The sequence below is a fragment of the Netta rufina genome (genome assembly GCF_964035555.1).
Source record: "Netta rufina genome assembly, chromosome: 9".
In the NCBI taxonomy this organism is placed as follows: Eukaryota; Metazoa; Chordata; class Aves; order Anseriformes; family Anatidae; genus Netta; species Netta rufina.
The window spans coordinates 5,909,452-6,053,630 of record NC_140132.1 but is presented as its reverse complement, the minus strand read 5'-3'; the positions used below and the strand labels follow the sequence as shown (position 1 = coordinate 6,053,630).

Genomic DNA, 144,179 nt, shown 5'->3' with positions numbered 1-144,179 from the left:
TAAAGACAGCTTCCATCAGTCACTGTAAAGACTACACAGAATCACGTCCTCCTTTATTGGGGCACTGACTAGGAAGTGACAATGGAAACATTTCTAATTTACTGCTTGCAGAGAAGAAAATAAGAAAATCAGGGGCAATAACCATTAAATATATATATATATATAAATAAATAACATGGGCAAACAAGAGAAATTGTTTTCAACTGAAGTGCGCAAATAAACAAACATATTTTTCTTCAAGCTGCCACAACTTACTCTCAAAGGATATGAGACTGATGGACAAACTTCTTACCTACTAGCTGAAATCCTCTTGGATTACCACTTCTTCAATCCTGGCCTCACAACACTGTGTTTCAAAGAGTATTTTGTTCATAAAGCATGTTATTCCTGCAGCAAAAAGCTCAAGACTCCTAAGCTCTGGCTTGTACCTGAAATTCTCCCAAATACTTGTAGTCCCTCCAATATAATAGGTTTTCTATGTGAGCCACATTATACACAAAAAGCCTGCACTAATTGGTTTTTATTATCTTAATAATCTTAACATTTCCTCATCTAATAATGGTTAATTTAATGTGCTCCCGTAATGTGTTCCTAAATTACTAGTTTATAAAAAAAAAAAAACACAGTGCTGATTTCAGGTTTCCACACATTGCATTAATTATCTGGAAACGTCTCTGAGACTTCCTAGAGCAGATTTTCACAATCTCCTTATTATCCCTGTACAGACGTTCTAAACATACTGTAGCTACTCCAAGTTCATCATCCCTATAATTTACACAAACCTTGTAATTGATACTTGTAAGCACAGAAAATCTGGAAGTGAAGAGAAATATTAGATGTCTGCCTGCTTTTAGCTCACAGATCTTCCACTTGATCTGACGTACTGAGAAGTGGTGCTATACAGGGACCCAGACCTGCTCTCTACCAAACCCGTAGGAGAAGGGAGGGAAGACAGGTTATATTCAGGTGCTCGTTTGCTATTTAGAGAGGTTTACTTGTGAGCTCCACATTAAGTAGAAAGAAAAAAAATATGGAGTAACAAAACAAGGAGAATAAATGCTTTCCTATCAGAATAGAAAAATGATTGTAGTCACCAATAAGAGAATGTGTAAACACCAAGTAAGCTACAAACGGCAAAGTAGACCTAGAGCATTTGAATATTAAACAAGTTTTTTCCTCTCTCTCCCACCTCCACAGTGAGGTGGGAGCCTAAATCTTAAATTTAGTAAATAAAACCACATGTACACACAGAATCTACTCTGCTCATGGAAGTACAGAGAACAGCTTCTGGCCCCACCACCACACGCAAGATAATTAGTGCATGCACCCACCATCACGGTGTAGCCTAGAGCCTGATGGTCTGTTCCACATCCCATGCCCCTGGTGGTAGCAGAGACCAGGCTCACAACTGCTGCTCCTCGAGGCATGCTGTACCACTTCCTTCTGAGCAGGTCACGATAGGTGGGAGGCTCGGCACCCTCTCTCTCTCTTAAGGGAAGAACGAAATTATCCTGATTGAAAGGCTACTTGTACCACACTTCACCAAAGGGGACAAAGCGGATCCAAAACTTACAATGATTCAGAGAGCTAATCATGTGTTACACTGAATGGGTCACACAACCAAAACTTGGTGTGCGCCAGCTGCAGCCCCAAAAAGATGTTGCTGGACTTCAGGCACCATTCAGCCACATCCTGACTTAAGTCAGAAATATTATTACACAACCACATAGAATCATTCTTGGTAGAATAAGATTCTTAGGGCCATGATCTTCAAATTTCTTAGGCGTATGCCTAATATTTTTGACACTTGATCCAGCTGCATTAAGAACAAAGAACATGGATCTGAGGACAAAAGTAATAGTTCCTGAAGGAACAAGTTACATACCAGAAGATATGGCCATGCAAAAGCAAAAGTTTTTGTACACATCTCTCTGACTCTTACAGATACACTTTCCATCACAAAGCATTCTTGTGCCCCAGCAGAAGAAAGCTGTAGGGGTTTTCATCATCACTACTTTTGCAGTCTTTTCTCTGCCTCCAGCTGCCCCATGAGGCTGCTGACAGCCTCTCACTCTGTCTCTAGATGAAAGTACACAGAAGAGAGCAAACAAGACTGCCAGGTACCTCTGGCATTCCTACGGACAAACATAATTCACAGAGCACAGCCATGAGAGAATTAGAGCAGATGCTTTTGTGAGTAGTTCCACTGCAGACATGTCTACTCACAAGAGTATAGTTATTTACTCAGTGGCAAGATTTGACAAACACCTCTTAACACTTGGCAGTCAGTAACAGGGCAGCTAGGAGAAAGCTCTGCAATCAATTCATTTTGTATCAGTCCAGAACTTAAGCTAAAGCACTCAGCAGCTGGGGCGTAGCAGTGTCAGAGGCAGGGTCTGCCCTGTGGCACCTCTGAGTCAGGTGGGAATGCTCTGACTGTGCTCACACGGGCGCTGAGCAGTGGCAGGCATGGCTAAGGAAAGCTTCTCTTTGTCAGGAGCAGTCCCTTGGACAATGACACCAGAAAAAATCCTGACAAAGCTTAAATTGTACCACTTACAAGGCATAATGCAAGATGCAGCTCCTGGTTTCCCCTGATTTCATTAGCTGGGACAATGGCATATTCTCTTTGTTGATGACCTCCCAGGAGTAGCCTGCTTCAGGGAGCTCTACTGGCCAGTTTGAAAGAAGGAAGATTATATGTCTTCTTTCCTGGAACCCTTGCATGGATCACAGGGAAAAAAAAAAAAAAAAAAACAATAATTGGAGGCAAACAAGATTCATTTTGAGCAGAACAGATTATATATATACACAGACTAACGCTATCTGAACAGAAACATTATTGATCGGTAGCATATAAACATTTGGGCAAGATGCTATGTTGATAACAATAAATACTGAAATATAGTTCTTGGCTCATACCTATGTGGAGTATACTCCAACTTGCCCTTGTAATCAGCCAAGGTGCTGTTATTGACATTTGAGGCTTTTTCCCTCAAAATCAAGGAAAAGCAAATAAGTTACTGAATCACAGGAGTCTTAGAAACCTTCAACTGCACAGCGGAGTGTTTGTGCTAGCCAAAGCACATAAATCTTAACAATTGTTCCTTCCCCACCCACTGAATGTTTTCCACATTCTGGGTTTCCGTCTCATTTCCACCCTCCTTAGTATTTCTTTAGCCTATTGCTATTAGTTTCTTAACTGCTGAGGACTTTGTCCAACTTCTTTGAAAAAGCCACCTTCTATATTTCTATATCCCCTCCCTTTGCTTTTGATCTTACTTTAATTGTCAACTCTTCCTACCCTTGTGACTTTCACACACTTGCTTTTTTTTTCTTCCTCTTTTTCAGAAAACTAAACTCTGATTTTTGGTTGGATTTCTTAAGGGTACGGTTTTGTTATTTTGTTTTAAATTGTAGTCTTATATTGACACAATAGCCTATTAAATACTACAGAATGACCTGGAAAGCAAATTAAACATTAGTTGTCTACTAAATTGTAGAAAACAGCTTATATCACCTTCTTCCAAACAGTATCTCTGCAACTTCTAGTCAATAATGAGGATGTATTTCTAGCATGCAGCACGGCACGTATCAAGCAAATACCCCTGTTTTAGAGGTAGATCTATATGCAGAAAAGAGGATGCAGCAGCTGCAAGAAAGGCAGGCTATTTGTCACCCTGGGGTTTGTGGCAATGGACCAGTGACCCTCCTTGCCAGGTCTCCTTTCCTGACAGGACTCTTAAGATACCTGCATTCCTCCTCAGACCATGGGATGGACCACTGGAGAACACGGCACGAGTAATGCCACCATGTAAAGTTGGCTCAATGACCAACCTTTGTCTGGTTCGCTCTGGGAGAAAAGGGCTACAGGAACGTGCTCTCTTCCCTGCTGGCGCTTTCATGAGTTGAAATGTTGAAAGACTGTCATTTTGTTATAGCAGAAAGGTATCTCAAAAAAATAAATAAAATAAAAAAGCATTTCCTGCAGATTTCAGTCAGGTTAAGAAGAGGGATGTCACGAGTCCTCCTGAGAAGGGCCACATCGTGATATTTCCTTATTAGACACCAGGGAATGCACAGAAACTTTAAAAATGCCCAGACATGGGGAGAATTCGTGCCTCTCAAATATCAAACACTGACATGAAATACCTGTGTGGGAAACCGTAGGATCATACACCATAACGAATGAATGAGACTTTACTAGTGTTAGTGTGCAAAGAAAGGCACGCTTGGTTCCTGAACAAGCAAAGTTTAAAAAAATAGTAATTCAGAATGACTCAAAAGTAAATTTGCAGCTTTAAGGTTTCTCACTGACAAAACAAGAAAATCCATTTAAGACCAAAGCAAAATATTTTCTGTCAAACTGAGAATAAACTTTTTGATTTTGAGATATTTGAGAGGGCAAGCACATTCTGTAACTCACATCTAAGTTCACAACAAATGTGGCATTTTGAAATTGTACTTTCCTTTGTCTGAAACTATTTACCTAACTTGACCCTTACTCAGTAACTATTTCTGTTTTCTTTGAATTCCCTTTTTCATCAAAATCCCACTGGTGTTTATTGTTTTGTACATCTCTATTTCAGTGTTTGAAAAACCTCAATTTAGAAAAAGCACTGTTCTCAGTACTGTCACCAGTGCCCTACAGGCCATTTTATCCAAGAGACTGAGACAAAAATATCCATGGAAAAACTTCTGTGGGTGAAAAAATTGCCAAGCTCAACCTTCACAATTAGCAATCCTTCACAATTAACAATCAACAGAATGAGATCTCAGGATGAGATTTTCGGTGTGCATTCTTCACCCAGCGCTACCAGTTTTCCTTTAGATCACACAGGGGCAAACAATAAAGCCAGTAAAAATCTTTCGTCTTTATCTCCTGTCTTGTTTTTCTTTCCTCTGTTCACAATAGCAGCCTCCCTGGTGTGGGATAGTTCCCTATAAAGATCTGTCTTGCTCTCTGTGTCCTGTGTTGTTTTTCTCTCTTTTCACACCACAAGCCTCCCTTGAGTGGAATAATGCCCTGTAAAAGCTTAACAGGACATGTGTTACACATTGTCTATGTGTGTTTTAAATGCCTTCCCTAGTGTGGTGTAATACCTAGTAAAAATCTGTCCTGTCTTTATGTTCTGCATTGTTGTTTTCTCTTACCACTGAATTCTGTATCTGAGCAGGGTCTGATCTTTACAAACAGCATTGTCATAGAAACAGGTACTAATGCCATGAAAACAAAGGATACTCTGAAATGTTTGTCCTTAATTTGTAGGGAAAAAAAAAAAAAAAAAAAAAAAAAAAGTACCAATAAGAATAGGTGGTATCCTGCAGAAACCACCACTAGTTGTAAGTACTTGACCTGTAGGAGACCAAGAGATTTCGGCATGCTCTGAATTTTGGGGCAGATATTTAGATAGTGTAGGTATACAAAACTCACACCTACCCTCATCCCAGTTTCTGCAAGTAATAATAAGCAAAAATTAAACACACAGGTGTGCTCACTCCACCCAGAGGGCAAAGAAGAAAAGAAGAGCCTTTGATCTGGGATGGCTTCTCCTATTTGCTATCTTCTGCAGCCTGCTGTTCAGGGAACAGACCAATTTAGTGGCAGGACTGTACATAAAATGCTCTCTGTAATTCAGAGGAGCAAGAAGCCTGGACACGGTAGATAATGGAAAAGCATGAACAATAAAGGTGCTATACTCTGCAGAACACAGTACCGAGACCCCGGACAAGCTCAGGTCCACCAAAGCTGCTCAACTCTTGCTCAGTTAGTCCCCATATCAGGTTCATCCCACCTTACTTTTCCCCCATTCTCAGTATCAGCGCTATTGATGCTAAAAAAACTTCATCAGCCAGAAGTCTTAAAAAAAAAAAAAAAAAAAAAAAAAAAAGTTCCAGCAACACTGGAGCTCGATGATCATTTTTAGTTGCATGTTACTGCTTTATATATTTTCTTTGGCATATCAGCATTTATTCTGAAGTAATTTTCCTGTCTAAGCTAATGAGCAATGAGTGTGACAAATACTGCTGTTAGTGATTGTGCATTTTAAGGCAATATTAGAGTGCACGATCTCTGTAGGAACAGCCAAGCACGTTTTGCTTCACATATATATAACTTCAAGTTTCAGTGATAAAGTCCCATTAAAGATATCCTACCCTCTTGACTGGGGTTTTTATCTTTGCTAATGTAATGCTAGTGGCTCTGATGCAACATGGATGTCCTCAGACTGATTTAATTGGGCAGAAACCTTTGAAATATGCCACAGGCTAATTCACTTTGAGGGTTCAAACAATGAATCCCTGTAGAAAATAATATATTAGTGGGTAAAAAGATGAATTAATGGCAGTACTTGAATATCATCTCTACAGCAACCAGAACAGCTGAATTAATAACGTAACAGGGTTTTATTATGGCTTGAAAATTACGACTATGATGACACTATGGGTAGCCCAGCCTTCCCCTTTATTAGACCTTTGTAGACACAGTAATCCTTTGGCCCTGGGAGAATTTGTTCTCCTGTGAGGATCAGGCAAGGTTACTCCATTTACAGGATCATCTCCTCCCTTAACCATTGCCGTCTCTCTCTCGCATCTCTCCCCCTCCTCTCTCTTTCTCTCCTTCAAGTTCACACATAGGTCACACACCGAAGTGCCCGTGTTATACCTGGGCTCACACGTATTAGTAGCCTGGAATTTGATTGTCCTAGCTTCAACCTATAGTTTTGAAGGAAATAAACAAACTTTCATTCCTACAATCAAAAAAAAAAAAAAAAAAAAAAAGTTTCATGCAATAAACATATAGGCATAAAATAGCCTAAATAATACCAAGAAAACAGAAGGCAAACTCTGCTGCCATGTGCCTTGGCAAAAAGCTGGAACAGTTCTCTGTAAAGTCAGAAAAAGGATACCAGATTACAGCAGAGTAACAGTGGGCAGGCTGCACTGTCTTATTTTTTTTAATCTAATGACATTGGTCAACAAAGTCAGAGGCCTCCTTGCGTACACCTGGCACTGGAATATTTATCTTAACATACCTTTTTTCTGCACCAAGAATTTTAGGGTAAAAATCCTTCAGCTACAGTTAAGTGCTTCCTTGATTGCTAAAAGTGCTGTCTTGTATCGCAGAACCTGGGAGAAGTTGTTACCGGTACGTCTACTTTATGCAAGTGCAGGATGAAGCTGCTGACCACCAGAGACATCTGCTAGTGTTAGCCATGATGCTCTGCCACTGTGGTCAAGAGCTTTAGATTGCATTTGCTCTATGAAAAATGGTTCAAATGAAGGGAAAAAAAAATACAGCACAATTATCTTATTAATCTGATCAACTCAAGGGACCAATGAAGAAAAAAAAAATCAAAATCACCTACCATACTTCTTAAATCTCGCCTGTTCAGTCTGTTTGAGAAAATAAGGCCTCTGAGTGTGACTAAGGGGACTTTCGATTCTTGGCTGGTTTTTGTTTAATTAGAAGAGAAAATTGTTTAATGTATTCAGGAATTTGTGTAAATATCTTTTTTACCAACTCTAATAATGGACAGAGTTGTAGGCAAAATCAACATTCAGCTTCCAAGTCTCTGGAAAAACTTGACAAGGACCGAAGGAAAAAGATCTGTAAAAAGCAGCAAGGGCAACGGTGGAAGGCAATGAAAAAAGGCAAATTATTCAGTGCAGTAGCTTTATCTTTAAAGCTAAAACTACTTTCCACCATGCTCAACCTCTTTTTACTTCACGCACGATGATCACTTCGCTGCATTCTTTGGATATTTCTGTTCTATTTCATACACATTTCCTGTAAATGGGGATTAGGCCATTTCAATCACGACCTGCTCACACAACAATTACACAGCAAAAGAGCTATTAAAATCAGTGGGAGAGTTTGGCCCGTTTAGACAATGTGGAATAAAATCTATTTACCCCCGGCATTTTCCTAAACCTATGTTGTTACAGGTACTGAAAGGAATCTTTTACTGTGCAAGGTTTCATAGATGCCAATCTCATCTGTAAGAGACTGCTACGTTGGGAACAGATCAAAATGATTTGGGGCAAGAGCAATGCCCAGAGCTCTCAAGGTGAGAATGTGGTGTCACACCTGCAGCGTCACTAACCTCCCTGCACCTGGATCCCCACCTGCCCTGGGTCTGCTTACTGAGCCTGGTACTTCTTCAGAGAGGAAACAGTGTTTGTCTACACTACAAACAGGTAAGAGTTTGAAGCATGCATGGGCATAACCACGTAAAAATAAATTAATTAATTAATTTAAAAAGCAGTGGTAATTTGAGCAGGGGAAAAAAAAAAAGTGAAATGCAATAGCTAGAAACTAGTAATTCACTTAATTCAGACTACAACTACAATGTGTATTTTAAAATAGAGAAGCTAATTAAGTCATTAGAAGACATTACCAAAGGAATGGTTTAGTCTCAGTCACTTAAGTCTTTGAACTCTTTACATTTGAATACACTTCTAATACATTTCCCTGTGTACAAATCTTTCCAGTTGCAGTATCACTCAAGCAGAGGCGGCAGTCAATGCCAAAACTGCCAGTTCAGGTGCTCTGACCTACATCAGCTTGATGCCAGATGTATGTTCATGAAGGCCTCCTCTTACTTCAGAAATAGGAATTTCCTATTTGACTCCCGAGTGAAGTTCCAGAGATCAAGCAGGAAAATGTTACCTAAAACTTTCTGGTCAACTTTATAGATTGAACACTGCCTCACATTTTGTGTGACTAGCTGATTTCAGGGTGATATATAAGTGATGTATACTCAACATCACTTTAGCAAAACCTCTCCTCAGTAGTCTCCACGCATACGAGGAAATAGCTAGTTTAACTTTAAAAATACATGTACGTGAGGCTGAAAATTCATATTAGAGTTGATAGGAAAAGACCCAACAAAGAGAGAGAGAAAACAAGAGTTGTCACTCATTTGAGACAGAGCAAAAACATCATTCTTTGCTATTGAAAAAACTGCTTGTGTCAAAGCAATGAAATTATATACCTTAAGCAGAGATGTGAATTTTTATGCATCTCCCCCAGGCCAGCATGCTATGAACAGTGCATTGTCAGTTCTGTGAGTGTGGTAGGAGCTGGTAATCTTCAGAGATTACAGGTGAGGGGGCAGGCCTGCCATTTTAAACTAACAAAACGCTCGCTGTCTTTAGCTTACAGTCCCTCACAAACACTACCCTACATTCATTTGGAAGCCACTAGAAATTGAACCCTCAGAATCAGGTTTTCTTTGAGGTTTAAAGGTTGAATTATTGGCACCCCTTGGGGGAACAGGTTACTAAACCTTTGCATCAGAGTAATCTGGAGTGTTTTGCATGCTTTTTTCAGATCAGCTAGTTTGTCTAATGAATGAGATGTGAAATGAGTTCCTAGGGCTCAGGAGAAAGCTGAATGAGGACTTCTCAGTCTCTCTGAAACACATGGCATTAACCCTGCATACACTATCATATGTCAGAGTATAACAAACACCTAGACAAGCGAATCCATCACCAAACCTTCTGCAAAGCATTAGCAGCCAAAAGCAAGGGAGAAGGCAAGACGGCTGGTTTTTGAATTCCAAGAATTTTTAACGAAAATATAGGCTGACACATGAACCTTTTGCCAGCATAGCAGTATCTGCTGGGGTTCTCATTTTCTGTGCTGAGACAAGCCCCGTACAAACCCATGGTAAGATATCCCTAGGGCTATAGGTTGTTTCAATCCAAGAACCATACACGAGATAAACTGGCAAATGCGCTTTTCTGCAAGTGTAAAGAAAGTCCAGTCTAAGTCTGTATGCCTGTACAGGCATGTCAGTGTTGCTAAAAACATTGAAGGTGCTTGAAACCATTTTCAAATACCACAGCCTGAACCTTTGCCATGGGTAGATCATTGCAGGAACTGAACATGGGCTCAGATTAAAGGGAAAGAAAAATGTTTCCCAGTTGCAAACTGCAAATGCTTTGTCACTTATTTACATACATAAATGTAGAGCAGAGTATGTGGGTGCCACCCTAGTATAAATGTTTTTATAAGCTATAATAATATTATGATTTCCATATATAATGCCCCATATATAAGCACTGAAGAGTTTCCCCACAAATTCCCAGGCCTGCCACTACCAGCCAAGCTGGGCTCTTTCCTTCTCATGCAAATGCTACATGGGAAGGGTGTGAGCAGAGCAGGGAGCCACAGGAGACAGCTTCCCCAGGCCAAACTGGAACTTCACTAATGTGTGTGACAACCCCTGGCTGCATGCCTGCACCACTCCCCTCATCGCTATTTAGCTGAAGATGCACACTGCGGATGAAAACGCAGACCTGCTTTTGGTTATCTTTTTCCAGAGCTAATACAGCGGACAAGGCTGAAGAGTTCAGAGAATTCACGGACAATGTAAATGAGGGAAGTCACCCGACGTGGGCAAAGGCTCATTTTTCTAATAGAACAGAAGAACGTTGGCTTTCAAAAACCAGAACAGCATAAGCTTTGGGAGAAAAGGGAGGGAGCCAAAGCTGGCCTTACTGCTGCCTCAGATATAGTGCTCCTCTTTCATTATCAGAGAAAATCTTCCCATTAAATGCCAGCAGTCATACATGTATTTATGCATTGATATTTCTAGATGAGTGAGATGCCCTCCTTTCTAGCAGTGTAAAAATCAGATTGTGTCTTTACAGTAACATAAATGTCTAAGAAGATATTTCCCAAACAGCCCAAAGCAGATGGATGACTAAAACTTGCCCAAACCATTTATTGAAACAAAACTCCATCAGAAGCAGAACACTCAGAGCTCACAGTGGCCAGCACTTTAAAAAAGCATAAGCATTCATAACTGCAGCTGCTCCAAATTTTCCCAGTATCTCAGATTCACTCAAGGTTTGCATAAGAGATTCTCTCGTGGCTTACAGTTTGAGTATTTAGTGAGCTGCATTCTGATACGGAGCTCAAGAAGAAACAAATCACATCACTCTGTAAGCAGCTCTGAAACCAAATCCTTTGAGCATTGCCCATCATTTGAACTCTCTCACCACATAGTTCTTCTGCAAATAGCCTTTGTTACTAAAGTCACAGTTAAATAGTGATCCTATTTGTCATTTACACTTCATAGATATCAACGGGTATAGCTGAAAATCTGTTAGTACTGTATGGCACCCAACCACTATTCACTGGCAGTAATTAAATCCTGATGTAAATATTTCTCAAAAACAGGAACAGATGTTTTTGGTTTTGCAACCAAGCAATGACGAAAATCTGACAAGTTCCATAAACCATAGAAGTGGGCACTTCAGAGAAAATTTCCTCTATGATTTTGCTACCATGCAGTCTCAATTTACCAGCAATATTACACAGATAAAACACAACCACTTTCTGTTATTACTATTCTTGTCTTCAGTAACACAGTAAGTGTCATGGGAACTGACAAAAGAAAAAGAAAAAAAAAACAATAATCGTAATAATGAGGCATGAGGCTTACAAATCTACATTTCTGTTTTCAAACCATAATAAATTAGCACAATCACTCAGACTTAGTTACAATTCACAAATCATATCCTCGTGTGGCTTTTATAAACTATGATTCTCTAATTAATATTGGTACTTAGAAGCATCTCCTGGTTATTCAGTACAACCATTTAGAATTTTTTTAAATTTTTTAGTAGGTATGGAAATTCAGTTACAGCATGGATTGTTTTAAGCAGTTCCCAAGCTGTGATGTAGTTAAATGTACTTGGAGGGGGGGTTACATTTTGCATTTTCCTAGTTTGGGTCTCCTGCAAAGAGAACCTTATTTTTTTTCTTCAAAATATTACTAACTACACTGAAAAATTGCTTTACAATGAAGCAAACCTCCCCTTCAGTTCCAGAGTATGTATATTCGCCACAGAGCTGGTCATGATAGCTTGTCAGTAGGATGAGAGCTATTTGGCCCACAGGGGCAAATTGATAGCAGAGATACCATGTTCAATCAAGAGTCACAGTGGCTACTGGAAAGCAAAATTCTCAATCAAGACGGCAGTGAATGCAGTTTTAACACAGAGATTTAACCAGATTTGCAAGAATGGTCAGCACCCCCACCTGAGGTAATATTTTTAAAGAAACAGCCTGGATCTCAGATAGGCACCTGTAAAAACAAAGGTTTCTGCTTGGCATCAAGAATTTATGAAAACTAGGCCACTTGGACTAAATGTCTTAACAGCAGCTGAGCTTCCTAGAAAATCTGACACACAAATTACCCAGGAAATATAGTGCCTACATAGGTTCCTTACTGAAAAGCATGATGACACCAGCTACCACTTATTTAAAACTAGTGCATTTCATTATGTCAGGGCAATTGCTACCCTGGTACATATCTTATTAGTGCTTATTTATTATCAGTGTTAAGGAGGTTAACTGCACTGTTATTTCCTCTGCTACTGGGCTTTATTGCATGTCTGAGACACAGAGTTCTGAGTAAGCTCAAGCAGCAAAGGAAATAACAGAGGCCATGGCTTAATAATAAATATCTTCTAAAGGAATATAGCAATCAGGTAGGCAAAAACAAAGCAAATTTCTTCTGGGGAATATCAAGAGAGGAGAACTACAGCATCCACTCTGATGAGGGCTAGATGAATAACTCAAAGGTCATTTATCTGAGAAATTTAATCTTTTTTTTTTTCTTTTTTTTTTCTTTTTTTTTTTTTTTCTGTTGCAAAGGATCTGTAGAGTGCATGATCTTCACTTCATTGGCAAATTCCCAGAATTCTTTCATTTAACATTATGGGTTGATTGCTATCAGTCACTATGGAAAGTCATTTCTCATTGTACAAGTAGCACTAATTAGTTGCTGCCTGGTCAGAAAAGTTACTGTGTAGTACTGCTGATCTATCATTGCATGACCTCAAAAGCACTTTCACTACAGATACTCATAGCCAACTGGAGAATTCACATGTTTAAAAGCTTTCCCATCCCACCATCAAACACTTGCCAATGTGATTACAAAGGAAAGTGATATCAGTAGGAGAAAAAAATCTCAGGAAATAGTTGTGAAGGAAAAAATATTGCATTAGTAGTAGCATTTTTATATTGTCCACATATTTATATTATCCACTTACCCAAAGCTCTGGTACAAGAGGACAGTACAATGCTCAAGTTGCCTTCACACTAGGAAAGATGCAATAAATAAAACAGAGAAGATTAAAGATAACTATAATGCTAATCAAAGAATAAACCAACAGTTGCAATTTTCTGTGCATTTAAAAAAAAAAAAAAAAAAAAAAAAAAGGAAAGAAAGCCTTGAACAGATAGGAAAACAGTGTTATCATTTCACAAAATATACCTTTTGTTGTTGTTGTGCAAAATGATGTTTATCTTCTTGTAGTTCCAAGAAATTTCAATGAGCAGGCTCATCTGCATATACAAACAGCAAACCTTTTCCTCAGTAACTGAAGGTTCTGTAATATGCAACACAGGAGCTGGAAGTGGTGTTTCTTAAGGGAAGAATAATCCCATTTCTAAACAGGAAGAAGATTTGCTGCAGGTTATGAGACATACACCTTGCAGCTTTCTGTGTTTGCTGAGACAGAAACTTACATGTGATGCACAACCCTGGGATCAGCTGCAGCGTGTGGCTTCCAGCTACACAGACATTTTCCTTCACAATGACACTGGGAACACTGACTCCTGATGAGCCTATCAACCAGCAGCTGATACAATGACTGCTTCAGCTGTTGATTTTACTTAACATAACATTTGGGAATACATTTGTCGGATTTACTGTTATATACACAGAAAACACCTTTTATCCTCATGCCTCTCAGCATGACTCCCTCAAACACATGCACACACACACCCATGGATACATTTTGTATATATATCTGCAAACACCTCTTCACTTTCAACACTTCTCTCACCTGACCCTGTCAGGAATTCGTTCCTGTCAGGAATTAGCAGGAGTTAGTCCCTGCAGCCAGGGTAGAGGCACCTACTGCCAGGCAAGGCCTGGCCCTGGAGGGGCAGCAGACCCAGAGGGATGCGGGGGGCCAGTACTCCTCCACAGCAGCCTGTGCACTCACTCAGCAAAAATACCTGAAATGAGGGAAGGGAAGCACCCCGTTTAGCTTGAGATAGTGTCCAACCACTTTTCCAAATGCCACTTGCTCCCATGCAGAAGTTTGTTTTGCTGTAGGGCTATGAGCTTCCCATGAGTCAAGACAGTATTGTGGCATTAACAATGCCATTAACCTCTCAAATAGACATTACTGACTAAAATTAAATGGTTTCCAAATAAATAAGTAAACAATTATGCCAGGGGAGGCAGATGGATGGATGTTTTGTGCAGGTGAAACCACCATTCACCTTTCCTTTCCATCTCATATCTTCTTAGCAACTTGGACCGGGCCTTCTGAATTCATTTTTGAAGAGTGCACCCTCCTGCCTCCAACAGCTTTTTACTGTATGTGCTTACTGTACACATTGACACCAAACCAAAAGGCTTCAGCCACTGGCCATTAAAACACAATTCACAGGGTGCTGTGGGACGCACCGGGCCCTCTCAACGGCTAGGCTGGATGCTGCGCCTCAGGCATGGCCCAGCAGATCTGCCCTGCTCAGGGTCTCCACCATTGCTTTTCTGACTGGAAACTTGCTCCCCACAGCTTTGTTTCATCAGGTTAAAACAAAATTCTCTCAGTTTCGCCAAAGGCTGTGTTCAGTTCTCCTGCTTTTTGCTGTCAAGTTGGTCTGTCTGTCACTGTCCTGTCCTGACTGGAGGAAGCTGCCATGAGGCTGCTGCCTCAGGGCCTGGGGACAAGACAACCTGAAGCCCACCATCTCTGCTCCACTGCACTCTCTTTCCTTGATACAATTCTTAGAAGAGCATTACATTTGTATGTTTTACTCTTCACCCTTCCAGGTGCCTCTTTTCTTTACCCTTTCCCTTCTGCCTTTACAGAGCTGCCTGGCGTGGCATTTTATCGATGGCCAGGTCATCCTACAGACATTGCTAGGGCTTTTTCTCATCAGTCTCCATAAATTACAGGTGTTATGGCCCAAAACTACTGCATAGATCATTAGGGCAATCCCTCCAGAAGAAACAACATTTCAGCCTATTGCATGTTTATTGGTTCTCTAATTAATACCTATAGGATCAATTTTCAAGAATCCGTCACAACCTCAGGATGTTATTTGAAAGCCTAACACCAGTGCCAAGGTTTTTTGCTAATGTTGAAATTAGTTTTTATTTTTTATGTTCATCCTACTGCTCCAAATTATATCACATATTCTATAGAGTAGCTGAATCCTTGTTTACTTTCTATATCCATCAATTACAAATTTTTGCTTTCACACCCTTCTTAGCAGGTACCTCACTAAGCACACAATATTTACCAGAACACTGTATGTTTACCTCTATACCGCAGTCCTTCTAGTCCAATTTATTTTTCTGCTATTATTATTTGTCAGGTCTCTGAGATCTTTACAGTAAATTCTCTATCCCAAACACAAGTACATGAGGATACACGCAGAGATATCAAGAACCCAACATGCTGTTATGATAGACTAAGGGTAGCTGATCTAGCAGAAAACAGGTGGCAGTACTCATCCATAGGCAGGGCTGGAGTGGGGTGGATAATGTAAAAAGGATTCAAGAAATCCCATGGGAAAAATAATCCAAACTTAAACACAAAGATGCTCCAGTCATATTAGCATCTGTGATACCTTTGCTTTCTATAAATACTGTTGAAACTGAGTTTTATATTTTCTCTGAATAATTGGGAAAGAACATCTGAACTTTCTTGTGATCATTCATACAGGTATCTGATTATGTTCATCCAGTTAAGAATTAAATATAATACCATACTCATTGTGGTAATCTGTGCCATAGATCCATGCAGAGCTGTGTGGAAGTCAATTCCCTTGACTACAGGACTGAATACAAAGTGAACAAGCAGTCTGATAGGGACTGCTAAATATGGAAATAGTTAACTTAAGTGCAAGCAAAATTCATGAAACATTTAGTCAAATCATTTTTAAATACGAATGAGCTTTAAAAAAATCAGACAAAATAAGAAAAAAAGACACTGGAAAGATATTATTACTGGAAATTTGCTTACAATTTACATTTGAGATTAAGTTGGGCTACAGAGTATTACACAACAATCAGGTGAGAAGTCTTATGAGAAGATAAGGTTGAGGGCAAGTGTCTTAATTGACTTGATTTGGATGAAGACAGTGAGGAGAAACAGAAGGAGGGAAAATCCTACTAGAAGTCTGGGCAAGCAATCCTGCAAGGTTGTATATCTCCTATATAACCATAGGAGATGCCCAGCCAAGTGCTGTCACGCCTAAAGCACAGCAAGTCTCACTGGCATTGGAGGGATCATGCAACTCCTTTCCATTGACCTTGCTTCCTGTCCCAGACATAGGAATGGGCATAGTTCCTGCTCTGGATGAAAGCATCTTGAAGTTCTTTGTAGATGGCAGGCCCAGATTTCCCATCGTCTTCTCTTCCGGGTGCCTGTGCTCTGCATACCTCATCAAGCCAGGGGAGTTCATAGCTTACTCACTGCAGACAGCTGCTTCACAGCAGTTGAAATCCTGTTTTAAAGCAACAATTCTTTCCTGAAATAACGCAATAGAAAAACAAATTTGGAAGCAAAGTGTTTGTCAGATTCAAGGGTTTTCTTTCAACAGAAGCAGCCCAGCTGTATCCTGAGATGCAGCGTATGGATAGATTGATCGTGTTACCATTGTTCTCCTTCCCTTTTTAAAGTGGACACTGGATATGGCAAATGTATCTGTCAAGCCATTATGGATACTATATACTGTAATGGAATACTATTCCTGTAGCATCTCAAAGGGGTCATGAGATATGACTTTCTTGCCATACCTACATGACCATTGTTAAATAATGTATAGGCAAATAGATGGATTGTGATACAAGAACGGTATTTTTTCTATAACTTCTAGTGTTGCCTCAGAGAAACACTTGAAGAACTTAGCTGTTTTTAGGAAGTGCCTGAACCCCAACTGAGAAAAGAACGAACTAGTGTGCTCTGGAAAAGAAGTTCCTGAGCTAGGGTAATACCAGCTTTAATGGACTTGTGCCTACATTCAAGATGTGTCCTGTGATTTTATGTCTTGCCAGTCAAGTGGGAGTGCTTTGCATTGCCATACAGGTGATTCCAGGTTTGATTTTCATTTCTACTTCCCCACGTCAGATGAAGGTGCCAAATCTGCTTAAAGATAGTAAACGAAACCACATTCTCACCCTCAAACCAAATTCTCAGCTCATTCAGCCTTAAAAGACCAGTATACCCCACTATGAGGTCAAATTGTCATGGGCTTTAGGAAAGGGCCTGGCAGAATGAAATACACTCTCTTCACAACAATCCAGAGCCTGCTGGTTCTAGAAGCAAGAAGAAAAGCCCAGAAAATTGAAGCAGCTCTCAACTCTTCTCAAGACCTACCTTGCTCTTTGCAACGCAATGCTGAGGAAATACTTGCTCGGAAGCCCGGCTGATGGCATATAGATTAATCACAAGGGTGTGCAAGAAAATAAGTAGGTGCATAAATTCTTTAGCTATGCTATGCATTTTCCAGTGCAGACTTCCTTCACTTTCATGCTGACAAGCTGTTGATTTTTTCATTTTTAATTATGAACTGAAATCCCTTTTCCTATCAGTTATAAATATAACAAACAGTCTGCTGTTTAACTTCAGATTTCATATCACTCATGCAAGTTGTAAGTTTAGTCAGCTTAGTATTTCTGAAATAAAATATTTGCCGGCAGGAAAATGAAAGGTTATCTTGTATTAAATAAATACATAGTAATATGACTTCCTAGTGAAAATTCCGGCCAGATGACTACTGTTAATCTTGTAATGCCATTAAACAAACCCACATTCAGAAGGGTTTCTCAGCCTATTTCAAACAGTAAAAATGAAGGAGGAAAGATATCTTTGTGGTTAAGGAACAGGTTTATGATCCTAAAGATGATCTGACTTTTGTTCCTGGCTTTGTGACATAACGTCAGTGTGACCTTTAATAAAAACTACCTCTCAGCGTGCCTCAGCTCCTACTTTGTAAACTGGGGATAATGAAACATTCCCTTTTTATAAATAGGCAAGTATATATTTGGTACAGGAACTGTCACTTATGTGTTTAACACCATAAAGGCAGATCTCCTGACATTATCCTAATATGACTAACCTATAAAAATAGGAAGAAAAGTGTTGTTTTTACCTGAGGGGCAAGGGGTTGCTAACTGTGGAGGCGAGTGAACTGCTAAATGACTTTTTTTGTTTGATGCATTCCTGAATGTCATCTTCTCAGGCACACTCATCCATTCTGCTGCCAGGGTGTTTGCTTCAGCCCTGTGCCTGGGAGCTGCTCTGAGAAGCAGCCCTCTCCCTTCTTCCTTCCCTGCCCTCCCCTCAGGTCCTTTACCTCTGTCTCCTTCCTACCCTGTCATTCGCTCTATTTTCAAGGCTGTCAAGGCTACAAGAGGTTCACTTTGGCAAACTCCTGATGTTCTCAGAAGTCATAAAAAGAGAACGTCTCCCTTCTGCAGAGAGGCAGATAATCTATCGTTTTTCTTAGGACAGTGGTTTTATAAGAACTTGCTTTAACCTACCTTGTCAGCTACAGGGATCAACAAATCTGTGAAAAGGAAGGGCTGTTACCAAAAATGTCTTTGAAAATCTGACTGGACTCCTATTTTTCTTTTTTTTTTTTTTTTTTCAGAGACACCAAACCCTTTGCTTACTTACTATTTATTGTAGGAAGGAAAAAAAAATCTCCAAAAATTGAACCCTGTTGAAAGATCATACAACACCACAACTACAACAAATGGCAATAGTCAGTGTGCAGGAAAACAAGTTTGTCTTGAATTCATGAATTGACAAACTGGTTTCTTACAATAATTATGAATCATCATAAACTTCAAACTTCTAACTCATTATATATTATTAACTGCTAATTCAGCTCTTCTCTTTCTTGTCTTTTGGGAGAAATGGGAAGGCATTTCAGTGCTTCCTTGGAACCCATGCCTTGTGGTTGATTACTTCAGTGCTATTCCCAGGAGCATCTAGTTACCATCTCAAACAGTGTTATTACTCCAACTTATAGTAGTATTAACAATTCTGCTAATCTGTCTGTCCTGAACAAAATAAAATAAAATAAAATAAAAAAGTATCCAGATAGTAACTAAACGTACTGATAAGGAAGAGTTTATAGCAGAAATATGCTTACACATCTATTATCCCATTCTGAATTTTCAAGGTCAGAGTAAAACTGTGGCTTTGTTACAGCCTTGAAATAGGAAATGAAATATTTACTAAGCAAAGGTAAGTCTTCCAGAGAATACATGTTGTTTATCATCAAACCTTGCCCTGACTCTGGGAAATCAATGTCACAAAGCAGTTGAAGTTCTGTTTCCGTGAAATCAAAGCGTTGTCAGGTCCATGAGTCCTTCTATAACCTCTGCAACATCTACAGTCTGCAGCATTGTCTAAGTAAGTAAAATATACAAACACAAGTAAACAAAAACTATTATATTACTTAAAGTGAATGCATTTTCTTTTCAGAATTGCCACTTTTAAGCTGAAGGTAGAGTCTGCAGCTTTTGCATTTCAAAATTGCCGTCATGAACGGTACACTCACAAAAGACAATTTTCTGCCACTGAAGAAAAGGAAATAAAGAATATTTTCCAGTAACCTCTGTGAATGGAAAGCAAGACCTAAGACCCAGATCTTACTGCAAATTTTAACATCTAACCCACAAAAAGTTTGAAATTCAGGTCATGTCCCTAAAAAACATGGAGGAACCTTGCCTCAAGTGCTCATAGATATAAAAATACACGTTTCTGATGAGAGAAACCCTCTAGGTTCTTTCACTAACCACATTGCTTTGTAATGCTTTGGTAGCATCAGCTGTTCTTGGTGCAGACCTGGCCAGAGATCCCTCGAAGGAGCATCATGGACTTGATTTCTTTGGGTCACATAAAGCACAAGAATACATCTCTTGCAAACAGCCTATAAAGAAAAAGTTATTAAGCTTTATTACAAGTGCTTGTCCTGTCCTTTAAAAATGGGCTGCAGCATAAAGTACTCAGGCCCGCAATATCAAGCAAAAACAAAACAACAAAAACAAACAAACAAACAAACCTTCGATTACAAAAGGCCCTTTTGCAAAGTAACACATGAAAACACAAACACCTATTTGGAGTAGTGAATATAAGCAGATAAATTTCAACTTGAGCAATGTTCTTTGGGCCAATGGCATGATCGTGGCTATACACCTACAGATTAAGGAATGGAAAACTGTTTTATTTGCTCCTGGACAGGTAATTTCTGCTACATCAAGTCTAAGATAAGTCTTTATCCATCACATGGTATTCATTAGTCTGTTCAGATAATCCGTAATACAGGCCAAACTGCAAAAAGATTAGCTACAAGAAAGCACTACTCATTTTAAAGTGTTAACACAACTAGTTGAACTTCTTCATTTCCAGCCCTGTATGTATTTATCCAAACCCAAATACATCCCTGAAATGAAGAGGCTTGAGAGGCAACAAAGTGCTATGCTTATATTAAAGCTGGGTGAAAACAGAGCAGAAATGAACCTACTTTATCTCATTATGAGCATGTGCTTCAACTGTATCAGGTCGCAGCCTTGCCCACCTGTACCAACAGTTCTGTAATTGATTCCTACAAGCCCTCATACCCTATGGCTTCCAGTTCCATTTAAATGCAGATGTGAACTAATGGAAGGGCTGTGCATTTCTGAGCAGAGACTTGGGGAACATATTGCTTGCCTATTCAGTGATCTGAATGCTTTTATTCTTTTCCTTAACAGCCTTTATTTTGTTGTGTCTATTTTTATTTTTTTTGTTTTTAATTTAAACAACATGGGGCTTTTTCCACGCTCTGTTAAAAGAGGAAGGGGGAAAAGAGCTAATTATATCTGAACTGAAGTGTAACCATGGCCCTATTAAATAGGTAGCAGTTATGGGCTATTGATCGCAGTTCACAGGAAAAGCTTGTCATGTAGTGTCAAGAGGTTAATGTAATTACAAGAGCGGGCAGCAGGATCAGCTGTGTCCTCGAATAGGCGAATAACTAAAAGCTGCTTTAGAGACACATAATGTTGTCAAAGCATAAATAATTCATCCCAGCATTCGAGAAGAAATTACTGCTCCGTTCCAGCGTATTATTCAGCCATTAAAATCCTGCCCTTGTAAAGTCTTTTGATGTAGTCATATTTTCAGTTCTAAGAGCAGTTTTGGAGCATTCAGCTTTTATTAAGCCTTATATTGTGCAGTTTTCAAAGTATTAAAAAGGATATGAAATAGACTTGCAATTTGTTTAATAACTGCATTGCAATTCAGATAAGGAGACGACCATGTGGATTTATGGAGTGCCTGTGCAAAGCCATGGTGCGATGTGATGGAATTCTCCAGCTACCCTAAGCAAGCCTGAATTAAGTGGGCTTCAGCTATTTACTAGCACTGATAGCTGCAGCAGCCTTCGCAGCATTTGGTGAGCCATTTCTCAAGATGCAGCTGATAGGAGAGCCATGAGAAGTATCAGCATGCCCAGCTACTCTCCTGTTACAGCCTCCTGACTCTTTGCTAGTCCTTCTGAAAGTCTTTGGCAATTTGATACTGGATGCTTTCCACTCTTCGCATCTGTTGCCTGAACTGTGTCTTGCAAGTTCATCTGATGCACAGATTATCTGTTACACAGCCAAAGCCCCAAAACTGTCCTTAAAGTGGAGTCGGAACATGTCATTTTGGTATCTCTAAAACTTTTTTCTTTTTAAACATCCAAGCAAAAAAATGAACAAACAAACAAAGAAAAACAATTCCTCATTTTAGAGCATATTTAGCCACTTAGAGCTTTAAGGAGAAGGGATGTGGCTTGACAGAGAAAGCAGGCTTTCATTTCAAGTTGACCAAAAGGAAAGCCTACCCCAAACACACAACCCCAACCGAGCACTCCCCACTGTCATTATTCACCCTAATTCCCTGCTAGAGGCTAGCCCCAACCCTTCTCCTGCCCACCAAATGTGGCTGGAGCTGGAAGGCTACAGCTGGAGATGTAAACCTGTGCTAACGCTACTGCAAAAGCACTGTCAATATTACGAAGTCTATAGTGAGCTTGCTCTCAGATCATTGCTGGCAGTGATTGGTGGCAATCTGATAAAGAAAGGAATAAGAATTTAGTTATAAAGCCATTGCATGGAAAAATAAATAAAACAGAAATAAGCATGAAGCTGAGAAGACCATAGTTGCAAAAAGTAGCTTAGGAATGATTTCAGGTGAAAGGTTCACCAGCACAGGACAGAGAAAACACAGAGAAAGAAAATAAATAAATAAATAGCTTTATCAAAGTCTTTAAAACACCACCATTCTGACACAGCAGCTACTCTTCTGGCTTACTGACAAAAACCAAACAGGTGAGATCCTCCCCAAAACTGCTATTCAATTTTTGAACAAGCCATCTCCCAAAGGTAGGCATTTTGACAACAGCGCCTAAAGAGACCCTATTTCTATGGCAAAAGAGCTACTTTTTCCCATATCATCTCTTTTCAATAACAAAAATTGAACAACTGTTTGGGGAGAAAAAAAAATCTGAACAAGCAAACTGGTCCCCGCTGCGGATATCCTTACCTTTGAACCTCACGCGCTGCTCTTCCTTTTCTACTTCCCATGCACCAGTGCACGGATATTTGCTGTGTTGTGAGGGGAGTTTATCTTGGCTTTGTGTGCATCTCTGCAGTGTTGACAGAGGGATTTTTATGTTTCTTACACTATTTCATTCACAGCCCAAAGAAGAAAGTCCAGCTTACTTCTAAGGGAAGTTGAATTTAGTATCTTAAATTCACCACACAAATAAGATCATTAGGAAGGTGCCAATATTCTGTATACACCACTCACAGGTCCATACCGTTAAGTAAAAAAGGAGGCAATGGTTGAAACAACAGAAACAAACCTAAATGCAGCTTTTTGATGGCTCAGCAGTTACAAGCTGTGAAAACAACATAAAGGATGCAAAAATAGGAGCTTTCTCACAGTGTTTTCCTGTTTCTCAGAATTCATACAGCCTGCTCTGTGGTAGCTCTCAGTCAGCTCTGAACTCACACCAGCATTCATAAAGACAGTTGAAGGCCAATTCCACGTTGACTCCATCAGGTGGAGATTTAGTCCAGCTGGGGACTGTACATTTTGTCATTCCTATCAGTAAATCTTATCAGGCCCAAAAGAGTCAGGGGTCCTGGTTCACATCGTGTAGTGTTTGGCTTCCCTGAATCTATCCTGTGATAAGCAAGAATCAACACTTGCATCCTGCACGTGGCATGGAGTAAAAATGAGATCCATGCATGTGTCCCCTTGTTTGCTTAGCAGTAGCTCAGTTGTCTGCCATGATTACTTGAAACCAAATTGTATATTGCCACAAAGTTTTGTTATGAAACAAGCCAAAAACTAAAGTTCTCGCCAGGCCTGGATTTGAAAATTTGAAAATTCAGCAGTTTTGAGTTATATCTGTGAAAAATAAACAAACAAACAAAAAACATAGATTACTAAAATGAGACAAAGGCCTATTCAAAAGGGTTTTGTCCATTTTTTCCTGAAAGCCAGTTCCACACTCCTAGTTGATAAAGCAGTCTGAGCCCATGCCTCCCACAGGGGAGCGGGACTGAGCTGAGCTGCTTTACTGCTAGGAGCTTCACTAGGTGATTGAATAAAATAACACGCAGGTTGAAATCTTTCCTCCTTTGAAGGCAATGATAAAACTCCCAGTGGGGCTGGGATTTAACTTGAGGATTACAGCTGCTGTGGATCAATCCTTTACCAGGTTTAGTGGAGTTAGGCCAATTAACACCAGCCAAGGGCACAGCCCCTTCATTCTACCCAGAAAGCAATAATATCCATTATTGTGTTTCCCAGCCAGCGCTCTGCCATTCTTCTTTGACACAATCTCCCTCTATCTCCCACCTTTTCTAGTTTCCCATTTGTGACCCTTGGCTCACAGAGCCATCTGAAGCCTTAAAAATATTTGTTCTCTAAAATGTAACAGAAAGAAAAATGTTTGGATTTTTGCTTTGTCAGGAATCTGCTTCACTTATGTCCAATTAAAACAAAGATAAAAAGTAATCTCCTCATCTTCAGTGAGGAAAGAGCTGGGGCTTTTCAAATATACAAATCAAATGAAATAACATCGCAGACTGCCAGCTCCAAATCAGATGTGCATGGGGGGACGTATGCAATGCATTACAAACATCTGCCCTGCATCTCAGGCCACATCCAGAGACTTCTTTGGGCCATTGTCCACATTCTGAACTCTTTAACATGCAACAGATTTTGCATTCTTAGATTATTTTTTGCTTCAATAATTAGTAAATAGCAATGTGTGACTTTAATTCATCAGAACAGACTGAACATTGTTAATTTGTGACTTCACTTTTCTTTATGAAAACTATAAAAATGAGCAAATTCTCCTCTCTGAAAAACACTTTGTGGTATGCTCTTTTCCACAGCTTTGTGTTAAAAATTGTCCCTCTCCTCCTCTTCCCCTCCTCTTTCTCATCTCCCCTTTTGTTTCTCTGCCTGCTGCCTTTTGCTTTCAGGCAAACCCATCACAGCCTGGAGCCCAGAGCAGAGCAAGGACAAGAGCTCAGCTCACTGGATTCACACCTGCTTGCCATGCTGGGTCTGAACCGAAGTGCTGTAAGACAAACCATGCTCACTCTGTGGTATTCAATACCAGGAAAACCCCAGCAGATGTCTTCAGCCATTTAAAGGCTGCTTTGTGCTTACAGAAATCTGGCCTTCAGAATATGAACATTTTGTTTTGTTTTCTTTTCTTTTATATAAGTGGTGGTTTCTTGCTGAGAAAGTTTGATTGACTGAGGCAACCTAAAAAAATCCCATGCAACTCGGTTGCCCAGTCACACACTGGCTGTCAGATAGCGATGAATCAGAGAGGACAGTTCATGAGCTGAATGCTTCACTGCACTCTTCAGCAAATTCATTAAAACAATCCAGTTTGGTTTACAAAATGATACATAAACAAAAAGAGCAGCACCGTATATATCAAATACTGTCTACAAATGAGCACAGCTGAAACTAGGCTGCTTCAACTGGGTTCACCTGAACTGAAGCCCCAGCATGCAACACCGAGGCCAAAGAGAAAAGAAAAAGCCACAAAATGAAACAAATGAAGCAACGCAGCCCAGATCACACCAGCCCAATACTGCCCTAGGTAAATAAGCAACTGCAGCTCATCTACATCTACAGGGCTCACCTCATCTAGAGGGCTAAATGCTCATGCATGAAGTTACATATGGGAGAGGCAGGCTTTTTTGCACAGACTCAGCCTTCAGCATGGACACAATTTGTTCACAAATAGGACCTCCAGTTGCTCAGTTTAAGATTCCATATGCTGTTCCTGCTGATAATGAGATTTTAAAGATTATGAGATAAACTAACTTGTCATTCTGATTCAAAAAGGTAAGCTTATAAGTCCATGGAAATCCCTCCTTAATACAAGCAGGAAAGGCTTAGCATTAGCATAAGTTTGTTTGGCAGTAAATAAAAATTAGAACAAAAATCTGAACAAAAGATTTATATATTCCAGCAAGGAAATAAGACTGAGTGCTATAAAATCATCTGGTGGCTAGTCCTGTGCTGGGAAGCTGTTTGGGTTACCTGGATGCTTTGCACTGCCTGGGCAGTCCCGTGCCTACGGACACCACCACGCACAGCTCCCCCCACACACCTGAGGGGCGGGCTCGTCCTCACAACAAGAAGATAGGAACATGCGTGATGGTCAACAACTGCTCTCATTGTGAACAATGGGAGGAAGCTTTCCAGTACCCAATAGCATGTTGTCTATTTCCTCAATCATTTAAATGGAACTGCTTTTCATTTATTCCTGAAACATGCTTGTATCTGCAGTCGATAGTGTTGTTAAGCTGTCTGGATGCGTGTCATCATGGCAAGTGTGAGTCTCTCCAGTCCCGTAACGAGCGCACAGCTGCCAGGGAAGTGCAGCACAGGCAGGACTTGGGAAAACAGGAAAATCTCACCAGTGGCAATTCAAGAGTTGGGGATGAGGGAGGTTTAATGATGGAAAAGGATGAAACTGACATAACCAAGAGCTGGAGAATAGGAACTATGAATAATATGGGATGAGCACAGGAAGGAAGCAGTCAAAAATCAACAATAAACCAGGGCCTTGTAATACAAACCTTGACCTGAGACTGTCTGCTTCAAGAGCGAGCATGCCGAGGGACCAAAGAGCCAAGCATAGGTGTAGAAACCCAGCACAGGCACTGCTGGTAACTGCATGTGGAGTAGTTACTAGATAATGTACTTTTCCACTTGAAAATATACAGGCTTCTTGGGAAAGAAAGCAAACTCCAGTAAAACCTGCAGAGCGATTCTTCTGACAACCCAAACGAGGTCCTTGCTTTATTTATCGCTTTATCTGGTTGCTTTGGTCAATGCCCTACAAATCTGAGCACAGGGCCCAGAATTGACCATATGTGCTTCTGGAAGACAAAACCATTTTGTTGAGCTTTTCTTCTTCCACTGCAAGGAACAAAAGCTTGTTTCACTTGGCTCAATTCTCGGTAACAATTGACTTTGGGAGGAGGGCACGGAGACTGTGTCATTTTTCAACCCACTGCAGAACTACAAGCTGAAGAAACAATTTGTCCCTGCAGTCAGTTAAAATATATACACAAACTTAGCCTGATTTCACAGGTGTTTCTGCTTTAAACCACAGTTGTTTGTTGTTTGCTGCTCTCACCCAGCCCCAACCCCTTTGGTAAATAAGCAGCAATCCGAAGGCTCGCTGCGATACAAAACACACCCGCTGCAGAAGCACCAGATCTGCTCCTCCTTGGCTCTAAGCCCCGAAACACCACCCCTCTGGGTCCCTGAGGTGCTTCCCCAGCTGAGCCTGGCGGGGCTCCCACAGCACAGAAACAGTCAACCCCCAGCCTGAGGAGAAAAGGATCTGAGAGTCCACCAGGAACTCCATCCTCACGGCTTCCTTCTGCCCTCCCAGGCAGCTGCTGGCTAGCCAGGAGCGCTGCCGCCATGGCTGGTATCCCAAGCAGGGATACACCTTGGGTAATTTCTGCAGCCAGAATGCAGGTTGGATGCACAGATGCTAGATTTCTGCAGGCTAGATGCACAGGGACCATTGGTGGTCTTATTCAAAGGCAATGCTGAAGGCAACCAGTTGTGTTTACCTAAGATGGAGGCAAAAATAAGGTGGCTGAAGTCAGGGTAGCAGAAAGATGCAATGTCAACAGTGTGTTTGTCTTGTCTCCTTAATCACACTGGCCCAATGAACAAGTAAAAGTGGCCCTGGCTAAATCATGTTACCAAACATATCTGTAATTGTTACGTGTAGCGATTTCATCCATGGCCCAAAATACGTCTATGCTTTAGAAAGGGACTGCAGGCTCACAAGAAGGTTCACTTAAAGATACCCTGAGGGTAGATGACATGAAGGTGCAGCGGCTGAGAAACTGTTTAAAAATAATGATAGAAGTTACAACTAAAAGAACCGTTACCCACCAGTAGGCAAAGCTCCTAGCACTGCATGAGACATCCAGCTCCACAGCTGCACAAAGGAGCTTTCATGTCAGGGGATGAATTCCCCCAACGAGCTCATAGATGGGTCTTCAACTTTCTCTTTTTTTTTTCCAGGAATGTTAGCTGATAATAGTAGGAATGTAATGTAGGAATGTAGGAGCGTGTAATTTTCTACCCAGCAAAGTATCGAATATCCATGTAGCACCACCAAGCTCTTCTGTGACTGAAGTCACACTCTCACAAGTTGCCCTGGACAAAACAAAGCAGCCAAAGGATTCCTGATGGGCAACTACAGGAAAAGCAATCACACAATACTTTATCAAAAAGATATCCCCTGTGCTTCTGAAGTCAAGCCCTGAACTTTTTGTCTCTGTAGTTCATTACATATATTAGCAATAGAGCAACATATGTTTGTTTCTCTGGGGCACAGGGAACACAAGTGACTTTTTTCCCCCTTATCATCCCGACACCACAGCTCACAGCTCACACGTGTGATCCTGCAGGCGTCCCCAGGGCCCCCATCTCCATCTCTTCCTTCTCAGCTACCTGGGCACCCTGTTCCTCTCACTCAGTTGTCAGCCCAACCCAAACTTTTCAGTCCGGCTTGTAACTCGGGGACAGATTGGTGTGACTCACATATGTTCTTTTGAAGAGCTAAGGAGTTATCTTAATTAAAAATTTTCCAAGATATTTCTTATTGTTATCAGAGAAGTGAGGCTGAACCAGGAAGAGTGCTTCGCAGGGTAGGCTCCCAGGAGCTCTGACTGCTCATGGCACAACCCTCCACAGGTACAGAACTGTGTCTGAAGATGTTCTCCATTGATTCCCTGAGAGCCCTGGTCCCAGTCCTTCACCAGAGACTTCCAAAAGCTGAGGGTGATGACTGCAGAAGTGGACCTACACCTTCACCTGGATCTGAGCCGCCTTCCAGCAGTTGCTCTGTATCGTACCCCAAACATCCCTGTGCACCATGCACATCCATCCCCAGCTGGAGTCATCTACTGCGTTGAAAACAAACAATGTTGGCATTAATGATTTGCCCTAGAATAATGATTTGCCCATGGAAATGGTACTTCAGCACCTGGCAGGTTCATTTTCAGTTGTGCAGCGTCACACACGGCGGCAGCGGCTGTGGGCAGGGGGAGGCTGAGAGCAGCGGCGCGGGGTGGCCAGCATCAGGCTTGTGCTGTGCACGTGTGTGTGTGCGTGCAGACAGTTCTTACACACGTGGATGGATGCAGATGTAGTACCATGCTGGGAGGTATCACAGGAGCTTTGTACTGGGGAAGACTCCTCAAGCTCTTCTGGAGGGTTCCACAGACTTACTCCTCTCATCACCCAACTTGTTACTAACAAGAGAAAACCACCCACTCTAATCCAGCACAGCTCTGGCACACCCACCTGTGTACTTTGCTCAAACACTCAGCACCATTGAAGTCAAACACAGTTTAGTACACAACTTGCAAGTTATTCCCAGGATTGAAACAGTTGTGTGGACTTCCTGAGTGCCAGAATAACTCCTTCACAGAAATCCCACAGTCAGTCAATTAGGAAAGCTTAAAGTAATCAGTCACCCACAGACGATTGGATTTAGCAGTTGGTGAATGTGTTTTGTTCTTGGATCAACTACACCCACTTCCAAAGCTGATTAAAAAATGTTGATGATCTCTTCCACCTGGCTGGGACAATAAAACGGCTGCAAAAAAACAGCTCTGAAACCCTGGGCGAGTGGAAAGCTGCTCTTAGCAGGCTGCAGCCCGGTGCGAACGCAAAAGCAGGTGAAAAGTGAAGCAACATTTGCATAAGGAAAACTTCTGGACGGTTTTCGAAGCCAGTAACACTTGTCTTAGGAATGCCTTAATGTCATGTCTTAATTGTCTTAATGGCATGTGGGGACTGGTTAGTTGCCCATTTCTTTCCTCCATCTGTGCATACCAGAGAGCAGAAGTTGGTGAAGGAGGCGTGGGTGTCCTGAGATGGCCTGTCTCTTCAGAAGCCAGAATTCTGCAAAAATGATGGGAAAGGTCTCCGAGGCTCAATGTTGCATTGCAGTCCTAAGCATTTGGTCAAACCAAACCTATCTGCAGTCATAATATAAACCTGGAAACCAAGCTGACAGAGAGGAGCTGTGGAACTCCACAGAAGCCTTTCTGTCTGTTGTTGGGTACTGTTACCTCGTGTTGTTAAACATATCCTTCAAATATTCGCATGAGTAACAGACACATAAAAAATAAAGGACAACCTGAATATGCTATCACGACTTAACTCTTTGCCAGAACATGAATATAATATCTTTTTAGAGGAAAAATAATAAAAATAATAATAATAAAATTACCTTGAAGTTTTACATATACCATATGGCTAAGGGTTAGATCTTTAAGCTGATGCAAATCCAGACAGTTCCAGTGAAATCAGTTCATACCACGTGAGGGACCAGATCGACTCCTTTATCCTTACTTTCTTACTATTGTTGGTGCCACCTTTTCTAGGCCGTTCACACTACGCTGCTGCAGTCAACTCAACAGCCTCTTTAAGCATGGAGAAATTTTAACCTCCCATCTTTTTTTTCCAAAGTTTTTTTTTTTTTTTCTTTTTTTTTTTTCCCCTAGGAGAATTTTAACCATTTTTTCAGAAAGGTAGAAGTCAATGCTCTATAATGTTTGTCATGTAATACAAATCTTCAGGCTGGAAAGTCATGGGTAAGCTCTCAGACAGATTAACCAGGTGAGCTGCACAATCCCCTGCCTCCCTGGGGATTCTGGTACTGAAATATTGAGTGTTGAGTTTCCAGGTAATCCCACTGGCACATGGCCATGCTATGACACCCAGAACCAAAGCACTGCTGAAAGTCCCAGTTGAGGACTGAGCTTTTAGGGGACTTGGGGATTTAAAGCCTAGCTCCGATGCTCCCTCACCTCCCAGATGGCTGCATTTTCAAATCATCTATGACTTGGCCGGCCACAGCTGCTGACCACCCTAAATGCTCGTGCTGCCCCAGGCCTTTATTGGAGCAAAGCTCAGAGAACATCCCCCAAGACAGGAACTGCCTATGCCCTCATCTATCCAACAACACCCATCTCTCACTTTATACAGCTTCTCGCTGTGTTGGCCTGCTGCTGAACCAACCCTCCCCAGGTGATTATAATGGAGACATCTGGGGAGCCTCGTCAGCAAGGTGCTGAATGCAAGGCCAAAAATCCAGCTGGGATGTGGGAGCCCGTTCTGTGAGCAGCTCCACGCCGTTGTTTCAAGCTGGGCAGGGGGCACGGACCTGCGCTTGTAATTGCCAAACAGCCCCCGAGCGCCTGGCCCTGGGGCTTCAGTTACTGTGCCCAGGGGAGGCAAGGCACCGTGGCAGAGAGGGGAGGAGAACGGGGCTCCTAATGGTGGCTTTGTTCTTCTGACCATTTAAAACAAAACAAAAACAAACAAAAAAAAGGAAAGAAAAAAAAAAGTCTTCCAAAAATGAACACCGAAATGCCTCAGCCCACTTAATTGGTTACAAGGTTTTATAGAGCAGAGTCTGGAGTAAGTTCAAGAGCACCAAAAAACAAGGATTTCATTATCTTTTGTTGGTCTGGATACAGGCTAGTAATCCGCAGCAGATTGCTGGAATTTAACTAGAACATATAAAAAGTAAGTTATGATAGCATGGTCCTGTGGCTACTCTCTCCGTCCGCCCAGGGAGAAAACATTTACTAAGCTGATTGGAAAAGAATACTTCAGGTTTTAATTTTTGTTTTTCAAAGAAAACTTCTATGTATTCATATAACTTCCTCAGAGGCTGCTGTAAACAAAGAATTATGTTCAGGGCCGCTGCCAGAAACGAGGTATGTCCGAGGTCTGTAACCCATTCAGTGGAGAATCAGTCTGTGGCCCAAGGGGACTCCTGAACACAGAGAGGGCGAAATAACTGAGGTCAAGGCCTCAAACGCAGCTCTAATTTTAATCGTGTTGATTTAGAGCTTTTTGTAACATGTTGGTTTTTTTTATTTTTCAATTGTCAAAACCCATTTAATTTTTCTTGACATGCTTAGAACAGCCCCAGCGTGGCTGGAGGAGCGGTGCCCGTGTGCTTTGTACCCAATCAGAGTCCCTTGCCTCATGCTAGAGTGCAAGTGCGTGGACAAAATGAGGAGCAGAGAGAGAACAAGTGTGTTGTTGGTAAGGAAATATCTTAATAAAATCCATATATTTCAAGAAAACAAAACCATTGTGGTAAAAACTTTCAGTAGGATGGTTCCTTAGATTTGGGAACTGGAAGGGAAACTGAGCGGGGAATCGGAGAGAGAAAAATGACGGTGCCCAATTCTCGCTGGACATTCGACAGTTGTTTCTTAAAAAGATGTACAGGTTTTGCTTTCATTTCACAATAAGGCTGAGCTATTTGTACAAGTTTTTCTTTGTGTGTGCGCAATGGAATCTGTTTTTCCAGCCAAGACACATTCCCTCTTAACACACCACCTGGCCAAATAAAGACACCAGAGAAACACCCAGTTTGTTGCCTTTGTGTTCTCAAGCACTGAAGGAAACAATGAACCAGCTTTTGAAATATGCTAAGCCAGTGCCATCAGCAGGACTTCCTGGGGACTAAGGCTGCATGTTGCAGCTCCATTGGCTTCACTGGAACCCTTCCCAAGAAGAGCTGGGTTCAAAGTATTTGTCAGGCAGACAAGTCAAAAGCTTAAGCACCATTTCTGGAAGAGCCAGCATCCTTTTTGCCCTACCTTTGAACCGTGTACACCCATAACGAGGTGGGTGCAATGGGAGGAGCTCTGGGCACCCCAGTTAAGCAGGGCCACACAGGAGGGGTGGTTAAGGACATCGCACCCTTGGCACACACCTGCTCAGGCGCTGCCATCACCCAGCAGCACCCTTTACACACAGCACCCACTCCCCCGTTCCCTGCTCCGAGACCTCACCATCGTTTCCTGCTCCCCCTGACACTCACACCTCTGGTTCCCGTTTCACCCCCCAGCTTCTCCTCCCTCCCTGGCCACGTCTCCTACAGCAGCCCCAGGACACCCAGCGTGGCTGGCAGTGCCACGAGTAAGCAGCCAGGCTGCAAAAGGGAGCTGTGAAACTTCCAAGACTGCCTCGGCCAGAAGAGACCATGCCAAGGCCCAGGCAATGGGAGAGATGGGTGCAGAATAACTCAGACTACCCCAGAGGACAAATGAAACAATCTCATGGTCCTGCAATTGGTTTGTCAGGGATAGCACCCAGAGAGGGGACCTAGTCCCCAAGGAAAAATCACTGCGATTGTTCACAAGGCCAGCCTGCCTGCAGCATCCTTCCCACGTCACAGCTATGTCTGATGGTTGGACTTGGTGATCTTGCAGGTCTTTTCCACCCTAGGTGATTCTCTGATGTTCAGCACACCACACAACCTGGGGCAGTAACAGGAGCATGAGACGTGCTTGAAGATACAGCTGGGAGCTGCGCAGTGTAAGCGAGCTTTGGGAGTGCATTCCTCTGAAATCTCCCAAAGAAAACTGATCCCCTCAAGGCAAACAGCAGGGTTATTACCTCGAGCTTTGTATTCATATTTGTTGTGGATAAGCACTAAGTAATAAAAGAGTAATAAAAAGATGCAATAATTAGAAAGAGTCCATTTCAGGTTTGTACAGCAACTACTTTATTATTTTCAAATGCAAATGTTTGCATTGCTATTTTACAATTTTACAAACTAGGTATAAAAGACCATAAATAAATGACATAAGTTATGTGTACCTAAAATTCATGGAAGGGAAAAACATTACAAATTAAAACAAAATAGAAAATCTATATATCTAACCCAGAGATCGTTCAAATGCACGAACCAAGAAATGCTGTTAGATTTTTTCAGTATGAACTAAATTATAATATGCCTCATACATTCTAATTTTAACCACAGTCCTTGCATATTCCAACATACTTGCAGTGATACAAAAAAATAAATGCACTCTCTTTTTATTTGTCTGATTAGTATTTCAGTTCTTTTTTTTTTTTTTTCTGGTTATGAAAATGTCACAAAAGAAAAATACTGCTTTTTAAGTCCCCTTTACTGGTTACTTACCAGCCTTTTGTATTTTATACATATATTTTTTAATACATAGATCCATCACAAAATTAGTACAGCAAGAAACCTGGACAAACATCAACCAGTGGGGTGCGAGCAGGACAATTCCTTAACGAGCAGAGGCCTGTGGTGCCGGCCAGGCTTCTCGATGACATCCTGGGCAGTGGGGAAGCTGCCCCGGGTCCCCTTCACCCCAGCTGCCTCTGGAGCCATGGCCCCTGGTGCCCGAAGCCTGCAGCCCCTCACTGCCTGCCCCGGCTGCCCCCAGCCCAGCTCCTTCTCCTTCTCCTCCTCCTCCAGCACGGCCACTGGTGGGGACGGTCTTCCAGTGCAGCACACCCGGATCCCCCCGAGGGGAGCGCTCCCCATCCCGTGACATTTGTTGCGCTGCTCTGGGCACGCGGTGGCACCTCGCGCCCTGCTCCCAATGCCCAGCGCCCGCACACTCCCTGGGCTCTAGGTGCACGGCTCCACTCAGAAACTCTGTAAGTTTACTGTAAGTTAGCAGTGAATTCTCTGAAGGCAGAAAGCTGCTGTAGGTAGCACCAGCAGGCCGTAGCACTGCTCCCTGGGCCACGGGAGGCGCCTCCTCCAGCACCTCACCACATGCTGGGAACAGGACACGTTGCAACTCTCCAGCTCTCTACTGTAACCTTAACAGTCTCGTGACTGTGATCCTTAACTGTGCCAGGAGCAAATGAAGTGTTTTGATTATTAAAGTTTTCACAGCTTGCACACAGAGCAAGGTGCTCCTGTGAATGGAAGAATTGCATATATTTGTTTGCATTCAACAAGTCTTTAAAACCCTCCTTTGCAGATAAAAAAGGCTACTTAAGAATGCAGTTTGGGGTTACCAGTGGATGGATGTGCAGGTGCTGCCTCCATCAACTTGCCATTGAGAAACTGGTTGCTCTTTATCATAAACAGGGCGTTAGTAAGAATAAACAACACTTAGGAAAACCTTTAGCACCCTTACGGATCCTGTAATCTACAGCTTGAAAACTAACTTGAAATGGTCCCTCTTTTAGGCCGCAGAACTACTCATTACAGGTAGTGTAGCAGTTAAAAATACATCTACAGACACAGAAATTTCAACGTTTTCAAATGTGTGTGTTCTTGCTACCACTGCAGACAGGAGCTGTTGGCCTGTGCTCACGTGGCAGCGGGGCTCCTGCGCTTCCAGGGGTGCTTTCGGCACATTCACAGGCAGCTCTACACGAGGCGACTTGCACGCACACGCACACAAACACACATACGCACCTGTCAGAGGAGATAATAATCCATTATCCATTCAAGGAAAAAAAATATATTTATATCACTGCAATGGCACGTTTCGTGTAGAATGTCACTTCAGCAATGTATATAGGCAGCTCACAGGAACTGGGTTCTTTGCTGTGGCACCTGGCCTGGCGTCCATGGTAAGATGTGTAGTGTTCTGCCACCTGCATCTGTCTGCGATGCAGCAGTGACAGCCAGGGGATAAGAAGAGAAAACAACAAAATATATAAATAAAGTCCAAGGTAGGAAGAGAAAGCAGAAGGGGAGGAAAAAAAATCAAGAAGTCTGCAGGGCTTTGACACAGTACATTCCTCCAGTGACAACTGGGCGCTGAATCTCATCGAGTTAGTCATCTTTCAATGAATCAAAAATGGAGTGGCAAGGAAAAAAAAAGAGAAAGTAAAAGTCACGCTCTCTTCAGGTCCCAATGACTGTTCAGTGCGTGGTTTCCAGGATCAGTGCTAGGGAAGACACAACCGTGGATCCAGAAGGCTTCGTGTCTGGTCTGTGTTCCTCCGCGGTCAATATGATCATCAGGACGGGCTATGAGGCCATGAAAGCAAAATCTGATTTCCCTGCACAAAAAGAAAACACAAATATTTCACCAACGTGCAACACAACAGACACCTACCCCTGCCCTAGTATCTCCTCTGAGGTTTCCCTCTAGAAGCTGCTGCAATCCTTCACTCACATCCTCAGAAAAGAGCTGAACTCATTCCTGCCTGGCGAAGCGCTGACATGGAAGCAGGTCAAGCTTCCACGACACACCTTATAACTGGCTATGTAAGGGACTGGAGCTGCCTTCAGAGTTTTCACTTCACATGGACACAATTTTTCATTTTGGGTAGAAAATATTGGAGTGTTCTGAATGACTGTCACTAGGCTGCAAGAAAACATTTTTTCAAATAGGCCAGAAAATTGGGTGTATTTTGTTTTAATGTAAAAGATGATCTCAACAGACTGCAACAGATCTACAGCAAGGGGAAACTGAAATGTATCTCTGCACTTCAGCAAAAGAATTTTTGCTGCTGGAAGTACAAGTGTCAGGTCTTTAAAATGAGTAACCGCTTCTTATGTCGCCTGGCAACGTGACATTAAAACATGCTGGTTTAAATAGTTTCTTAAAAGAAATATTAAAGTTCTTCAAATGGAAAAGCTTTTATAAGTAATGCTGCAGAACAGTTTTTACTAAGCTGTCATGACATGACAGGATCTGAATTTAGCATCCCATAATCTGAACAAGTTGTTTTCTGAGAAAGTTGGGGGTGAGGGAGAGTTAGTGGTTAAAATCAGCAACTTATTGTTAAAAGTGACAAAAATGATGTGAGCAGCGCTGTGGATGCAGTAAGTGTGACTTGTCCAACTGAGTGAGCTGTTTTGGATTTAGAATAAATGTAATCGTTAAAAAGAATCTGACATATAAAGCTGCTAAATTATTTCTGAATTTGCTGTCAGGTGCAAAGTGGGACCAAAATATTGCAGACCAAAGAACCAGTTTTAGCACCATCAAAATATAAATCTCACCTTCTTGACACTGTGCCTGGCACAGCTGAAATGCAGTGTCTCTTCAGGAGCATGTATCCTAAAAGTCCCCCTCTTCCCCTTCACAGCATAAGATCCTGTCACTTTTCTAAGGTCATCTCACCCCTACAGTCCACAAAAGGAGTTTAAAAGGCATCCGATCTGTACAAATCTCTGGTCCCCTTTCACTGATCAAAAAGAGTTACAGAAGCCTCGACATAAATAAAATCCAGGTCTGTTCAGAGCTTTGCTGGATAACGCTTTGTCCGACGTGATCTAACGAGGACAAGCACAATCCTACAGCAGCCACCTCCACCCAGCGAGCTAGGGGATGCTTTCACTCGGCTTCCCATCTGCTCCGAGCAGAGGGAGGCAGCTTTTCCAGTAGTTATGGGCCACCTTCTTGGCCATACTCACAGAAGGGTGCTTAGACCTCGGCCATGCAGCCTACAGCCACTGGTAGAAGAAACTGAGGCTGCACTTGGTGAGAAATATTCCTCTGTTCAAACTTGGCATGTGCCAGGCATTCGGACCCACAGATGCTTTGATAACCCAGGCTATGGGGCTGGCCCTAAAGGGGGCTGTGCACGGAGCCCTTCGCATTTCCTTCTACTCCCACTCAGATAAAACCAGTGACAGCAACTGAGGCTGATCTTCCTGCAGCACACATACTGGTTCTGCCATTATAGGCAGGAAAAGCCCTTGGTCCTCCTTCTGTGAACAGTTATCTGTACATGTACTTTGAAACACTGCTCTTCCTTTTTATGGGATCCACATGTGGGTTTTTCCACCCCCAAAAATAAAGGCATCCCTACTGCTTACACCGAGTAGCGGGATCAGGCTCTGAGCACTGCACGGCCTGAGGCCCACGACACTTTTACTGCACCTGGTCTGCACATCCCAGCCTGCAACAGCTTGTGAGCCAGACTGGGTTCTGGATCCCCAAGTAATACACAGAGGTTGGTTGATTTGTGTTTTTACAGCGATGAAATACTAGCACAGGTTAAGAAATAAAGCACCACAAACATGTTGGATGCTGTACTTCCACTGACCTTCTCCACGTGGCAATGGGAATCACTTCTTGAAAGAGCAAAGATGTCCGAAAGCTCCACAGCCACGATTGTCACAGCTGACTACTGGCAAGATGTTCATGAAAAGTCTCTACATGGTAGGATTCAGCACAGCACAACAGCCAGCAATCTCCCCAGAAGTCCAGTTTTGCCCAGTAATCCACGAGGTGGGTCATTTCATGTCTCAAGCCCGTGAGTGGGCAGGTCACGAATCGACAGGCACTGATTAGCCAGATGATATTCTCACTGAGGTTTCTGCAAGGTATTAGTGATGCATCAAGTCTGCAAAAAATATCCTAGGGCAGATTCTTCATTCCAGTGAAAGATGCACAACTGTGGTTTCACCCACAAATAAAACACTATGGTTGTAATCCTACAGGTCACAGGGAGAAGGAAAGTAATTTTTTTTTGTTTTGTTTTGTTTTTTTTAAAGGACAATATCTGGCAGCAAACATAGCATCAAAACTCGAATGTGACTTTATATTTATATAGATACATGTATTTTACATATCGTTGATCAACAGAGAAGTATGTTCCAAGAAACAATTTGTTCCAGGTCTGGTTTAAAATGACGGCTTGTCATTTCTGGAGGCCCCCCTCCCAACACACACGCTCGGTTTCCACAATCTGTACATCAAGCAATGCTGCAGATCTCTATTTCAACGGGCGAGGAGACGAAGTAAAAAAAGTGCAGTTCTTCAATTAAAGTGCATGGATGAGGTAAACTAATTTCAAGAGTTTTGAGTTTATTCAGTACTGGCTCAGACTGGCACCATCCTGCCGTGCATCTGTTGCATTTGGGTGCGCATGGCTTGAACGCTGCTCAAGATCTTGTTCTGGTGCGCGAGGGCAGTGATCCCGATCCTGGCCAGGTCGCTGCGGGAAGCAAGAGAAGAAGCAGGGGGCTGAGAACTGTGGGTCAGATGCTGATCCAGAGACAAATATTAAGAGTCAGCCACAAGTAACACAGCAAAAGCAAGGCAGATGTACAGAAATGTTTAATTAAATAAGTGAAGGCATTGTGGAGGCATTTTAAAGTTATACTCCGTCCAAATGAAAGGCATTCCATTCCTTTAATGAGTGTAATGATATGCAGCACAAAGCAAAGGAGGCTGATTAAATCCAGATTTACCAGTTTTTTTGTTATAGCGCTGAGTACTTACTCCTGGTTCATATGCACCACAGCCTCTAGGGTGGTATAGCCAGCAGCTGTGAAGTTATCCTTGTATCGCTCCATTTTAATGGCTTGGAGCCAGTCACCGACAGAAACAACCGCCGAGAACTCCGGGGAGCTGGGATCCAGCAGGGCTGTGCTGGGCCTGCATGCCAAACAACGAAAGGACAGACAGACTGCGTCAGACACATCGTGACTTTCAAACCCAGCTTTGGTCTCTGCAATGCTCATTCTAAGTTATTAGGAAAAGCAAGGGCGACAAGTCGTGCCTAGCGAAACCTGTAGCTCTCTGGACAGCCAAGTAGATCACCTGCAAGGAACTTAACCAAGTAATGGGCCAACTTTTGCCAAGAATGAACTAGACCTCAGGTTTTTATTTCTGCTTTCATACGTAACTTGAACCACCACGCTGCTTAGTTTCCACCTCAGATGCAACAAAAGTCCTAGAAAACGCTTTTGCTGCGGGCACCAAAAAGATGGCATTGCCGTGGCGTGCTCGGCCGACCGGCTCCGCGTCTCAGTGGCAGCAGTGGAAGGCAGAGCCAGCCCCGCGTGTGTCAGCCCCCAGCTCGGCAGCTATGGAAACCCCACCCGAGTGTGCGCAGGGGCAGGGTGAGCTCGCAACCCCACAGACGGGTTTGGAGAGCAGAACTCAGGGCGGGTTCTGATAAACCCTGTTCCTAGCCAGGTTCACAGGCAAGCTGGGTGCATTCAATCAAACTCAGGCCAGCAGGGAGCTAATCCCCTCTTTAATCAGCCCATTCCTGACCAGCACGTGTGCCAGCACTGGCGGACTGACGCGGGCTTTGATCTTTGTTTGCACCGTGGAATGTGCTTCTCATTTGGCCTTGCACAGATTTGCAAATAACTATTTTCACAAAATTCGCTCCACTTATTAGTATCTCATTTAATTTTTCATGTATATTGTAAATCACACCGTCTCATTAAGCCATTATTAATTACTCCTGTCTATCTAACCCCAACAATTATCATCTCGCAGTTTATTTGGGAACGCGCATCATCAAAGATGAGGTGTGCAACAGCAGAGCTAAGTGCTGCCTACGGCACTGCGTGCGTGGCAGCAGGGCTTGGTACGGCTCGCTTACACTATCTCACACAAGACCGGTGATGGCAACCTAATTATATACAATTATGCTTCACTTATAAAGTCATATATTATATTAATAAAGTTTTATGCAAATTTGAAATCCGTATTCCAAAGAAAAGAAATAAAAGCATCTAAAAACAGTTGTGCACGTGGAATGGCCTTGAACAGGTCTTGAACTTTTGCAAAATACATGTATTTACAGAAAGCACCTGTGAGCTGGAAGCAAAGCAAAATGGAGAAGGTTGATACGGCAATGCTCAGATTATCATAGCAGATCATATCGTGATTCTCACCATGTCAATTATTTAAGTCTCGAGGGCGGATACATGTTTGCCAGGCTATCACTGCAATTAGGGCCATTTGGAATGTATCTGGTGACACTGGCCTCATGGGATTAATAATCCCTCTTCAGATAATGCTAATTGTAGGTAAGAGTCCCAAAAGGACCTGGGACTTAAAAAAAATAAAATAGCCTTTTCCAGAATGTTTTCCAGCTTCTGTTGGAGGCTGAATCTGAACCTCTCTGGCCCCTGTTATTCCTTCACTGTATCAAGAAGCTGAATTTTGTATTGCCCAACAGTCTTTTTTGCACCTTCTCTTCTTCTGAAAAATATTCTTCTCTTATCTTCCCTTTGTTTCTTCCCTGCTAAGCTTTTCTCCACAGTTGCTGTAAGCAAATTCACCTTACAAACCAAAGGCATTTAAACAACAGAGCAAACTTGGTGTAAATTAGTTCGGCTCCTATTACTTCAGCAGTGTTTCATCAGCTCAAACAAACTGCTGATCTGTCCCAACAAAGATTTGTTGTTTCTATAACTCTGGGAGTTTCCTTCCTACTGTGCTTCTTTTGCACGCACCAGGTATACCATGCTCAGCAAACAAAACACAAAAGTAATGTGGGATCAGTGGAGACATGAAACTGGCTTTCCACAAAATTAAATTCAAATTCACATAAAAATTAATCCACACCTTCCCAATGCCCGCAAGGTGTTGGCTGTAATGCCATAATGCTCATTTGCAAATCCTACACAAATCTAGGGTTTATAAAACTTGATGATGTACTTTTCCTGCAGAAAACCACATCACTCTTGTTACCTACATTGCGTTAAGGAAACCCCTTCGAGCCCTTTTACTGAGGTGGGAGAGGGGAAGACGCCGCAAACAGGGCTTGCCCGCATCAGAACTTTTCCAGGATTTACTTTAGACTGTGTTAAAAACCTGGCCAGCGCTGGTGCGATGCAGCTCATTTGACTTTCCTTCTCACAGAGCGAGGAGAGGCTGAGGTGCCCAGCTGGGCTCGGCGGCGTGCCAGGAAGCCCTGTGCTCTCTTGCACAGCGCCTGCTGCGCAGCCTGGCTGGGCAGGGCACGCTCTGATCCCGGAGCGGCAGCCGGGGTGACTTGCAGCTCTGCCTGTCACCTCCACTCTGCTGCCCCATACATCACCGACACAAAGGCACAGCTGACCTGGAGCTCTCGCTGCCCGTCCTCTTCAGGCTGTTGGGGTTGCGGATGAGTTTGTCCAGCATGTTGACGATCTGTCCAAATTTAGGCCTGTCGCTGCGCTCCTTCTGCCAGCAGTCTAGCATCAGCTGATGGAGAGCAATGGGGCAGTCCATTGGGGGTGGCAACCGATACCCTTCTTCAATGGCTTTAATAACCTGCAAATGGCACAATTAGGAAGACATTAGAGAACATCAGAGACTACTCACATCTACCAGCTGAGTATCATTTATCCTAGGGCAATCTGAAATATGGAAACAAATCCACGATTAAGTGAAACAATATGGAAGATTGCACTCGGACTCAAGCAGTTGGTGGTCTCAGTACTGCCATTTCTCCTCAACAGTTCAAAACTAAAAGGGTACAACATCGAAAGCAGGCATCAGATACAACACAGCAACGTACCATGAAAGAGCATCATGGGATAAAGGGAAGACAAAATAGGAAAGAAGGCAAAACTGTCCTGGATGCACAGAAAGTCAGCAAAGCAATAGATCTACAACGAATATTCAGTTTGGGGTACATAGTTATGCTGGTGATGAACATTTTCCCATAATTTTTAGGGGACAGCAGATCATCCCCTCCTTTCTCTTCTCCTGGGCTAGCTCGTCTCTGTCAGTAATACAGGCCTGTGGAGAACTTGTTCGCTCAACACTGTGCATTTCAAAGAAACTCAGAGATAGGAACCTTTTGGTGCAACTTTACAAAGAAAGTTACTGTAGTCCAATGCAGCAGCTCACTTACGCAACTCATACTTAATAGGATCCAGAAAAACTGCAAGCTGCTGGCGTTTTGAACCCTCCAGAGACAGCTCCAGAGCTCAGCACTTTGATGGCGTGTTAGTTCTCTCAGGAGAAAGGGACATGACCAGGGCTCCATTCGGAGATGACAGGGACTTGCTGAGGAGCCTTCAGGCCTTAATCAATATGAGTTTCCTGGCAGGATTCACCAAGAGACTAAAGACCAGGAGTGCACAGGGACTGAATTGCACTAAATTCCCTCCTTCTCGTCTTGTCCAATTAGTGGCTAAAACCCACTGGGAGAACAGAGTGGGGGGAAAATGCTTGCACTATTAGCAGCTAATCAGTGACCGCAAAGTGGTTTTGACAAATTCAGGAAGTAAGAAGATCCTTTTGCCTCCTCTTTATTCAACAGACATGGAGAATAATTTCAAATCCACTTCTGCTTTGTTGTGAAAGCACGGTTTTCACTGCTGTTAAGGAGAAAAAACATGGTATGTCTACGCCAGGTACTAAAAAGGGGATGCAGAGACAGTGTTATTGGCTTTGACTGTCCTGTTCAGACTGTTTGACATGGTCTAGCACTGCACATTTGCAGTGTGTCTCAGCCTAGTATGTCAGCTCCGTGGTTTTTGCACTGAGCTCCGCTGTGTTGTGTAGACATGCCTGATATAACTCAGACACATCTGGTGTTTTATTTTCTTGCTAAGTCTTGATGACTTCCTCTTAGCAAAGGAAGGCAAGATTGGGTGCCAGAAGAGACATTTCACATCAGAAGGAAATTAAAATTACATCCCCCTGTTTAGATTAAATGCCATCACATCTAGACACTCTTTGAAAATGTTTCGGCTCTACATAAGAAAGCAGATGACTTGTAAAATGACTTAACCACTCCCATGACCATATATATTCAGATTAACATTTTTTTCTTCCTTTGTATGTTTGCAAATTCCATGGGAAAAGTATTATGGATAATCTATGTCTCGTTTCCACTGGATTTTTTTTTTTAATTTAATAAAAAATCTATTAGCAAAAGCTCTTATTAGTATTAATACTAAATATTCTTCTGGAATAGCAGCCGTTGTGTGCGGTCCCTCTTGGAATACACTGAAGTAGTCCAGATGGTACACTTAAACAGGACATACATAATTTAAGAACGGTCATTTAGGAAAGCTGCTCTTTAATGTCCTCAGGGGGCACCTATGCAATTGTCACAAGGATGCTCTGATAATCAGAATTGGATTTTGGATGTGTTGTTTCAGATTTCCTACAAGAAATAAAATTATCTGGAAGAATTACAAGCATTCTGGGGTTTGAAGAATTAACTACTAATAGGAAACCCCATTAAATTCAAGTGTTTTTTCATATAGATTTTCAATAAACTTGAGATTTAAAATCAATATTCAACTTTTCCTTCTCTTTACAGTGTTATGATCTAATAGTTTATATACATTCATTTCCCTTTTCTCCACTGTCCTCTGTCCTCTGTTTTCTTTAACTGATTAATAATTTTCCTTAAAAAAAAGGAAAAGAAAGATATGCGCACAAGTTAGATACTAACTAGAGAATCCCCCATTACCTTACAGATGACACTTGAAGTATTCAGGGAACTCTTTACTCTGGAGAGGTTCCCTGGGAAAACGAATCCACCACTCATGATAGCCTTTTAAAAACCTGGAGTGTTTTATAACTGCACAGCAACAGACACAGAAACACATCAGGGAACATCTACAGCAAAAGATAAAGGTGTGGGGGAAGAAAGGGAGAGAAGAGAAAGACGAAGCCTCAGAGGGAAACTCACATCTTGATTGGACATATCCCAGTAAGGCCTCTCTCCGTAGGACATCACTTCCCACATGACGATGCCGTAGCTCCACACATCGCTCGCCGATGTAAATTTACGGTAGGCAATCGCCTCTGGTGCAGTCCACCTGATAGGGATCTTGCCACCCTGTCACAAAGAAAAGAAAATGCAGGCTAGTGAGTCACTGACCCCGTCACGTGCGTGGCTGACACTGTTCCACATTGCCATTCCAAATACAAAATGGTTTCCTGTATGCAATTCCAGATTATTCTTTAAAAGGCCTTCACTTTCCCTTTTCCGTGCCATAAAACTGTCACATCCAACCAGGAGGCAATGCTGCCCATCTGTTTTCTTTAGTCACATGGAGGGGAACCAGGACATTGTTAAGTGTATTTTTATCAGTCCTCTACAAGATCTCTGCTCAGGGCTATGCCGAAGCATGAGAAAAAGCCAGGAGTTGTACGAAGTGTATTTCGGAGATTTGGTTGACAAACCAAGTAAGTATATGCTGTTAATTGCTATTTCCTTGCTCGCCTGTCTGACCTGTTTGGCCTGTTTCAGAAAGAAATGGGATTATAACCGTTTTGCTTTTCAAAAAGGTAAAATAAAGGGAGGATAAACTGCAAAGATTTATGAATACTGGGGTGTTTCCCACGGGCAATGTCCCAGCTCCTACCAGAGATGTGAGAAGGCGAGCAAGCCCTGGGCTCTCTCAGTCCCACACCAGAGCAGGTTGCAGAGTTGCTTTTGGTACCGGTTGAAGAGAGCTGCCTCTTGTTACAGTACTCCTTTCTACACAAGTAAGGACACTTGGGCACCTGACCTGGGCCACTGCGGTCCCGCACTGCTTTAAAAGGAGCTCTCTCCATCCTGTTTATCTGATTTTGCGTTAGCTGAGTGATCCCAGGCCACAGACTTCTCCTCTTGTTTATGCTAATATGCAAGGTGTTTTTAATTGAGCTTTTGGTTTCCTGCAGTTTCATCCGGGGAATGACTTAAGCCGAACAAAGATTTCATTTATTTTTTTCATTTGCTTTTATGCTTTTTTGATTAAGTTTACTTTGGTAATTTTTTTCCTCAGCAATCCTGTAGATAGTTTTTATCCAAAACTGAGTGCAGCATGTGCATGCTTAATGGCTTATTGTCCTAGTATCTCTCTCAAGTGTTTAACATGGACTCGTTCCAAAGCCAACTGAAATCAAAAGGGGTCCTTCTTCTGGCTCCTTTGGCCTTTGCATCAGACCCTCTGTGAATCAGTTCGCAGCAGTAAGTGCCTCATGGGGCTACAGGATGCTTTCACTTTAATGAGATGTTACTAACGGGGAGCAGAACGCACCATTCTCTTAAGAAAGGATGCTTTAAAAATTGCATTTGACTGCATCTTTTCTGGTTACGAAAAAGCTCTACTCCCCCCTTCAGACACAGATGCGTAAACATTGTTTATACATGGTCATCATTCTAAAAATTGTCAATAAGCTCCTTTTATTTAGCTGCTTGAGTACAGTGGAGTTTATCCAAATTTTCCTGATCCTTCATTGCTGATACCAAATGAAGACAATGCACTGTGATGCAAATTGCATTGATTCCCTCTAGTTTACTCGAGTACAAACATAATACTGTATCTGCACTCACTACATTCAAAGGGAGGCTTTTCAATCATTTCTTTCTTGTCTTTTTGTTGCCTAAACTTTGATTTCCCTGAATGCAGCTTTCCAGACCTCTGCTTCTGCTTTTTCCACTTGCCATCCTTAAAAGTGAGAAACACGAAGGTTGCCCAGCATTTAATACTATCCAAGTCTATCTTTCCCTGTAATGAATGTGAATCCATTAAAGGATGTGTGCTGGGATTAAACTGCAAAATGTGAGCGCTGCAAACAAACTCTGCGCTAGGGAGAACAGATGGAGAATGGCAGATATTTAAAAATGAAGAAAATAAGCAATTTAAAAAAGAGACTTTATAAACTGAGATTTTTTTCTACGCACATGTTAATTACAGAGGTATTGGTACAAAGGTTGGTAACAGTTGAGATGTTGTTCCGTGGCCACAAGTACTTGCATTAGCACTATTCCACATGCAGCATATTAAAATGGCTGAGCAAAATTAGTGGGATGCAGGGAAATATAGACAAAACAGGAAAGAAACAAATAAATAAACAAACAAAAAGTGAGGCAAAAGCATTTACTACCTCCAAGCTTGGGAAGGCAGGCCCAATGCTATTCCCAGCCCAAATTATTTGGAGTCAAAGTTACGAGATGAGCAAAAGTTGATTTATTTACTTATTTATTTTTAACTCTTTTTTTTTTTTTTGGTAGCATATCTAGACTTGCTGTACGAAACCTCACTGGGACTAGTCAGTTGCAAATAATTATGCTTATGTGTAGATATCAGAAGGAATAGAAGCCCAGGCTCTCATTTCTGGCATCAGATTCTTGTCACGCACTCCTAGCACACTGAGGAAACCAGAGGAGTACATTGGTCACAATCTCAGAGAAGAAATACTGATGTAGCCATTGATGGAGCAATAACACTACATCAATTTATAGCAGTTACGGAGTCTGGGCCAATGTTGATTTTTATGCTGTGATATAGGTTTAACTTTATGACTGAGATTATTTCAAAACAAACCATTGTCACCTCTCACACAGTCACACAAAAACATCAGGTAGGCAAGAAAACCCACTGGACGTTTTCTCTCCCTCCTTACCCGTGTGGTGTAAGCCGCCTCGGGGTCATCTTCCAAGACACGGGACATGCCAAAGTCAGACACTTTGCAGACCAAGTTGCTGTTGACTAGTATGTTTCGAGCAGCTAGATCCCGATGCACATAGCTCATGTCAGACAGGTACTTCATTCCTGAGCCAATGCCTCGAAGCATCCCTACCAACTGGATTACTGTAAATCTGCCATCATTCTTCTGCGGATGGGGAAAGGAAGAAAATCACATAGCATTAAGCTAAAAGCTACATTATTGCCATTGCTGAAATTGGCCAAGAGAATATCGCTGGATCCCCATCTTCTCTCAAATAAAATGCTATGTTATGTCCCCACTCTCCTGACTAGCATCTATAATTCACCCGTAAAGTACAAACTTAGAGGTTTTGTCACAGCTTCCACTGATGCAGTATCTGGGTTGCTATATATCCAGCTTTAATGAGTCTATAGCATTGCAGTGCTTTCAAAAATGGAGAAAATCAAATCCGTTCCCATTAAACATGGATTATTTAAGACCCTGCTATTTTAAACATCACATTTATTCTGTATTCATCCACATTGCATTTACTCTGTGTTTTTGATAGGAACAACACCAGAAAAGAGACAGAATTTCCCAAGTACAACCATAATTTCTTTTAGAAAGCTGAATTTTCAGTATCCCTCGGCAAACCAGAACCAAAAAAGAAACCATAAGACATTTCCCAATATAAAATCTCTTTAGCTTATTATGAAGAAATCACCTACCCTGAGGAAGGCATCCAAGGAGCCGTTCTCCATGTACTCAGTTATGATCATTACCGGTTTACCTAGAGTTCACAGAAAGAAAAACACAATTCCTTGATGAACGCCAATGTTAATGGGATAAAAATGGGTTGCACATGATTTTACTGCCAAGACACCTGTCTTGCACAATCTCATTTAATTTGAAAAGCACCGAGCTTATGCCTCAGCTGTGGGGAGCAAGGGAAGAAATATTATAGGTTGGGAACATTCAAAGAGCCCCATCTGGAAGGTTAACCCTTCGTCTGACTCATTGACAAGGTCTTTAACTAAAGTGGCTCCTGGTCTCTAAGGAATACATGAATTGATAATCAAGAGCTCAGAAAAAAAGATCCGTTCAAACTTGACAAAAATCTTTACTGTAATTAAATTGCTTACAGACTAGAAAGCTTTCCTTTTCTAAAATGGAATTCATGAACGCTTTCGTCTCCCTCTCTTTCAAAAGATCAACGCTTTAGGCGAGTTAGAAGCTGTCAGCAGCTACAAGGTACTCGAAGACAAGAGTGCAAAATACAAACTGTTCCTCTCAACTTTCTCTGTCTCAAGTCTGAATCCTTTGTCTCTTGTTATTTATAAATGAGCCAAAGCCATTTGCCTCATGAATTCAACTACAGGATAAATGATTCAATGAATTGTGTCACATGAGGTAAGATGCTTCAGCAGCACTCAGCTTTCCCCTCTGCAATACAGAGAACCAAGCCTGAAGAGAAATGTGATGCAACTTTGCTGACATGGGGATGCTTTCTAGGCACTCTGCTGCCTATAAATAACAGCAGATATCTAAGTAATGCTTGATGTTGCCTCAAGTGCTTTACAAAGTCATACAAAGCTGAAACTGGAAGCATTTAGGTACATACAAGTAACACTAATTATTTCAAGGGGTTCATTATGCTCCACATTCAGCATCTGGGTATTTGCAGAAAAGGATCCAGTATCACCTCCATTCTAAAAGTGAGCAATGGGAGGAGAGAAGGTCAGAGACAGAATGGCAGGAGCCCAGTGCCAAGATGAGCACTGTTAAGCCCACCTGAAGTCAGGGGATCACCTTATCATCAACACCAGGCTGGCATGGCAACCCAGCTGTTTGTTTTAGCTACTCGAACTAGCAAGTTTCTTCCTATATAAAAGGCACTGACCAAGAGAAATGCTGCTCTTGTACTTCCTGTGTCAGCTCTGAAGACAAAAACATTGTGAAAACAGAAGGGATCGACGGACACATCACAGACTGCACATAGCTCAATTCTGTCTTGGTATCACATTTCAGAACTGCTGAGCAACTGCACCAGCAAGTCTTTGCTCCAGAACAACATGGTTTGAAAACATGCAATATTTTAGCACCGAAAGTTCCCATCCTCATTTATATCTCAGTGAGTTTTTCATCAAGATGATTTTCCCTTTATTTTTCAGGGATTTCCCTTTTTGAAGCAGTCCTTTTATTCTTTTTTGGGGGTTAGAAAACAATGTACTACGAGGACTACTGACTGGTTTTACATCATTTCAGTTAGACCAACATATATGTGAGACACATCACGTATTTCACCTATCATTAATTTAGTTCACCTTTCCAGTTTCAATCTAGCCTTTGTAGGCCACTTACTGTTCCGATTCCCCTTCCCCTTTCCAACCAGTATCAAAAATCTTAGTGTTTTGGTCACAAGCAAACTGGCACGCCTCTGAAATGCCAGCCTGGCAGCTGAACCCTTTCTGATTTGCATGAACAAAGTAGGGGAGAGACAGTATGGCATAAAGCAAACTATTCTGGATGTAGGGCTTAGTGACCTTGGCTGAGTACTCGCATCCTTACGGACAGAGATGTAATGAAATAATATCCTCTCTCTAATTCACCTTTGCCAGCATTCTTTGGTAAAAAGAAAGAAAACTCCAACCAAATCTGCATGTGTCACTGTTTCATTTATCCTTTGCAACTGTGACCGGAATGCTTCCACTGAACAAATAGAGCTAAATGAGTTTTAATTAACCTTCCTCAATCAAAAGACACTATGTCAACGTAGAAAGGAAGAAAGGGAGACTCTTTCAGTGCATTAACACATAATTTCATTACTCAGGCACTTCTTTAGCAGAGAAGAGGGAAAGAGAGAGGAGAAGTTACCATCAGTGAGTCAATTATTAAAGTACTTGACTAGCAGCCAATAATGTATTCATGGTTTTTTGCTGCCTCTCTCCCCTCAACCCCCACCTACTCCACTATTTATCTCACATTTTAATTTTAAGTTTATTAAATGCATTCATTTATCACAGCATTCAGAAAACCTATGGAGAAATTGAGATAAATGTCTTCTTAAGTAGCCCTGTTTACCAAACACGCGAGCTCTGAGGTAAGCAAGCTGGCTTGCTGCAGGAGCAGTGCTCACTGTGAGCCAGGCAATGAAGCGTTCTTGGGTCAGGCTGCTACTTCCTCGGTGAAAATTTCCAATCATTTTAATTCAGTGACAACTGCATTATGCAAATGCAGACAGCCATTTATAACTGCTAAAGCCGTAATAGCTAAGGGGGTTCAAGCCTCAGTAGGTTTTCAACATAAAGATTCCCATGTTGCCTTGCTTTTACCGAGGTGCTTCAAAAATTACTGCCTGCAGCGAGCACTGTGAGCTGACCACAAACACCCCCTCTTTGTTACAGCAACAACAACACAAGAGAGACGAGAATCAGACCTGAAAAATTTAAACAGAGCATTACTTTAAATTTCAGTTTTGAGGGAGGCCTTCAGTAAACGACAGGCAAAAGAAACCCAAGCCCCTGTTTTCCCTAGCAGAATTTATCCTGAAAAGCCAACAGTGACACTCAATACAAGCCCCATCCCACAACTGTTAGAGGGGTGAGATGTCCAGAAACGTTACATGGTAGTATAAGCATACAGCTCCTGCTCTAACAGCAGCTCACAAGCTCACTATCTGCTTTCATTTTTGCTCTTTCTGCCCTGAGAACGAACCCCTATATCCAAAGGGTCCCTTAGGATTAGCAACCAGTGTCAGGCGTTGCCAACACATCACCTAGTACCGTTGGAGTGGGGACAATAACTACATCATTTCAGTGGTGTTTCATCAAGTCAGACCCAAGTGCATCTGTCTCACAGGTGTATTTTCAGTTCAAGCCTGGAAACAGCATCCGGTAAGCTCTGTCTTTGTCTTTCTAAGGCAGGGTTCATGGCACAGTGAATGCTAACAGACTTAAACAAAAATAAATAAATAAATAAAGCAAAAAATTAATCAAACAAAACCAAAAACCAAACAAAAAAATCAGCCAGGTAATTTCTGCAAAGTGCAATTATCACACCTGTAAATCATTAAAAAAAAAAAAACAAATAAGAAAGTTTCATACTAAAACAGAATACTTCATTTCAAAGGCTTGCTCCTTACATCTGTGCTTTGTACCTTAAACATATGACTCCATAGTTTTGTTTTGGGATTTTTCTCCCAACTATTTTAAATTCTTTGCTCACCATCTGCTTTTGCCTATCCTGTAACAATCAGCTCAGACTAGCAAAGATGTGAAAGATGCCTGCTTGGCATAGCAAAAAGGAAAAAAACACAGTGAACCCCTGCTGTATTAATTCCCCCTACAAAATCTTGTACAAGCTGCCTACAGATAGAGTATCATTTGAAACCATAAACCCATTTATAGCTGACAACGAGATTAATGACTTGTCCCACACTGATTTCCTCCTATTAGCTATCAGTGGATCTGTTCCATCTGTCATTTCACAGGAAAGAGGGTAAAAAAACAGCAAAACAAAAGAAAAAAACACCCACAGACTTTATTTCTCAGTGACTTTTAAATTGGCCTTGTCATGAAAATGACCTACTTACATTTAGTAACTACTCCTTCTAAGTGGATGATATTGGGGTGGTCAAATTGTCCCATGATGCTGGCCTCGCTCAGGAAGTCTCTCCGTTGTTTATCAGTGTAACCAGCTTTTAGGGTCTTAATAGCAACACAGATCTCTCTTTTTCCTGGTACTTTGAGACGTCCACTGCATACTTCACCAAATTCCCCTTAAGCAAAAAGGCAAAAGAATCCATGATCATGAGCATGGAGCACATGTTTGTACTGTCAAGATGTTAAATCGGTTCATTCTGGGAAACTGTCATACAAAGATCACAGGATCCCACGTTTCCTAAAAACAAATTTTAAACTATATTTACTGCAAAAAATGCAAAAGTTCTGGCACTTACCCACACCAATAACTTTTTCAATCTTTATGCAGGAGGCATCAATTTCTTTGGCAAATTCCCTCACAGCTTGATTTGGATCCTCATATGTAAAAGGATCCACATATGTTCTAACACCTGCAAGGCAGAAATGTTTTATTTGAAGTCACTGATCTACATGCTGCTGAACACATAACATATGAGACTGAAGCCTTAATGATATACAACAGCAAAGAGAGTGCACAATAAAAATGTACTGTAAGCCAGGAATGACTGATGAAAGAAGGAAGGCCTTAATGTATTTTTTCCTCAACGTGATTTTTTTTTTTAAACGTAATCCTTTAATATTTCCCAATATTGACGTAAGGAAACAGACTTTTGCCAATAAATGAATTTCACGAGTCATTGCCATCAATCACTGCCAGGCCAACGGCCTGGCCATAGACCTGTGAGAATAAAAGACATCACATTTCTTTTTTGGGATCTAAGAGCTCAGGTAACCGTTTTAGTAAGTGGATAAGTGGAATGGAAGTAATGGTAGGATTCAGTCCTAGAAACAGGGCAGCAAAGTTCACATTTACTTTCCTGCAGGACTGCCTCTGGTCCATCCAAAAACTGCCTCTGCAGAATATTGTGGTGAAAAGTCATGCCTAGACAGCCTAGATAGCGCGTTTTTCATAGAAATAGAAATCTTTCAGTGGAAAGGAATAATTGAAAAATTTCATGAACCTTTCTCCCAACTCAAAAATTTTACCCAGATGCTTTTATTGCCCCTGTTACTAAAGTGCCTAGTTTGGAAGGAGGATGGTGGGAAGCAAGGAAAACAGAAACATATTCATCTCATGAGGAATGTCATCTCTTATTTGCCAAGCATCTGAACATGGAACATGTTTTGTGAACTGAACCAAAAAAAAAAAAAAGCACCAAGCACAACTGCCTTTTACCTTGGTTCAAATGTTTCTCCTCATCTGCCTCTTGCTTAGCCTTACTGTATTTACTGCGCCTGTCAGACAAAAAAAAAGAACATTACAGTTCAAAATAAATATCTTACTTTGAGACAAGCTCTGTCTTCTTAACCTGCCGAGACTCGAGCTGTTTGCACCTGCCACGACCTGTGCTTGGCAGCTCCCCTACAACAGCCCGTGACACAACTTACACTTTCCAGAAGGGTAGGAGACTCCTCTCCTCAAACTGCTCTAAGTGTTATTGGCATCAACAAAGCATTAGGGGAAACACAGATCTCCGTATTTGCATCTCGGCATTTAAACAAAGAAAAGAAAGCTTGTGTTCTAGCTACTTTTTCTTCAAATGCACATTTGCAATAGTGTGCAAAAAAAAAAAAAAAAGGACTAAATTGCTTTTTAGCATGAACTTCTATAGATTTAGATGCTACAACAGAGGTGTTTTGGTAGATTGATTTTCAAACCCAATTAGGCAAATGCCAATACCAACACTCTTCTTCAACTACAAATTTAAAGGTGGAAGCAGTCTATTAATGCATAAATCAGGGTGGTAGCAAAAAAAAGACCTGACCATCAAAAATGCAGATCCTGAGGATTTTGTTTATTCTTTTAATCACTGTACAACTGAGGGGAGTAAAGAACTCCTGATGTCAGAGGTCCTCTACTAAGCCCGAGTTGGACACAATAATACAGTTTAGTATGTTAATTCTATAGATTATTATTTCTACAAGTACACACATGATTTTGTATCCAGTTCCAAATTTAATTAGTCCAGCTTTAAACTTCAATGGACAAGCTGTATTCAGAAAAGTTAATGCAAGAGGTTAATCCAATAGAGAGGATATGTAGCTCAACCAAATGTGCATTGGGATTTGAAGTTCCCCAAAATCTAACGGTATGTAGATGTAGAGATTTGATTTTGAGTATTCATGGAAAATTCAGAACCAGGCACAAAAGCAGACATTGCCAAAGAGAAGGGCTTGTTGTTGTTTACTCCTCAGCTTCCTTGTCCCTATGGAAGTCAGCAGCAAATCTCCCAACACATCAGACCCCAGTTAGTCACTGTCAAGAGTCTGAATTGGAGTGAGGAAGAGGGTAGGAAGAGAAACCAAGCCCAGAGGAAGGGCGGTGAGACTGGTGGTGCCTGCAACGTGCAAGCCACTGCCTGGAGCGGGGCAGGAGCTGACCAGGCCTACTGGGGCACCAGGCCGAGACTGGGTTAGATCTCTGAAAACAGTGAATAGGCAGAGGAGATAAATGAGAATGGGTGAGAGAAAGACCTACCAGCAGATGCAAGATGAAGAGGTTAAAATTTGGAGAAAACATGTGACTTTGAGAGCCTTGGTTTCCCTTCCCTTCTGCCCGGCCTGCAGGGAACAGCAGCTTCCCGTCACTGCCAGCTGAAATGCCATGTCCTAGCTTTTGTCTTTGCAACCCTTTAGTGTTGGGGATTAAATATACTATTCTAGTAATGAAAGCTATAAATTGCACATGAACAGAAGGAAAAAAATCCAGTTTAACATGTGAAGACTACCTGATCTTTGAACCAAGCCTCACAGCTCCCAGCATCACCAACAGGACTTGTGTTCAGACACAAGAAGCAGGTACATACCCAACCATAAGTGGCTGGGAGCTTTTTTTCTTGATGAAAGTCAATTAAACACAAATGGCACCAAATCATAACAAGAGCCTTATTAAAAACCACACTGGATCCAAACACCAATTTAAACCATTTTTTTGCCTGAGGACTTATGGCTCTGGTATAAAAGAGCTGAGTGAAACTGAGGGACTACGTTCTGCTCCCGGTGCCTGACCTGAATCAGGAGGAGAAATCTCACCCAGTGCCATGCAGGGCTAAGTCAGCGTAGGGGGTTTCAGGTACAACGTAACTTCTCTCAGAGGAAAGAAAAAAAGAAGGAAAAAAAGAAGAAAAAAAGATCCTGCAATTTAAGCAGGACCCCTTCAAATTCATATTATTAGTCCTCAGATACAGATGGGAAAAATGAAACACAAATGGCTTTGCATGAATGCATTTTAAGTACGTAAAAATGCTTTAAATCTTATTTCTAAAAAGTAAAATCACCCTAACAACAGATACAAATAACCTTCCCCCACTAAAACCCAAAGACATGCAAAAAGCAGAGGGAAACAAAGGGATTGCTGTTCAAGCAATATAATTGTAGCTTATTAACGTTAAATAATACCTTCCAAACTAACTACCTGCTTCCACCTCTGCCCCTGTCACCTGCTGACCTTTCCTGCCTGGCTTGGGGCAGGCCACTCCTGCCTGCCATTGTCCCCTGGCTGCTCAGGGCACCTCACCTGAATGGCAGAAGGGAGCCTTTGTCACAGGCTTGAATTCCGTAATTACAGGGATTTGGGCAAGAGTGATTAAATAGCCGTATTCAGGAAAAGAACACAGAAGCTTTCAGAAGCTGCAGGGGTCAGAGACATAGGGAAATCCACAGGTGGGGCCTGGAGATAAGGAGGGGAAGGTCTCTGCCCAGCCGGAGGTAGCAGCAGAGGGTATTAGCACGCACTGAGGTGAAGCAGCATGGAGCCCGCGCCCCCACAGCCCATGCTGCCCCTTTCTCCACCCCAAAGAAGAGGGCTGGGGGTGCTGCAGTGCAGAAGGTAAAGCAATCTATCTGCCAGAAAAATTTCTGATGGTAACTCTTGGATGACCAAAGGAATCTGTAGGGCCAACTTACTGCAGCCAAACCCCTTCAGAAAGCAGCTTACTGCTTTACACTTTCCCAAATCTTTTAAAACTCTGTCACTGTAATTTTACTCTGTGCTCCTACAGGGTAGGGTTTAGAAACGCTCCTGCTACCTCTCCCGCATCCTGCTGTCCTAACCTCAGTAAATTTAAACTAACATTTAGGCAGATTACTTCTCACGTTGACACAAACACCGTGGTCACAGGACAGACCCAAACAGCTTGAGCTGCCTGAAGGCAAAGTCTGTTGACAAATTCTGTTGAGAAGATGAATTTGGGGATTTGAGTAATGACTTGAAAAAACATAATGCTACATTAGTAATAACAACCTAGAGTTCAAAACTGGGCACCTCCAGCATATGTCCAGTTCCCACACTTGGCTCATGGATGCAGAGAGGCCATGTCCGCAGGCCAAAGCACAGTTTTGATTGTACAAATATGACTTCTAGGTCACAGCTATATTACAAAACCTCCTCGTGGGGACTCTATGGACAAAGAAGCATTTCCTCAGCTGAAGTAATTTTGGAACAAAGTATAATTATTTTGCTATTAACTTCAGCTGGTATAGGAACATCATGAAATATCCCCAAAGCCCACACCTCTAAATGACATTGGTGATGTGGTTAAAATCATTTGTGTAATAGTGAATATTAAAGTCGGTTCTGTTTATTGAGAACTACTTCCAGCTACTGGAGAGCTGTGTATTGAGGAAGGCTGCTAATTAACAAGGCACACGCATTAGTATGCACAGAGCAGTTTCACTGTCCTGGTATTTCATTCATCTTGCTATTATATCTTTCCCCTTCCACAGCTTCCCTAAGACCTACTGGTATGGAACTGCGGGGCATCTCTGAACCCACTGCCACCAAACTACTTCCACCCCCATTCCCACCAGTGCTTGACCAGTGCTTGGACCAACCTCTTGTCTATAAAGCCCACCTGCCTTTTTTTTTTTTTTTTTTTTTTTTTTTTACTCGGTCCAAGTTAAACACTTGTGGGCAGAGATAACTGAACAGACAACCTGAGCAGGGAGCAGACCTGGCTGAGCAGGCACCCACACCAGCTTGTCTATCAGCTACCTGGCTCCAGGCAGCCTTTCCTTTGACAGCTTTATGGCTGATACTAAAGAGAATCAATATGAGGGCAAGGGGCTGACATTTCATTTTCTAAAAAGTGATCCATTGAGGGCCAATCACCAAGCAATGTTTATCAGCCTTGGGAAGTGACATTTTTTTTATAGGGGGAGGAGGGGAAGGAATCATCTCAAAGCAACTCGACAGGCTCAATTCTCCAAGGTGGCGACTCATAATTAGAAATCCAATGCATCCTGCTATCAATCCTGCCTTAAATAATAAAGTGATCAATAAAAGTGGAGAGGAGATTAAGTCATCAAGCTCAGTGATGCTATTTTCTGTTGCAATGGCTTTTAATAAACCTGTCTCTCCACATTACATTTTCATATGGCCTGTTCTTCTTTCTTATTGCCAGCATGCAGGCTTTGAGGTGAACACCCACAGAAAGCTGTAACAATGCTTGACTACTTTCCAGATATTACAGCTATAGTGACTTAACTGCTCTTTAAGACAATTTGAAGTGAGAAAGTAAATCAAGAAAATTTGTGTGCATTTATGGCTGATGCCATTAAACTGATCAACAGAGGTTGACAAAATTTGCATCCCTCAGATCCCACGCTTCAGATGCAGTAACGATATGTCCAATTTTATCTCTGAATTACATTGAGGCAAAATCATGCTGATCTTTTTAAATGAGACTGAACATAAACTTGGAGACAAACACTCACACTGTGTTTCTGCTACACTGTCCTCCCATTTGCAGGATTGCCCCTGATGCACTGGTTGAATTTGGGAATGAACAAGTACTTGGTAGAAGATTACGGTTCTGCTCTGATCGAATAACCATCAACCCATTCTGCTGTGTTACTGCGTATGATGCTGAATGACTGCAGCTTCTACTTTACAGTCATTTCCACACACAGTGGAAGGACTAACCCAAAGACTAATGGAGACTCATACAGCCTAAGACAAAATCACAAGCACAGCAGTCTGATAGCTTAGTTCATAACAGTGTGGTTGTTTATTCCCTGTGTATCAGGAGTCAGTCCAAGAAAATCTACTGTACCCATACCCATTAAACTTAACTTCAAATTACACTAACCACAAATCTCTAGTTGGCTTGATTCTCAGTGCCAGTTATTGGAACCAGCTTTGCATTTCAAGGGCAAATAGAGCTGGAACTATTGCCATTACATCACATGCTGCTGTGGTACTAATGTTGAGAAGATCAAAGCTACATGGGAGAAGGCTTGTAATGCAAATGCACTGTTTATGATGCTAATCAAAGAATTTAGCTTTGTTTGGAGGAGACAAAAAGCTCCCTCATGAAAGAGAGAAGGGGGGAGAGAAGCTTAAGTTCTTACCTCCTGCTGATGACAAAGGCTGCAATGAGAATGACCACAAGAACAACACTGCCAGCCACTGAAACAAGCAGCACTGTGGGATTGGTACCATCGCCAATGATGGGGGAAGGAACTGGAAACAGAAAAGAGAGCATTAGCGTCAGACACCCTCAAAATATCAACCTGGGCAGCACTCAATGAGGCTTTCTGGCTTGTGAAGGTAGTTTAGAGTAGGGCTCAAATCTACTTTCAGGCCTTTATTATATAGTCATTTCACACAATTTTCCAAGAGGGCCCTAATTAGCTGAAGACGTGATGTTTGATAATGATTTGGGGAACTTCAGTTCACTGGGAACAAGGACTCCCTCTCCTTCTCCCCTTCAGTGTTGCTCAGAGGGTATAATGGCTATTTCTTTCACCTTCCTAATTGCTCTCCACTCTTCTTTCCTCTTTCATTTTCTCTCAGTGGGGCCAGATGATCACTCCCCAACTGACACAAAGAGTAAGTCATTTTAAAATGTCTTCCGTCTTCCTGCTGGATTGATTATTTTCAGCTGTTAACATCCTGAAGGATGTTGCCACTGACTGGCATGACCTTAAATTGATTTAAACAGACTTTTATGTCCAAAAGAAAACAGGCTTGGTCACATCACCTTCCTACCACTGAGAAGCAAACATTTTGGGGGGCAAATTTGCATGTCACCCTGAACAAAGGGAGAAGCTGTACTAACAACATAGTTCAAACATTCTGTCTTTATATGACTATGTAAGGGAAAGTGCAAATATCTGAGCTGATATAGGACACCTAAGTGATCTTTGTCAATAGCTTGCAAAGGAGAGCAACAGGGTTCCATTCCCCTGCAAATGACACGCTCCGAAAAACATCTGCACACATTAAACAAAATAGGTGCATGTATCTCTGAAGCATCAGTGGCTTCCAAGCATTTGTAAGCTGCATGTCTCCTTGGGCCATTTAAAGCATTTTCATTAGTTAGTGTCTAGGATACAACGTAGATGTCTAAGGTCAGATTTATCACACCACTAATAGTCATACTGCCACGGAGGAACGTTTTCCCAGAATAGATACACCACAGCCCAATTAACCAACGGCAGACTCCCAACACACAGCTCAGTTACATTTTCACTCCTCACTCAAAGAAAAGAAAGATATCAGCGGGCATGTTACTACCTGTGTTAGTTGTGAACTCAAACGGTCCGCTGAAGTCTCCGTATCCTGCTGCTGTCCTGGCCCGCACATGAAACACATATGAAGTCAGAGGGTTCAAACCTTTGATGTCAGTATTCCTGGAGGCTGTCTTCACAATGCGATAGCTGCGCTCGTTTTGGTCCTAACAAGAAAAGAACACTGCAGTGATCAAGTAAAAATGCCTCACTGCACCATGAACCATGGAATCCCACTTCCTTGCCAAAACTGTTATGATGAAAGAAGATGAGTAACACCGATGGAATTCTCAAAATACGTCCCGAGGGCTTCTGCTGTCTGCCTTGCTCAATACCCCTAGCGCTGAGTGCTGCATGGGGCTCTGAGCAAGCCAAATAAGGGTGGTGAGACAGTAGGTATGATGCTCATATATCACTGATTACTTAAGAAATCACACAATGAAATCCTTTGGAAAATAGCCAAGCCTTCAAATATGATCCTCCTGATGAACAAACATTTTACTCATACATGCTGGCACTCTTTTTCTTCCTACCAGCCAGAAGCTGTATCAAAAAAAAAAAATGGTAATGTATTTCAAAAAAGAAAATGTTCTGAAAATGTCTTCCACAAATCCAATCTTTAAAATTTTTCTATTTTTGGCTGGAAAATGCATCAGAAAATGCATTAATCAAGTTTCCCTGAAAAATCGGTTGCCTTCTTCTGTATGTGTTGGGGAAGCAAATACACAATTATCTTTATTGAAAAAAAAAAAAAAAAGAAAAGTACACATATACATGAGAGAGAGTGCAAGCAAGACCAAGTAATTGTCCATTTCTGCAGACGACCTTCAAGGAAAATAGCTTTCTTCATAGTTTCATAGTTCCATAGTTGAGAAGTTATTTGCAGGAATAACATCTCTGTGTAACTTGGGAAGTATGAAGAATGTAATTTTCTTTCCTTATTCTCTATTAAAAGCCATCCAGCCCACACCATCACTCTAAGCAGAAGCTATTGGCAAACAGATCTGATTACCGTATTATATACTTCATTATTATACTTCTGTCTATGATGTAAAGCTAATGTCTCACTTCTGCCCAACATTATTGATTCTCATTATAAATATGCTTGCTACAAAAGCTCAGTTCCAAGGTAAGAAAAAAATAGCAGAATAAATTCCTACCATGCAGCTGGAACAGCCTATAAGTCTTACTATTTCAAGCAACCGTTCAAGTGCATGAAATCCTTAATTGGATATTATTAACCTGAATCTATTCAGTTTCATATGATGGAATCCTACCTGGAAATAAACCAAATGGAATTAAGTAAAAAAAACTCTTCCCAAATTCAAACAAAGCTCCTTGCTTGTGTATTTTTGAGCAGTACCTTTTCATAGTATTTGACTTCGTACTCCAGAATGACTCCATTTGGCCTGTCGGGTTCTAGCCAGGCCAAGGCAACGCTGTGCCTTGTTATCTCTTTAGCCTGGATCAACGCAATTGGGGATGGAGCTGCCAGGAAAAAAAAAAAAAAAAAAAAAAAAGATATAAGCAATAATTTAGTTTTAATAAGACACAGCATAACATATGCACTTTCAGAAATTGTGTTTTTCTTGTGTGGGGGTTAGAAGCATTAAGTGTTTTTCCTGTTTTCTCTAACAAATTTGCATTTAATTTCTCACTAATAAAGGCTGTTCTTAGATGCTGGGCCATACTGGACAGGTAAGATTTGGAGTAACACTGCAGTTTCCTAAACACCATAATGTTCTTAATTCGTAGGTACAAACCTTCACAACAGGCTGACAATGAAAGATTCTGCTTTTTTTTTTTAACCTTTGTTAGACACAGCACACAGACTTGTCCCTGTGTTTTGGTCCATAATGATTCTCTTCTTCCATGTCCTAAAATTAACTGGTGTTACTTCATTAGCTATTCACTCTACAGGAACTATGAAATTCCTGACGGACCAATCTGGTTTTCTCTAAAGCTGAGAAAACTTTGCCACTGAATTAAGTAAGAGCAGAATAAAGCTGAATACATATGAACTGGGACCCTCCCATGAAAACCAGAAAACTTGTATTTCAGGAGTCAGAGCCAACCTGTGCTTCCTAGCTTGCCCTGCTTACACCCGCCCATGTCTGTGAGCAGTGCCTGGAGAATGAGGAAGCTCAGCGCCCGGGGACCAGATTCGGCCTTTGATAGCTCCTTCCCAGCCAGGAGATAGCAGAGACAGCTGGCACAACCAGACCCTGTCCCACGTGGCGCTGTACAGATGCGAGGAGCAGAAAAAGCAGGACGTGGGTAAGGGCTGCCTGGCTTGGGGAAAAACCCAACCGAGCAACAAGCTGCACGCCAAGACCCTTTAAACTGTATCCGTGTGCAGTAATAAGGGCTGCCATGCAGAAGATAATGGGAAGCATCTCATTGTGCGCCCTGCTCAATAGAGCCCCTGCTAATGCTGAAGTTCAGGTTTTTGCCTGGCCGGAGGACAATGTGTTCTCCCTTTGACTGTGATCGCAGCAGATCCATGGCAGTGCAGGAGGAACGGGGTTTCTGAAGATTTATGAACCCGGCTGCCCCTTTCTTGCCGTCGTGTTGCTGTGTGGTCACGTCTCTAGCCAGCTGTTATCAAGCTCTTTTGATGCTGACAATAGCTGGAATAAATGGTGGAGTCTCCAGGGATAAAAAGGGACATTCATGAAATTTTTAATCTTATCTAACAAAGCTGTCCTGTATAACCAGAGATTAGAGGTCTTCCTAAATTGAATATATTTCTTCTTTTGTCCCCTGAAGCTGTAGACACGTTGCTCTTTTTTGCCTCCTTCCCTTTCTTTTTGCTGCTTTTTTCTACCCTTAACGTTGGGATGACGATCCATGAAAGCGTGAAAGAGAGAAAAAAGTATCCTTGAAACATATCCTTGAAAACTACCAAGAAAGACAAATAAATAAAACAGTCACAATAAATGAAAGGAAAATTGAATGTTGAAAGCCTCAAACCTACTTGACCATATCAGACAGCTCTGATGGAAGTGAAAATAACCAGTAGACGCCACAAAGTCACAAAAGGGTGTCTCCTCTTGATGTGAAACCATCAGGGAGCTGCTTCCTGATTTACTATCTGACAGTTTGGCATCTCTGTTAGAAATGCCTCCAGAACCTCTCTCTTTTTCCCTGTCTGTCTCATGCAAAGGCAAACGCTGGCTGACAGAGGAGACTATAAACACAGCCAGCGGGGAGGATCCAGGTGTGCTCCATCAAGTTGTATCTGCGGCACGACTGCAAACCTGCTTAATAACCTCACCGTTCCTCAACAGAGAACAGGACTTTTTTTTCCCCCTCTGCAGTAAGAATGCCACACAGATAATAAATTACAGATCAGATTTGTAACCCTAAAACATACATGACGTTACTGATAAACCAACCAGAGAGAAATCTGCTTAGTTAATCCATGCCTCATGCCAGGCAGACAGGCAATTCATATTACCGAGAATCTTTCACTTATGCTGGTCTGACCTCAAGAATTGCAGAGAGAAAGTTCACTTTCCTTGCTTCATCCTCTTTTTAACCTCCTCAGTTTCCCATTTCATTTCTTCAGGCATTTATATTGGAATTTACTGAGTCCTTCGATGCTGGGCTGGTGAGTGCTGGATGGAAAGGCATTTCTCCTCCGTTGTAAAGTGGCTATTTGCTGCAGCAGAATATGCATTAACTTCCAGCCCTTGTGGAAGATGCTCGGTTTTATACAGTTTCAGAAGTGCTTTCTCAGGTCTCTCAAAAATGGACAGTTGATCTCAGGCAGTGCTCCAAACCAGAATAAACCACCTGCTCCTTGCCTCCAGGACGGGAAAGGACTTGTACATCAATTCCTTCGTTAATTCTTACTATTAGAGTTGTAAGAACAGCCCTAGTTTTACCCCTCCTGTCAAATACTAACTATTATGCAACTCTGTGCTGCTTAACTTTCAATCTATTCATTTGCCTCTCATTGTGTGGACGAAGACGTGCTGCCTATTTTTTAGTTTTGGCTGAATATCCTGCCTCTCCACACGCATTACAGAAATCCTCAGAGTGCTGAAGGCCAAGGGCAGGACAAAGTACCAAAAGGACGTGAAGCAGTCTGGGGGCTCCTTAGCATTTCTGCAGCACAAACCTAGAGGGGTCTATGCAACAGGATGATTACCCACACCTCTGTGGACCTCAAGGAACTGGACTGTCAGCCACAGGGAGTACTACAGCTATCCCACTGCGCGGATAAAACCCTCCTTAACCAACTCTGACACCTGCAAATAGCCCTGCAACTCACGTTTGTGTGTGTGTGTGTGTGTGTGTGTTTTCCAAGATCTACCAGGTGACCAGTAAAAATTACTGCTGAAGGGCTGGGCTGCTGGGAGAACATCAGCTCTGGGTCTCCTTGGCCATCCGCACGCAGGAGGACGAAGAAGCCAGGCAGGAGAGTGCTGGACAGACAGGGCAGCACCGTGCGCACAGCATTTACCTTCTTTTTTCTCCTGCCTTTTGCCTTTCTATTGCCTCAGAGATGACGTGAAGATAAACATGTAGCAGACTGTAAAATGACTCTCTGTTCACGAGCAGAACAAAAGGCAGGAACGTCCCTCATACACGCGGGGGCTAGCTGGTTGCTACACACTGCAGGAAACATCCTGAGCATGGCTCGACCCGAAGCAGTGTGCCCAGCTGAGCACCCCACGTTCTGCCCCACGCACCACGTCCCCCCAGCACAGCCCATCGCACAGGTGAGAAGGACGAGGCCTCTTGGTGTTGAAAAAGTGGTCCCCTTGAACAAAAGCACCGAGTGTAACTTTCCTTAGTTCAAAGCTCAGCAGTTCCTCTCCCTCAGAAAACTTCACTCCCTACTGATGTGAACGTTGCAATTTTCTTTTATCTACTTCCTCAATAACCCACCATTAAACACCTACTAGTAGTTTTATTACTGCAGTTCTGAGCTTGTGGCGTACAGAGAGAGAAGGAGCACAGATGTACTACAAAAACTTCACCCAAATGCCATAAAGCCATATCCCAAGGCTAATAAGTGCTGAATTATAACAGTTTTGAGGCACTTTAAAGGATGGCAGAAGCAGAGTGTCAGTTTTTCATTACTGGTTCAAATTAAGAAGGGGGGGGGAAGGAAAAAAACAGGAAATAAATAGATGCAATAAAGTCTCTGGCATGTAGGCAGCCATGAGTGAAAACAGCCCTTTATAAAAGCAGGGAACATCAGTGCTCTGGAAGATACACAATGCCCCGTGTTTTAGGGAAGATGCCTTCTTAACCACAGCAGGGTTTACTTTCCACTCCCCATGATTTGAATTTAAATGGATCATGTTTACTCAAGGGGTCTTCCGCTGATTGAAAAATATACCCACAGTTTGTACATTATCTCAGCTAAATTCAAATAACATATTTAAATTTAATTACTTGAAGCTTAGGGGTTTTCATGCTTTTCTTTTTTCCCTCAATTGCACACAACAACACTTATTTGTTCTTATCAATGGCTATGCGTTTTGTCAAGCATCAAAATTAAATGCTTGAAAGCACTAATGATGTTACTGTGATTAAGGGTTTTTACCTTCCAGGGTAGATACTAAAAGCTTGCTCCATTATTAATTACTTTAAAAAAAAAAAAAAAAGAAAGAAAGAAAAAAAAAAAAGATTTCTGGGAATCTAACACTGAAAAAAAAAAGTCCTTTTGGAAATCCAAACAAGAAAATGAAAGATCTTCTATTAACTGGAACAAAACACATTTAGGGAAACCTGGCACATTTCAAGTTTTCTCTTTAAATATTTACCTTGTAATATTGTGGGTTTTTTACGTGGCATTTTGTAAATTATATTATCAAATAATCTCACAGCAGGAAAAGGATATACAACACAGGGAATCAAATATGCTTTTAATAATTTCTAAAGGCAACATTCTCCAGGCCAGATCCTGATAATTTTATTCACGCAGGAGAGCAACCTACCCCAGTGAGTGCTGTGCCGAGTTCAAGTGAAGGGCGAAGCACCCAGCCCCACGGCGCCACACGGACCAGCCTCTCAGTCCCCGGGGCCGTACACCCACTCCTCTCTCTTGCCCAGGCAGAGTCGAACTGCTCAAGGAGCCCTGTTTTGGGGTACCACCACCCCAAGCCCCAAGTACTCCCAGCAATCCCCTTTGCAAACGAAGAGGGATGCGTTTTGCCATGACCAAATTCCCAAGCGTATGCACAGCATGCGTGTAACCCTACAGGTGCCCAAGGACAAGCACACGGAAGGGTTTGGCGTTTCTGAACCTATCTGCACACAGAGTTGAGGTGCAGACACACATCTGAGGATCGCAGCTAGATCCTGGTGCTCCTGCTCCTCGCCGCCAGCTGCGGCTTTCTCCCAGGGGCCGGCAGGAGCCTGCAGACCGGCCGTGCATTCAGCGAGTAACCGCGCACACACCTCGATTTTTGTCATTAATCCTTGTGAACAAGCGGAGCAAACATTTCTCCCAGTGATAACTGGACCGGGACAGGACTTGGCCAAGGAGGCAGAAGCCTGATTGCTCAGCCGAGCCCCTGGAAGCTTCCCAAGACATTCCCCAGCCCGCTGTCTTCCCACCGTCTGCCTCTCCCTCCCCAGGGAGGGACAACTGGCGAGGAACACCTCCCAGCTTGGAAATGGAGATGCGCCAGGACTCAGGCCAGCGTTTTCAAGCTTTAGCATTTAAAGCACAGACTTTAAGTCTGCACCACTGGAGAAAAACGCCTAAGGTTATTCACCCGCATTGGAAAGTCCTGGCAACGCCACGCGGAGCGGTGTGACAGCCGAGCATGGTCTGCCTCTCCCAGCCCTCCCAGTCAGCCATAACACTTCTCTACTCCACTTGCTTTCCTTGTTACTAGAAATTGGACTGCTGAGGAACAGATCCAGCTCAGCTCAACCACTCTCACACGACATCTCCATCCCCAAACGAACAGCACACATCATCCTTCCTTTCTTTCCAGGCCCACAACCCAGAGCCTAGGAGCTCTAAGAAAAACAAGGGACAAGCTCTCAAATCCAGGGACCAGCCCTCATCAGTTATGTTTATAATGATGTGTTCATAAAGGAAGGGGCTTGAAAATGAGATTTTAAAGACTGTTAACACTGCATTATTATGTTTTAAACATTTCCTCTGTTTTAAAGTTTTCATTTCTTGCCTCTCCCAAAAGAACCTGCACTGCAAATCTTGCCAAACCACAAAAGCTGGCTCTGACTTGCATCAAATCAAAAGCTCGCAGAAAAAAACAGGCTGTTAGCAGCAACAAATAGTAGTAGTTGAGGATTATTAGAGTACTTTATATTTACCATCTTACTCCAGCTTTAGCTCCTGGAGACATGCAGCAACTGCTGAGGATTCACAAAGAGCCAGGGCATCTTCTGGGCTGAGCGTGTCACTGTTAGCACTTCAGCATACCAGAAGTGCCCTCATTTAGACCGAACCCAATCCTGAGGTCTGGGCACAGCTCCCCACGGCTCACATCAGGAACTGCAGTGAGACAGGGGTGACGACGAAGCTTTTGCACACCCAGGAGATGGCTCACCCTGGCAGTCCATTTCTGGGGACCAGCTCTTGACACCCATGCATCGCTTTCAGGTACCAGCCCTCCAATTGTGGAGGCCACCTCGTGATGTCAGCTAGTGCAATGCAGGTCTGGAGCAGCTCCAGAGATCTGAATCTGCAACCCACAACCCCAAAGATTGCCTTAAAGCAGAAGAATCTACATAATATTTAGCAAGAGATCCGTATTGCAGCTCAAGCATGGGGTCTGTTTAGTCTGAGAACTGCTTGTTTTCTTTCTGCTAGCTTGCTAAGAAATCCTGTTGGCATGTTCTGACAAGGATAACTTAATAGTTGCCAACAGAAACATGGCATAATACTGTGTGTGTATTTCCTGTATGTATGAATGCCAGTTTAAAACAAACAGGAAAACAAGGCTTTCAGTTGGAAGGCAATTTATAAAAATCTGTCTGAACATTACAATCACTTACAAATCAGCATAGAAGCATTTCTAAATGCTTAAACCGGAATGATTAACACAAGGAGCGTGAACGTACTTAGTGCCGTAAATTGCCCTAAGAAATTCTACTGCTGTAAGCAATTTGTTAGGATTTGGAATTAGTCAGCAGCGCTCTGACCTGAGCAGGTTGAGAGCCGCTGGCCACAAAGCAGGTCACGGTGCCGTTAGCCTTCCCTGCAGCTGAGGTTAGAGCCTGACCCAGCATAAACAAAAATAAATCCCTTAGCCCAGAGAAGCTAAGAGCGATGCTCCGCTGCCTTACGCTGGATGGAGAGCCACGCAGTCCGGTCGGGGCGTGCTGCAGCTCTCAGAGCCCTCCTTTAGGGCCCAAAGCAGTTGCAGCTAGAGGCAGGGTCCCATAACCCAAATTTGGGTTGAGAACTTCTGGGAAGCACACAGTGCCATCACCTGGCTACTTCCCAGAGGCTGATCCCCCCACAGGCACCTCCAGAAGCCTCTGGCGGGGCTACAGCGTGCACGGCCCCGGGGTGCAGCGGCGCTGGGGGAAGCAGGAGGAGGACTGGAGACCACAACCTCCCGTTACTAAAACAGATCGTGCTGTTGGAAGCAGGGCACTCCCCAGCCTCTCAAAGTAAGCAGTCCGGAGCAATCTGACCCACTTACCACCATCTTTACAGGGCAACAGTGCTGCAGAGGAGGGGACTGCTGAGCTGCCTTTGCAGAACAAGCTCCTCTCCAGCTCCTTCCACAAGGAAACCAGAGCTACCCTCGAGGATGCACCGGGTGCCCTGGAATGATGCCCGTGTCCCCAGCCCTTCCCCAGGTCAAGCAAGCACCCAGCTACTCCACTCCCTGCTCTCACCCCAAGCCACCTGAGCACGAGGTTAGCTCGGCAGTCACAGCATCAAGCTTAATCCACCGAGGGGCAGATGGGGGGTTCGGTACCTAAGGCAACACATCTCCTTCATTCCCACACAGTTCCTTTTTATGTACTCGAAATGTGAATGTCTAGATATACAGCTGTCAAATAACTTCCTCTGTCACTTCCTCACAGCACTGAGAATATGAGATTTTGTAAAAAGAACTGCTCAAAAGCCTCTTTGAAACCCAGACAAATAAAAGCCTCTGTCCCTACTCACTTACATGCTTTGGAAATATTGAAGTACCTTCTAAACAAAATAAATAAATAAAAGCTATGACTCATTTTCCCAAAGCAGCATTTGCTATTTTAATAAATAGATTTGGCCATGTTGTCTCATCCTGGCTGCTGAAGTGCTTTGGTGATAGCAGAGAGTTCGACTTTGCCATTTGGGTTTCTCAGATCAATCACCCAACATCAGAAATGCCACGGAAGAAAAGATAATAAAATCAGAAACATTTTCCTCCCACGGTGATACACCTCAGTGACAGGCTCTAGTGGCAACTGCAGGCTGGGTTTCAAATGTGCCCTCCTGAGCCTGTGGCACCTGAGAGAGCCAAAACCCAGGGCTCACCTGACAACAAAAACCGTAATTCCCATTTTAATGCTTGAGTATAACTTGTTTTGGAGTCACCCAAGATAAGGAACCGCACTTTAGGGTCCATCACGCAGAAGAAGCCAGTGCAGAAGCACCAAGCATTTATGCGCTAACATTTTGCTGGATGACCTTAACGCTTTAATTATACCTGACATTCAGGGAGTTCACGGGAACTCCAGTAAAGCACCGTCAGTACAAAAGTTAGATGGATTCAACACGATATAACCTCTGTCTCTGGGCTGCTGACTCTCAAGGTTCAGGTTTTCTGTGCTCACATTGGTAGCACTTTGTGAAGGACACTGCTCTGACAGCACTTGGAGACCCACGGCTCTTCTCCATACAGCAACAAACCCTTCTGTGCCACCAAACTGCCTCTCTTCTCGAGTGGGAAAAAGAAGATCCTTTGTGCTGTTGGAAAAGCATCAGAATTAGTGAGCAGCACACCAAGCTCTCCCGGGCATTCCCAACCACAGGTCCTCTCATCAAAAGTGAATTAAGCCCATTTTCCTTCATCTGCGACAGGCAGATTTCTTCAGGAAATTAAAAATCCGAAATAGAGCTGCTGAGAGAGAGAACTACATCCTGCACACGGTGCTGCTGGAAAAGCGGAGCTACCTGAAGGTTGTTGTGCAGGTAAAACAAATAATGTGATGAGGGACAAACTGGGGAAGAGCCTTCAGCTTCCTGAAACACACAAGCCTTGAAATTAAAATCTTAGCTCATGATGTCAGTAACTGATTACATCATAGGTGGCACATAATTAAACTTACATAGGGGTTTCATTATTTTGGGTTTATGCCGGATACTGAAAACTAGTGCATTATTCATTTAGAACTTGTGTCAATTGGAAAAACCCCAAATGGAGTAAGCAATTAAATATTAAAAGTGGCTGCCTCAGTGGAAAATGGTCAGAAAGACGGCTGGTAAAACTTCCTGTGCAATGCAAGTGCCATTACAAAGTCTGAGCAGTTTCAGTCCCGAAAAAAGGGAATAAAAAAATAATCAACCTCGGGAGGTTATGAAGATTTGGGGCTGCACAAAGAGATCTGCCACGCTTATTTCCTAGAGGGGTACTGAGTACGCCAGGCAAATAAAAGCCTGTGAAAACACTAATTTTTAGTGCCAAAGCCGTGGTACAATGGGAGCAGGACCCCAAGAGCCCTGCCCGGCTCCTGGCCAGAAGAGCCCCGGGGTGCTGCTGGGGCAGGCAGGGCCTCAGAGGGTTCTCACAGGGTGCGACTGAGAGGTGGTCGGGATGGGGATTGCAGTGAGAAGTACAATCTTCAGCCCAAATCTTCAATTCAGAAGGAATTTCTTCTGCTGACAGCATGCAAAGCACTTTGCAGCGTTACTTGTGCCCTCCCTGCAAGGCTCATCCTTTTCCTTTCTGGTCTGTTTCGTCATCTACAGGCCCACAAATTTGATTATCTTCGTACTCGATCCAGGTGAAGCCAAGCTGATAACCTCCAGCAAGGCCCATTCTGGCTCTAAATAAGCTGGGCAACTCCTGTGCTGCAGAGCCCCTCTTGCCAGTGACGCTTGCAGCTCCGTGTACAAAAACACCCTCCGCTTAAAGACAAACTGTGCGCGTGCAAGCAGAGCTAACGAAGCCTCCCTCCAAGCCCAGTCCACTCCTTTCAACACCAGTCCTTCCCAGCACGTGCATGGTCACAGCTTTACCTTTCAGCACCAGCAGCCGTGTAATTAAGAGGCTGAAATGCTCTTGGAAACACACTGCTGGGTCTGCACGCCCTGCCTCAGGTACGACGCAGAGCCCCCAGGTCTCTGCAGCTCCCCAGGCCCACGCTTGGCCACCTTGCCCCCGAGCTCCAAAACCGTGGGACTGAGCACCCAGCCCCTCACATGCTGCTCTCACCTCCTGCCTTACTGATGTACACGCACGGGAGCCTGATAGAGGAGAGGGGAGGATGCAGCCATTCCATCTGCATTCCCTTTTATGCTAAGAAAGATAAATGGAGGCTGATTCAGAGGACAGATTTAAAGAACGCACTATGTTATCTAGACAAGTGCAATCTTCCCAGGGAGCTGTTGTAGTGGTTGTCTCGAGATCATGCCTTTATTTGTTAGCTAAAATAAATGGACACCGCACAAAATTCAATTCATAGAGGAGGCATCCTTTCCAGCCCGCTATTCCTTCCTATTTTACTTAGCCAGAACTGTCTTGTCTTATTATTTATTGATGTGACCATTTAATAGCATATAGAAAATTAAAAATAATAAAAAGCTAATTAAAAACTTCAGTGCTTTCCTTTTAGCCTTCAGAAATCTTCTGAACTGCAAGACATTTATATCCACAGCACATTACAATTTAAGGGGTTTTCTCTCTGTCATAATCCACGGATACTTTCAATGGATTTTAATGTAGAAAAAACCAAAGAGATTTTCATGCACAAGAAAAGCATTTAATAAAAAATCAGAATCAGTCAATCTTCTTTTTAAGACCAGGTGATAGAATTCAATAGCGGTGATAAAAGTCCTAATAAATTCTAGAGGAACAGTTCAGAGAGCTGAGAAAGAGCTTACAATTTCCTTTTAAGTTCATAAGGGACTTTTCTATAAGGGATGGTTTAAAATGTAAATGACCATGGGGATAAAAATACAGATGCTGTAGCTTCCTATGCCTCTCCAGACTGTATTAAAAAAATCTAAAACCGCGTAACTTTTGTTATTAGCAGTTCACAAATTACAGCTTCCATAGACCCTGAACCTGTTTTTCGAGTGCGCTGTAAGACTGCTGGGATCCCGGCTCTTGAATTTAGTAATGAGGGCAGATTACGTTAATCTAAGGAGACGCCATGAAATCCTTCAAGTAGCTGCAGATAGAGCCTAGACATTTGCCTGCTTTGTTTGGGAGGGGAAGCCCAGCGGAGCCTTGCCGCAATAATAAAGTGCTCCCTGCATGCCAGTTCACACGTGGGGCTAAATCTGAAGTGACATTTCCCGATGAAAGGAGCAGTATTCACTCGTGTGCTCAGCATTTTGATGTCCGCCCCAACCTGGCAAACATGATTACAGAGATCCGGCAGCCGTGCCACAGCTCTATTTAGTCCTCACGGCTCAACGCAACGCCACGCAGAAAATAAATAAAAAATCACAGGCTGCCTTGGGATGGCACTCTGGGAATAGGGCTTCATGCATATGGATGGCCTTGACACACTTTTTGCAACTCCTCGAACAAGGACGGAATATCTGAAGCGCCCTGGGCTGCTGTACCACCCTTGCCAGGCCAGCTCAGCGTCCTGCCCTTCAAACCATGCGCCGGGGCAGAAACTTGGGCGCTCGGGGACGAGCTGTGTTTATTTGTGCTCCTCTGCGTGGCATTTTAATTAGTAACTGTGCGGACTTAAAACCTTTGAATGGACGCACAGGGACAGTTGTGCAGCCTAGCTTTTGTGTTTCCACTCTCTCACAAAAAATCCTGTTTGAGGACATCAGCAGGGGGTTAATGGAAGCTTTGATAAAGTTCTCCGAGGCCTTTTCTTGTTGCTCAACTACAGACTGGACTCTGCTGTCTTTCTGGCTGCTTTCCAACTAATTAATTTAGTCAGCTGCAAAAAGAACGAGAAGAGTTAGAAGCCCAGATAAACATTTGGTAGCCTCGAATACTGCGAGGCGAAGCCTCCTTCCATGTGAAAGTCCTTCCTTGCACACTGCTGACGGGGAGCGCCCAGGCTGCGCGGCAAGCTGGGGGAACGCGGCATGTCAGCGTGCTGCCGGGGGAAGGAAACGAGCAGTTAAATCATCCTCTGCAAATGAACGCTCCAGGACCGTGCCTTGATCTCTGTCAGGTTAGTAACTACTCATCTGTACCTCCAGACCCGAGACCAGAATTTGATCAGATTTGATGCCTCTTAAAAGTTAATTCATATAATTACAAGCATGTTCAGTGCTAACCAGTCCTGAAATTAAACACCTTTTTCCTGAGGTAACAAGCCCTATTTTCCACAGCAAACCATGAGATCCTTTTAAAAATGTGACCAACTTTTATTTAAATGCTGCAATTACTTCTTGGCACTATCTGACACGCAACTTGTCTAAGCTGCTCGCTGAACCCTGAAGCTGGTTATTTACTAAGGATCTTTAGAAAGCACTTTTTTTTTTTTTTTTTTCCTTCCGAGCAAGACTTGTATTCCCCACCTTGAATACAAATTCATGGAAATGGGTGGTGCAGGTGGCTTTGCCAGCAAGCAGGCAGTTGTTATTTTAATTATTATTTCTTTGTGGAAAGCTGCAGTTACCTTAAAATAATAATGTAATCCCTCCCAACAATAGCTTTCCCGGTTTTGTTTTGAAGACAGCAGCACGTATACTTACAGCTAGGCATTTATTACAGGCCATCAGCTAAAGCCTGCCCAAGAACACGGAGTCGTTCATAAGAAACTCCTACTTGCATCTGCCAGCTTGCAGAAGCTCCTTACTCAGAAACATTACCTTACACACAGCATTAAACATGCAGGAGGACAGATCTGAAATGGCCAGCTCTTGACATCCCCGAGACGCGAAGAAATCTCACGCTAAACACGGAAAACTTCCAACTTGGAAGTGTTCCCGACCGTTCGCTTCCACGCAATTCCCAAGTTTCCTGTGCTGGGATCACTTATCTTCCTTGTGGATCTCCCTCCCACCACGGCTCTGTTTGAAAGGTCTGTGGTTTCCCAAAAGACGTGGTTTGGTTTGCTTCAGAAGCCCTTGCGGTAACTCCCTTGGATGGAGATCTGCAGGGGGCAGGCACAGCTCGGCTCCCCCGGACACGGCTCGTCCTGCACCGTGGCACCTCGCCTCGCTGGCCACGGCAGGCGAGACCCCACCGCAGCTGACAGCTCGCCCCAGCCCTTCTGCTGGAAAAGCAGGGGAGGGGTTGCTAATTCTGCCTAGCAGACCAGCGCAAAGCCTTAGTAGGCACACTGGTTTAGATTCAAACTGAGAAAGTTGCATACCATTAGCCCGGAATTCGGCAAGATGCTGCAAGAAATCACCCGGAGTGTCACGCTCACGTATCACCCCTTTTTTAAGTCTCTGCTTGCGGGTTTTGAATCTCTTTCCCTATTGAATAGATGCTTGACACAGCTCCACTTGAGAAACAAGGTGACTGCTGATCCAACATCCTCAGTACAAACACCTTTAAAGAAAAATAAAAACACCCCTTCGCAACTCCCCTTTTCCATCACCCTGGCGTTTTGTGGGCAAAAAAAAAAAAACACAGCAGCCAAAAGTGCTGAACACATCCAGAGCTCTGGACATCTGGCACAGACGCCGCTGTTTGCCAAGAGATTATTTTAAATCAGGCTTTGGGGGAACGGAGGGAGCCAGGGCACTGTGAGTGTTTGCACACCCACAGACAGCAGCACCGGGAGCCCCCCCGGGGGGTGTGCCCGGGGAGAGGCCTCCTGGAACAGGCTGTTTGTGTCCTCTGGCCGCAGGGGACAAGGAACGGGGAAGGGTGGGACCGTGCTGGATGCAAGTCCTTTGAGGAAAATTACATCAACTCCGGGACCAGCAGCGGGGGCCCTCGGCCACCCGTGGCAGCGCCCAGGATTTCTTAGGAAAAAGGGAAAAGGTTTGCGAGGGCTGAGTGTAAAACTGCAGGACTCTGAACAAGCAGAGAGCTTGCTGTTCCTGCAAGCAAAATTAATTTCTTGGACCACCTCCCTGTTGGTAAGATTCTCAAGGTGCACATAGGTATCAATAGCTCGACTCTGCTTCATCTCTGTCCTCCTCTGTAAAAAAGTCAAAAAATGTTATATTCACTCTCCAGGTAAAGAAATTATTTGCTGTTATTTCTACTGAAACCAGGACTGTACTCAAAGAACACGATGGAGCTTCCAGAATCAGATGGACGGATTGATCTTCAGACTATCTGCTAATTTCTCTTTTCTAGTAGCAGTTTTAATGGTATTCATGCAGCCACATAAAGAGAATCCTGCAATTGAAATCTAGTTAACAATGGCTTTTGATGTTTTGCTCTATAGCAGTTCTTCATAGATAAGCTATAAATATCCAGGAAAGTAACACATTTAAAAAAAAAATACTGAAAGCCTGAGGTTTACTGGCTTTGGCATGTTTTGCTTTTGATCTGCCTGAGCAACTATTACTTTGTCGATATACGCAGCGCACACTGACCAAGGGCAATGTACGGCCATGAATTTTTACTGACTGCAAATCCAGTTCTGCACGGGCTAAACCACGCTGGCAGCATGCAAGACCTTATATGCATTTTCCGTGCCGTTCGGCACAACACGTGAGGAATGCTAATCGACATTTGAAAGGGAACGTGGGCTTTCAAAGACCCACCGAAAGGCCAAATGGGAACATATTCCCCCACCACCGGGCCCAGCGGAGCTGGCGGGTCACCTGGAAGCACGCAGCTCCCACTTTTCGCCCCTTCATTTCTAACCTAAAACATGATCTGCACCAAGGGGGTTTTGGATTTGTTGTTTTTGCTGGTGGAATTAAAAACATCCACAAACAAGCACGCCTAAAGGCCGAATAAAGCCGAGCAGCAGCTGACATTTCCCTTCCCCGCACTGAATTTCGGGTTCACCGCAGCTCGGTCATCGCAAGCGCCGCCTGTCCCAGAAGAACACAGGATTCACGTGGGTCCTCTCAGCGGGTCCTGCTGGCACCGTGACCCATTTTAGCCCTGCCTGGAAGTGGCAGCTGAACAACTGCAGGGCTCTGAGTGACAGTGAGGGACCAGGGGAGCATACAAAAGAGGGGGAAGGACTGCGGCACCGCCAGCCGCGCCGAGATGAAGCGGCTGGGAGACAGGCGAACAGACAGCTAGACAGGCAAGGTGTGGGGGATCGGAGACAAAGGAGCGGGGAGGGAAGCGAGAAGAGAAAGAGGAAAAAATGGGACGGGGAGCCTGAGATATTCGTAAGGAAGATCCCTTCTTGAACCTGAGCACAGGCAGCGTAGATTTCTAGTTTTATGCAGGGGGAGAAAGAGGAAGTTTCTTTATTTATCCTCTTTTTTTCATCTTAATTGGCACATCCTTCCTCTACCGAGCTGAGATGGTCTCCTTAAAGACGCACCGAGCCCCAGGTACCTAACAAGGCAACAAATCACCAGGCAGCCTGCCTACTCAGAAACATCAAGCGTTTAACTCCCGCACGAAGGGAGCAAGAAGGAAGCCCATCCCTCACAAAACACAAACAAAAACAAGGGAGGAAAGAAAGCTGAAGAATGAGTTGGGATTTTAAATCTTTTTCAGAGCTTGCTTAGGTTTCCCCCCACCATTGCTCCCCTGCCTTATGAGCTCCTTTAGCACCCGTACAAAGACGCGGTCCCAGCTGTGTGGGACAGCGAACTGGACAGCGAACCCGTCTAGATACCTAAGAAGTCAGGCTGTAGTCTTTATTAAAATATAAAGTGTGCAGTGACTCTTCAAGAAAAAAAAAAAAAAAAAGGAGAGAAAAAAAAAAAGCTTCCTGCTTGCTGTGAACAAGGTCTCTTTATTGAGAGATTTACTTTTAATTTTGAACAGCTTCGCAGCATTATCCTTACTGGGGGGGAAAAAAAAAGAGCCTGGAGATTTTTGAAGTGTTCAGTCAGCTGCCTGGCAGGGATTCGCACTGAAACCAGCCTCTTCTCAGCACCATATGAGAACTGCTGGTTTGCAGCTCTTCCACAAGTCGTTTCACATTTTTAAGGGATGGGCAAAGTGCTGATTTCATTTGAGCAAAAAGAGCCAGCCACAAAAGCCACCACTGCTAGCAGGGACCCTCAGTATCAGTATTTCCCAGTCCTCGCTGTGATGAGGTGCTGGCTGCAAGTTTCTACAGCTCAGGGCTTCATCCTTTGCTTTTTTAATTTTGTTTTAATCTTATATGGGAAAAGAGCAGCAGCTCCCGTCTCAAAAAAATCAAAAAATTATTCTAATAAACATGCATAATAATAGCGAGCTGAATTCACCATTCAAAATTCTTAAAACGGCACAACACTGAAGTGTTTCACTAGGAGATAGAAATTTTTACTTGGTTCAAAGCCTGAAATTTAGATTCTCTCTTAAATATATATACATACATATATATATATACACGTACACATAAAAACCAGGACCTTTTCGAAGCAAGCAGGAAAAATACTTTTTCAAATGCTTTTTGATTCCACTTTGAATGGCAAAAGCTTATTTTCATTTAAACATTTTTCTACAGAATTGGATACTGAAAAGAGTTTCTAAACAAAGGTGGAAAGTAAACAGCCTCATTTCATTATCTCCAGGAGTAAAGCAGCAAAAGCAAACACAAAAACACCTGTGCTTTTCAACTGCACCTTTTATGTCACTGCAACACATTTCTTCAATTTCGTGCTGAATACACCAGTACCTGGTTTCTCATTGTTTTCTGTCTGCCTCCAAGCGCATGCCTTCTTTAGGGGCTGGCACCGATGCGAGCAAACATACAAAAAATAGGATTTCTGATTCCAACATTAAAAAACTGTGTTCTAAAATGTCCACAGATTTTCTTCAGATTACATGGTTGCATATTTGGGGGGTCAGCTTGAGACTGTACGTAAGATGAAGCATTTTTAGTCCCAATCATCCCTATTGATTTTATCTCTAGAATGCACCTCTTGCAAGCAATTCCCTGGGATATGACCCACAAGCGCTGCTCACATCACTAAAGAACCATGCTAACAACATTTCATTTCTATCAAATGTTGGAAAGCACAACCATAGATAGCAAAAACAGTAGAGCAGTTTATAGATTTTCAGTGTTGGTAGACTTGTTTTTATTAGCAAAAGAGGGAAAGAATTTTATTAAAGGAGGAGTTTGGCTCTAATCTTTCTTAAATTAAAAACAGCTGCAATGAAACCAAGGTAGCTTTACATTAGTATGAGAAAGGTGCAAGATCGAAATCATACCTATGGCAGTGCTCTGTCATGACATGATTTCTTTGTAATGAAATATAGTGAAAGAAAATGAGTGGCACTGGAATTCTACTGCACCCCAGACACACATTTACAATGATTAAACAGATCAGTACTTGTAAAACCCAAGGGTCCAACTTTATAAACCTATACTCAAGCCAAGCAGTTCCACTGAAATCAATAGGATTATTTGCATATGTAAGGACTATTTATCTTAGTTGAGATCTATACGTTTAGATCACACATTTCTATTTAGATCTTCTATGCAGCAGAATACACAAAGATGTATGAAGAACAGGAGAACAGCAGCACCTTGGAGTTAATTTTCATGTGTACCGGTACAGCTCTCTCCAGCCCTCTGAAGCATTTGATAGACTGGGCATGTCTCATAATTGGAAATGCTGGCAAAAATACAAATTTCCTGATGTGAAGAACTGCTACTCATGGATAATAAACAAAATCAATTCTTATTTGCATATTCAATCAGATTTCGGTTTGCATATTAAAGCATAAGATGGTAGAATTTTCACACGGTAGATGGATCCCACTCACTTATTCATGCATATATGCATCCACTAATCCCTACACATGCCAAAATCAGTCAGAAATACTCTCTTTGCTAGGCATTCGTAGCACAAAAACACTGTCCCTGCTGCTGTTCTCAACCTTTTCTCTTTTCATATAGCATATGACAGCATTCTCCCGGAGCTTTCTCCTACATCTCTGTAATAGCTCCTGTTCTCTATTAATCATCTTTTCACTGGACAAAACAATAGTTTGGATTTTTGAATTATAATTTAAAAGGGATTCTGTATCACTTTACTGTCATCTTTATGTATAAAGAACAAAAATACAAATGAAAAAAGGACCAGATTTGCAAAGGAGCTTCAGTGTGGACTTGACAATTTTACTTTCAACTGTGACTGCAAAATTAAACACACCTCTCACGATTAATATTGAAGTGCAGTGGACTAGAGCTAGGATTTGCAAGTTTTGATTACGCGTACCTATTTTTCACATGCTTCTACTAGGAAACAGAACTCACAATATTTATGTAGTCCAGTACTCTCAGAACATACAATATTCACATTGTCCCATACACCAGAACTCCACAGATAAAAGATAACCCCACAAGCTACGCTTTAAGGTGCTGAATGCCTGCAATGTTTACGGGACTTGAAGGCAATCAGTGCTGCAAGTGATTAGATAACAGGTTTGACAGTCTTGTAGCCAGTCTGACAGTCTGGATATCTAATTTGCATATAGAAGAGTGTCATATTCAAATGTACATAATTCTGTGCATTAAATTAAAAATTGAACTGGAACTCTGTGCTTGAAATCCTACCTATCTGCAAACAATAAAAGTTTTCATGTAATTAAAGAAAAAAAAAAAAAAGAAATTATCATCAGCACTAAACCCCATTCTGCTGCAGCTTTTGCTAGGACAAACACAGGGAACTGAAAAAACTGGAAGCATTTAGGATATCTGAAATAATCAGGTATAGACACAAATAGTGTTTCACTCTCCCAGACGAGCGAAATGTAAAAATCAGGCAGCATGAAGATGAAAGCTCATATGGGATTTCTCAAGTAATGCCAGGTCTGATCAATTGAAATGTTGTTAGCAGCAGGTTAAGGAGGTATTTATTTAACAACAGGACAGAATCTAATTGACTTTGCAAGGAGAAGAGCGCTAGCATGAAGGCAAGCGAGAGCCGACTCATTCTTCTTTCTGAACGGTACAGAGCTCTTTGGGAGCAGGCAGAAGCACAATGCTGCGCTCCCCAGCCACGTATTTGTCCCTCTGCAAACTCCAAGGGCACGTCCACGTCCACGTGCGGCGTCTCCCTGACAAAGGGCAGAGCTGCTGAGTGGCTCTGGCTCTGTCCCCTCCGCGTCGCCCACGGCAGCTGTGCTGTTCTGCTTCTGCAGAATGCCTCCCAGTGTCCTCGCAGTGTGCTGCAGCGCAGCTCTGCAACCAGCTACGCTAGTCAAACCCTCCTCGGTTTTTCTAGCTCTACAGAATTTAAACTATCCATATAAATAACCCAGAAAATAAGGGTTTGACCCAGTTATGCATCCTTGTGTTCATTTGCTCGTGCTAAATTTAATGGAAACCACAGCTTTCCTAAAAACAGGCAAAATGGACAGGAATAAAGTTCGTATTTAGGCTCCTACCTGCTTGGTTCGTTGTCACAGTGACTGACACAGCTTGGTCCTGGCTGGGATTGTGCTTGGACACTCCATTCACTGCCCAGACTTCAAAGGTGTAGTTTGTGTGTGCCAGGAGGTCGGTGATGGAGACCTTGGTGGTTTTCAAGCCGTTCTGCTGCGGGCTGAAGTGCACACCACTGCCACACGACCGGCAACGGCTGAGGTCACCCGCACCGCACCTCTTGCACACCACGTTGTAGGAGATGTCCTCCCGACCACCTTTGTTCTGCGGGGGGCTCCACTCCAAGTTCACCGATGTCTCATTGACGTTGGAAATCAGGTTCTGGGGAGCAGACGGAGGGCCTAGAAAGAAAACATCCACATCATTAGTAACTGGAAAGACTGTGTGTACAATCCCAGTGAAGTCAATGTCAGCGGAGACTGTGCAGAATTTTATTTCTGTGTTCTTCATGAAGATGAAAAATTAACTAGCAAGTCAAACTCTAACCTCTTCATGAAGTTACAGTATTTTCCAGCTCAAAATTAACCTGCAAGTCCAGTACTGCAATCAAACAAGAACTGTATTCTTCACTTGCGCTCTTTATACTCCTTAGGAAATCTTAAATACGTATTTGGTCTACTTTACATTCATTTTTCATGATCTCTCAAGCAAAGCATTAAATGCACAAAACTCCTGCTTTATTTGAAATTTTCAGGGTCCTCCATTACATACAGGCATACACCCACTCAAAATCTTGATCTCCCAATATTTTTATTTTCTTAACAATAGAAGTGCAATATTTTCCAGACAAATTGATGTCAGATCACCTTCAGCAAATCCTGAAGCCAATCAAGCAAAGGGCTGGACGTGGTGCTCTGAGAAGATACAACCTGTGGGGCGCAGGAGGAAGACTTGGGCAGAAGGATTGCTACAGCTCTGAAGGAGGGAGGAGGCTGCAACAGGGCAGCCCCACGCTGCCCATCAGGAACCTGCTGCCACGTTCAGGGTTGGCTCTGCCCGGCCCCGCACACTGCCTCCAGCACCACCCTGCCCACTCCGCAGCCAAAGCACAGGCAGAAACCTTATTGACATGCTTCAGTCCCCGCAGGCACCAGCCCAATATGCACATCAAAAATGCAGAAGAGCTAATCCTCTGATCCTTAATCTAATTTCAATACAGTTGAGGTGAGACACACTTTTTCCATCCTTAAATTTAACAGGAATGATTCAGAGCAACCCCATGAAATAGATGAAGGATTTTATACAACACAAAAGCTTCGCTGATCATCAAAATGCAGCCACTTCTGGGGCCGAGCACAATGGCTCTCTGACTGCATGCACAATACTGAGGTACAATATTTTACCTTGTGTCCTGCCCCGAACAGAAATGAAGCGGAGTGAGAATGGAGCATGCAAAATGTAATGATCCAAACCAGAATGCAGTGAAAATGGCAGTCCTTAGTAATCACGCATGGCTAGAGCTTTAAATACAGATGTTATTACTGGCAGAACACTGGAAATGATTTTGTAGGAAGTCACAAATTCAATTTTTATTCAAGATACAGGAGAGCTCCTTAAATTTCCCAAAATATATTTGATGGTTGGAATTCAAAAACATTCAACTAGATCTGCAGGCAGAAAGGAAGGGAAGATAAAGTTCTTACTACTTTCATTCCAGGTTTTTCGTTCTTGTTATTTGTTAAATGTTGTGAAATTGAAAAACAATTCAGCCAGCACCAATAGTTTCATTAAGCGTAAAAATAAATTAATCTTAATCTCTCGTATGCCAAAGGTACAACAGCACCCACCAGGCTAAACTGGGAACTGAATAAATTGTGGTGAAACTCTGCTGAAACCATGAAATGACTCAAGTATAGCAGCAAAGAGGTTAAGCCGTCTAAAGGTGACTGTGGTGAAGATGAATTTTGGCTGCCTGGATTCATCAGGGCCTCAACATGGAAGGCTGAGATCCGAGCACGCTGCGGAGGTGGAGGTTTTGAGGGCTGCATCATGTCCTGGGGTCTGTGCTTGAAGCTGCCAGGACGTAACAGACGTTCAGCAGGACACAGAGTATTTGGATTTTTTAAGAAGCAGATATGTAAGGAAAAAGTCTGAAATGACACAGAGGTCAAATGTACCTACTTATCTTCAGCACCTAGATGAAAGGCTTCTGCTGCAAAAGTGGCTGAGCAAGGACTGTGTCTCTGTGCTCAACTTCACAAATACAAAATTAATATATTCATTTTGAGAGGAGGGAAATCCTCCCTTCCTGCCAAACCTTTGAAGCACAGTCTCTGGGCTAAGCAGAGCTGGCAGGCAGAATTAGTGCCACGAGAAGACAGAGCACAGGGAGGCCCTGCCACAGGGACTCCTCCTGCCTGCCGCACCACAGGGCTGCAAGCCTGCACTTTGGTTTACGCACTGGCAGCACACGGGACTCCCAGGGACAAAACCCTTTTACCCAAGGGTCAGCTAGTGCACAGCGAGACCCTGAGAGGAAAAAGCAAGCAGCTTTTTCTTGCAGAGTGCTACCTGGCTGCATTGCACTGCCCAGGGCTGGGACAGCACGGGGCCAATGCCCCCTGCCAGGGCGGCCCTGGCGTGCCCGTTAGCTCACAGACAGCAGCCAGGTTGGGGTTAATCTCAGACTTGCTCTGACGTCCATTAAGATATTTTCCAAGGCTCTAGGTCCAGTTTCACGTGGGAAAATGTGCCAGAATGAATCAAGCTCCTCAGAAGCAAAAAGTCAGTAATTAGTATGTGGGACAGGGCAGAGCAGTGTCTAAACAGAGACGCACCGAAGCGGAAAACCAGGGAAGCAGATGCTTGCAGGTCACAGAGATGAGCGCACCACCTCCAGCATGAAAAGGAAGATGCGGGGGAGTTTCCAAATGGTGGGCTGACATTGCAGTGAGGGGAAAAGCAATTTCCTTTCTTTCTGGAGCATAGTTGTTAATGGAGCTGTTGGCACCGGGAGTGGGGAATAGTTTCAGATTGATGGGCCTGGTTTCAGATGTTGAAACACGGGGCGTATCTGCTCCTTCAATGGTGATCAGGATTTGCTTTGTTTCTGACAACAGAGCCACTGCTGCTAGAGGAGAGGAAAACCCTTTCATGGCCGTGGGAGGCTGGAAACGCCAGCATGGGGGCACCCAGACAGGGACCTGCGGAGCTGCCCCACTCTGGCACTGGGGGGACCCCAAAGAGGCCCCGGGTTGACCACGGGGCCTGAGAGCAGGATCCCTCGCCCACCTATTCAGCAGCACCACGAGCAGACACGGGGGAACGGAAGTTTTTAATTTTATTCCTTCTTGAGACTCCATAAATCTTGCTTCACAATAAACCCATCGAAATCAACTGAGCCATGAAGCAAATGGAAAGGCCTTGGGTGGAGCAACTTCGCTGTGTGTGTCTGAGCTCAGGGAAACACCGAAGAGTCTGTTTAGCAACAAATAATCTTTGTCAAGCTAATCTTGCTATCTTCCTCAACCCTCCTATTAGATTTACTTAAATGTATTGGGCAATGCAGATTGTGTATGTCTTTCCCTTGCTGCAATAAGCTACAGGCTTTATATCTTTTTATCTCCCTTTCATCCACAGATAGACAGATCTGTCTGTCTTAATGACACGTACCCCATCTCAAATGAATATTCAGGAAGACTAGAGTCTTTAAGGAGTTAAGAGCATCAGCACTGACTTGCACTAAGGATATATTTTCACAGTCTTACCTGCATTTTAACTTTTCTATCCACCACTATTTCTCTCCCCCCATTCCTACAAGGTACTCAGGTCCCACTCCCAGGCAGAGGCCTCCTGCAAGCCACTGCAAGGCTGATACGAGGCTGTTGAAATCCACGACAAAGACAGGAATCATCACCTGACCAGCTCCCTCCTACCTTATCCGAGCCATCTCTGAGGATTACAGGTCTCCCTGAGCACACCTGAGGAGCCCCCTCTGCCTTGTGCCAGGGACTGGCAGCTCTGCAGGACTAAGGGAGCCCCTCTGCAGCGCGGACACTGCTGTCAAGTGAAGCAGGGTGCAGACATGAGGCCATCTCATTATGCTGTTTGTTCGCATGAGAATAATGTTCAGCCTTTAAGACAGCTGCCCTACACGTTGCAGGACCACTGGAGGTTGCAGGCTCAAAGTGTGTCCGTTGTTCAGACAGCAGCCTGCCGAGGAAGCCATCCCTAAGCCCCTTTCTTCCTGCCACCAAACAGCCACGGGAGGTTCAACCCAGTGGAGGTAGCAGGAAGAAGAAAGCCCATCCTCAATGCAGCAAACAATTTCAAGAGGCAAACAGCACAAACAAGATTAGCAGCAACCAAGTGAAAGCTCCTCCTGCCCTCGGGGATCCGTCTCGCCCAGACCTCCAAGCGTGCCAAAGGGAACACCAGGACCCTCAGTGTGCCCCAGGACACAGCAGCCAAAGGCACCCCAGCACTCACTAAATCTTGGTGAGCATTGAGCCCGAAGGAGAAAGCCTTCCCCTGAGCAGATTGGGTGTACCACAGAGCTGTGGGGAAGGGGGTGCTGGAGCTGGAGGGCCCCCAGCCAGGCACAACCTGCCCCTCCTGCAGCTGCAAACATGGGCAGCTGGCAAATACCTGTGGAAAGAACTGCCCTGGCATCTGAGGGCAGACCTGTAAATGTGCTGTGTGACTGCATTTAAATGGCTGGAACAAAGGTTTTAATATCACTGGTTTTGCATCTTGCTTTTTTATTTTTTTCTTACTGATCTGCCCAGCACTGTGCTTCTCTGAAAGCCTCTGTGGGTGTATGCAGTAAATTCAATTACAGTTTTCTACAACCAGACCAGACAGACTTGTTTGACACAGAGAATACTGTCTTCACTAAACCAGTTCATTTAGTTCAGCAGCAGTGTATGGTTAGAAGGCGTGGATTAAAGGGCAGCAAGAGGAGACGAGAAATAAATGATTCCAGGCAAAACACCTCCCAAGTGACTTCGCTGTCCCACAAAACGACAAGGCATGAGGAAGAACTTGCAGCTGGGCCCTGTGCTGGCCCAGGCTGACACAAGTCTGAACCCCAACGCTGACAACCAGCAGCCCCAGATTTTGGTCAGGCCTTTAGAGCAGCCAGAGCAGATTTCATCCCCTGTGAAGTGCAATGGTGACAAACAACTTTTGTTCACCAAAGCTGTATGTGACTAAAAAAAATGTTTGTTCTTTTTTCTTTTCCCAGAGGTCCCATAGACAAAGCACTGAAGACAACAAAGCTGCAGGGCTTTGGCCTAGCCAATTTTAATGGACCTGAGTAACCTTACAAGCTATTTTCTCAGGTTGAAAACCAGAAACATCACAAAACAAACAAAAAAGCATTTCAGCAGAAGGTTCTGTCACTTTCTGACTTAAAGTGAATTCAGAACTTTGAGAAACCCACTGTGTTGGCACTGAAAGTAAGGCTCTCTCCAGCTACCCACAGCTGTCCCGGCCCGGCCCCTGGCAGAGGGGACTCCTTTCTTTGTGCTGACTGCGTCCTCAACCACTGATGGTGGTGGTGGATTACTTTGGCAGCAACATTATCCATTAAGGACTACGTAGATATTATCAGTATTTGGACTGTAACCACATCTGTTTACTATTAACCTGTGTTATGGTTAATATTTATTACCTTGAAAGATAGATCTGTGGGAGGACATCTATTAAAAACACATGCTGAAACCCACACTCTCCACGGAAGTGCTAATGGAGATATTTCAAATATATACCCTCAAGAAGCCAAGACTTCGTTACGAGCATCCTGTCAGTCACCAGATCAGTGCATTTAAAGTGCAGTCTCTTTTAAAAAAAGGAAGATGCTTTCAAAACCTACGTATGCAGCTGAGTAACAAGCAGGATGAGGTTTTTCAGCCCTGGAAGGAGAAAATGATTAAAAAAAATAATTTAGTCTGTATGTGCATATGTGTAAAAGCACATTTCTCTATCAGGTAACGGACGCCTCTGCAGCCAGGGCAATGGATAATTATTTTCAAGTGGGTTGTCACCCTGCATTCAGCCTGCGTTTGCCTGACAGTGTGAAATTGGAAGGAAGCTTCATTGGCAATTCCCACCAGACATCAGAAAACCTTAAGCATGTAGAAAAGACTTTAATCTTCTTTAACCATTCCCGCACTCTCCTTGAGGAAAATATCAGCTCTTTTTTGAGGCAGAAAAAGCAGACCTTAGCTTGATAAGGATTAAAAATTACTCTAAAACTAAAATAATACGATAGCCTGCTGCAGTTGGAAGCTTTTTAACTTCACCCTCAAACAGAGAAAACTCTATAAATGTACTGTTAAGTGCAGCAGAGTGCCAATTATACGTTTGTTAATCAATCAGACGGACAAGTAAGCTTCAATGGGCCTCAGACCAGGACTGACAAAAGGATCCTCTTTACAAGCCTGCAGCAGAGAGAAGCTGACCCTCTTCATCTGCAACAATTTCAAAGGGAACTCAGGGTATTCAGAAATCTTGAGCTAATTTGCTATATAATAAACAAGATTCGTACAACAGGGAAGACTGCTATGACTCACTGTACTGAAGAAGCAGCCTAGTATGAACAGGACTGATTTGAATCAGCAACTTTGGCTCTGGCTATACTACAGACATGCAGTCAAAAGTTAGGTCTTTGATAAGTTACAGGAACAGCAGTAACCTGGAAGTAAGCTTCCAACTGCCTAATAGCAGGAAAACCTAACTGGTAAATGCAGGATCAGAAACAGTGAGAAGTTCAGCCCATCTTCTGCTATACAAGATCTGAAAGCCAGCAGCTGTGTACAACACAGCAAGAACAAGGAGAGCAGATACAGAGGTGTGCAGCAGAAAGGACCCATACAGCAAACAACTCCAAAGATCTCTGGAGCATATCTACAGAGAGCAATGAAATGTGACGTGAAGTACATCACGGCCCTTTGCAGGGGTGAGCTGGGGCTCCAAGAGACAACAGGGCTGCACGAGGGCTTTCTGCTGTTCTGTCAGCCTCGTCAGTGTGACCACACTGCGGCTCTCTCCATGGAGCTCACCATGCCGTCACTGCAGGGCGAGCCTTGAACAATTCCAATCAATACCGTAACTCAATCATGAGCCGAACATTTGTCTCCCCGGAGGCAAGGCTGAGTGTGAAATAAAGAGTTTACTATTTTTGGAGTGGACGCAAAGAAAGTAATTATTAAATAATCAATTAAACTCTTTAAGTTGCCTTACTGAAATGTCTGGCAAAGCGGTGCCAGGCACAGCCTTTAAGAAAAAGCACCTCAGCCTCCTCTTTCCATTTCATAAAGCTTCATTAAACACGGACAACTGTGGTGCTGTCAATAAAGCTTCAGCAGGTGAGACGTGAAGCCCTTCGGATAAACCTTTCTTGTTGATCTCTACCCATCTGAAAGACAAGTTATAAAGCAGAGCAAACTCCCGGGCTGTGCAGTTTGGGCTCAGAAGTAAAGCCCACGCTCTCCCGTGACAGTTGTGTATCTCGTGGCCACTAATTGCTTCTTTCAGCAGTTGTGGACAGTTCTCCTGTTGCTGTGGGCTGGTTTACACAAGTGCTGACAGTTGGGGAAACCCTCGCTTCTCGTCTGGCTGGCTACCCCTGACCATTTATCATTACAGATCATGTGTTTTTACAACTGGTGAGACTAAAGTCAACAGCCTGCAAGGCGCAGCAGCCACTTGAAATATCAGTCATCTGCTTCCCCCTCCCTCCTTTCTGTGCATGGTTAGCATTGCAATGGGGTTTTAATAAGGCATCTGATTTGGTAAACAATTCTTAATTTATTTACTCGGGCAAGACTCCTTTGACTTCAGCAGGAGTTCTGCCAAGCTAGGGATCTTGGGCCGATGCCAATGATAAAATGCCCATTTCACTGGCATGTACGATTTCCTATTTAGTTGCCAAAGAACCCTGGTTACCAGCTTCACAATGGGCTTTGTTTCCTTTACATGGAGAACAATGCAATTGATATTTCCTCTTCTCTCCAGGCAAAGGGAGTTAAGCAGAGAGGTCCAGTTACTGCTGGCAGAGACATGGGAAAACTGATGCTTGCAGGTGCTGCTCCGTGGGCTCTGTGTTTCTCTCCCCAGAACTGCCAAAAAGGAACACTTTGCATTGCCCCATATGCTAAGACACGTTACATCTTCTCTAATATGCTGTGCTGTGTCCACTCATTCTTGCAAGATAAAAAGAAAAATTCCACTGTGAATACCAGAAGGTTATCTGACAGCTTGACAAGAACGAAATCCAACCAGAGAAACATGTCATTCTGTCACTGGCCCGACTGCTGGATTTCTTATTGTTAGTCCTCTAATTTATTCCAGTGACTCTGCAGAACTAGGGCCTGACTAACCAAATCAAAGCCCCCACTTAATTGAGTAAATGTCTCAGTTAATTTAAGGCTCTGAACAGAGAAAATCAGAAGACAGCTAATAAACAGTTGCTGTATTTAAAGGAATGACAATTTTAAATCTACTGATTATAAACACGCATGGTCAAATTACGCCCGTCTCCTCTCTTAAAGCCATAACTACTCCCCTTCTTATTCAGTGCTTCCTCAGCTCCTTCAGTCTGTCTCCACAGACGACGGGACAGAGCCTTCTCCTCTGAGATCCCCGTCAGTCACAGTCCCAGCCCTTCCCCTGGGTCTGGCAGCGATGGAGGATTTATTTTCCCAACCTGCCTGGAAGAATTGTTCTTTCCATACCGCTCACCCACTGCTCTCTCACGTTGCAACTGCCATACTGCACCTGACGAGGCACTCGGACACACTGTTTACACAATGAACAACCTTCCAGGATGTTTTAAGAACAAAATCATTTACTGGAGGCATGAACATACAGAAAGGTGCAGAAGAATTATGACGCAGTACATTTCACTTCTGAAGATGAGGGGCTGTGCTGGCAGATACAGGGGGCTCCTACAGAACCAGGGCCAGAGCAAGCGTGCAAAGCTCTGTGAAGGAAGCAAGGCAAAGCCAGTGCAAAGCTACCTACAACCTACCAGCCATTATATGACCTTGTGCTGTATCCTACTTTCTTACTCTTCTAAAAGGCACAGCACTGATAATCAGCGTCTGTCTGGAAATTCAGAAGAGGCACAAGTTAAGTTGAAGGAAAAAGAGCACACTTGTTTATTTAGAAGTCTAAGCAATCATAATAAACATATGCTCAAATAATCAGCTCCCGTGTAATTACTCATTTGCAGGCATAGTTATTAGGTAGGTAAATTCAGTCTTTTTTGGAAATGCAGGTCAAATATTTATCTCTGAGATACATTAAATTCAACACAAGATTGAGCTAAGGGCATATATTAGAGTGCAATATTTACCAAATTGAAGTGTTTAGACCTTTCAGACCTCTTTTAAAACCTTGACCTTGGAAACAAATAAGGACAGTGTTATTTTAATGTGCATTCAAATTTTAACAACACAGTCACACAGCTCTAGTGGAATCCACATCGAGTTTCCACTGTAGATTGCTCATCATTTCATTATGGTTCATTATGCTGATAACTGTCAGAAAGCATTAGAAGCAGGGGCCTTGAGTAATAGCACTGAAATGGTAATTTAAAAACAATATACTTTCTGGAGGAAATACAGCAGTGCACTAAATTCAATTAGAAGAGGCGAATGTAAAGACAACTAAGTGACGTTTGCTGTTTCAAGTCAGGCTCTTCGATTTCTTGATAACCTAAACTGGAGAAAGACCTTTCAAAGCAGGCACTTTTCTCTTGCATCTCACTGAATTTGCCCTCATTATCTCTAAGCTTCTCTGGTATAAACTGTCTTAAATGCAACCGTTTCAGAAATATTTCAGGCCACGCCAAAATACCAATCAACCAGTCACTGTTTGGGTGGCAACAACGGACTAAATTTTTCAGGGTCATTTACTGAGACAAATTTCAAGCTGGACAGCCTGTGCTGGTAATCTCTCTTTTGTAAAGGGCTTCCAATTAAAAATCATTAATAATCGGAACCAAACGGACAATATAAACAATACAAAACCATCCCGTACTTGCTCATAATGTGAGCATTGTTTGGTAAGACACAGTCTGAGAACCCGACTCATTAATGGTGGGGACGTGGGACCAACGCCCATTAGCTTGGGCAGGAGCTGCACCTGCCTGCACCAGGCTGCAATTCGGTCTCCTACCCACATCCTTACGGAGAAGGAAACTTGAGAACGAGGCTCATGATTGAGACTGATTGTTCGTCAGTCTTGAGGATGTGTGTGCTGGTAAGGCAATTTATTCCCCATTAGATTGCTAACCCTATGAAAAGCCCATCCCCTCAGCAAGCACTGAAGCGTAATGATGGTCTGAGTATTTGTCTTAATGCAACTTTTGCAGTGCTTCCAGAAGGGAAAAACGTCTGTGTTTTCCTAAGTTTATGCTCGAGTGTACCACAGGTCAATCATACCACCTCCATGCCCAAGCACACAGCTGACAAGCCCACTGTGCCTCAAAACTCAGTCTAAATTCCCGAGTTAGGTCAAGGAGGCAGACCCAGGGCGGCTCTGCTCCTCGGTGGTGACAGACACAATGATGAATATCCCCATGAGGCAAGAGTGAGGGAAAAGAGGCATCGGTAAATGTGTATGTCAGGGTTTCTATGCCCGGCCTTCCGACACAGCCCACTGTCTCCTATGCTCACATCCAGCCATCTTCTGCCCTTTCTCATAGGAGATTTAAGGCAAACATAACCACTCACTTCAGCAGAGATAAATAGAGCAGAATGCTAAAAACGGAGCACAAGTTATTTGTTGAGGTTGTATGCCTGGCTTAACTGAAGGTTAGGCACAGTTATTACAACTCAGCAAGGGACAGAGATGCCAGATCGTGGTGTTAAAGAGCAGGAAAACGCTGGAACACCTCTTCTGACCAGCGCATCAGGACATGGGTATTGCTCAGTACTTACCATGGGATTTGTGAGAAGGGAAAAGAAGGGGAATTCTCCAATTCCCCTTCATCCACCAGCACAGTCAGGCTAATGGAAAGCCCTAACAATCCTCCTCCCTCAACCCACAAGGCTAGATAAGTGACGAGGCCAGCCAGTCTATTACTAAAGGAAATCAATAGCCAAGGGTCAAAGCTCTACAAAAACACATCCTAAGAAGCCTGAAGTTCTTCATCTCAAAAATTGTTTAGAAATAATAAAGAAAGTATCAATCCTCAGTCTATTCCAGGTGTTCTCTCCAAATTACCTGATGTTACTTATATTCACCTGGTCTAATAGTTCTCCAAGTGAACAGAAACCTGATTTTACAGGCCAGTGGAGCAGAGTCTATCTTTTTGCTAGAAGAATGGATCTCAGATACTGCGTTTTATTTCTTCATTAGTGTGCCGTCACACTGAGTGATTACTAAATGCTGGGCTGAATGAGAATACCAGGGTTAAAGAGACCATAATGAACAAAGAAGGTGCCTGATTATTATGGCTGTCAGCACAAGGGAATTGGGTTTGTCACCTGGTTTAACCAACTGGTAAGAACTGATTAGAGTCTGAATCCGTCTGAACAAACCTTTGATGTTTATGCTCCCTTCCGTCTCCGCATCTTGTCAGGAAGGGCGGACAAACGGGGAGTTTCTTCCGGAGGGGCTTCCTTCAGCAGGAGCCCTTTAAACGGCTTCTGTCACTTGCCTCAAACACCAGGGAGATGGCCACTTGGTCCGGGAGCACGGCAAGCAGTGGCCCCACCGTCCCCATGTGCCGCGGGCCTGTGCCACATGGGCTGTGTCATGCCCGTGCAGGTAGCACCACCACAGCCATGTTCAAGCTCTGCTGAGGCAACCTCAAAGAGAAGGTGGCAGCAAACAAAGCCGCCCCAAGAGCCAGCTCAGAAATAACTTCTGGGTCTTCCTTCACCTTGGATCACAGCAAAAACAGCTTTTAAGCTGCTGGTGTATTCCAAGCTCTGAAATGGGATCTCCAGAGACAGGCCTGTTTCCCAGGGCCAGACGGCCGTGGGATCGTGCTATCGGCCTGCCTCTGCGTGCCAAGTCCTCCTAGATGCTGCAGAGATGAAGACTGAGAGCAGCACCGTGGCCCTTGCCCTCTCTTTTTCACTCTTCACATTTGCAGTGTAAAAGACCGAGATCGGAGACTTCAACTTTGACTGACCTCCGAAGACCAGAGTGGGGAAGGCTGCCAGCAGCAGGCCCAAGACTTGACAAAAAAGGGCTAAGCTTGCAGGAGAGCATGCTGCAAGCAAACATACATATCATTTGTTCACAATTCCCCCATCTGGAAGTGTTTTGCTCTCCCTTCAGACTTTGGTCCCTGCACATGCCTAGTTAAATTCAACCAGCTGATTACTAATTTGATTTCGGTTTGGTCAGGATATCACTCACTGCAACCAGGGCTTTATGAGAAACTTTTGCTGCTATAATGTTATTTAGGATGTATCTTGTGACAACAGTTTTATTGTTGCAAAAATACATTTTCCCTAACAAAATTGTCAGGCTTTACATCTTCCACTGTAAATTGTGTTATAAAAAGCATGATCTTACCCACTTCAGCGAGGTTTCACAACATAGCTAGACCTCCATCCCCAGTCAATGTTTGGCAAGGGTCACAGGGACCTCTCTGCTTTCTTGCTAAGCAAAAGCAGCTGCTCCTGCCTATGCCCAGACCTGCTTAACCACCACCCAGCAGAGCTTACAGCTGAAAGGAAGGAGATTGCTGAGGAAGAGCTCAAATCAAGGGGGTGTGGGGAAAGGATGAGTGCTGCTGAGTTATGGACATGCTTTGTTTCTGCCTTGTAAGGGAGAAATTAAGATTTAAACAAATGTGAGTCATCTCTCTAAAATGAATTTGGAATATATTAAAACGTTACAAAAGAAATATCTCAGCCTTCCCTCACAGACACACACACACTACATAAATATACAGCTGAGCTCCAAAAATCTGGAAGCATTTCCAATGGCTTTCAGGGAAAGCCACACATGGATATCCCCTAGCAAAACACAACCCTTTCACTTATTGTTTCAAACTGCTCTGCTCCTATAGAAACGAAAACCAAAGCTCTAGATGATCACGATTTAACACCAGGGCATGTCTAGAATCCCAGGTCTTTGGCTGCCTAAACCATTAGCTGACACAGAGGAGAAGGAGCTGTTCCAGTAACTCTGCGGGTGCGCACAGCGCGCTACGCCTCTTATTCCCCATGCTGAAAACGTTCTGGTGGAACTAAAGCATAATTCCATTTGCTGTGCACGATGTATTTATACACAAAGGATAAAATAAACCCTATTTTGTTGGGTTTGTTTCATTATGGTTTCAGATTTATTATTACCATTCTTTTCAGAGGAACGTTTTTATGCTCCTAAGGATCACCAGCAACATTTTGAGCAAATTCAGTATTTAATGGAATTATAAATATTATATATTTACCCTATGTAACATAATTATAAGAAAACCTGAAACAATTTTTAGAAATATCAACATTTAAGACGATGAAAAGTGTTGTGATCTATGGGACAGGTGCTCAGACTGGAAATTAGACCCGTAATTAGACCCAACTCTGTTATAGACGTCTGCAAGTCACTCCTCTTGCAGCTCCTCATTTATTTAGGCTGTAAGCTCTCAAGGGTCAGCGCAATTGTGCCACTGTTAGGAATTCTGGGCTGAAAACTAAACGTTTTCTCTCCCAGAAGATGATCCAAAATGCAGACTGCAACTGCAAAGGACTGCAGGAGCTACCGACCACTGCTGTCAGAAATCGGACACTTCCTGGACACAGCTCTCCAGGCAACATGCCACCCATGCACATTTGGAGAAAGACAGAGGAAATAAATGTCGAAAGGGAAAGAGACTGCTTAAAGACCAACTTACGAGTGCAGGGCATGGATGCTGCATCATTTTCAGCTCGGAAAAAGCCCCGGTCGCAGGTGCAGGAGGTAGAGCCTTCCCAGATGGAGTAGCTGTGAGGCGGGCATTTGGCACACACAGCATCTGTCGAGAGCGCCTTGTAGTATCCGATTTTGCAAGCTACATGGAGGAACAGGAAGGGAGAGTGTTACTTGCCTAGGATGCGATCATAAATTGCTGGCTTACTTATTCAAAATCGAGGAAGGAGACATTTCAAAAAGATCTAATGATGTCCTCTTAGCCCCAGGTGAAGAATTAACAATCATCACACTCTTAATGAGTACTCCTATGTCAGGATATACTGATTTCTAATTCCAACAAGAGCCATTCTAAAAGCTGGCTTGGAGATGGTAAAAAAAAAAAAAAATATGGTCTTGTGTTGACACTGCCAGAAAATCAGCTGCCTCTTTGTGCTTACCACGGAGTTAACACATCGCTTAACCCATGTCCACCTGCATTCACACACACACACGGAGCACAACAAAAGGGGTGCGATTGGTTTATTCTGTGACCACTTAAGGAATGGCAGCTGACAGCCAGACACTGCCAATTTTGAAGAGGGAGTGGGAGAGGAACCCACTGCGATTGGCAGAGAGGCCCTCAGCCTGCCATGCCCGGAAACAGCTCGTCTCCCTCCTGGCAAGGCAGGATTCGTTTGGCTCCTTCCCCCCCCGGGGAGGAAATCAGTGATGCTCTCCCTCCCCGAAGCCAGGGCCCATCAGTGACTGCACCGCTGGCACAAGGACCCATGTGCGGCTTGGCAAGCTTTCCGTGACATCATCTTCACAAATGCAATGCTTACACGGGTGGCTGCTTCTATATCACTTGGAAAAAAACTCATTAGTATCACTAATAACACATTTTTAATAGCGGCTAACAGGTATGGCATCCCAGAAACAACTCCCTTGGCTACAGATAAAAGCCCACCGTCACCACTGGCGTTCAGCGCTATGGAGACGAGGGAAGACGTGAGCACGCAATCGTGCAAAAAGGAAAGGTGGTCCCAGCACTTGCTGCGTGACTCACTCTTGCCACTTATCACCTACAATACCTTTAGGGCTCACCAGATGCAGCTCCCACCTGCCCCAAGCCCACACTGGGCCACCTCTCCTGCTTTGCCTTCCACCAGCCCCTCTCCTCCTTCCCTCTTTCTTTTATGAAGCTGTCCAAATTGGGAACGGGAAGGGATTTGAGGAACACATTTATGAAGAGGCAAGTTCCTTCGCACGCTAACCAAAGCCATTTCTGGCACTTCCTTACCGAGCCCTGATTTTAGGACGTGCTGTGTGCCACCCGTGAAAGCACTGGGACATCAACCCGCTTTGGCTGCCCCTGGACCAGAGGATTGTACCAAAACACATCGCCCAAATGACTAGGACATGCTCCCAGAGTTTATATACATCCCACAAGCAGATCAGGTTCAACACGCAAGGTGCTTTTTGGCCACGCTTCCAATGGCCTTGGGGATCCCATGAAAAAAGCAAGGGGAGCTCTGGAGGGAGGAATCGCAGGGAGGACAATTACCTTTCCTTTCATCCTACGACTGCAATATGTGGAGAGGGAGCTGTGCTATCGCTGCATGGCCCAGCCGAGTGGCAGGATCTGATCTGAGATCTCACTCCCAGGTTTTGTGGTTGCAGCTCAGATCAGAAACATGGCCAGGCCCGTGCACAGCCAGAGCAGGTACCCACGGATGGGACCCTACGGCCACACATAAAGAGAAGGGATGGGGAAAAAAACAGTACAAGAGGAGAGCAAGCTAACTGCTCCCATCCATTATTCAAGGTTTTTAAAATAAAACACGCAAACTAACATTACTTTGAACATGAGCATGACAGTTCACAGAAATTATTAAATGATGAGCTGCCTTTTGCTTTTTCACAGTATTCGAGTACTCAGAGACAAACAACCCTGCACCAGCTGTAATGTGTTATTGGAAAGGTAGAGAAATGTCACAGGTTTTTGGGACCATTCCTCCCCCTCTTCTTTACAGGGACCAAACGGATACAGTGGATACTGCAAGGTCAACAGACTCTAATCCAAGGATTTTTTCCCCTTTGTTTCATGCGCTGTATTTTGTTTTCTACTATATTAAGCCAAGATCATTAATATTTCAGGACCTGAAGAAAGCTCTCTGAAGGCAGGGGCTGCTCCTAAAGCGCACACAGCCATTTTGCTTCAGCTGCACAAAATCAGCGGCTGCCCTCTTCATTTTAGTGTGCCCATGGCAGCACATGGCACAAAACAGGATTGGAAAACACTGCGTTAAACCGAGACATCTCCGTGGTACCGTCACCCAAAAACTTGAAACTAATCCTGGAGGAGCAGCTCCTCGCATGAAGAGCTTCGCTCTGCTCAGGCTGCGGCCGGGCGTTTGGGTAGGTTACTGGTTCAGCAGGCAGCAGCCTGGACACAACCTGTCCCTGAAATTCCTTACGGCTCGCTCAGGACAAATCTCCATTCTGCTGCTTTTCTGGGAAGGATTTGCCGGGTGAGACAGGGCATGAATGGCGTCCTTACACAGCTTTCGAAAGATACCATTGTAAAAAGATTAGTTCACATGTGCAATGCAAACTTTGAGTTCAATTCCTTAGCTTTGCCTTAATTAGTTCTTTCTGTTAGCTTAAAAAAAAAAAAAAAGAAAAAAACACGGAGAAATCTTTTCTCACATTCAGATCACCCACAACCATAACAAGGTTACAACCATCTGCACTATTTCCAAGGAAAATTGTCAAACAAAAATATTTTCAATATGAGAAAGCTCTCGGCTTTTTCTCAGAACAAATCACATTGATTCTAAATGGACACCAGCATGAAGTAATTACGCTGATATCTTTGAGTTCCAACGTATAAATCTATTTAATTTATATTTCTCTGAAAGTGAGACAGGATTTACCAAACATTGCTGGGTGATTTTTTATTTATTTATTTTTTTAATTTACCAGTGATACATGTTAAAATTGCAAAAACTGTTCCAAAGAATCATGAAGCTTCAGTCAAATCTCTATGCAAATTTTTCTCAAGCTGTTTTTCAAACCCCGTTTTCTCATTAAAAGCTGATTTTCTGACTCCTATGGTTTTCTTTAAAAAAGAAGAAGAAAAAAAAAAAAAAAAGAATGCATGTGTGGGCTGGAAAGTCTGCTTGCTTGCTCTCGCCAAATGCTGAATTTTCCATTAGAAAATTTCAGCCAGCAATTTCAGAATTTAAAAACCTATCTCCTAATGGATGTGGTCCCAGTAATATCTTTTTAGTCACAGCTACAATAAAATCTAAGTATTAAATAAATCGTAAACCCTTTTTTAAATAGGCTTTGATTTTTCTCTGATTTGGGGGAATAAAAAAATCTTTAAAAAGCATTCTTCTTGCGTATTTAAAATTGTTCAAAAAAAATAAATTGGGCACAGGAAACCCGGGCTGCAGAGCAGCCCCCTTGTAAATCACGGTGCCGAATCTGCGACCTCCAAGCGCGTTCTCTGCAAGGGGGGCGCCCGCAGCCTGGACGGAGCCCAGGGTGGGAGCAGAGCTGAATGAGAAATGGGCTCCCGCCGCGCCCCCCTGCCCAGAAGGCACCGGCGCACCACCAGCAACATTTATTAAGGCAGGCAAGTGAGTAACACAGCTAACAATCCGGGGGGTTAAAGTCAACGATGGTAGCCGACTTTGATGAAAAATCCTGGAATAATATTCTTGGTTAACTGAAGGACAGCGCAAATAACGTAAGAACAGATACGTCAGTGTCGAGCTCCTAAATTTCATCGAGAAAAGAAATTTGTGCATCAAATGCTTTGATAGCACATTACATGTTTTTCATCAGTGGTTACTTTTTCTACAGCTCCTGCCCGTGTGAAAGTATTTTAAGCTCTTGCTTTAATTGCGCCCTTAGGAATAAAAAGTTAGTTTTATTTTCCCCCTCTAATGTTCTTCCTATTCTTTGAAAGGATGGATTTTCTCTCTCAGATTGTAACAAAACCACATCTGCCACATAAGTAGGCAGCATCTTCTCAGCTCTCTTTTACTGTTATTACCATTTCTGAGCAGATTTTTGTGTGTTAATTATAGAACTCAATTGTTTGGATAGCCTCTTTTGATGAGCTTTCTGCCCCGAACCATGAACCCCTCTGTTATTGTACAGCTGTTTTAGTTCCAAATGCTCATCAGGGTTTTCTAATTGTCAAGCTGTCCCAGTGACTAGTTCTTTTGACCTAAAAGTCAAAGAAAGGGAGTCACCCTTGTCTCCCCGACATGAATACCATGGGAGTCCCAGTGGCCCCCCTCATGCCTGCGAGACAATGCCTTTCCAGATCATTGCCACTACAAGCATAATTGGTTTTTGGGTGAAATGAGAAGATTTTAAATAGGATGAATTAATGAGTTTCTTGTAAAATTAAGTCGTTCTCCTGGTCCAATCTAATTACTCACTGTAATGCCCCTGAGGGTGATAAATAAAGATCCTTAGAAGCCAGCGGGTGAAAAGGAAAAAAAAAGAAAAAAAAAAAGTGGCTTCTATTTCTTAAAAGTCAGGTTGCAGAATTAGATGCGAGGCACCAAACGCTGTTCCCAAGTAAAGTCAGATTCCTTTGATGTTCATACTGAAAGATCTTTACCTCCTATTTTGCCTCTTATTAATAATGACTGTATGATCTCCACAAATTAAAATGAGCTCCATGGCTTTAACTCCTGTCTATCTCCAAGGGGAAAAGCTGAGCCCGTATCCCTGTGGCACTGCCACGCAGGAACAAGGAAGGCAGTGTCCCGAGCACAGAAGGCGCAGTGGCTGTAGGGTCACAGCAGCACGTGGAAGCCTCCAGCAGATCAAAGGATGAGGTGCTGGCTGCTATCTGCAAGCCACTGACTGCCACGGCCTTCCAAAGCCCTGCACTGACACCAGCCAAACCCCTCAGCACCCTCAGGTCCCACCGTCCCACCAGGTCCCACAGACCTGCCCACGTCCCGCTAACTTCCACAGGTGCCCCCCCGCTCAGCCTCCTGTAGCACCCCGCTCGCAGACCCTGCTGCACCCGGAGGGCCGCGCAGCCAACACAAGGGGTAAAACCAAGGCCAAACAAAGCATCCAGCGAACCTCAGTTAGCTTTTATTCTAAAAACTATTAAGAATTATTCTTAAGCTTGCCACGCAGTTGATAGATCAACTGCGAAAAAAACTCTCCAAAAATACACACACCGAAAATATCATATTTCTATGAATTAGCAAAAACAGCCTACATATGCAGTGCCCATCTTTGCTCTTGCTGTATGCTACTCGCTCTGCTTTGTCAGTTGGATGTTTTCCACACCATGATCGCTGCCGATCTCTGATGCTGCCCTGATCTTCCATCAGCACCGCCAACACCGCCCACACGAGCTGCTCCCAGCCCCACGCTGGGAGGCTCGGCTCCAGCATCAAGACATTGCAAAAGGAAAAGCAGCCCCTGGACTTAATATCTGCCACATTTTTTTTTTTTTTTTGTCTGAAATTAAAACAAAAAGGCAGAAGGACACCCCAGCCACCCGCAGGTGCCCTGTGCGGCTCGGCAGAGGCCGTGCAGCACGCACAACTTCAGCGCCTTCACGCAGCTCAGCGAATAGGGACGTGCTGCTGAACCGGGCACTCACCACCTCCACGGTGTTGGCAAGAATTAATACTCTCATTCATTCATTAATCCGACAAAAACAGAGTTAAGGCATTGCTCAAAAGTGTATTCAAGCAATAAGCCCTGGTGAGGTGAGTCCCCTCGCCCCAGAAGGTGGCATCGGGCTGCTGGTCCTCGCTGCGAGTGGCGCTGGGAGGCTGCCGAGCCCAGCCCTCGGACGCTCTGCGCCTCTGCTCGAGCTGTCGCCGTGCTCTGGCGCAGACTTCATCCAACTTTGAAAGTTTAATCACCTTTCTCCAAGCTGTGAGGTTTAGGGGATGAGTCAACTAATCAGTTTCAAATAATTACTCAATTAGAAAAACAATTTGACAGTTTCCCCCGAACAGAAGCAGCAAGAGGAGAATTTCTAACAGATTTTTAAGCCAATCTAAGATCTATTTTTTTTAAGAAACAGAAAAATAATGGGTTTCTTGTTCTGTTAAGAAACTAAATTTTACAGAAAAAAATCACATTATTACTAAGGTTTTACAATCTGCTCTAGTGAAAGCTGATTAATTGTCCTAAATCTCCACATTAACAAACCCTAATCCCCTTGTCAGGAGACCTGCTTACAAGCGCCTCTCCCCAGCCCTGCCAGCACTGAAGGGAGCAGAGATCTGTATCTCAGAGCACTGTCCGGCCAGCCTGGGATTACCTCTCATCTCCTGAATTTTAACAGCTCCGTAAAAAGGCAATTAAATTTCCTAAATTAGATAAAGCCTGCGACACAGCGTAGTAGCAGCTTGAAATGGAAAGACCTAACACTATTAACACGGAGCCCCAGCATTACTGTTTCATGCATCTGTTTGCTCCCAACCCGGGCATCAGCTGTCATCAGCTGAAGCCTTGTGCTAAAAAAGAACGAGTGCTGCCAAGGTGCTAACGCGCATCCAACGTGTTATTTTCGGTTATTTTAAAGGTGCCTTTACTTTATATATGCTAATGAGGAATTGCAATTTGCCGCGAGTAATTATTACATTAATCCCCTCTAAGGAATTGTCTATTGACAAGAATTTGTGGATTCATCCTGCCTATAAATCCTTTAATGCTGTTTCCTTTGTGCGGGAGGAATGCCGCTCGCTGCAGCAGAGCTGGGATGTTTTCGGCTACTGTTTGAACTTGTACCACCACTGCCACGGAGCCAGGTCCTGCCAGCAAACCAGAAACCAGCTGCTTCTGCAAGTGCACACGCACACATCCACATACACACGCGGCTTCTTCCTTTTCATACTTGGGTTAACCGGGGACCGTCCGGAACAAAGTTCGAGCTGATTCCTCTGGAGCTCCAGCAAGATGCCTTAATATGGTGTAATCGTCACATCCTCTCTCCATGGCTGTGCCACGCGACTTAAAAAAGAACGAAAAGCTATTTTTATCTCCCCAGAGAACTGCTTGACACAAAGGTTTTGGAAGATGCCTAAATATAGACAGTTCTGGTGAGATCAGGGTGTATGCAACCAGATAACAACTGCACTATTTTTGACTGTCTCACACGGACCCTGGATGCGTGGCTCTGCCCCGCTTCAGAGAAAATAGGCAGAGGTACTTCTGGGAGCCTCCCATCAACATCACTGTAAAAAACTATCAATCCTCTCCTAAGTAGTACATCAATCAAAATGGTGGCGTGCAAATCATGATCCATTAAGTACTTCACACTTGATTACCCCTGACATTTTAGAGAGGGTCATACACTGATGAGTTGCTTCTCTCTTCTTTGCCCTTTGCTATTTGGAGTGCACGACCACTTTTAGTTCATTACTGATGCAAAGATCATCACAGAGCTTAATTTCAACAAGAGAGGAAAACAGCAGCTCGATTGTTTGTCCTTTTCTCCTTCTACGTCCCAAGCTGTACGTTTCTTTATCCTATGCAGATCGCACCTTTCTGAGGAGGTGCCCGACACGGTGCCGTGCAGATTTGTTCAGATTTGGCATTCTCCACCAAAGATGTTCTGAACGCGGAGGAGAATGACTAAAACCGCCCACTGCTTCTCTTTTTTCCACAACTCTAGCCTAGATGTGACAGCGAGGCTGGGGATTTGCTCCATACTGGTCCAATTCACAAAAATACTCAGGGAGGCATCTGGAAGCCGTCCTTCTGCGCTTGCTCTCACTGCAGCCTGGTGCCTCGCAGCGAGGTGAGATCTTCTCTTTCCAGCTGGTCTGGCCTCAGCCTCTGCTCAGTAACCTCCAGGCCATCTCCCTGAGGGTGTCGGTGAGGACAACTCCTTCTCACCAGAGTTAGGGACAGGAGAGCAGCAGAGAGCAGGGAAGGGAAAGCAGGGCCGTTCCTCGGGGCCCCTTATTTGAAGGGAGCAACTGCACCGACACCCAGAGCGTAAACTTCAGCATCCCTGCCTCAGTTTATCCACTTACAAAGTGGCAATAAAATTCACAATAGATGCGTTGAAAAGCTGTTGTGAGGTTTAATTAAGCAATAAGTGCGTACAGAGCACTCGGAGATCTCCAGATAACGAGGCGCCCGCACGAGAGAGGAGGTGATTACTTCTGATGAAACAAAATCTCATGGCAACAGCCTGGCAGCCTCAGCGGGGAATATCCAGGGCTGTCTCAGCTCCCCTCTTCCAGCCTCGGCAGAGGAGGCTCACGGAGGTTGTTTACCTGCTCTTTTGCATCACTGGCTGTGGCAGGATGGTCGGAGGGAAAGCAGAGAAATGCCAGCATGGGCTGGATGCTCCAAGCTGTGAAACGCTGTCCCTATTTAAAAATCAAAAGAGCTGGGAATCTGCTCCTGTCAACAAGCCTTTCAACAGAGAGTGCATAATTTAGCGGGAATAGATGAAATCTCCCACCTTAGGGTGATCTGGGTGGCTGCGAGGGGAAACGCATCTTGGCAGTTCCCACATTCTTTTGTCAAACATCTCTTGTCTGGGAAAGAGCGGAGCGCCAAAAGCCCTTGCAGGTGAATACCTTGGCTGTTTCAAGCTGACTTGATTTAGAGCGATAGCACGTTTATCTGGGCGTTTGGAAAGTTATTAATGAGATCAGCAAATCCTTTCCATGTATAAATTATAAATCACCTTCAGCAATGCCATGTAAATTATCAAGTCAAGTGAGAACATGCTTATTTATCTGTGACAGTCTTTTATCACCAATAAATAAAAGCAAGAGAGGGAATTATCTGCGGAGAAAGACATCCCTCGGAGCACAGGTGCCCAGGGTTAGGTGCCGGCTGGCAGCACAGGGCTGCCTATCGCGACGCCCCGAGGGATCAGCGAGGAAGAGCGATGGAGCGATGGGCAGGCGCTGCAGGACAGCTCCCAGCTCGCCACCACTGAGATGGGTGCTGCACGTCTCGGGCTGGCCTGCAGGACCTGCTTCAGTGGCCCCAGCAGAAATGAAGTTCAGAAAGAATAACCAACCAGGCTTACTCTGGTTTCATGGGTGGCTGCCAGGAGTTTTGGATAGGGGAAATTACAGCATGAGCCGAACTGAGCTTTTAAATTCTCTCCTATCATGAACTCCTGAGACACACCAGGTGCTAACTCATTTTAGCTGATGTACGGCATCTTCATATCGCGACGCAGCCCGTCCATCTTCGGGGTCCAGATAACCCACAGACTTACAGCACAGCTGCTGCTCTAAGAACACAGGATTTGGCCCAGGTGTTCAGCAGGCATATTGCTTGGTAATATCTGAAAGTTCGTTTGTTTGTTTGTTGAGATGGAGGCAGCCATTTGATGAACGTTTTAAGCCAAGCTTTTCTTCAAGAGTTCTGGGATGAGAGAAGCTTCGTTTTGCATAAGAAGGCATATAAATAAATGAAATTAAACAAAATCTCAGGGAAGCAAGCTGCAGAAGCTGATGTTTGACATGAACAATGATTGCTGCGATTGGCCCTGGGTGAGCAGTCCTCTACCTGGCAGTGGGGTAAGAGGAAAGCTTCCTTTCCCATTCCTGCATGATGGCATGTGGCTGCTGGTTAGGAGAAAGTGGCAAAACAAACATCATTTTGCTTGTAATCTGGAAAAGCATCTCCTATGAAACTATTGGCAAATAAACCTGACAATAACATCACATTTTTGGCTCAGAAGCCCTCGTAGCTGACATGACGGATCTATTTATTCAAATATCCACACGATACATAAATTAGCGCAAGATAATAAACAAAGAAATTCATTGTGGTAAGCAACAGCTAGTTAGAAATGGCCAAAAGCACCACTGACTTCAATCCAGGCCACAAAAATTCACCCTAGGAAAGGAATTTGGCCCCGAGTCTCAGCGAGGCCTGGCGCGTGACTCACATCCTCGCCCATCGCCCGCGCTCCTCCTGCTGCGATAAGCGCTATCAGCGCGCGGCTCTTCTGAGCACGACTTATCTCACGCACCACACCATATCGAGGCTTAATTGTGCCTTGGCAGTTAACACAGGGTGCTACCGGTGGTGTCCCAGCTGCATTTGGGATAGTCTAAGAGAGCGAGGTTTTAAAAATACGGCCAGTAAGGGGACCACACACCTGCCGCCTCTTTTCAGCGCACACATCTCACTTTCCTTTGAGGTCCCAAAATCACACCGAGTAACCTCTGCTTCCAAACCCCAGCTGAGCAGAAACATTCCCCTTTTTCCCTCTCCCTCTGTCAGCTATTAGTCAGCACATCTCAAACGAGAGAACCCCGTGCAAAGCTTCGCTGCCTTCCCAGTATGCCTGTGCCTGTCGGGCTTCATGCGTGCACCTTCCACGAACAACCCTCGAGAAGAGCCCCATGGCTACCGATGGCCACCAGGGACTTCTCCCCCCTGCCCACCCCACAACAGCACGACCTGCACTTTGCCTCTGACCCCAACAGCTAGTCACTGCCAAATCTGTCAGGCTTTCCCAGGCAGAACTCCTTTGAGGACTGCCCTTTGCGTGAATTTTCAAACACAGCATCATGAGATTACCAAAATCTGCCTTAGCCTATCAGGAAAACACAGGAGAATCTGTACTTTTGGATGCTAGTGCTCAGACCAGTGTATTGATTTTCCTTGTTCATTATATGCAATTACTTCAAACTTTTGCTTGCCTGCATTCTTTTGTTAAGAGATATGCACTCAAACACACAAACCCGGGGTTTGCTAACAGAACCAAACGGAGAAATTTGTTCATAATGAAAAATTGGGGCAGTTGAGCAGCGCAGAGTGAAGAAAAGCAGGGGCTGCAATGCATTGGTTATGGCGTGTCTGATGTGTCAGGTTTATTCCCTAGATGTATTTTTCCTTTGTGAAGGTGCAGTCAAACAGCAGCCACTAATGGGCCAGTAAATTTGCACGGTGCCAGGCAGAGCTCCGGCTGCATGAGATCAGCCACTAGCTGGGGGAGGGGGGAGATGGATATTTCCCCATATTTTATTTTTATGCATTTGCTTACATTTTGTAGATGTGCCACTTAAAGAGAGCTATTTTTTAAGTTGTGCCCAACTCATCATGGTACATAAGCAATCTTTTGAAAGACCCATATGAATCACCTTTGTCAACAGTAAGTGGGTTTTGACATTGCGAATGCTTGGTGACATTACTCAGAAACACACAAACACGCCTTTTCCCCGGCGCAGTCATTTTAGGGCTTCAGAAGGGCATGACGTTTGAACATATAACTGAAGGAGAGGAAATGACACACCTAAACTAGAAGTCCCCTACCCCAGATTGCCTTCAAGCAACAGGGAAAGTTGCTCCCATGTGGGAGCAGTCACGCTGGGCTCATCCCTGGCCTTAAAAACCAGCTCATGATGTCCCCGTCCCATGGGCAAGGGTGACCCAGGGCAGTTTCTACCCCTGTAACACACAGGACACCCAGACAGCGACCAAAGACACTGAGTGCACAGGGCAGAAGAGCTGCCTGCTGCACCAAGAGCCTTCCCAGAACTGCTGCGAAGGAGCAGCCTCAGCATCCACCGATAGTTACCGAGCACTGGCGGAGCTGACGCTGACTCAGGACCCAGCTGCGCTCCGCGTTCTGCAATCGGGGATTAGGAGCACTGCCTCCGAGCTCGTCCCCCTCCTTACACGCGCAGCCGACGACAGAAAGCATCTGCAAGTCAAAGCACTCACAGGCTCAAGGTCAGGGTTTTCCAGTCTCAAGAATTCTTCATACGTGCAGAGTCTAAAGCACCAATCCCAACAGATTGATGACTTATTTTTTATTTTTTTTTTTACCATCTCTCTCAGGAAAGCAGCTATGAAGGCGAGCATTATTTCAGCTTCTTGAGGGGGACTTCCCTGTCAGTGTGTGTTAGTGACTTGTTAAACAAAATGTTTTGCAGTAAATCACATGGAAATGTGAACTCAGCAAATGCCAGAGGCAATGACAGGCGGATACAAATGACAATTAGAAAGGTGTGTCCGGATGCTTGAGGTATGAGCAATGATAAAGTGCTTGTGAAATTTCACCTGCCTGGATTGGGACAGAGGTTGTGGCCTTGGAAAAAAAAATCAGATGTGCTAATTAAAAAGAAAAATATATGTCTGAGCAGACATCCAAATATTCCAGCCTCAGCAGGGAATAAAACCTACAGATTGTGGGAATTAGTCTGAATCAGACCTCATTAAATGGTCACAGCAAGGTTGGAGAAAGAGAGTACAAGCCAGTGGTTACTGCAGGCATCTCCTTCCTTAGCTGGTGAAAAGACTGAATTCTTTTCACATAATCATTCATTTGCACTCACAGTTTCTCAAATGGATTTAGCAGATCTCTTGTCACCTTCTCTGAGCTGACTTTTTAGAAAATATACGGAACTGATAACAATCCTCTCAAATTCTGAGAAAGAAAAGCAAGACATCCTTTAGCTGATTAAATGTTTAACATTAACAACATCCATTACCATCACCAGCAGCCAGCGATGACTAACAAAGAAGAACATGAAATCACATTACCGCATTCAGCAAACCTTTAGAATATGCCACTTTTCACAGTCAAAAATAGCATACCTTACCAGCCCAGCCTTCGTCAGCCCATTCTGTCAGCAGTAAAAGCTGTTTTCTAGGCCACAGCGCTTTCCATTAGTGCAATGCGATTTGCCACAGCATTTTTAGAAAGCTGAGGTGAACGTGTGATACAGAGGGGGCAATGAGTAATCCAGAAATGAAAGTCTTCAACTTCTCATGTAGGGCAAGGTCACAGAACAGCTGCCTATGGAAAACCCCACGCAGAGTCACTTGCATACCATGCCGTGGCTGCGTATTCCCAGGAGCTTTACGCTAAGGATATTTTAAACAAACTTTAAAACCCCTCTCAACAAATGATTTTAAAAGGTGGCCATAATGACTTCTCATATGGCTTTATATGCTTGTGCTTATAAATTCGTCACCTGGGTAGTTTTATCTCCCACATTAGCTGATGTTTGAGAAGTTTTGATCATTACTCACATTGTTTGAGCATTATATCTGTTCCTAGTAACAAGGAGAAGAAAACAAACCAAAACAAACCTGACGGTATTTTTGAAGCTACAATATCTAGTTATCTAGAATAAAATCCTTCCTGAATATTTGCAAGATGTCGCACCATGCAGAAGCAGTGATGAAAGAACTGGCAGCTTTTTTTGATAGAGAAGATAATCATTTATAAGCTACTAACAAACTAAACAAAAATTAACAAGCTCCATAAACCAATTAAAATTCAAAATGTAAAATGGATGTAATGACTCAACAGCCTGATCACTACTCTCATAAAACCAGCTTAATAACATACGGTCTGAGTCTCTCCACATCGACACCAACATAAATTCAAGTAGCAAATTGAAATTCTCGTAATTAATGGAGTTTCACTGATGTAAAAGCTGTAAGACAGGAGAATCAGACTCAAGGGCTGTGCACAGAGAAGACTGACATGAAATCAGATTTGTGCAAGGCGCTATATCGGAGAACGGCTGTGCTACGGCACCGCATGGGTACGGGGCCAGCTATCAGGAGCCTGCTGCAAGGTCTGTGCAGCAGGTGCTGCATTATCGAAATCTGTCTGAAGGCAATTAAGTGGGCACTGTCACTCTCATTTAAGAGCCCATGCACATCCTCCCTGGCAGTGAGAAAAAAAAAAAAAAGCCTGGAATGACGGCCTAAATATTCTCCAGGGGGTTTAAAAATAAAAAACAACAGGAAGATACAAGGCCAGGAGGGACAGAACAGCATGTAAACTTCCTATTTTTGTACTTTAGATCTGTCTCATTACTATGGAGGAGAGCCCTCCCCTGCTCTGCCCCCTTTCAGCATTTGGCAAGTGACATTGCTTAAACCTTGCTATATGCAACTCAGACTTGAAAAATAATTCTACTTCTAGACTTAAAGATTCAAAGATGTTGCAAGTCTGAACACAATACATCTGTCCTCGTCTCCCAGATAACAAAAGCAAGGCTTTTTTCAGGTGTTTCAAATAATCAATAAACATTCTATGCATATTTAAGCACATCTATATAATGCTTCTTTATGAAGACAACCTTGGCCCTCACAAGAGAGGCTCTTCATGATCTTAGATAAGACAGGGTATATTAATTGGGGACAGGGTATATTAATTGGGCAATGCCTCACAATTATGTGGGTTTTGGTTTGTTTTTAATTTGGAAAGGCCCTGCCTCTCACTGCACTGACCAGCCATTTGCTAACTCTCAGTGAAGGAGGAACATAATGAGGCATTTGCAGGGTGAATTTCAAGCACGCTTAGTTGCCACAGCATGGTTTGAGCAGCGCTCCTGAACCATAAAGCAAGCTGTTGGGTTGAGATTTAACAATCTAGTTTACCTGCTGGATGTCACTGACCGCCTGAGATCAGCTTTTAACTTTGGATGGAGGAAGAGAGTTCAAAAATTAACTAAATGCTCCGTCAATACCTGTCACCAAAGCCTCTGCCAGGAATGAAGCAGCTATTATTCATCACTTACACAGCCCATATCAAAGTTAGCCCTCAAACTCATGCTATTAAAGAGTCTATGCTACGCAGTAATTTGGGGCACCGCTTGCCTTCAGAGAAGGCAGGCAGGATGTTTAAGCAAGTGGTGCAGCCCGTGAATCAGAAAGCCTCCAGAGCTGGGGTTTGAGGCGAGCAGCTCCAACCTGCCCTCCCCGAGGCTGCGCCCCGAGCTGAGGAAGCAGAGTTGAGCCAAGCAGGAGGGAGCACGGCACCTCTGAAGTCAAGGGCTGCTCAAGGAGCCCCAGGCTCCAGGCATTAAAGGAAGCGGCCTCAGGCTCCTCCTGGTCTCTGCTCATCTGCACTGGCTTCTCAGACCAGAAAACCTGCTGAGGGCAGCGGCAGCCTGCGAGCCTTGGGGCTGCAGGTGCTGGCCCTGCGGCGCTCGGGGCTGCGTGTGGGGGACAGCCCTGTGGTAGACACACGGTCTTACAGCGCTGCCAGACCTAGTGTTTATCAAAATCTGGTCCTTAGCCCTACTCCCTCCGTCCCTCCCTTTCAGGATTTTTGGACCAAACCAGTATTAGCCAAATACCTTTGCTATCTATAATGATTTGCTCAGCTGGTGCTGCCCCAGCACAGCCAGCAGCTACATGCAGGGCTTGCAACCTTACCCCTCGTGTGTTCACAGCCAGACCTCGTCCTCCCTCCTCAACAAGAAATTTTTAGTCACTGCAAAATAAACGCAAAGAACCAGAAAGACATTTCTTTCCTTTACAGACTTTCTACTTATGCCCGCCTCACGGCCAAGGCCCAGGCCCGGCACCACCATGCCAGGCCCAGCACTGCCATGCCAGGCCCTCTGCGCTGCTGCAGGTGCTAACCCCAGCCCTCGATTCCTGCTACTGCCTCCTTGTAGGAATAAGATTCCCAGCAAGAGCTCCCAAGAACAGCCTCGGGTACAGAACAGTGACTAATTCTTGACGTTTCATGTTGTACACGGAGATCCCCTAACACGCAACAGCGCTTGCAATCCCTTCCCGCAATACTCTGCATTGCTGCATCGCTGACGTTTTTCTCTGGAAGGTGTTTCTAGCAGTGTCTTTGGGCAATTAGAAACCTAAGCTGCTTTCCCCTTTCCCCTCCTGCAGCCCCAGGCTGGCTGGGGCAGCCACAGATGTGAGGGGCTGAGGGACACCTTAGGAGTCCCCAGAGAAAGTGGGGAAAAAGCCTGCAGGATCTGCTGGCATTAACCAGCACGTGGGAGCTGGGGCAGGAGGGCTAGTTGAAGGAGGAGGGCTTATGCAAGGAAGAACATCGCAGCAGGCAGGACAGGAGAAAGCTTGAGAGGTCCACATGCTGTCCCCCAGTGTCTGGGGGTTTTCAGGCAGCACTAATGGGAGAGGTACTCAGCACACAGCACCTTCAGCCCTTCACATTTACACAGAACAGTGAGGTTTTACTGTCTGGCAAACAGGGTCACTGCAAATGTGTCATCTATCATTGCTCTGGTATTGCAAAATAACACATTGAGCCTGTTCAGAACTCTAGAATAGTCTTTAAGAGTTAAGAAACTTTAAAATGTTCATAGTAAAATCAGTATGATCTGCCGGCTACAAAATACACTGCCAGCACATTAAAAACTAAAGCCCTATCATTTGCTAGAACTCACTTAATTCAAAAGAATAATCTTTCTCTGGCACTTCACTAAGCTCATGAGTTTATGCTACCAAACCAAATGAGTGCTGTAGACTGAAGTTACTCTTTGATCTGGGAAATAAATCCATAGTGAATTCAGGTTCAATTATAGCGTTTAAACGTATGACAGCCACAGTACTGCAACAAGTTAGCAACAAATGCCACTTTCATAGAGAAAACATGCATTAACATGCACAAGCTACAAGGAAAGTCAACTGGTTCTATACAGGTTTATCAAAAAGTACTTTGGCACTTTTATGCAGTCTTTTATATGTATTTGTCAACACATTATAGTGCAGTTCTAGTTACTATGTACAATCCACTACTACAAAGAAATTTCTAGTTTGGTGTGCTGAAAAGTAAAATCTGCTTTACTGATACTTGTGTGCGCGTGCTTACATGCATATTCACAAATGCAGTTGTTGCTACTGCTGAAATTTCATTTGCATGCAAAATACCTCTGGTGCAAATTACCAATAACATAAGGGAGTCCATGAAATGTTAAAGACTTCAAAGGATGAGAGAAAAACTATTTGCATTTTGGGATTGATCCAAAGCACATTAAAGTCAAGGGGAGTCTTTCCATTGGCCGCAACAGATGTTCTGACTCGAGGAAGTTTTGATGCAAGTTATTGACATAACAGTAGACCAGCAAGACCACAAAATCCATTTTCTGAAGAAACTCAACATTAACATCGATAAATGCTGATTTACTGGTTTTTGTCATGGCAGTTGTCTCCCAGCTTCATCTGGGACAATCCTTGCTGCATCTCCTGCTGCCTGCAATGCTTCTTTCTATCTGGATACCCCACATTCATTCCGGTTTTTACACCTACACACTTTTCTCTGTTGTTAATGGCTTTTACATTCTTTCTCCCTCTACATATACCTAACTTTCTAATAGCGTTATCTAATTCCACAAAAGTGACTTATGAGACAAGTACCTATAAAGGACAACATTAAAACTGCCAAAATATGTTTTGATAGATCGCTAACTATAGAGCATACAGATATCAACTGCTTTCCATCTTTGAAAAACTACTAGTGGCTTACCTGACAAAAATAGACAAGAACAGCTAGCAGTTTATTTGAGAATAATCAGCTTAATATTGCTTCTGTGATCTATGTCCCATTCGATCGATGTTTTAGTGCATCTTCTCATTTGGCTTAAACATAACAATGCCCTCTACAACAGGGCAGAAATACTGTTCAAGTGAAGGATGGGAAGCAGAATGTGGTAAAATAAAACAAGGGACTGAGCTTGCACAAATGCAGGTACCAGGAAGATAAATAATGCCATGTTTATTTAAATAAGCTTGAATAATTTATTCATGTTAGAAAGGAACATTTTTCCTGGCATGACCCAAAATAAAATGAACTAGTAAGAGGAGCATTTCTCTAGCAAAAATGCTATTAACGAATGCCATATCTATCCTATACATGTCACCTGTAAAAAAAATCAACCCCATCGCAAGAGAACAAAAAACGCACTAGAATGTAGTGTGCATTTTTCTTCTTCTCTATACTTCAAAGTCATAAGCACTCCTCATATTTCACGGTAAGAGGTTTTATTTCTTGGTTCCCACAGCTCAGGTAATGATATCGTAATTCAAAGGTGGTGTAAAGCTCGCTATAGCTCTGACCTCGTAAACAATTTTAACGCCCTTCTCCATACCCCAACAGATACAGGGCTGCACCTGAGCAGCCAGTATCTCCTTAGGAGGTACCTGTTTACTCAGCTTGTACGTGAGCACGTGCTGCCCATTAAAACCAACCTGGATGCAAAGAAAAGGTCGCCATTTGCGCGCAGGAGGCCATCTTTCAACAAGCTGAGAGGAATTTGCCAAATACCTGAGCTGCGTGGGAGGGAATGGGAAATGAAGCCAAAACACAGCCCAGCCTCACACAGCAAGGCACACGGCACCACCTCTGAATAACCTGAGGGAGGCATGGGCACTGCCAGGTGCCTGACGAGGCCCTGGTTAGCTGGAACCACCACGTTGGCAAACTTGGAAACTGAAGTGTGGGGACTGAGCTCTCTGAGCCCAGAGACCTCATCAGACTGAAACAGCTTCTCTTGGAGGGAAGAAGCCGCGAGGGAGTGAGACCAGGTCTCTATTTCCAGGTCAAAGCTTGGGGGCTACATGCCAGCTACAAGAAGATGGTGATCCCACAGCAACCCTCCAAGAGTATTTACTGCAGAAGTCAGGTGAGCCCCCCAGTTAGTCTGTTCTCCTGCCCCACGGGAGGATAACATGTATCTAAACCATGCCACCAGATTTCCACTGTCTTGTTCTGAAAATTCTCCAGTGCAGATATCCCTCCATGTCCCAGGGCAACCTGTGTTGGCAATACGATCTTCTACAATTGTGATTTTTTTTTCCCCTCAGGTCTAGCTTAACCTGCCCTTTTTGCAATTTAAGCCCATTATTTCCAGCCCTATTACCAGCTCTCTTCACAGCCAATTCATACACACCTCTGCTTAAAGGAAAGAGGCATTTCAAGATCTCTTCAGCTCTAAGCAAGTATGAACTTCCAACTCCTTGAAGAGATCTGAACAGTAAGTGCTAACATAGCCTTCATGGCCCTTCTGCCCGTGTATCCAGGAATCAAGGTCTGAACTAACTAAAAAGACACCGCCTAGTATTTCAAGTATTTCCTCCTGGAATAAAGCCAAAAACATTCTAGGTGATGTGAATAAGAAAATCAGAATTCACGACCTTCAGAAAAAAAACTTCTTGAGTAGCAAAAAGGATAGTGTTCCTTAAAGAAAATTAGGTTCCCCGTATCACATGTATTTGTCTGTTATCAAAGGTCTACTTGCAAGACCCATGACTGATGAATTCATGGCATTAAACAGTTTCTTTTGAGAAATCACATACAGGCTGAAAGAAGGATACAGGAATTAACAGCTAACACGGAAAGAAAAGGCAGGTCACAGCAACACTGGACAATCTTGGCAGTAGGTCTACAGAGTGTCAGTAGTGCATACACACCAGAATTAATTTTATACCAAGCTTGTGTTTCTTCAAAGGATCTTGACTAAAAACCTTGTAAAAGGATAGAGGATATTCTCCAAACATGGTTGTGATGTGTGATTTGAGCGCTTGCTTCATGCAGCTCATCCATATCCCCACCGCTGCAGCTGACAACTTCCCTGTACAGAATCCATCAAGGTGCTAGCACCAGCCAGCTCCAAGTCTACAGACTGCAGAACAACTGGGAAATATTTAGCTTTCTTCTCCCCAATAGCTGCTAATGCTCCAATGTTGTGGCAGGGGAGCACAGCAAGATTTTGCCTCTTTTATCGTAAGGAGCGTTAGGGTATTATATTCACGTGTTTGCTTCAGATTGTGTTATAATGGGCAAACTCTGCCCGCCCTCCATTGCACTTTGATGACCCCCAATGACTCCATCCAAGAGATGAAGGTATAGTATTTGACCCAATTGCATTTTAAAGCCCAAATAAGGCTCTCACACTCTACGCTGAGACAGGCAAGTTTCTTCTTTGCCCTACCCACAAGTTACTGTGACACAATACTTAAGACATATTGCAAATTTCTGAAGAGTTGTTCCTTCCAAACACCTATCTTCCTTGTTATTCAGCTGGCTGAAGGGCAGTTTGCTGTCATTTGTGACGGATGCACAGAGACAACTGAATAGCAATTACTCAGCATTTGTTAAAAAGAAGGCCTCACCTTTAATAATTGCACAGTCACATTTCTTTGTGCAGGGTCAACCAGAAGTCCGGAAGGGAGACTTGCTGATTGACACAAATATGTATTTCAAAGGGCAAACTACAAAGTCAAATAAAAGGCAGTGTTTGCCCAAGAGTTAACTTAGCCATTTGGCATTCGCAAAGAGCTCAACAATCCCACGGAAAAACGTCTCTTCTTTGCTCTGCTACAGTGCATTTTTAACTCAAACAACTTTAATACAGGTATACAGAGAGGTCACATTACCATGATCCCTGCAGAAGGTTAGCTAAATGCACAACCACAAGAAAGGAGTTAATAGTGACCTTTGAAGAAGCAAAGCAACATGGTGGGCAGAGCTCCACCTCCTGAACATACCCACAGTGAGCAGGCAGCAGCTAAAAAACTCGGTGCAAGTTAGGGCTACAGAGCTCCTCTGACTGCTTGGAAGAACAAACCAAACTCCAACGAAACAGGCAAGATGGAGAGGGGACCTTCCTTCACACTTCCATACACCAATTACAGCTCATCCTGAACCCACAAGACCAGCTCTGCACAGTCACTGATCTAGTGCAGCCTTGCAGGAAGGAGACATGATGCTTAGTAAGGCCACATACTGCTTCTGGGACTGCACCAGTCATGTTAAAACAAGAGCAGGTCCCCACGGTTGTGGCCCTGCAGTGCTGGATCAGACCTGCCGTGCACCTGCTTCAGCCTCCGTTGGGAGCCAGCACTGCTCTCTGCTCCCAACCCTCAGTGCCTCTTGCTTGCTCAACGCTCCTGTCCCTTCTGCTGTCACTCCGAGCTCCGCTGCAGGTGACATTCAGGATTTTGTTCTCCTTTCTCTCATAAATCAAAGTTCTTTATCCACCCTAAAGCTATGAATGGGTGCTTTCATAGTGCCCAAATCCCTTTGAGCTCAATTTCCCAAGCTATTAGGTGCACTGAATTCAAGGTCACTGTGTACATTAATTCTGGGTACATTAAAACCAGGTACCAAGCGCTCATCTTCAAAGAGGTACTGAGAACTTTAAGGTGAATCACCTAGATGGATAAAGCATCTGCACACAGGCAGATTCAGCCAGAAGAATGGAAATACTCTCACGGGTGATTAATGACGCTCCATGCTGCCTTCACATCTTTGTTGATTCCTTTCAGCTTTTCCCCTACCTAGACAGGCCTTTGAACCTCAAAGTGTTACTGCACAATGTACTTTATCAGCCATGTCTATGTGTATGCACATTCACCCAGCACTCACAAAAACGTTGTGTCCAGCCTTCAGTACTGGAACCAACAGTTAGGCATGCATTTTCAGACGTCATCTAAACTTGAGTCAGTGTGACAGGAGCGGGTATCTGGGATCAGTGCAGGAGATGGTTTCTAGCGTGCCATGGGAATGACTTCAGTATCAAACTGCAAAAAAAAATAAGTTACTTTGCATTAAATGTAACTATTGCTACTCTGAGATTAAATATTACCTGGAAAGTACTCATTAACTGCAGAATCCTTGATTAACGAGCAGGTGGAGTGTGTACAGGGACCTTGTCCTGATTTCAACTGTCTTGTTAGCTCTACCCTGGACACTTCTGATCACCACAAAAATAAACGAGGAAATCCAAGAACTAATTATGAGTGGACAAAATGTGTCAACCTAATAACTGTGTTATGGTACTTCAGAGATTAAGAGGAGGTTGGCAGGTGTGCAAAATGCAAATACCAAAGCCACTAAAAAGAAACAGCAACAGAGTTTAGCTAATCTCCTAGCATCTCTGCTGCACAAGACCACAGGAAGCCTCCCAAGAAATTGTCTCCTCTTCAGAATAGCTCAGGTGCAATTTGGGGGCACTGCAATTGTTTGTTCATTGCTTGAACACTTGGATACAGGAGGAGTCTTGGACTCTCACCACAGCTCCCAAGGAGGGGCTGTCTCTACCAGCAGGAGGGCACTTAGGTCACAGTCTTGGGGCAATGCCCAAAGGCTTTGGAAGGGCTTTTGTCAGCACACAGAAGTTTGGGGAGCAGAAAGCCAAGGGCAGGGGTAGAGGAGCTGACCGGCAGGTACCAGCGTAGGTTTTAAGGCACACACACACCAGGCTGGGGAAGCCAGAACCATCTTCTTCAGCTTGTCAGCAAACACGGTGCATCTAAGCACCTCCTGCTGTAATTATCCAGCAGCCGCTGCCCCCAAGCATCTCTCTGAAACAGTAGGGACTACCCACACACCTTCTTAATTTCTGTTTACTTGTCTCTTGAGAAAGCCCAAAAGATATCTTCTACATGCTCTGGCTAAGTACAACAAAACGCAGTACTCCAACATCTGAAGAGGAGTTCAGGCAACTTGTGCCCTCCTATTGATCTCCTAGCCCTCCATTCCTCCTCTAATCCTCTCCATAATTACATGAGCAGTGAAAGAAAAAAAAAAGTAAAAAAAAAAAATAAAAATTGATTTTTCTGAAGCTGTCAGTTCCTCAGATCCATTTTCCAATGGCCACCTTCAAAAGAGCTCACGCTGTCCCTGCTGGGTGTCCCTGTGACGGATGGTGGCCCAAAACAGGCTGGGGCTGGGGCCCAGAGCCACCAGCGCGGCCCAGCCCAGGAGCTGGAGAGGAAGGTATTGATCCAGTCCTTTCAACACACAACCCTGCCTACCGGCTGCTCCAGGTGCTGCCAGGCCAGGAGCTTCAAAAGCAAACTGTTTTCAAAGCAGCGATGTCTTTTTCAACTACAGAAAACACTTAAACCCAAAAACAAATGAATTCAAGCATCAAGTTCACAGAAGCCTTGGTTGACAGTGCTCCTCTGCTCCCCAGACAGAGATGTTTTATGTACGGAAAGACAGACTCGTTAATTAACGCTATTACAATGTGGCCTGGCAAGAGGCCTCTGGGACTTAAAATAAAGAAATCCACACCCTTTAAGTAAACACTTTATTATAAAGATAGCCTGCATTAGTATCAAAAAAAACACAACCAAAACCTCTTCAAGTACTCCACTGATTTCCCCCCCACATGCTCACTTCTCAGAATAAAAATGAAGGCTACTGAAAAATTAAGTTTCTGTAATTCAATTCCTCCAGCATCAGTGCTGAAGAACATTTTGGCCTCTCTTAATGTCGATAATGAAGAAAATAAAGCTGATTGTTGAAGCCATTCGGAGCAATGAGGAGGCACAGCGGAGGCCAGACAAAGCCCTCTGCGTGACAGGGGCATTCGTGAAGTCTGAAGGGAAATATTCAGAAAAGCAGCAGCGGTATTGACCGAGGCCTCTGCTACCGTCACACAGGCTTCGATCACTAGCTACGTGTAGTGCCAGGTGTGGATACAACAGGATTTAATCAGCAGTCTGTGGATACACCAAGCCAGACATGTTCCATCCACAAGACTTACAGACAAGTATTCAAGTACTCAAGTATTTTCTGTCAGCATTTGCAGCCCGCATTACTCTCCGAGTAAAACTGGAGACGAGCCGTGACAGCAAGGAGAGCCCTCCAAGTTGGAGGCAAGAGGCTGTAGCTCTACCCATGGCACACGATCCTGCCCCCAAAGCTCAAAAAGCTCCAGCTTGATGTCAGGTCGCCGGGATGCCGGGCCTTGGCCCATGGGGCCCGCACGCAGCAGCAGGAGGCCGGCCCGTGCTGGCACAGACAGTTACTCACAGGAACGCGGCGCGGAAAGATAACGCCATAAAATATGAACAAAATGGAACTTGTTTCCTTGCCACTAAATTGTTAGCTTTATGGGACTTCATGCTGAACGGTATGAAAAAAAAAATCCAATTTGCTTTGAAGCGCATTAGTCTAACATCCTAATTATTGTTTACATTGCCATTTGCCTTCTATTAAGAATTGAATAATTACCCAGCGCTTCATAGTTTAAAAATACAAGCAAACAGGATTATCTGGGTAATTAAGACACTGTACTGCAGCTTTGAACTGTGGCTGTACAAAGTATCCACATATACAAGGAAAAATGATAGTTATCGATTGCCTTATTTAAACAGCACTTTAAGGAGTTCCAGCATGCAAGACTGGCAACTTATGAGGAGAAGGTGACCAAATCCTTTTGATGAGTGAGGGGGGGGGAAAGAAAATAATAATAAAAAAAAAGCTGTCTTGTGTATAGGCAGAACCAGATAACCTTCCCTTTGGCCTTGTCTCAGCCACAGCCACCCTGTGTGCCTCTGGGGAAGGCACCTCACCTTCCTCCCTCCATCCTCCAGCAGGAGACCTCCATCCAGCAGGAGACCATCAGTCATCCTCTTCCTCCTCCTCCCCAGGAGTGCCACCCCTGCCCAGCCTGCTGAAAGCACAACCTCTGCAACATGCCCTCCTGCAGCAGGCCCCCAGTAAATACACCCCCTCCGCTACACGGATTGGAGAGATTAAGTTGGTCTACATACACACACTGAGATCTAAACCCACCCCCAAAAACACAAAAGCAAAAACAGACCAGAGAGCTGGGCTTTCTCTAGGCACCCACGACTAATGGAACTAAAGCAAATAACAACTGTACAGTCTGGCTTTTTTTTTTTTTTTTTTTTTTTTTTAAACCTTAATAGCCCATCCATATTGTACTTTAAACAGCATGGTCTCCCCTTCTGGGTGACTATTAGGGCAAAACCAAAGTTTTTGCACGTTCCTTTGTTGTTTTAAAGAGCCTTTCCTCCATTTAATTATGCCACCAGGTTTCACACTGCGCACTTTACTACCCCTGTGAAATTACCTTCAAGTTAAACACTAATGGGGCATCAAAAAAAAAGGAAAGAAAGAACACCACCACCCCCCAAACCTTCTTTTTCCCTTTGGTTTGTTATAGGATGTAGCCCCAACACAATCAGGGTCCTAATTTCATACCACTGATTTATAAAGACACAAAATGAGAACTAGTCCTTTAAAGAAATACAGTACATTCATGCAGCATGTGTTCTAGCTTATATCAATAAACCTTTCAACAAATCTGTTCTGAACAAGCCTGTGTTTTGGGAGCATTTAATGAGCCTCAGCTTTATTTCAAGCCAAAGGCAATTTTCAGTAAAGTTGAAATAAAGAAAAGTTAAAAAGAACAGAAAGCCACTAAAACCAAAAATAAAACAAAACATGGGTTCTTGTGTAATCGTGAGGCTTAGGAAAGCAGAACTTTTCTCACAGATTATTTTTGTGCGATAAATAAAGACAGCAGCTCCCTTTGTGCATGTTTACCCGAGTGCTACCAGCCGCCTCGTCCCCTCTGCACCACCAAAGGCCGAGCCCACTCCTGCAGCCAGGCCGGCCACGAGAACGGCACCACACCAGGGCTGAGCCCAGCCTCGACCCACGGCACAGAAAAGGCCATGAAGCATAATGTTTTTGGGACATACATGTGTGTGTGTGTGCACACTGCTGGGGCAGGGGGGATGCCGCTGCCTGATGCGGGTCATTCCACAGGCTGAGGCTGTAGCTACAGAAGGGTCCTGTGGCTCCTGGCAAGCAGCTAGAGGGGATCACAGCCAGGAGCCCGTGGCCCCACCAGCCACGACAGACAGTGCTGCCAGCACCTCCAGCAAGCGTTTCCCAAACAAGCCCAGGGCACTGGAGCACAGCACTTCCCACAGGCTGGCTGGAAGTGGGCTGCAGAGACTGGGGGAAGAGCCACAATCAGTCCTCGTCAGGAGGAGACCGGGACACAAGGAGCACGCTGTGCAAATATTACACTATCTCTTAAACAAAGAATTTAAATCAAAACGGGATGCGTTTGCATAAAATCCAGATCTCAGAGCTTTGCATAAACAGAAGGAGATTTTGGCTGGCGTTTCCAAAGGAAGCTCTTATCTCCTTTGTGAAATGGGGAAATGGGTGTGCTACTTTGCATGAGGGTGTATACAAAAGATGTAAATGAGGAGTTTGCTTGCATGCAAAAGACGAAGTGGCCTGACAGCTGCCAATCCCCCTTCACAGGGAGAGCTTCCTCAGTCTCCAGCCAGAGGAAAGAGAAGGGAACCCAAGTGTTTGCTTCCCAGGGAGGTGAAACAGGCCCTGAATATTCATGAAGTGTCCATTTAGTCGTGGGAGTGGTAATTGTCTCTGATTCACAAAACAGGGTGACCTCACCTGCTCCCCAAAACATATCAAAAGGATGTGGCATAATGGAATGAAACCTGATAAGACACCCATCTCACGAGTTTGGGGGGCTTTTTGATGCAGCCTCCAAAGACTGAAGTGTACTGCTGAGCATTTCTTTAATCATTTCTCACTAATGCAATAAAGACCAAGCTCAGTGGAGCATGTTATTAGACAGATAATCACCCTTACGCAGCCAAGATCTAAATCCTGAAGTCATCACACACAAGACAAGTTGTCTGGAAAGTTTGTTTTGTTTTTAAATCCAACACCAACCAAAAGGAACCTTGTCACATGCCCCATCAAGGACTACCCAGAGCTACCATGAAATTCATAGTACAACAGCTCACCTGCCTTCCACAGTGAGGACTGAGCTGCCTCTTCACCAAAAATGTGCAGAATAATGAGCAGGTGTTGCTCTCCTACGTAGCAGCAGCAATTTTGTCAGCAATTCAGAGCTAAGAAGCATGAGCTTTTCTCCAAGGAATATCTAAAGGAACAATTGCTTGACAACAGCAGTGGCTTGACTTCTGAAGGGGCCAGCGAGGAAGAAAAGCATTACAGAACCTGCATAACATTTAAATGAAGGATCTTAAAACACCCTAGTTGGTAACAAAAAAATAAAAAATAAATCACAGAGAGCAACCCTTGGAAGATCTGTTGAGCTCCACCAGAACATAATATAACCAAATCACTTCTTGAGGAGATAAGCACCAGCTAAATTTGTTTCAGACAGACTGTGTTTCAGTATTGCTCTCATGCCCCTCCTGGTAGCTTCCTTCTTCTCAGCTCCTTTTAAAGCTTCAGATGTTGAGTCTGTGCATTTTTTTTCCCCCTGCCAAAAAAAAAGTCAACCAAAAAAAAAAAAAAAAAGAAAACCAACAATCTTTCTGGAATCTCAAATCTGTGCAGTCTTAGTCACCCTTCTGATTACCCTTTTGTGCAGCCAGACTGTTCATCAGTGTTATTCTGACAAAAAAAGTTGTCTATGACTAAAATGGGAAAGCACACACAAATTGCTTCACTTCCCCACCCTGACAGAACCCACCATCCAAAAACCTTATCACAGAAAAGAATATAATTAGACCGGAGTCTTCTGATATAAACTGAACTGCTGCTCTCAATGATCACAGTCACTCTTCAAAGCCTCTGAGATAAAAAGCATCTTATCATTCAAATTATTACTTCTTAGGGATGCTTTTATCGAAGTTAGAAGGAAAATTCTAAAAACAGCAGCGATATGAGAACGGGATTGAGCCATATTTTAAATGACACTGGATTTTCTGCCAATTGGCCAATTCACAACTCAAAAAAGCAAGTGTAGATGAAGACAAAGCTGTTGGCTCTCATAACCTTTACAATATCACAGTAAAAATCTCAACTGTCTCACATATTTATACTAAATGGCAGCTCTAAAATTGAGATTTGTAATTTCACAGCATCAAAATCATCACAGATGGCTACAGTCTATTGCTTCTTTAATCTGTCTTTTCTCCCTTCCTGCTTGTTTCCCCCTTCACTGTTTGAGATAAAAAGATACGCAGTTTATCATGAGGAAATCATAACTAAATGCAAACCACAATATATTAACGTGTAACAAAATGATCTGCATAACAATGATACATACAAGCAAATTTTAGAATAACTTCATGTCTCAACTTTACCCTAAAGCACTAATTGCCTTAGCCTGGAGATGTGTCACTAGTCAGGATAGTTTCTCATTCCATCAACGCTATCCCACATTTATGCTCTCCTGAATGGACAGCCATGAGCACGAGAACTTTGGGGAAAAAAAATACAGAAAAAAGAGAACAATAGGAAGTTCTCTAGTTCTCTTTTTGCACTGAGTTCACAGCTACAAATGCAGCTGTAAGAAAAGAATCAGTGCTCGTTTAGCATTTTTACTGATCGAGACAATGTTACAGAACCATCCCTGTTACTCCTGTGAAGTTTCTCAAATAAACATGAATTAAATACTTTGCTTCCTTCCCTTCCTGCTCTGCTTTTCTGCACACATACATATATGCGCATGCATATAGATGTAGATACATGGATGTTCAGTAAGATGATCAAAGTCTGATGGAAAAAAAAACAGCAGCTGTTTGAATGAAGGACAGTCTGTGTGTAATCAAACACCTCCATACCACACAATTATTTTTTTTTATTTTAAATAAATCCTCGCCAAGGTCAGAGAGTCATTAATGCCCACTACAGGAGCCACTTCAGAAGTGAAGTGCTTCCCATTATTTTTCTCCCACACGCAGCAGAAATTAAGCAACAGCAGCTCCAGGGGCAGCGTCTGACGCAGCACTCGGGGGGTGGAAGGAGCCCACCGGGGCCTGCGGGGCTGGAGGCTGCTCCCAGGGGAGCCGGGGGTGCACAGCCCCTGCCACTCCTGCCCACCAAGCTCTTGTCAAACTTTTAAGATCTTAATGAATCCTAACTCCCACCCGGGGATCACAGGGGAAGATGGATGAGGGAACGGACAACCTCTGACCTTCCCTTGTGTTCATCCCGCCGCAGTCAGCCTATTGAAAAACAATTGGGGTGGAACCTGCCCACCAGCCCCGGGTCTCAGCCCGGCACCCTTCTACAGCCTTTCACAGGCTCGGCCCCTTTCCTCCACCCCGTCCGTGCTCCAAACCCACAGGAATCCTCCTTGCTTCACTCCAGCAGCCTGCCATGACGCGGGGCAGGGCGTGGGGAGGCTCACCCCACGGTGTTGGAGGCCGCCCCGCCATCACCTCCGTGCTGGAGGCCCGAGCGAGCCTGCTTGGCTTGAGGAGCTTAAGGAGCTTCCTGGGGAGCCGTCCTGGCTGGAGAACGACAGATGTTAGGGAAAGGAAACCGCAAGTAACCGCTGATGAAATGGGCTTAGCGCTTCGCAATTACTTGCTGGCTTGAATCCTCTGAGCAGAGCTGGCACAGGCCGGCTCCGCTCCGGAGAATGGATCCAAGAGACAAAGTTTCTTCCCCTGTTCTAGGAGCCACGCCACCTGATCTGCCTCCAGCCTGGGAACCCGACCGCCGGGCTGCAGCTACGGGCCAGCAGGTAACCTGACCTGACACGCTCACTTCTCAGTCCAACAACAGAAAAGGATGAGTGAAAAAGCAGCCCGCTAGCACCTCTGCCCACCAGCAAACCCCGCGTGCGCCATCAGCTCATCACGTTCAGGCCACTGACGAGGAGAAGTGTTAGATCTGTGTCAGCCAGCGTGCCCAGGGCTGACCCAGCAGGCCTTCAGGAGAAGGCAGGACAATTTCCGAGCAATAAACCAAAGCACATCCCCCCATTCACTTCCTCCTCACTTCCCAGGCTGTAAATGTGTGGGGAAGCTTTGCTGGAAGTTACGGATCTATTTGAAGCTAGCAACACCTCCTCAGCCACCCGTGGCTCTCCTAAGCAGCACCCATTCAGTACCATGTCCGTGGATTTGCATCTTTCATCGTACACAGCTTTTCTTTCCAGGCTTCTGTCTCGCGGGACTCCATGGGTAATGATTTAAGCCAAACAGGGTGCCCCCTCATCGCGCTGCTCATTTTTCAGCTCTCCCTGCAGCCCATGGCAATCCTGCTCAAACGGAGGCTGAGGTTTATCCTTGGTGCTTTTTTCCTGCCAAAGCTTAGTTTCAAGGCGTAATAGGGAACTTCATATTGACTGTAAATTATCATTTAAAAGAAACCAAGCAGAACATTCAAAAGGCTCTGTTCTCTTGGGAGTCTAGCACAAAGGCGGTCAGTTGCTTGCTCTGCTACCTTGTTCTCTGACTCATTGACCTGTGAAAAATGCACCGAGGATGCGAAGCCAATACATTTGGAACACTAGGATCCAAAACACCTTTACCAAAAAACAAACAAACAAAAAAACAAGCAACAACAACAAAAAACAGGCTCCAACCCATTAAGGAGCTGAGTACCTCCAATTTGGTACCCAGGAAAGTTAAAGGCCACTGAACTGTGCAAGAAGCCATCCCAGTTTGATATTAATTTATGCTTACACAAGCAAGAGTTCAGTCACTGAGGACAAAGATATTTTATTTATAAACTCTTCTCTCCTACCTTAACCGTCTACTATTTATTTTTCCAGGAAGGGGAAGTGAATAGAACACAGGTTTTAAGGTGTTGTTCTGCCTCCCCTTCTTTTTTTTAGGATAATCTGTGTTTTCTATAAACTTTAATCCCCAATTCAGCAGGACACAGGATAGGGGGAGGGAGGGCGGCTTTTAGCATTTCTAAGAGTATCCTAGCACCTCCATTATTAAGCTAACAATGGAGACCCTCTGAGAAATTAAAATATTTAACAAAGGCAGCGGTGTCAAATATCAAAAGGTTATTTAGCACTCAAAAAATTTGCAACAAGTAAAACACCAAAGACTTCCCCTTCCTAAAGGGGGAAAGTAATCCAGCTAAAACTCCCTGTTCTACTCCCCCATCCCGACTCTGTTCTCACCCCACTGCATTATCCAAGGGAAACTTTGTCAGAATTTCCTGTGCTTAACAAAGCTCACTCCAGATAAAACTTAAGAGTTCTCTCTTTAAAGGACGGCAGCTCAGCTGAGCTGTTTCTGCAGTCATTCACATTTTGGTGACCGCTGTGAGCCAATTCAAATTGAGGTGCCTGCTAGAAAGAGCATTTTGCCTTCTGCCTATCAGCAGTATCATTTGCTTTGCATTGTATGATTCTTAGCCTTGCCACCTGGAGCTACTGGACTTCTTCATGAAACCCCTCTGTCCCACTGCATCCCATAGGGGCTGCTAATTACTGGCTTGATTCCATTTACTCTCATCTCCGATTCAATTATGCATTCTCCTAAGCCCTAATGAAAAGTACAATATGGCTCATCTTACCTTGGCACTCGCCGTTTCGCTCTTCATAGCCAGCGTTGCACAGACAGTTGCCAATGGGCACCAGCCATTCACCATCTGCCCCGCAGTACATTTTTGGCACATCCTTCTCTTCCGAGTTGTTGACACAGGAGCCGCGAACCTCCACCAGAGAGGATGTATCAGCCCCGGTAATGGTGTCTGGAAACTGTGCCAGGTTTCGAACTGTCAGCGGGCACTTCTTATAGAAAACACGGACGGACACCAAAGCAATGCAGGCTCCGACGTCCTGAAAAGCCAAGTAAAACCCTTTCTTGCTGAGAGGTCCCACGTCCCGTATCTCTGTGTTCAGCTTCATGATCCTGTCGCCAATGTCCACCTGGGTGAAGCTCTCATCAGCGGCGATGGTGTCGATCTTGGCAAACTGGCTCTCTCGAATAAAACGCTCCTTATCGTTGTTTGATTCATAGTAATAGAGGTTGAAAGTCTCTTTGCAAGTTCCCATGACACCTGGCAGGCTGTTGCAGTCTCTCAGTGTGAACTTGATTTCGATATATACCCTCTGAGCCCCCTCACGGGGAATCCAATCAGTTCGTAACCAATTATTCTGACTGGGCTCCATCACATTGCAGACTTGATAGGTGCGGATTGGAGTGTTTTTCTCATCCATAATGCTCACTTCCTCCCACTGCCAAGAGGGAAAGGAGAAGAAAAACACATCAGGATTAAATGGAGTAGCAGAACTTCGCAGCAAAATTAACGTCCACATTTCTGGCGTCACTACCACGGACCGTAAGCTGCTAAGCCACCCCTTATTAGTTCTGAAAGCTTCCAAAGCTGGGCTAGCAACGTCCCAGGCACGCAGATGGAGCAGCCTCTGCTGTGGAGCTGGGCAGAGCAGCTCTCTGCAGAACCGGGTCCTTGGCCTGGGTGGCACTTGTGGGTGGAAGGACAGGCAAGGAGACCACACCACTGCTCTACCAGCATGCTGCCACAGCACTGCCACCCAAACAAAGCTGCTTATCACTGGCAAGGTGGGAAGAGAAGTTGTACTATACACCTTTGTCCTCCAGAAGTCTCAGGAAGTACCATTAAATTTAGATGCTTGAAATAAACCAGAAGGTTCAAAGACAGCAGCACGCTTTCAAACTCTTGCACCCCTCGATCAAGTTCAGGCACCTTCTTCAGAAGCGTGAAACTAACAGGAAATTCACAACAAAAATACAGCAATCCAGGGAAGATATGCAAAGAAGATATCTGGCCCTAAATCAGCATTTCAAGATGATGAACTTATAAAGGGAAAGAAAACAAAAACAAAAGCTTTGATTCTTTTAATTATTTTTATTTGTATTTAGTATTATCAAGCAAAGTTTACTACAGTGCTTTCCTGGAGTGGGAAGAAAGGAGGCAGTGGGGGCATTAGCAAGAGAGACAGAGCTTTCCAGCAAAACCCCCACAGTGCTTTGGTATTAAAAAAACAAAAACACTTATTAATTAATTAAAAAAAAAAAAAAGTGTATTAGAGAATGTCTACATACTGCCTGGGTTTGCAAGCTATACAATAAAGCATATAAAAATTATCCTTGAAAAAAAACAGCAGTAACTTCAGAGTCTTCCCAGAAGTGCTTTTCAAAGCTACTGAAGCCGTGGCTTTGATAAACAGAAGCCTTCTTAACATTAAGGGGCTTCTTGTATAATATCCTGCATTCTTCTCGCAAGGACTGCTCTTATGCAAGTGATTTTTACTTAAAAAGATTCCAGCTTAGCTGAATCCATTTATAGGGTGACAGTAGTTAGCACCATGAGTCACTGGGAGCAGAAAGAACAATATTTTATTTACTGCCTTGAGATAACTGCAAATTAAAGCAAGAGCAGGGGGGGCTCAATACTCAGCGTGTCACTCCTTTTCACAGAAAAAGGGGAAAAAACAAACCTTAAAAAGCCATCTATCAATGTAAAGCGCAGCACATTGTGGTAAGAGGACGGCGCTGTTTAATTTGCAGCTGCCGCAGCAGAGCTCCCTGTTACGGCGCTGTCCTGACGGGCCATCACCTCCCATCCCGCTACCCTCGGGCTGCCCATGCTACCTGTGCTGTGTGCGGTACAAGGGAAAGGAAGAAGCAGAGGGAAACAATACTTGTTGATGGGATTTCCTTTGCCCCGCTCAGACAATGGAGGATGCCGCTCTAGGATTCAATAGAGACCGCTGAGGTCAACGGGCAGGCTGCGACTGAATTCAGCAAGTCTGGGATCGGGTTCTCAACACGCCCGGCTCCCAGCAGAAGCGTTTCTCATTTCAGCAGCACACATCCACAAACCAAACCCGAGCGCATCGTACAGCCAGAGCTGAAAGTGACCACAGCCCCAAAATTTCCAGCCACTGCTAATGATTTGTAACTAAGTATGTGGTCAGAGCTGTAATTTCAGCTTGAAAGAAAAAGTTAACTTTTATAATTCAACTCTTCCCACGGTTTAATGATGCAGAGTGAAACATTCTGGGCACAAAACCTGCTTTTCAACTATGAAATGCAGGAGTAAATCATTAATTATATTTATAATGCAATTCACAAATTCCTCCAGGGCTCCTATATATTTGATTACAGTTAGTCACTGCTAAATGACTACGTTTATCTGTAGCCCTTCTCATTCACACAAGCCTTGCACCGCAGGAACCACCTGGTATATATAGATCTAGAAAAATATCTTTTGTAGGAGACAAAAAGGTGCACACAGCTCAAGAAAAACTGGCTCCGAAGGACAGAGCCTTCCTAGGAAGATAAAGAAAAGAGTTCACTGCTGCTGCTTGAAATAAATCTGCAGCATATGAAGTCAAAGCAAATGCTTTCCAAGCACTGCATCTCAGAGACAGACCATGTACTCTTAAATTTTTCACTACGGGCTTAAAAATAGAACACACGTATGTAGGTTTAGTGAAACGAGTCACGTCCACAAGAAGAGCACACATTTCCTTCTCCAGCTTGCATGGAGCTTCCAGAGGAAACATTGGGGGGGGTGGGGGAAGAGGGAGAAACCAAGAGCTATTAATAAAATACAGCTGTCCCCGGTCATCTATTTGCTACTGACTTAATAAAACTTATATGCCGGGTCCTGTGTTGACGTACAGGACAGGCATCCCTTGGAGAGCCGCACGGCAGAGCCCGTCCTCATGCCTGCCCTTTTGGGGGCAGAGGATTAAGGATGCTCTCCTTAGGGCAGGGCTGCACCTTCCCACCCCGTCCGAGGAGGAGGACAAGCGCCTGCCGCCAGCAGCAGCCCTGCCAAGCGCCGAGGTTTGGGGACAGGGCTGCCGAGCCAGGGCTGTATCAAGTTCATGCAGAGTGACAATGGGGGCGCAGAACAATCCCCCTTTCTCCCGTGTTATGGCTGTTCACAGCTTATACATAATGCATCGCCAGCCAACGCAGCCTCGGGTTCCTTCCACCCGCTGCTGTTTCCTTCGCTCCCCGTCTGATTGCAAGTGGGACACACACACACACACAGACAGACACACAGACAGACAGACACACAACTCAGTGTGCAGGTTTCCCCAAGAACCCAGGGCTTTGCTGTGCACGGGTCCTGATCTCTCAGCACTTATTTTCCAATCAGCTTCACTTCGTTACTTTTCCCCTGAGCATACCAAGCTGCTCTACTCATCTCACATTAAAAGGATTTGAGTTTTTTGGTTTTTTGTTTGTTTGTTTTTGAGTTTTTGGCTGGGTGTTTTTTTTTTTGTTTGTTGTTTTTTTTTTGTTTGTTTTTTGTTTGTTTGTTTGTTTTTAAATTGCCGTTTAGGGTGCTTCGCTGGTATTTTCCTTAAATCAGTCACTTTGAGGAAGCTTCCTAATTGCCTATTAGGAAGCCCCGGGAGAGCCCATGCAGCAGGGGCTCCCCCGGGCCCCCCAGCCCCGTCCGAGCCGCGGGACGGGGCAGGGGCAGCGAGCAGCGACCCGCACCGGCACCGAGTCCCGGCAGCCTCCTACAGACCCTACGCGACGGGAGCGAGCCCGGGGGGTCCCGAGCGGCTCCTACAGCCGTGCCTGACCCCAAACCCCTTCTCCGCCCCTCCGCGGAGCTGGCACCCCAAACCCCCCGCACGGCACTTACCCCTCCTTCCAGCGGGCTCGCTATCCAGCCCAGCTCGCCCTGCACCGAGCGGGAGTCCAGCAGGGTCACTGCGGGGAGGAGAGGCACAAACACAGCACGGTCAGTCCCGGACCCCAAAACACCGCCGGAGACCCCAAAACAGCGCCCGGAGACCCCAAAACAGCGCCCCGGGACCCCCAAAACACCGCCCGGAGACCCCAAAGCACCACCCCCAACTCCCCGCCGGGTCCCCGCCGCCTCACCTTCGTTGGCGGGGTACACCCGGGAGCCGGTGACGGCGCCGCAGACGCCGACGAGCAGCGGGAGCAGGGCGCAGCCCCGCAGCCCCGCCATGCCGCTGCCGCTGCCGCCGCCCGCTCCCTCCCAGCGGAATCGCCGCCCGCGGGCCGCGCGCCGGGCATAGGCACGGCATGGCCCGGGGGGGCGGGGCCACGCCCGCCCGTCACGCCCCGCCGCCAATCGCCGCCCGCCCCGCGCCGGGAGCCACGCCTCTCGCCACGCCCCGCGCCACGCCCCGCCCCGCCCGGCACCACCGCTTGGCAGCAGCGCCACCTGCCGGGCCGCCCGCCCCACCGCCATCTTGCGAGGGCCGCCCCCCCCCCGCCGAGTGCCAGCCCTGGGGCCGGGTTGACCTGGCCGCCGAGCCGGGGGAGTGCCCCGCCGGGAGGCTCGAGGTGCTCGGCACTTTGTGCGACATCGCTGGTGTGTCTTTAACCTTAACTGGTTAGAAGAATTCATGTCAAACAAACGCAAAGTAAATCACAACTCTCAGAAACGAAACGCTCGCAGTTCTACCAAACCCACTTTTACCCACAGTTCTACCCCCACCGCGTTCTGGCTCTACGAAAAGGGTCTTTCAGGCGCCCTGCCAAAACAAGCAGTTTCCATACTCCCCGTCACTCCAGCGGATCGTAAAAGTGCAGCTTGGTTTCGACAGATGCCATCAGCCTAAACTCAGCCCCACCGAGGAACCCTGCTGCGGCATCGAAATTCCTCCTCGAATCGCTCCTTCAGCCGCCGCACCCCTCACACTCGGTTAGCGGCCCCGAAGGGCAGAGGGAGCTGCCATGGGGACAGAAATTCATTTCTTCGCCACCCCGGAGCCTGCGTGCACCTATCTGCGCCTGCTGCTCACGCCGGGTCCTGCTGGATCCCTGAGCACCCAGGGACCAGAGGAGTGCACCAAAAGTTGGCTGCTGGCACGCACGGTTTGTCCTGAGCACATCCCCACAGCATTTCTAGCAGTGCTTTCTGCCAGACAGATGTTTCACACACACGTTGTGTATCGTTAGCTGGTTCACGTAGGGCCCAGTGGCCGACCCAGCACGCAGACCGCGATGCCTCGCTGCCCAGGGAGGCCGGGGTCCTGCCGGACACCACTCCTTTCTCTCCTTTCTCTCCTTTCTTTCTGCATTTTCCTAATGTCCACCCACTCGTGCTCGTCCATCTCCCCAGAAGCTTTCTGCTGTCAGTCAAGTGACAACCTCAGTAGGAAGCTCTGTGTGCTCGTGGGCCTCCTGGGGCCCAGCACTACATTGAGATGGGGGAAAAAAATAAAAAAAAGGAGGACAAAGAAGCAGCGGGGGGAGGCAGCGCGCGATCTTCCTTTAGCATGCAACTCCACAGCCTGTGGGGAAAAATTCACCTGGCTTCTCTGAAAAGCGTTTTCCCACAAAAAAATGCGAGCCCACTGACTCTGCTCCCACCCAGCTCTGTGTACAAGAGAGTGAGCGGGGTGGGCAGCGAGGCGCTCGGCATGGGCACCCAAGGGCACCGCACCCCCTGGGCACTGCGAGCAGCGGCCGCGGCTGGGCCCTGCAGGTGGGGCAGCCTTTCCCTGCCCGGAGCTAGCGATTCTTAGCGCCTGTGAGGATAAAATATCTGCAGATAAATTGCTTAGCAAAATTCAGAGCTAACAGCTGGTTACCCGACGTGAGCGAGGGTTGGTTCCTCACTCAGGTGATGTTTGCGTTAGCTGGAGCCGCGGTCTGTAATGCAAAAAGCCGCAGCAGGAGACAGCTCGAGGAAGGCAGCACGCCTTTCTACACGCGTCGGGCTGGCCGAACGATTTTGTTTCGGGTGGGATTACCAGGAGTTCTGCAGCTGACCCCAGTAAGGAAAGGATCAGGTTTGTAGTTCATTTGCAAATCCACTCTGCAAAAAGTGAGCTTTAGGCACTGCAAATTACGTACACTTCCTTTCATTAACCACGATCATCATCACAATAGTTTGCTATTTATTACTGCCTTTATGCTGATTACAGGGACTGTGACAGTGTATTTATTCTGACAAGGCACCGTGTGACGACCTGACAATATCAAGACAGACAGACACATAGATTTTTTGCCTTTTCTAACCAGCACTGCCAAGGAAAGCCAGATAAACATAAGTGAAAGGATTTTAATGACAATTGAAGCAGGAGCTGCTGTTACACTGCTCCTTACAACAAAACAAAAAAGTCTCCCGGTTAGTCTAAAATTTACACTATGCCATTATGGGTCCCTGAAAGGAAATCCCGTCACCAAAAATATTTACAAAACAGGAGTGTTTATGATGCAGTTCATGCTTCTGAACATAAACAAGCACTAAAGGGCACTGGCAAAACGTAAAACCTGAAAAGGAGCAGAGACCTAACAAAGAAAAGAAAAAAAAAAAAAAGAAAAAAAAAAAGAAAGAGAGAAAAGAAATGCCCCAGAATGTCAAAGCAGGTATTCCAGCTTTTCACCTAATAAGCAGAACAAACACCATAAATACAAGTGCTCAGCTCTGCAAGGTAAGGCTTGGCTTGGCTCCTTGCGGCTGCCAGCCTCACTAAGACCAGGAGGCAGGCAGCACTCTGCAGTTTTTTCATGGAAAAGTGTCACCAATAAAGCCGTGCAAATAACTGCACGGCCCTGCCGGTTGTTTGCTGTGCTGGCACAGATGCTCGGCAACCCGGAGAGGAATGTGCGCACGCACGTTTCATTGGAAGGTTATTGAAAGCTGTGGCGGTTTGCAGATACCTTAATTGTTACAAAATGCTTTCGAATATCCCCAGCTTTGTGCTGCCAGCCCCCGGCAGTTGTGCTCCGTACTCATCTTCACCCATCCGGGCGCAGCACCAACAGCGGGATGAAGGCGCAGGGCTGGTGGCAGCAGGGTGGGCTGCTCGCACAGCACCGTGGGGCGGCTGCAAGAGCTGCTCGGGGTGTACAGAACAAGGCTGAGCCCAACAGCCCAAGTCAAGCAGCGCAGGGCATCTGTCTGCAGCCATTTCAGAAGAGCCTGGGTTGCACGTGAAGGGTAAAGCTGGAGGCTAAGCACAGGGAATTGCAAACTACATCCAGAGCTGTTTAAAAGCTCGCACCCATTTTTTGCAGCGGGAAGAGGACTGAGTCAGACAGACGTAGTCTTCCTCTGACAAGAACAAGGTCACAGTTTAAGATTTCTGAACTGGATTCTGGCCTGTTCTAAGGTGAAGTCAAATTTTTGTAGTAGTTTGGATATGAAACTTTCATAGGTAGGGAGAATTGGGCCCTTTGTGTGGAACATAATAAATCTAAAATTAATATTAATGAAAAAAACTATGTTCTGGATTTGTTATCATACTGAGATCTCTTTTATTTTTTTTTAAACAATTTTTACTGCAGGCATTATTAAAAAAAGAAAAAAAAAGTACAGGGTAACTTCTATTGTACCAATAAACATTCCGTACACATGCCTTCAGATGTAAAGATAGTTTTAGTGCAAAGTCTCTGAATCATCTTTTTGGTAAAATATTCTAAAGAACAGCATGTCAGAGCTCTAATTCATGGTTATTCCGTGTGTTTGTAGACAGCAATCTTTTCAGAGCTTATTTATGCAATAATGGTACCAATCAAGTTGTACCAGAGACAGGTTCCCTACAGAGCCCTGAAGATTTCTGGCACTTCTAAGAGAGTGTAAATCCTAATTAACTCAAAGTAAACCACGCTCTCTCAGAAAGTCCACCCATTATGAGGAACAAAATTTTTTTTGCAACCATATAGAAGGAAACTTTTTCTGTGTGTAAAGTAAGAAATAAAAACAACTGCTGTTTTTTTGATTGTTTATTTACTGTGTTCTTCTTTAGTAGTAGAGCAGAGTCTTTGTCTTGCTGTAGAACGAAATATAAACACCTTGATTTTTGTTCTAAAAAGTGGAAAGCATGTGTGCATTTCTGCCATGAATGCAGGAGTGACTGATACATTCCCAAGACAGGGGAAGATAAAGGTTGGGAGTTTGCACCCAGGAGGAGGGCTGCACTCTGACTTTTGCACACATTCCCTGAGAGATCGTAAGCAGCCGTTACAGCAAAACCTTGGAGGCTGGATGGAGATGATCACCTCAAATGCCTGCCTTAAAACAGAGATGCTAAATAAGTATCAGGTCAGAGAGATCTGCAGGCATCACTCCACTCTTGCGAAGAAGATGGAGAAGCACAGCTTCATTCAGTAATGCCTATAAGGCACTACGGGACCTTATACCCGTGGTCTGTAGGCTGGCCAACCTGAAAGCAATAATGCTGAGCTCAGCTCAGTCTGACCCATGGCTTGCATTTCTCTGTCCTGGTTGTGGAGAAGCTGCAGGTACCAAAGAGTGGTCATTTATTAGCTAAGAAGTGATTTGATGTATTCCAGGGGAACCACTAGCTGGGGAAAGTGAGTACGTGCATACGCATGTGTTCTAGCTCAGTATTTACACTGATTTTATGGCAGAATATTGCAAATTCTAAATTAACTTCATATGAAGCAAGATATAGAAATGAAAACCTGTGAGAAGGACAATAAAAAGGAAAAACAAATTGATTTTACATTTAAAAAATGGCAACCATTATTTTCCTCAGACTTTGGAAGTGCTCAGAGAACAAGTTTGTCATGCTGGCAGCACAGCCACTACATTTCCTTGTTTTCTTTTTATTTATACCTATCTGCTGGCTCTTGTCATATACGGAGCTACTCTTGTACAGCTTCTAGCACAAACACATCCCATGCCTGCTCCTGGGGAGCTGAGCATCCCTGTAGCACCAGAACACAGACACGCTCAGGTTTGTACCTGCATCCTGCGTTACGCGGGCATGAACCTCATTTGAGGAATTTTTCTAATTTATGACATACAAATCAGTCCCTCTGACTTCCTACGCCACTGGCACCATCCAACAATTTCTCTTTGGTTGCAACACTGTTTGCCAAGCCCCATTCTGCCCCGAGCTTTCCTTAGCAGCAAGCACCTCATTCCGTCAGTGGAAGTCAGCCCCAGACCCGAGCTGATTCTCCTGTGCACAGGTCCACATCGGCAGCAGGGTGCAGGAGCACGTCTCTGGACTCACCCCCGAGGCTGGGTTTCCATCAGAAATCACTCACGGGTGTTGCTTTACTGAGTCACTCTGCTGTCACACTTTCCTAATACATATGTAGCTGCTATTTCCAACAACTTTTTTTTTTTTTTTTCCAAAATATTTTCTCGCGCGGTACCCTGAGGAAAACAGCAAAAACATCACCTCTGGGGAGAAATGTGCAACTGCTGTGGCTGGTAGGCACAAAGCTGCCACCCTTCCCCTCAGCAGCCTCCCGAACCACCACCACCGATCCTCACTCGCATTGCCACACTGGCCACAATTTCCTCATGTCGGCTAAGATCAGCAGCGGAAAACTCGCCCAGCCTGCAGGAACAACGGGCTCAGTTCTAAGGAGGAGTGTGACTAACTGCTTGCCCTGACCCGTTGCGATCCCTTGTCCCCCATTTCAGGGGCTTGCCCAGGACCAGGAAAAGAGCCGTTTGCAGCGTGTTGGAAACAAAAGCCAAGGGCCCTTGGTAAATTTTTTTGTCTGTTCCTTATAGAAGCAGAAAACAATGCTTCTGCACGGAAGGAGCATGCATGGTGAAATGTATGTTTTTTCTTTTCTTGATTTCTATCAGAAACTTTCATCGTAATATATCTGTGGGACAGATCAAAGCACAAGACAATGCAGGCTTGTTTGAGCTTCACCCACTGTTCAAAAATATCCCAAAATGCCAGCAATCCACTCCAATAAAGAGCTGTAAAAGTAAAACAGATTCCCAGTGGTGACATCTGTTAGTGTAAGGATTATTCAAACATCTCTAGAGTTTTCCTTAACAAAAAAAAAAAAAAAAAAAGCCAGAATGGCTTCCTACCAAAAGCCAGCTCAGTCTAATATCCTTCCCTGGCTAAATCTACATACAAACCGTATTTCTGTATTTTGTTGGCACTAAGAAACCCACATGCTTGTCTGGACATGGAAATAAAAAGAGATTGCCAGGGAATTTAAAAATGTATATGCTGGGGAACCAGTTTAAACTGACCTTGGGCTTAGAGAAGTACATTTTTGTGAAGCTGCGCACGATTGTCAATGCATGGTACAATATAAAATACATTTCTGCTGAAAGCAGCTTCGTTGCTTGATGCAAGATGGTTTCAATTTGAGGGGATACCAGTGTGACCAGGTGGTCTGTAAAGGATTACCGCATGTCGCTTCTGGACTTGCTCTACCTATGAACGTGAACACACATGCAAACATGTACAAAACCCAAATAAACGTGTAGCCAGGCACATGGACAGAAGAAAAACCGAGAAGGACCCATCTGAAACTGTGCTGTAAGCAGAGGGAGAGGCTGTAAAGCTACTCCATCATTGTTCCTGGCCACGTTGTTCTCCGTTTTCCTTCTACCTCTCAGGTGGCCGATGCAGACCACCTACAAATTCAGCTTCACTGCACCGTCATATACAAAATGTGGGCATTATTCCATTTGTGTTAAGGAAGCCAGCTCATGCCAGTGGAATTGCAGCAGTAATGATGTGAGATTTAATACCAGCAGCTCTACACCCCACGTGCAAATCCCATGATGGTTTCATTACACTGGGAACTTCCCAGCGCCCGTAAACAGATGAGCAAACTTTACTTACCTGAGGATTGCAGCGATATTCATAGCACTGAGAACGAGTCCATCAGAACTGAGCAGAGTTACTAAGAAACTTAGGTTGGTAGAGATTTACCAATACACCAATAAAATTAAATATACGAAGATGGCATTTACCCTGATTCCAACCTATGATGCTTGTGAGCACTAATGATTTTCTCCTTTAATTAAAATTTACTTTAAAGTGTTCTCTAAATAAAAAATTGCTGATATTCTGAAGAGTATCACTTGCACAAAGCCTTCAGAACCCAGCACTGCACCTTAGAAGGCATTATAGGATATTTAGTCTGGAGCTATCTCACAACATGTTAGCTGGCTGCTTTGTTATTTCAGCTTTAAATGTTAAACACGTGGAAGGATCATAAAAGGAGCTTCCCTGTAAAGCCTATTTTCCAAAATCTATCTGTTATTTAGAACCCCATAAAGATCTATGTGTATCTACCCATCTGCAGCCACATTTATTTTTACATGTTTTTGAGCGCATATCTCTCAGTGTCATAAGGTCTTCATAAATAAATCAACCTACTTAGATCCGCATGCTTTGAATAACAAGTCAGCCACCAAACCAGCAGATGGATACATTTTTAATTAGGTAAGCAGTCAATGCCTTTTGGTTTGAAAACTCTCTTGTTTCTCTTAAAAAGACGGAAAGTAACCAAATTAAATCCAAAATTACAGTGGGATGGCATAGTGGTTTTATTCTGCATGTAGTTGCAAATCAGCTTAGAGCCCAGCCTGTGTGACAAACTTGAAGAAATGCAATATTTTATATCAAGCAAACCTCAAAGTGAAATATTTAAGGATCTTGTAAGACTACGTTGTAAACAATATGCATTTTTCAATAACACATGTGGTTGCTTACGCGATCTTCTCACTTGAGCAAGACTCTCTGATCTTAATTCATTTACTGTGTTGCCTTTGCAATCTCTCAAGCAAAATATTTTTAAGCAGCAACTTTTAATTTACATAATCAGACATACTTTCCTGAATAACATGGAAGAAACTCAGAATTGACAACATCTTGTACTGCTTAAATAACCCATGAAAAGAAACTTCAGCAGTTCCAGTTAACTTCTTCCCACAGAAAGGTTTTCAGTTTTGGACTGGGAACAAGGTCTGGCATGACGGATACACGTCTCACTCGTACTGAGCCTCCCACACTCCTCCAAATTGCCCAGGCTCTGAAAGGTCCAGGTAAATTCTCCAGAGCACACCAGGCCTGCAGGAGGGCTCACCCGCATCAGGGTGCCCCAAAGGGACACCTCAATGCCCCAAGGACCTCCAGGGCACCTCACTGGGGCCCGCAGGGAATGAAGCAGCTTGGAAGCACCTCTCCCACTGTGCCCATCTTGCCTCTGCTTGACATGTTTCCTCTCTTAGCTCCTGTTAACCCGAACAAGGCCTTTAGTTCTTTTTCCCATAAATTTGGGAAGTCTTCCTGTGGCTGAAGCAGCCTTCTATTGCTCACCTGAGCTGGAGAACGGGTTGCCATAGCTGGCAGGGAGCGCACTGCCTCTCCTTCGCTCGAGGAACAAGTTACACGGCCTCTTGGCCATTCCCAACAGACAATTATGATCACCCCAGTGTGACCCAGCACACCAGATGACTTTCCTTTGACTAGCAAGCCTTCTCTGATGGTCAGCAAGCCATGGGTTGTCCGTGGGCAAACGAGAGCCTTCTGCTTGGCTAAAACTGCCGACGTACCACGGCTGGTGTGCTCCGTGACCCGACCCCCGCTGCCATTTTTCCATGCTCAAGGCCCAAAACCTTCAACAGAAGGTCAGTGCCCACTGCCAGGATCTTACGCTGGTACCGAGGCAACAGAATAAGGTTTTCTGGATCCTCATTCAGTTTTATGTTTACCAAAAGAAAAAAGGTATTTTGAAATTCACGTTAAACTCCAGACATAAAATCTGATACTTAAAGAACATAGCTTAAAAATAAATGGACCAGATTTAATCTTTGATGTCACTTCCTTGGATTTCATGACACAACACCTGAGAGGAGTTTTTTCCATTTTACTTCAGCTCTTTTTCCTGCATATGCTCATGGTAAAAAAATAACCAAGTTTCCCATATGTTAAATAATAAAATTTAGTTCTATCATTTCTTTCTATCCCTTTACAGTTCTTTTCATTTGACTAAATGGAAAATACTATATCTTTAGAGCTGACTGGAAAAGAAATAAAGGCCTGACTCTCATCCCACTTTTATGGGGCTTGTGCTGATGTAATCGTACTGATTTCAAGGAAATTGCTTCAGATTTGTGCCATTACTTAGATCAGAATCTAGAAGTCCATGCACCCTGAAAATACCTAGCTCTGCTAAAAGGTTCAGGATTACTCGCAGAGTTTTACGTCCTGGAGTATAATTGCGCTGTGTAAAATAACATTTGTTAAAGATCAGATATGAAGCATAAAGATGGCAATTATTTGAAACTTTAGGATATAATATTTGCCCACTGGTCTACATTGGCCATTATGCTTAAAAACTGTAGCAGGGCAGGAAATAAAATTTCTCTTATATGTGGTAGGACTATATATTCTTATTTGAAATGAAAATAATGTAAAACGGAGAATACAAGAAGGGTGTGCTGAAGCCAAATTGTATTGTTTATAAATTCTTTTTAGCTGATAGTTACTGTCCTGTGCTTCAGTTTTCCTTGTGCCTAGTTTGAGATGTGTTATAGGTCACAACCAAGAGGGAAGGAAAATGCTGCAATTTCACAGTCACCTATGTGTTTTTTTCTTTTAAAAAAGTCAAAATTTACAGCAGCCTATGCAGTGGTCAGGGCCCCCTGAACTTCTGGTCCCACACATCATCCTGCGCCCATGTACACCACCAGTGCTCAGGACTCGTCTGCAGGATCTGGAAACTGGGAGGCTGGTGAATAGGGCACCAGGCCCACCAACAATTCTGGGGGTGGGAGAGCTGGAAAAAATGGGACAAAAACGTCCTCGTTATATTTCAGCATCAGCTTAGCAAACTGCAGCTCAGCTTCACAAGGTGGAGAATAACTGAGCTTGAGCCCTTTGCATTCAGATGCGTTTGCGCTGGGGTTTGGAGCCCTGTGCTCCGAATGCCCTGCAGACCTGTGATATGGCACTGCTCAGCCCCGGGGAAGAAACCCCATTAAACAGCTGCCACACTCCTTGCTTTAATACTCCACAGAGCTTCTTGGTAGGATGTATGCAGTGGATAGGTCACATTTCTTTTTATAGGCAAGAGCAGAAAGATGGAGCCTTTCTGTCGAGATGAAGGGACTTATGATTTATACCGACCTGATGATCAATATTGGAATAAGTTAAAGAAGAGCTGTGCTTACTCCATTTAGCAGAACTTGTGACCAGCGTTTTTAACCACAAGGAGAATCAGAGTAAATTTCAAAACAATGCTTTTTGTGTTTATCCTCCAACCCTGTTCTGATCTCCCCTACCAAATCCTCTTTTAAGTTAAAGTGTGTAGGAGCCTGAAGAACACAATAACATTGCTTAATTTTGTCTGCCTTTCATTAACATTTATATGAGTTTATGCCATGGCTTTTACTGTTTTCCAGCTGATAAATGTTTTTTTAATATTGTGCACAGATCATTTTGCTTATAATCAAGGAAGGAAAATTAAGTTTAACATCTGAGAGCTTTAGGCAAAAATGTCAGGCGTGGACCAGATGACCACATGAGAGTTGCAGACTTGCTTTGTGCCCCAGATTGGCTGGTATTGTTTTGATGCTGTTGCGCTGGAGCAATAGCACTAACGTAATTATGAGATCAAGCAACATCTGGTGGATTTGGCACCCAGCACACAATCGATTGTTAGTTCGGGTCAAAGGATGAATGCGCCTTAAGTGCACGTTAGGGTGCGCAATCATAAAGCTCACATTAGAGGGGAAGGAGGAACAGCGGCATTCTTGCATTTCACCGCCCAGCAAAATTGATGGCCCACAAAAGAGCAGTGGCACAACACACAAAAGTGATGATGCCAGAGAGACTGAAGCGCTGCGGGCGGTAGTTGACATCTTCTGGCTGTGGGCTGTTGTGTGTTGTGATTTATGTCACCGTAATGATTGATTACTTTCAGATCATTCCCATTCTACCATATCTCTGAGAATTTCCTTCTTCTTCAAACATCTTTTTGTTCCACAAGCCCTAGGCTGCAGATGGCATCAACCCACGCATCTCCATTGTTTGAAGCCTACAAGAACTCCGCCATTCTTTGGAGGAATGCTCACAGTGGAGGAGTTAGTGTCCAATTAAGTCCTGAAACTCTGACTGCGGGCGCTTTAGCCTTTTTATCTCCTTCCTCTTTTAGGCGTGTTGTTGTGTGCAACAGTTACAATTCAATGATACCTAAAGAGTCATCAAGAAAGAAAATCAGGAGATGTATTTTTCAGGTTACCGTAAAGTACTTCAAGTGATGGCTACAGCTGCATCTGTCGTGCCTCCATAAAGATTCTTCTGATCATGTTTCACAAAACGAATTATCATCCCTGGCATGCAGTATTACAGCAGACTCAGGGTAAAGGCAACAGGCTAGATCTTTTGCATGCTGGAAAGCCAAAAATGCCTTCAGGATCCTTATGCAAATCATCAGCTCCTCTGATATCTCAGCCATTCTGCGTACCATGTAAAATATCAATGACTCAGTATCGGTGTGATGGGAACAACAAGAATTCAGGGCTTGTATCAAGATAAAACTGAATTTTAAAATATATTTTTTATTTTGGCAGATCTAACATGGAAGGGTGTCAGGGGAATTAGTACGGTGGAGAGTGAACATCTTCTAACCACAACAAGCAACTGCAGCAGACTTTATTAGTTTCTGTTTTCTTCTTCCTTAGGAAGCAACAACACTAAGCATATTCGCTGCTAGTTTAGGCACTAACAAAATACCCAGAAGGACTCACATTTTGCCACATTTCACCAGACCTAGCCGGCAGACTCTCCAAGTTTCCACAAAAGGCTCTTTTTCTGTCATATAGGGCCTCACTGTGCACATGCAATACCACAGCCCAGCACTCCCTGAAGCTCTGTCACTCTCCCTTTCCTTTCTGGAAGTCTTGGGAGATGCAGATGGATATACCACAAGCCCCCAGAAATCCTGCCAGGTGTGTGTTCCTCAGAGTCAAACACCACCGCTCAGAAACAATACGAAGAAGTATGAGAAAAAGCTTTTTCTGTCCTCAAACCACACACTGATTTGGTTCTTGGGCAGGATGCGACAAGGTCCAACAGGCTGCATTTACCAACAATATCTGTTCAGAGGCAGTAAGGCAGAGGGCTCAGCTCCTAAGTCAACCTAGTGAGGGCTGAAGATGCAGGCGGGCTGTGGCACAGCAGTGCTCCTCGCCTGCCACACAAAGAGATCTCAGAGGCTCTGGGGCTCCTGGCTGATGGGACTCCAGTAAGCGTCGCCTGCACCAGGTGTGTGCCATGGCGATGTCTGTGCCACGGGCATCAAAAGCACTGCTTCCCGCTGGACTCCTGCAGGCCTGGTAATACCAACAAAACACCCGGAGTGCTCACATTGTGCCCAGAAATAAGAAAAAATTGGCTGGAGAACGACAGCTTGAGAGCAATAGGTCAGCTTGCGCTGGCTGAAGCTACAGCTCATTGACCTAGTTCTTCAAACCAAAAGGATCTTAAAATAGACTGTGTCATATTTACATGGACGGAGTTAATTTCTCGTTTCCAGTGCTGCTCATTGCTGCTTTGTTTATTTTTTGCAAGGGTAGCTATGGATGCAAGATATTTATCAATGGCTTCAAGCCTGGCTCTGTTCTCAGAGTGAAGATGAGAGGCTCTGATCAGGCGTTTTCTTTTCTTCTTTCTCTTTTCTTTAAATATGTCGGAGGAGTTCCTATGGAAGCAGTTTATGTAAGTGGGTCACAAAGAATGAAAGCTGTCCTTGGGCAGTCTTTGAACAGACACAGATATGTTTTCCTCCTTATTTCTTTTTCAGAGGAATGGAAAATAGAAGTCCCTTTTTTAAAGCAGTATTTTATTCCTGTCAGGCTCTATGATTCTGCAGAAACCATGAGCTTTGCCGAATGTAATTCAAATAGCCCTCGATACACACGCTCTGGGCCTGGTTCCCACTTAAACTAAGGTTTGCGTGGTCTCTACACCCACCTTAAAACTCTTTCACTGCTGGAATCGCATTGAAAGCTTCAGACTTAGGGAGGAGGCAGGCCAAAATATTGTTTAAATTCCATGGATGCGTAAAGCTTCTCAGATGCAAGTAAGGGAAAAGTTTTTTCTGAAAGAAAGCCTGAGAGCCCATGTGCCTGCTGTGGGGAGCGGCTGCATGCCCGAGTGCCCCTCTGCAGGGCAGGAACGGCCCCACCAGACAGCTCTGTCTTACCTCGTTGATAAATTCAATATAACCTGGCTTAAATAAGTCAGGAAAGAAGGAGACAAATGTAGAGAATGCACCTATAGCTTTCTCTTACCTTGCTGCCCTTGGCTGCCTCCTGACACCCTAACTCAGGTACTCACAATGTGCTGGAACCAAGCGCTTGCTCGCCGGGTGAGCCGACGGGGCCGAGGGCCTCTCCGCAGTTGCTGGCAGCCCAGAAATAGGCCTGGCAGCTCTCCCTCACCAGCAAACAGGCCAAATAACCACAGAAGACAAAGTTTGCCCAATATCCAGCTCACTTCACTGCCCAGCAGTTGTGCACTGACCTGTCAGAGGCAAGGCTGTGTCTTTCAGCAGTGCTCACGGCTAAGTGTCAGATTTTCAAAACTATGTAAAAGGTAGAGATTTGCACACAATTAATGCCCCTCGCTCTGCTGCACAAACTACGTGCACTTCTCAGTACTGTTTTAATGAAAAACAAGAGTATGGCTCTTATTCAGCCAAGCACTTACGCTCAAGTATTCACTGTAAAAGCACCTCTCTTGACTTCCTCGGGATTATTCGTGTGCCTGCCTTTGGCATTTATGTACTCAGTTGAACCAGAGCCCATAGCATTATCTAATGAAAATAACTAAATATGTTAGACACACACAAAATTTGTGATCACCATTCCTGTCGAGCCCATTTATAGAACAAAATGGGACAGAGTTTTCTATTGTAATATCATCTGAATCAAGATGAAGAGCCAGAGAGCTTCCAAATACAGGACCGCAGAAGGGCTGAGGTTGGAAGGGACCTCTGGAGGTCATCCTGCCCAATGTCCCTGATCGAGCAGCGTCACCTAAAGCAGGCTGCCCAGGCCCACAGGCATGTTTGTCATTTCAAAAGGATGTGTGAATACTGTTAAGATGTGCCAAACTAAAAAAAAAAAAAAAAAAAAAAAAAAAAAAGATATTCATTTTTTGAGTAGGTTTAGTGAACCCTGATAGCATGGAAGTCCAAGCAAAGGCTCGCAGGAGAACAGAAACAGTGGTGAGCCCCGCAGAATAAACTGTACCCTGTCTTTGATCTGGCAGTACCTGATGCCCTTGAGTTGATAAATCATAAATCATCTTGGCCTAAAGACCTGACAGTGCTCTTGCTGTGAAGTAATATCTCCTGCAAAAGGACAAAGTCTGCTCTCAGTTGAATCTGTATTCTGCTTTGGAAAGACCTCGGGGACACAATGGAAGACGGAACTGGGCCGAGTGTGCTGATGAGAACAGAAGAAGCCATGCAACTTCTTGTGTAAGTTAGTTATTTTTTTGCCTGCTGAAAATTATCAATTTTTAAATTTACTGTTACACCATGAAAATTCTACAGTACCTGCAAAATGCTTATATGCAGCTCCAATCAGTCTCCACCTTTATCACGGAAGCAGAAAATGTGCTTTTAATAGGGATTTTGCAACGGAGACTGTCTATTGTCATGCAAAGCAGGATTGCCTCTGCAGATTCTACAGCTCGCAGATCAATACGAGACCTGACACAGGCAGCGCTTGTGCTTTCAGTGTTGGACTCAAAGTCACGGTCAGCAGAAGGCACCAGCAGGGTGGGACCTTACAGAAAATGAAGCAGTCAGAAGAATAAAAGGAGCAGAAATACTCATCTCTAGACTGCACGTGCTTTCTAGTTCCCTACTGCATTTTTTTCTATACAAAGGAGTAAGCTACCGTAATAATAATAATAATAATAAAAAGCAAGCAAACAAACAAAACCTACATCTATATGCTAGGCACAGTTCCAAAAATGTTTCTGTGAAAATAAGCCCTGCCACAGGCTCACTATAGATGCTTTCCTCTTTTTCCCCCCTCTGTCAAGTGGAAACAGGACTGACACATGGACCTGTGTCTGAATTTCTGGTTCATGCCCATAGAAAGAGGGGTATAAAAATACTGATCACTCTTAAAACTCCCTGGGTTTCCACACTCCTCTCATGCTTGAGCTGTTTGTGGAGAAGGAAGCACAGCAAGGGTTGACCGGTGTCCAGAGCGTGCTCTCAGGAAACGAACAAATTTGGGCTACCTCCACCAAAAGTCAAACACTATTCTGTTATACACGACCAGGATAACGCTCATCAAGGCTTTTCCAGCATTTTGCAATTTCATTCAGCCACTGTAACCTTCCTTATATACCCTCCTGGACAACTTATTTATTTATTCAATTTCTGAGGAAGTTCTGTGGGCATGTGTGAATAGGAGCCGTAACAATCACAAACACACTTGCAATCCCTGAGGAACAGAGTTAGGAAAAAGAAATTCTTCATTCTTCATACGGTTCCTCTCCACACGGAGATACTTTAACGGCAGTGATTGCTTTTGTCCAAGTGCACGTGTAACAGTCACCGCCTTTAACCTTGGAAATGGCTGCCGGAGAGCCGCACATCTCCCAGGGTTAAAGAACAGGGTCTGAGGCATCTTCCCCGCATGATCAGAATATTTTTAACATAAAAGGCTGGGTAAAAGGTTTTCCCAGCTACTTCGATGGCTGCTGCCCGGCGCTGGGCCACCCAGCAGCGAGCAGCAGTGCAGTAGCTGGGGGCTTTCCACCTTCCCCCCACTGCAGCCCTGCCGCCAGCGCCCTGTCCTCCCTTCGTGGCACACTCAGCGCCCCGCAGGACGGCTCCTTTCTGCCAAATTCTCCAGGCACACCACACATTCTCTTCTGGTGAGCTCCGCACGTCTTACTCATGGTAATTACGCTCACATCTTTGATCTCGGATGAGATCTCTTGTGCATATTTTGTTCTATTTATGTCTTTGATCTTGTTACTTGTTTTTCCCCCTTTTTTTTTTC

The 144,179-nt window shown here is 44.1% G+C and overlaps 1 protein-coding gene across 1 annotated transcript; it reads right to left on the bottom strand.

The window, feature by feature from the left end:
• Positions 1-33,270: 33,270 nt before the first annotated feature.
• EPHA4 (EPH receptor A4) lies at positions 33,271-128,421 on the bottom strand. Its single transcript, XM_084292154.1, has 18 exons — positions 128,300-128,421; positions 128,058-128,125; positions 123,975-124,638; positions 93,141-93,296; positions 79,339-79,677; positions 60,132-60,256; positions 58,776-58,935; positions 57,608-57,719; positions 52,434-52,492; positions 51,514-51,627; positions 51,148-51,333; positions 47,285-47,346; positions 46,533-46,742; positions 43,825-43,974; positions 41,248-41,441; positions 38,664-38,819; positions 37,483-38,376; positions 33,271-35,484 (listed from the first exon to the last, which is right to left on the bottom strand). The coding sequence occupies exons 1-17, from the start codon at positions 128,388-128,390 to the stop codon at positions 38,262-38,264; spliced, it is 2,961 nt and encodes a 986-aa protein (XP_084148280.1). The 5' UTR covers positions 128,391-128,421; the 3' UTR covers positions 33,271-35,484; positions 37,483-38,261.
• Between the last annotated feature and the right edge of the window lie 15,758 nt (positions 128,422-144,179).

Coding starts and splice junctions, on each gene's coding strand:
- EPHA4 (XM_084292154.1), bottom strand. CDS start 128,390: ATGGCGGGGCTGCGGGGCTGCGCCCTGCTCCCGCTGCTCGTCGGCGTC. Junction 52,493..57,607: donor GCCTTTGTCATCAGCAGGAG/GTAAGAACTTAA, acceptor TTTGTCTGACAG/GCGCAGTAAATACAGTAAGG. Junction 47,347..51,147: donor AGAAGGAGTAGTTACTAAAT/GTAAGTAGGTCA, acceptor TGTGAACTCTAG/GTAAACCGGTAATGATCATA.